Source organism: Vigna unguiculata, chromosome 1 (genome assembly GCF_004118075.2).
Source record: "Vigna unguiculata cultivar IT97K-499-35 chromosome 1, ASM411807v1, whole genome shotgun sequence".
Classification (NCBI taxonomy): Eukaryota; Viridiplantae; Streptophyta; class Magnoliopsida; order Fabales; family Fabaceae; genus Vigna; species Vigna unguiculata.
Window position 1 is genome coordinate 29,401,104 of NC_040279.1, and position 144,179 is coordinate 29,545,282.

General features: G+C 30.3%; 11 protein-coding genes and 1 long non-coding RNA gene across 17 annotated transcripts; 6 read left to right on the plus strand and 6 right to left on the minus strand.

Moving 5' to 3' along the window:
- Positions 1 to 6,070: 6,070 nt before the first annotated feature.
- LOC114163679 (remorin 4.1) lies at positions 6,071 to 8,570 on the minus strand. Its single transcript, XM_028047977.1, has 2 exons — positions 7,723 to 8,570; positions 6,071 to 6,604 (listed from the first exon to the last, which is right to left on the minus strand). Exons 1-2 carry the CDS (start codon positions 8,329 to 8,331, stop codon positions 6,413 to 6,415), a joined length of 801 nt encoding a protein of 266 aa, XP_027903778.1. The 5' UTR covers positions 8,332 to 8,570; the 3' UTR covers positions 6,071 to 6,412.
- Positions 8,571 to 27,694: 19,124 nt separating this feature from the next.
- On the plus strand, positions 27,695 to 31,053 carry LOC114193657 (guanylate kinase 2). Of its 2 annotated transcripts, none has more exons than XM_028083544.1 (11): positions 27,695 to 27,907; positions 28,447 to 28,488; positions 28,600 to 28,707; positions 28,829 to 28,902; positions 28,976 to 29,102; positions 29,238 to 29,600; positions 29,754 to 29,875; positions 29,958 to 30,093; positions 30,177 to 30,219; positions 30,312 to 30,414; positions 30,488 to 31,053. In XM_028083544.1, exons 2-11 carry the CDS (start codon positions 28,486 to 28,488, stop codon positions 30,603 to 30,605), a joined length of 1,197 nt encoding a protein of 398 aa, XP_027939345.1. In that variant the 5' UTR covers positions 27,695 to 27,907; positions 28,447 to 28,485; the 3' UTR covers positions 30,606 to 31,053. The 2 variants fall into 2 exon arrangements, with proteins under 2 accessions (XP_027939345.1, XP_027939352.1); XM_028083551.1 differs by lacking the exon at positions 27,695 to 27,907 and adding an exon at positions 27,946 to 27,966.
- A 9,999-nt stretch (positions 31,054 to 41,052) lies between these two features.
- On the minus strand, positions 41,053 to 46,470 carry LOC114192125 (putative pentatricopeptide repeat-containing protein At5g52630). Of its 3 annotated transcripts, XM_028081742.1 has the most exons (3): positions 44,462 to 46,470; positions 44,181 to 44,373; positions 41,053 to 42,348 (listed from the first exon to the last, which is right to left on the minus strand). In XM_028081742.1, the coding sequence occupies exon 1, from the start codon at positions 46,422 to 46,424 to the stop codon at positions 44,673 to 44,675; it is 1,752 nt and encodes a 583-aa protein (XP_027937543.1). In that variant the 5' UTR covers positions 46,425 to 46,470; the 3' UTR covers positions 41,053 to 42,348; positions 44,181 to 44,373; positions 44,462 to 44,672. The 3 variants fall into 3 exon arrangements, with proteins under 3 accessions (XP_027937543.1, XP_027937552.1, XP_027937535.1); XM_028081751.1 differs by lacking the exon at positions 41,053 to 42,348 and having other exon boundaries at positions 43,645 to 44,364; XM_028081734.1 differs by lacking the exon at positions 41,053 to 42,348 and having other exon boundaries at positions 43,645 to 44,373.
- A 1,195-nt stretch (positions 46,471 to 47,665) lies between these two features.
- On the plus strand, positions 47,666 to 61,141 carry LOC114193892. Of its 2 annotated transcripts, none has more exons than XR_003606315.1 (23): positions 47,666 to 47,997; positions 48,075 to 48,282; positions 48,406 to 48,487; positions 48,993 to 49,269; positions 49,742 to 49,840; positions 49,944 to 50,084; positions 50,602 to 50,778; positions 51,481 to 51,683; positions 51,787 to 51,930; positions 52,002 to 52,090; positions 52,626 to 52,770; positions 52,926 to 52,972; positions 53,693 to 53,748; positions 54,775 to 54,938; positions 56,149 to 56,336; positions 57,134 to 57,194; positions 57,282 to 57,354; positions 58,218 to 58,319; positions 58,448 to 58,544; positions 58,626 to 58,745; positions 58,824 to 59,066; positions 59,182 to 59,322; positions 60,741 to 61,141. XR_003606315.1 is itself a non-coding variant. In XM_028083875.1 (23 exons), exons 1-23 carry the CDS (start codon positions 47,728 to 47,730, stop codon positions 60,921 to 60,923), a joined length of 3,297 nt encoding a protein of 1,098 aa, XP_027939676.1. In that variant the 5' UTR covers positions 47,666 to 47,727; the 3' UTR covers positions 60,924 to 61,141. The 2 variants fall into 2 exon arrangements, 1 of the variants encoding a protein (XP_027939676.1); XM_028083875.1 differs by having other exon boundaries at positions 58,837 to 59,066.
- A 9,707-nt stretch (positions 61,142 to 70,848) lies between these two features.
- LOC114168235 (dehydration-responsive element-binding protein 2F-like) lies at positions 70,849 to 72,067 on the plus strand. The gene has a single exon (XM_028053363.1). It carries the CDS (start codon positions 70,911 to 70,913, stop codon positions 71,757 to 71,759), a length of 849 nt encoding a protein of 282 aa, XP_027909164.1. The 5' UTR covers positions 70,849 to 70,910; the 3' UTR covers positions 71,760 to 72,067.
- A 3,309-nt stretch (positions 72,068 to 75,376) lies between these two features.
- On the minus strand, positions 75,377 to 82,870 carry LOC114162423 (DNA-binding protein SMUBP-2). 2 transcript variants are annotated; one of them, XR_003599198.1, is made up of 16 exons: positions 82,705 to 82,870; positions 82,498 to 82,602; positions 82,170 to 82,238; positions 81,817 to 81,906; positions 81,630 to 81,713; positions 80,860 to 81,024; positions 79,827 to 80,014; positions 79,359 to 79,431; positions 78,796 to 78,849; positions 78,323 to 78,580; positions 77,479 to 77,685; positions 77,206 to 77,309; positions 76,728 to 76,872; positions 76,293 to 76,427; positions 75,885 to 76,189; positions 75,377 to 75,743 (listed from the first exon to the last, which is right to left on the minus strand). XR_003599198.1 is itself a non-coding variant. In XM_028046310.1 (15 exons), exons 1-15 carry the CDS (start codon positions 82,783 to 82,785, stop codon positions 76,013 to 76,015), a joined length of 1,935 nt encoding a protein of 644 aa, XP_027902111.1. In that variant the 5' UTR covers positions 82,786 to 82,870; the 3' UTR covers positions 75,832 to 76,012. The 2 variants fall into 2 exon arrangements, 1 of the variants encoding a protein (XP_027902111.1); XM_028046310.1 differs by lacking the exon at positions 75,377 to 75,743 and having other exon boundaries at positions 75,832 to 76,189.
- Positions 82,871 to 84,700: 1,830 nt separating this feature from the next.
- Positions 84,701 to 87,735, minus strand: LOC114162416 (oligopeptide transporter 5-like). Its single transcript, XM_028046291.1, has 2 exons — positions 87,428 to 87,735; positions 84,701 to 87,133 (listed from the first exon to the last, which is right to left on the minus strand). Exons 1-2 carry the CDS (start codon positions 87,515 to 87,517, stop codon positions 84,887 to 84,889), a joined length of 2,337 nt encoding a protein of 778 aa, XP_027902092.1. The 5' UTR covers positions 87,518 to 87,735; the 3' UTR covers positions 84,701 to 84,886.
- A 1,273-nt stretch (positions 87,736 to 89,008) lies between these two features.
- Positions 89,009 to 92,150, minus strand: LOC114186510 (adenylosuccinate synthetase 2, chloroplastic). Its single transcript, XM_028074447.1, has 4 exons — positions 91,723 to 92,150; positions 90,292 to 90,984; positions 89,776 to 90,087; positions 89,009 to 89,598 (listed from the first exon to the last, which is right to left on the minus strand). Exons 1-4 carry the CDS (start codon positions 92,002 to 92,004, stop codon positions 89,428 to 89,430), a joined length of 1,458 nt encoding a protein of 485 aa, XP_027930248.1. The 5' UTR covers positions 92,005 to 92,150; the 3' UTR covers positions 89,009 to 89,427.
- A 6,265-nt stretch (positions 92,151 to 98,415) lies between these two features.
- On the plus strand, positions 98,416 to 99,960 carry LOC114169071. Its single transcript, XR_003600896.1, has 3 exons — positions 98,416 to 98,520; positions 98,634 to 98,708; positions 99,850 to 99,960. It is a non-coding gene; the product is annotated as an uncharacterized LOC114169071 (long non-coding RNA).
- Positions 99,961 to 100,450: 490 nt separating this feature from the next.
- On the minus strand, positions 100,451 to 102,039 carry LOC114179629. Its single transcript, XM_028066045.1, has 4 exons — positions 101,654 to 102,039; positions 101,518 to 101,567; positions 101,339 to 101,400; positions 100,451 to 101,129 (listed from the first exon to the last, which is right to left on the minus strand). The coding sequence occupies exons 1-4, from the start codon at positions 101,799 to 101,801 to the stop codon at positions 100,664 to 100,666; spliced, it is 726 nt and encodes a 241-aa protein (XP_027921846.1). The 5' UTR covers positions 101,802 to 102,039; the 3' UTR covers positions 100,451 to 100,663.
- A 4,244-nt stretch (positions 102,040 to 106,283) lies between these two features.
- On the plus strand, positions 106,284 to 117,161 carry LOC114163012 (1-acyl-sn-glycerol-3-phosphate acyltransferase 2-like). The gene is made up of 11 exons (XM_028047059.1): positions 106,284 to 106,660; positions 107,298 to 107,420; positions 109,276 to 109,315; positions 109,479 to 109,552; positions 109,836 to 109,895; positions 112,901 to 112,978; positions 113,181 to 113,339; positions 114,574 to 114,699; positions 116,098 to 116,190; positions 116,425 to 116,511; positions 116,660 to 117,161. The coding sequence occupies exons 1-11, from the start codon at positions 106,580 to 106,582 to the stop codon at positions 116,897 to 116,899; spliced, it is 1,161 nt and encodes a 386-aa protein (XP_027902860.1). The 5' UTR covers positions 106,284 to 106,579; the 3' UTR covers positions 116,900 to 117,161.
- A 19,199-nt stretch (positions 117,162 to 136,360) lies between these two features.
- On the plus strand, positions 136,361 to 139,065 carry LOC114171114 (zinc finger protein WIP2-like). Its single transcript, XM_028056347.1, has 2 exons — positions 136,361 to 137,130; positions 138,337 to 139,065. Exons 1-2 carry the CDS (start codon positions 136,525 to 136,527, stop codon positions 138,775 to 138,777), a joined length of 1,047 nt encoding a protein of 348 aa, XP_027912148.1. The 5' UTR covers positions 136,361 to 136,524; the 3' UTR covers positions 138,778 to 139,065.
- The last annotated feature ends 5,114 nt before the right edge of the window (positions 139,066 to 144,179 follow it).

A 144,179-nucleotide genomic window follows, 5' to 3' on the forward strand; every position in this document is an offset into this window, starting at 1 on the left:
CAATGTGACTTTAAGGTTTTATTCAAAATCCTTGTTTTATTCAAGGTATTAAAATAGAAAGAAATAGGTCAATGAGTTCACGTAACCAAATAAAAAACGACGAGTTCAGAACTAGTTACTGAGAAAGCTAGAACAGAGAAAAGTTATTGACAAAATATTTCTGATACAAAATAGAGTAAAGTGGTATACACATATAAACTTTTAAGAAATGAATATATGCTCAATTTGTTTACTTTTTATATACCGGTTCAAGCAAAACGAAAACATGTTAGCAAAACGATAATGATATTATTACTTTTATTTTTTCACTTTCATCTTTCACTTTAAACCACATAATCAAAAGATGATGGAAGTAGTCCTATAATTTTACTCAGCAAAATACCCATTAATTTTGAAGATAAGGCAAGTCCACAACCAAATAAATGAAACCAGAAATCAAGAACATTATTAAATTTGTAAATACCAAGTTTGTATTTATTAGTGGATAAGGTAAGATTGGGGTAACATGCATCTCCTCCACTTATGCCGAACCTGATTCTTGTGTGAATAGTTGTATCGAGTGCAGTCAACAATGGCATGTGTATAAACTATGAACATGGAAGAAACACGGTTGTGATGATTAATAGGATTCTAGAAGCTGTGGAAACCATTAAAGTCAACTTTGTGTAATGGTAACTGTAAAATAGGTAACTTATTTACCTTTTGTTTTATATTTTGGACTAATTTTATGTCTTCAGAATTGAATTTTCTTTCTCCTTTTAGTGAAGTTTTATTGTATAAAGGGGCCGTGTATTTTCTCAAATCTGGGATAAAATTTCTAGCATAATTCAAAAGTCCTTACAAGATTCATACACGATGCCATATAAATATAAACAAAATTCTTCTGTGGGTCTACCATGATGGCTTATTCTTCCCCTCCAACAACACCATTTACAATATCTGTTGACAAAAGGGTATTTCATAGAACCTTCTTTTCGCAATTTCAGATTATTAAACACAGTCCCATTTACACGTATTGCGTTTGAAATACATCACATGGAACTTTCCTTGCTTGTTTTTAGCGGCTAAGTTCCAAAATAACACTTCATTCTGATCAATGAGTTCATTTTAAACTTGTGCCGGAGTCACAGAACTTGAAAGTGACGCACCATGTAATTTTCTTTCTACAGTTTTTGGATGTGGTCACGGGTTCGAAGGATCTTGTGATGATTATAGTATTGACCGAACTTGTTGGAAAGAACCAAAAAGAAGTGGTCAATATGACTACAAGTTTGATTCTAGAACGATTTGAACTTTGACAAAATGTCTTGCTACTTGGTTTTTACTCTTTCTGCTGTTTTATAGATAACGTGCACGTGAAGAAAATTTATATTTCAAGTTTTCATTATGTTAAAAATGAGGAAAACTGTTGTAAGCCAATTGCATGCCTTTAAAGGCCGAAACCAAAGGCCTTCTTATGTATAAGATATATATATCAGTCACGTTCATAAGCATCAAGGTGCCACTCATTTCAAACACTTTGTAGCACAATCTATGTTTGCTGGTGAGGTAACTAAAACTCCATAAGAGTCTGCGCAGCACATATTTGTTTATTATTTAATTTCATCGAGCCCAACTCGAATAATATTGACACCATGTTCAACCTTTTTAAGGTGTTCTATCTTGTCTTATATGATGTTTTATTGAGTATGATGAAAATGTACATCTTCTAAAGTCTCGTTTCTCTTAGAATAAGTAAAGTAGTAGGTGTTGATGATTATATAATGAAGTCGAGATTAAAGGTTTTAGTTACCCAAAATCAAGGATACTTTGAGTTCCTGTTTAACTTTTTTCATTTTCTTGTAAAAAAATGTTCTGAGGTATATCTAAATTATTGATTTGAAGAATGTGAGGGTACTTAGGATCAAAGAGTCGAGAGTATTTTCTGTGTATTGTAAAAATTTACACATAATGATTATTTTTATGTTATTAAATGATTTTTGTGGATAAAATATAATGATTTTCTTGACATTTTAATTTTCTCCTTTTTAATTAATAAAAGATAGACTCAATCTCTTGTGATTAATTACCTCTCAAGCTTTGTAGACAAAGTTGAGACTCCCGTTTGTATCTTTTATCATTTTCAAGCAATCCAATGAGTTACTTTTACGAAACTTCTCATCTCTTTGAACTACACATTGTGGTAATTTATGTATAAATTAATTTTGATTAATGGAAAATTTCGTTTTATTTCCTTTTTTTTTCTTCTCTTCTAAAAGTTCTGAGGAGAAATTTCTTCATACAACCCTATAATCAAACATGGTCTGATTACCCTAGTGCAGTTAGGGAAATGCAATTATAGTACATTCCATTTGGTCATGTCCCTAGTGCTGAGAAGCATTGATTGTTGTTGTTTCATGGAAATGAGTTGGTATGATTAGCATTATGCAGAAAATTGGAATGTGAAAAGACAAACCAACAGAACAGTGAAATAAACAAGACCAAGAAAAGCGATGTAGCAAAGTGTGACAATAGATAAGATGAAAGGAGAGACATAATGCAAAACTGGTGTGTGAAAAAGGTAAGTTTGATGTTAGAAAATTGTTCTGCCCTTGCTGTGATAAGAAGGAGAATGTAGAAAGTCCCAGTTCCAGTGTCCATGATCTCTTATGTCTCCTTTGGGTAAATTCAATGATCCCTTTTTGGTTTGTTGATTGAATTTGCCAAAAGAAGAGATTTCATCCTGTCATATGTCATGTTCAAATTCAGCAAAGTGTGTCGGCACCAATGCTTTTCTATAGTAGCAATGATGAAAGATGCTCCACTCGTGATTTATGTTGCATCAGACATTAATATCTTCTACTGTTTAACTTTGGCTAATATTTTAGATTGCAAGCGTGGAATTTAGTAGTTAAGCTGATTAGAAGTTGGATGCGAGAAAATTCAATAACACATTACAAAAGATTTATCATACAAAATAATGAAATTTTGTAGCTTCAATTATCTCTTGCACATGCTTCGTTTCCTCTGAAAATGTATATGAAAACATTTCGTTTCTTCCAAATTCCTCCAAAAACCTGAAAATCATGCTGCAAGCTATTGTTACTTTTACTCATGACTCCACACCCTAATACCTCATCAAATTGATTAGCAAAAGAAATTATTGTTGTATTAAAAGCAATAAGAAATAGTAAAAAATGATTGTTTTTAATCCATATAATATGTATAGATTTTATTGATGGTACTTGCAACTTTTGTTACAGGAAAGAAGTTTTTTCCATCCACCGAAAAAAGTTTTCTAAAATTAATTTCTTAAATTTAACTTTGGATCATCTATATGTTATAGATAGCTTTTGAATGAACTGACACACAATGATATCATTGAAATTGTTTGATTATTAAATTTCTTTTAACTAATTTATATATATTTCAGAACATAGAAAGACAAAATGAAAGCTAATAAATCAAATTCAAATAAAATGTAAGGGTAGCCCAAGGCCCAACTTTTCTTCTCCACATATAGGTTTCTAATATTTGTCGGCTTTTGCTTCCTCCAACCAAACCCATATCTTCGTGTACCCCCAATCTTCAAAATGACAATTTCATGTTTGTTAAATTAATTAGAATTAAATAGATTAATTTTTTATTTTTTAATCAAAATAAAGTAATAAAGTGATATCTTTTTTACTTAAAAAAAAAAGTTTGTTAAATTTTGTTTGTCAAAATATCATTATTTTTTTAGAAGCGACTTTTAAATAATCTGTTCTGAAAATTTTCCAAAATAAACTTTTTGAAATAAAATTTTTAAAATAAACTTTCTATAACAAATTTTCTGGAGAGAGCTTTGCAAAAACAAGTGTTTTTTTGTATTCTCTCTCATCTTCTATACAATGTTGTCTCTCTTTCTATGATAGCAACTATGGTAGTAGTTAAAGATGACAAATAAATTCGTTTCCGTTTTGACGAAGAATTTCCACACTAACTAGGTATGCAAATGGGTATGGGAAATCTGCAACTTTTTCAATTGGGTATACATGGAGATGTACATATTCTCGCTATAATATTCGTCCCCACCATACCTCTGTCCATGTTTAAATTATTAAAATATTCACAATTAATTAAGTAACCATATATATTATTTCTTCTAATTATTTGGTTTGTTATTAAACTCATTCGCATCTCCCATGTATTTTTTATCGTATTATAACTTTTATGTAATTCTGTTAAAATAATGTATGCCAATTAAAAAAAAGTTGTCTCACATTTGAATATTTCTATTTTTTAATATTTTTATTTATTGCATATTTTCCTTTCACATGAGAAATTTAATATTATCAATTTAAGTGTTTAATAGTATAAACCTTTCATTTACTAGGTAATATAAAAAAAATCTTATTATTAATAATTTTTGTTTCATTTGAAGAACTATTTTGTTTTCCTTAAACAATTTTCGTTATTTCTCAATCATTGAGTATATATGTTGGTATTTGAAAATTTTTCTTAGATCTCTAAGGTATGTTTCATCTTATCATACCCTTAATTATACATTTGGTTTCGTTTGTGCCATTTCTTTCAATAGTATTTCAAATTGTTTTTAAGACACACATTTGTTAATTTTTTAATATTTTTATTTGTTATTTATTTTCATCATGTATAATACTTTTTCGATATATTTTATAATTATTTTTTTCTAACTCATTATCAATCATAATGTAATTTTTTCACTATAATTGTATAAATAACTTTTATTTTTGCTACAATATAAAAATTTAATGTAATTGTCATGAATATTTTCTTATCACCATCCAACGTATATTGGAGCTCAGAAGATACAAATCTATGTCAAAATTTTATTATTATGTTCATTGTTTGTTTTTTGCGTGATTTTGATCAAATGATGTATTGTAACTTTTATTAGTGTATAAAAAAGAAAATCATTGGAATTTAAAAAATTGAAGTACATAAACATTTAAAATATATTTTAATTTGAATATTTGTTTTTCTTTTATATTTTTTTAAAAATATTTTTTAATTTTATGAACTAGGTTTCATTAATATTTGCAAATTAATAAATGTTTTGGTTCTCATGAAATTTATTTGATATTCTAATCTAAAATATGAACAATTAAAATTTATTTCACAGTATTGGATATCTAAGAAACAATCGTCATTTTAATATTGAATATTTGATAATATTATGTTTCTTTTACTGTAATTTTTTATTATTTAAAAAAATTTAATTAAAATTAATATTGAAATAATAAGAAAATGGGTACGAGTATGGGTACGAGATTATACCCGTTATCTGGTGGGGATGAAATGAGACAAAAGTTTGATACATGTTGGGTTTGGATATAGGGATGTGAATGAATTTTTTCTATGGGTATGGGATATCGAAACTTGTCCTCGTCCCGTCCCGTTGTCATCCCTGGCAGAAACGGTAGCGGTGATGGTTGGTGACAACAACATAATGATATAGGAAAATAATTTTTTAACAACTAAACTAAATTTTGACAATTTTCTCTTACAACTTGATGTGTCATCTTTTAAATGGTCTTCCATTTTTCATTTTCTCATTTTTCTATATTTCTAAACCAATTAGAAGATGATACTCAAGTTATAAAAGAAAGTTGTTAAAATTTGATTGTCTATATATCATTGTCGAATGATATAACAAGAGGGTACTTTAGTCTTTTTCATAGTTTGGGGGTGCAGTTATTAATTGTGACGGTGTAAGAAGCAATGACATTTTTCCTGTGATTATTTGTAATTTATACTGCTCTGCAGAATTTAAGGCATCCTTATAGGCTCCTACAGGGGAAAATAAACAAAGCTTAATATCAAAGTCATACATCCATTAATTGTAGAGTGTTGTTAAGCATGCAATTACTTAGATGTTTAGAATGGTTTGTTACTCATAACTTCATAAGCCAAGCATCAAAGTATTTGTGTTTTGTGACATGATTTAAGAATTAACAAGAGATTATTAGATGGATTTGTCGGGAGCAGAGTTTGGTAAACCATAATCTCATGATTTGGAAAAGGAAAATATAAAGAAAAGAGTAGTAATGCAGGTGAGGAGGTGGCAGGGTTAGGTAGGTAAGGTGAGCATTTGGTAGTAGTGATTCAAAGACGCAATATCTTAATGTACAAAACACAAAAGTGCTTATTAACCACCACAATCAAATAAGCGTGTCACCACTCATCACCTTCATTCAAACACTGCAATCACTTACAAACACTCCAATTGGTTCTCACATAATATGACACATATCCCTCATCTGCACTTTTTTTTCTTTCTTTCTTTCTTTTCATAGTGCTGCACCCTTTACCCAATTCAAAAAAGGAAAAAGGGGCTCTTATACATTTTATTTTTATTTTTATTTTTATCTCTAAAATTCTGTTTCAAAAGGGTTTTGGAAATGTGAAATCTTTAGAAGAAGGACTTTTTGGCTGGTGCTCTTCCAACTGCTCTCATCAGACTTGCAATCTCCAAAACCCTAGCCACTTTCGTTCCTCTTTTGGCTTCTGCTGATGCCCTTCTCTCCTCTGCTTTTCTATGAGCTTTTGCTATGTCGTTTTGCATTTTCTCCATTGCTCTTGCCCTTTTCTCCTCCAGCTTCCTCTGCACATTTTTTACTCATCATTAACAAAAACTTTAAATCTGGTCTACTCAACTTTTCTTTTACTGCATGGACACGTAGTTTTACTTCAAATTAACATGAAATCAAATAGTTGAACGGTTTGGTACTTGCTGGTGGGTAACACATTTAAAGTTGCAGTTTTCACATCACTACAGGTTATTCTACCAAAAGAATGTACACTCATGGAAGTTGATAGCAGGTGGGTGACGTTTTAGCTTAAAATTGCAAATGCAATAAAAAGAGAAAAGGTGAAAAATGTGAGGTTCAATGTTGAAGGAAGAACTTATTAGTCGTAATTCAACTTCTCAATGTGAGGTTCAATGCTTAGGGTGATTTCGACATTGAATCTGTGGTATTGTAAATTACCAAAACCATGGGAATGCATGAAAAAAACAAAAACATTCATTCATACGACCAAGATACAAAAGGAAGTTGACACTGTTTGGACAAATATGTAAATACACGCATAGATGTTGGATTCGACTTGTCTCGTTAAACTTACATTTTTTTTCCATCCAAAACACAGACATAACACTCCTTAAAAAGTACACTGAATAATTCTATTCATCCACACACACAAAAAAAAGATCACCTTTTAATCTCAGTTCAACACATATGCATAAACAAATCATCAATGCATAGAATATTTTAGTTTTTTTTTTTTTACCAATGATTAAAAAAATTCTTACTTTATTACTATAGTTTTTTCTTTCCCTCCTGATGTGGTTCCTCAACAACCAAGGGAAAATAATTCCCCACCTTTTCTTCTACATATAAATCATATAATACTAATAATGAGGCAATCATCAATCATGGCTGCAATCACTTCTAGCCAATCTTACTCAATTTTCTTCTTAATTTCAAAGTTAACCTGACCATGTACTGATTGGATCATGATGAATGAATCCAAGCATGTTCTGTTTCAATCTCAAGAGTAGTAACAGTAATCATAACCTCAAAGAAACCGAATCAACCCACTCAGAATAATCACCACACACAAACACACATAAAATATAATAAAAGAGGAAGAAGATGAACATGCAAGTAAGTAAGTAAGTAAGTAAGTAACAGCGTGAGAAAAATAGAAAAGAAAAGTTACCTCAACTTTCTTCATCCAAGAGGAAGCTTTCTGAACCTGCTCGCTCTCCCACCCATTGATCACAGCGTCTTCTCTCTTGAACCTGTTGTTAATCTTCGCAACCTTCGCGTTCTGCCACGCTGATATCTTCGTATCCACCTCCTCCTTCTTCACCCTCTGCACCGACACGTGCTCTTCACGTGCACCACCACCCATTTGGGACGAGGGAACCGGGTCCAGAGGGTGGTTATCCGGCACGATCGCCAAAGGGTTCGTCTCTTCCATCAACTCATCTTCCCTGATCCTCCCCAGGTTGTTGTTCACGTTGTTTTGGTTGACGGGAGTTAGGTTGCGGTTGTTGTCGGGGTCGATGGAGGAGCCTGCGAGAACCAGGGCGTTGAACTCTCTGCTCATGGTGGTGAAGTTGTCGGAGGAGGAGGCGCCACCGTCGGTGCTGGCGACGGAGAGGGAGCTTGAACGGTGGGTGTGAAGGGTGTCCCAGGGTCTGCCACGTGGATGGGGAGGGTGAGTTGGTGTTAAGGCGTGGATTTCTCTCACTTGTTCATCTTCTTCTTCATGATCCTCCGAGCCCTGGCTCGTGGAACCCATGATTGATGGATCGTTGAACATGGCGTGCGTGTGAGCGTGTGGGGTTGGCTTTTTTAATTCTGTGTAGTGGAGCGAGTGAAGGGAAAGTAGTGTGCAAGAGACAAGAACAAAGTGAAACCAAAGAGTTTCATGAGCATGGGAGAGTGTGTTTGGTGTTGTGTGTTTTGAGGTTGTTATTAATGAATGGAAATGGAGGAATAAGTGTAGACCACACACACCACAAATGCAAAATCTTTCACCTTTCAATGGAATGAACTAAAATAAGGGCACTGTAGGTTCTCATCGTGAAAGCAAAATCTTTTCTAAGCAATATTTTAATGGCGGTTTTTTCTTTCTTCTTCAGTCCTTCACCTTTCCCGTTATTTCTGTTTTGTCCCCAGAAACAAAAATTGTAAATTCACTTTCTTTTCTTTCTCAACACTTCCTCTTTCTTTCTTTCTTCGGTAAAGTCTATGTAGTAACTTTGTTTTCAATGTGGATTGAGACTGAAGGCACTGGTATATAGCACACTTCAAAGTGGGGTACTATAGTGATATTCACAATAATAAATGCTCAATAACATTAATTGAACTCGGGTCCTCTACTTCAATTACATGTTAAGCTAGCTAGTTGAATAATCATTAATGTTGTACCCAACTAGGATAATCTGATTCTTATTATTCCTCTTTTTAAATTATTAGATTGCTTCCTAATATATTACTTTGGAAATGATTAGTAGTAGATAAGCTTGAGTTAGATAAAATAAATAAATAACTTGTCAACATTAATTAATGTGCAAATAATACAAGTATTAAAAGGAAAGCATGGCAGAGTGGATAATAGCAAAAATCCAGGGGCAGAAATGCAAAACCAAACTTTTAGAATATTTTCTTTTCCTTCTAAATTATTTGTGATGTCGGCTAGAAATTATGAGTGGCCCTCAAATACAATAACAGTACAAAAATAAAGAATCAAGAATTGACACGTGCTATGTGAAGAACTTGGGTACAGTTGGATCATTGGCACGTGGCAGTAATCAATAGGTGTTGAGTGTAGCTACGTATATTTCCTCCATGCAACTGATGACATCACACCTAATTTTTTAATCAGTGATTACGCCACGTGTGCGGTTCCACTTACCCACGCCTCACGTTGCTATTAGCCTATTCTACTCATTTTTCATTTTAATACAATGTCAACATCGTTAAACTATATATTATATTATCAACAAATTTTAGTCACCTCTTTTTATAATGTATAGAAAATAAAATATGTTCACACACAATTTATTCAAATGTATTTTTTGTTATGTGGAAAACATGAAACTATTGTGAAGAAAACTCAAGAGTTTGTAGGACTTAGTCTACGACTTAAAAAATATGGTAACCCTTGGAAGGGTTAAATGACTTTATCTTATCATAATGAGAATATTTTGTAGGTGTTACCATTAGATGTAATGGGAGAGTGAAAGTGATTGAAAGGTAGAACAGTGATGTGGGTCATGTCACTCCATAACAAACAAATTTAGGTACGTGATTTGGAGGGAACTTGGGTGTATTAATGGCGACAATGGAACTTGTTTGGTTCAAGTTGGTGATCAATAAAACAAAACTTTTTTTTTCTTTTTTTTCTACATATTTATTTCACAATAAGGAGGTTTCACATGTGAATATGGAGGACATTTTCAGATTGGATTGGGTTTTATCTTTAAAATTATCAAAACAAGTGTTTTGAAGAGTCAAATGTATTAGGATTGGAACATTCAAGAGGTTGAAGAAAAATGACTTGTAATTTTAACATTATGTTTTATTTAATGTGTTTTGAAAACAACTATTTTTATTGACTTTTATGAATTATTTACTTATGTTTATTTTGAGCAATTTTTCTTTACCTTTTTTCACTTTAGATCATTGCAAATCTCACTCGACCCTTCGACCAGTCCACTTTATTTTGACAATGATATTTCCTCTTTGTGAAAAGATGGGGTCCAATGCCTTATGTTGATAATGAGAGAACATGGTGTATTTTTTGTGGCAATGTTATTTTTGATTGATTTATTATCCATTTCAGAAGAAAAATACTATTATTTACGATAAGCTCAGAATAAAAGAGAATGGAAAAATTAACTATCGTTGAGGACTAATTTTAGTGACATTCACAAATATAAAACACGGTCAAATAGAAGCTAATGAGGCTAAATATAGCTGTTCAAAATGAATATATTAAACGTAACTATTGAAATTAATCAAATCTCAAGTGCAATGAATTGGTTAGAATTAAAGATATATGCAAAGGGGAGTGCACTTAGCGACGGGGAGAGTGGTATAGCAATTTCTTCACGATAAAAATGCCTCTATTGGGCTACTGCAATAACTTTTTTCTAGTAACCTAGTTCTTGGCCCAATGAATATAATCAGATCCGGTACAGAATATACTACTCTCTTCGTTGTTGGACCTTCTTTAACCGAAAAGAAAAACTTATTGAACCTTTTGTGCCCAATAAACATATCTTATTAAAAAATGTGTTGTTTCTTTCTACACCCTATCAAATTTATTTCTTCACCTCATTACAGGCTTCCGAAAAGTTTAATCCGGTATAAAGGTTGGTAGAGTGTCTTTCTGAAAGATATTTCCAGTGTTTTCTGGAAAGCAAAATCTGGTTGATGGGATGCAAAAAAAAATTAAAATTAATGGAATGCAGGAAGAAAAAACCAAAAAATTGTTCATTCTTCGAGTGTTGGTTTCTTAAAAGCCCCATTATAGACATAAAAATAAATATCCTTTGGTTATAGCAAGTCGTTCATTTTTCCCTACTACAAATAGTTTGTTCCATTCAATGAAGTCATTTTGTATGTTCTTCTAGCAAATTACTTCCTGCACTTCATTAATTTCTACCCACACCCCATATTTTGGAGTGCAAACAGCCATTGCCGTTCATTATCATATTTTAGTTTCAGAAAAATGACGGACCTTAATTAAAAACAAAGGACCTTGACTCTCAAATTATTTTATGTATAAAAATTGTTTTATAAAATAGAATATTTTTAAATTTTAATATATTTAATATATTTCACATTCTCAAAATATTTTATATTAAATTATTCTCTGGTCCTTGTTTTTGTCGATAAGAATCGAATTGGTCATCATTTTTTTTTGTCTCAATTTGGTCTTGACTTTTTTATGATTGATCCAATTTAGTCCTTGTCATTACACGAACGATGTCAAAGTCAGTGTCACATGTTAATTTGCGATATTTTTTTTTATTTTTTATTTTTTACACGTGTCATTCCACAATTGTGTCACATGGATAAAGTCTCAATTTGTTTCCTATATTTATATTTAGCTTCAACTTAGTCCTAATTTTTGTAAAAATAAAACAATATTGTCCCTTCAAATTGAGACACAACTTACTTTTTGTATACATCTTATTATGATATTCTTACTAAAATTAACATTTTTATTAAATATTTCTTGAAATATTTTTAATTTAACTTAAAAAATTTATACAAAATACATGTTTAAGATCATGTTAGTGAGAGTTTGACTGTGATTATTAAATCTAGCGTCAGACGAAACACAAATCATGCAACAAAAAAGTACATGAACAACTTAAAATTAATAAGTTAAATAGTATAATATTCAATATTTAATTATTAACTCTATCAATTCAACCATGTGAGTTGTCCTAAATATTTGGTATAAATTTTAAAGTTTGTTTAAAAATTTTCTATAAATATTTAATAAAAATGTCAATATCAATTTTAGTAAGAATATCAATTTAAGATTTATACAAAAAGTAAATTGAATCTCAATTTAAGGAGGGACAAAATTGCTCCCTTTTAATAAAAAATTATGACTAAATTGAAACTAAAAAACAGATATAGGGACCAAATTGAGATTATATCCGTGTTACACAACCTTGTGGTGACATGTGTAAAGATATTAAAAAAAACATAAATTGATATGTGACACTAACTTTAACACCATCTGAAAACTAATCGCAATAACCAAATTGAATCATTCTTACGAAAATCACTGAAAAAATCAAGATCAAATTAAGACAAAAAAAAAATTGAATGATCAAATTTGACACTTTTATCGACAAAGACAACGACAAAAAAAAATTAGCCTAAAATTATATATCTATAAAAGATTTTTAAAATTATAAAATATTTATTAAACATCTGTACCTCATTTTAAGTTTTTTTCTAATTAAACGAATTAGATAAATGAACGTTATATTTAGTTTAATCAATAATTTTTATAGTATATTTTTTATTCGTTTTAGGTTTTATATTTTGTTCATTATATTGAGTTTATGTTCTTTTAAAAACATTTAATTGAGTTTTTATTTTGTAAAAACTCATTATAACCCTTTATGTTAAATAGTCATTAACACCGGTCAGAAATATTATTATTACAAAAAAACTCTTAAATGATAATGAAGTTTAGTAATTAAAAAGTTGTAAAGTTTTTACTTACTACAGTGACCAACCTAGATACTAATGTATAAAATAATAAAAATTATTGGTTACTAAGATAGTTACTATTATGAAAAAAAAAATGATCGGTAAATAGATCACCAATTCATTTAACTCATCATACACCAATTTATAAACTAATTTCTTTGGTAGTCAAAACTTTGGTAACTAATATTTCGTGACTAATTAATAAACTAACTAATTTATTTGGTAGCCAAAACTAAGGGTGACAATGCAGGTTGACCCGACCTGTTTAGGCTCAACCCGCATTTGGCCCGCACAATGCGGGTCGGCCGCCCCGTCCCTCATTTTTAATGTAGGTTGAAAAGTCTGGCCCACCTCGCATAAGTGCGGGCTCGCGAGCTAGCCCAATTTTTTTTATTTTTTTTAAATTCTTATGATACAACTTTCAATGTTTTAAAAAAATGGAAAACTTTTAGAAGTTCACAAAATTATTAAGCAAAGACTTTGGGAAATTTAATGATAAATTGATAATTCAACATGTTCATCATATTCATTTTTTGACTTACAAGATCTATTCTTCAAATTGTAGTACATTAAAAAATACATAATACTTGTATTTTCCAGTCATACAAGAATTTAGAATGTTAATTTAGGAGTCCGGTAAAAATGTAACTAATATACACACGTACAATTTCTTTAATACTGACTTGCGGGACAACCCACTACAGTTCTGCGAGTTCATTCTCCTGGACTGCCCCATGATATTTTTGCGAGTCAGTATGGTTGGCCAAGCCCTTATCATCACCCTTAGCCAAAACCTTGGTAACAAAATTTTAAAGATTAATTATAATTTTTTATTCATAATATAGTAATTATTTTAGTAACTAAAAATTTATTATTTTATAAATAAATATATAGATTAGTTATTATAGTTATTAATAATATTTTATTACTAAAATTAGTTGTTAATGAAGATTTTTATGTAATGGATATATTAAAATCTAAATTTATTATGGATTAAAATTTGAATTATCTTTTATTTAAAAAGATATTACGTGTCAAAGATTCTAAAATAAAAACTGACCTAAATTTTAATTATGTGATAGTTCTAAATTGTATTATCAATCTAATCGAAGAAACCAGGTCTAATCTTAACAAAAATAATAAAGAAATAAAATATTTAAATATAAAGATAATTATGAGTGTACATGATATGATATGGGCGACAAAAGCCTAACAAAGGAAGATGATGGAGCATGAGTTTGACTTTATTTGGTATCCACGTGCTTTCAGCCCATGCTGCTTTTATTGCTCTTATACTCATGCTATCTGCCAATAAAACATAAGTAATCAAATCGTGAAGGAAAAAAATTATATTTTAAAATTATATTTTCTTAAATACTTTATTTTTTCACTCATTAAAGACTAAATACTGTAAACAGGTACTATTATATATATGTTATAATTTAGTGTTTTATACAGCATAAAACCTATATTTTTCCGTTAAAACCTATGGCAACACCATTCATTCCTAGTTACTTTGTTGGTTTATTAAGCCTTATTTTCAAAACTTAGTAAAGTAGAGATTTGATTAGTCACTGTCTATTCATTCACACAATACGATGGTTTTAGAGTCACTATTTTCTTTTCACACATCAACCTTCCCAATAAAAGTCACTCTTTTTGGATTTTTTGTTTGTAAGTTATTACAATAATAATAATGCTACATATTATAACGAGTAAACTTTACATCGTCATGATATCTTTTTCAATTTACTACAAAAATGTCTGCATCACTTATTATGAAAAGTGGATTAAAATCATCGTACTAAGCCGTTATTGAATCATAGTTTTAGACTAGTGTTTTCATTTTTTACGATTCTAAGTATTAATTAAATAATTTTTTACGATAGATAAAAAACATAAAAAAATGACATAATCAAAAATTTAATATATAAAGGATACACGTAATGTTAAATATAAAAAATATATGGTTATATAAATATCAAACAAGAGTATCAAATACTAACTGAATAAAGATGAAATAATTATGAAAAAGAGTAAAAATCACTAAATGTGTATCTATTAATAAATTACGAAGCTTGGAAAAAAAATAATACAAGTTTTGCAAGTTACCTAATAAATTAAAATTGTTGTACTAATTAAAAAAAGGGAGGAGAAAGGTAAGGAATGGAACAAGACAAATTTGTGTATATACTTATCTTGTTCTCATATCTCATTAAAAAAAACTCAGATAATATAGTGAATTATTAAAAGAAATCAAATTATGTACACATTCATAGTGTTAAAAAATCAATGAACATTTTAAAATAAAGATAAATTATATTGAATAAAAAATATGAGGAAATAGACAATATATAAAAAGGAGATACTTAAATTTATTATTTTAACATTTTAAAATAAAGATAAATTAAAATAATGCCTTGTATTTCTCTCTTAATTCTTTCTCAAAATACTTCTAATGTTCATACCTAATTGATATAGAAAAGTTTCAAGTACAAGTGCATACAATAGTGAAATGAATAGGTTCATTTTCTGATCCGGTGTCCATCTCGTCCAGTTCTGAAATGCAAATTGGATAATAAAAGTGCACCAAATATTTAATCCAACATTGTTTGGCTGTTTCTTGGAAACTTTTTTGTTTATGTTTTGGAAGCTTTTTTGTCAATCAGCACCCAACGTTTTCCTTTGTCTTTTGAAAGCGAGTTTAGGTTTAGCCAAAACCAAAACTCATGTCATGTTTCATCAATTAATTATCCACCCACTTTCTCTCCACAAAAAAACCCTAACCTCTCTTTATCGGGTCTTCACTACACAGTAGAAGAGACATGCTTCAAGACTTTGACTAAAGAATCTTTCGAGGAGCCTTAGATTTGAATCATGCAACTTTATGTCCAAAACTTTCTTAAACAAACCAACAAAACCAAAAGGAATCTTTCGCATGAATTATTAAAGAAAATCTCTAATATCTTATAACTTAAAATAAAAACTTATTTCAGCCAACAATTTTAAAGAGGTTTTCAATACACTTTTTGTACTATTTTTAGATTTTTAATTTAGTTATTGGCTGATACCCTAAAAAAAGTTATTGACATTCTTCGTAAAATGTTTTGGATCATCCAAAATGCTAAAGACCTAATCAAGTTGTACAATTTGCAAAAAGGTATGTTGAGCTATTACTATGATGAAAAAACAATTAAAAAAGTTGAGATATTTTGTCATTGCTCCACCTCCACTAATCTATGGTTATTGCATTTAAGTGCCCTATTGACTATAAGCAAAACCTGGAATCAAAAGCATATATCCACCTGAAATAGTGTTCTTTTACAACTTCTGAAAATTAATAAACTATTATTAAGCACTCAACATCATTGAAATATTTTCGCAAAATTAAAGCGAGAATAAAGTAAAAAGTGCCCTACACTCCAGATGAAAAGTGGAGAAGTTGATTAGAATAATAATAATATTATTAAAGTAACTTTTTTGTATCTTTGAAGCATTTTGAGTGGCTAAGACCAATTATTATGATTTATTATATATTAACATGTAATGTTATAATTGTTGTTTTTTTATCAACGGATCGCCGTAAGGAAATGACTCGTTAAGAAGTTAACAATTAATTTCAGTGATTAAAAATGGTCTGTTTAATGATTTTATATAATAAAAAATATTAAATAATAAAATAGTTACTATTATAAATAAAAAAATATAATTGATTATTAAATTGGTTCTTAATTAATTATAAATTAATTTAAAAATTAATATTTTTGATAGTTATTATTTTGTGACTAATTTTCTTCTTTTTATTTTTTGTATCAGTAAAAAATTAATTTAAATTAAAAATAGAGCATTTAAGAGATATTCTAACCCATTTACAAAAAGATGAAAGAGAGGTGCACTGCATCTCTAAAATCTGTCAAAGATACAACTTACAACTTTCATGTACAAAAAATTAAGGCTTTCTTAGACATTGCACAAAAAAAATATATATCAAAAGAATCTTTGAACAACGTCTAAGCAACATTTTTAATAAAAAAAATAAAACTGATAATTAAAATCTTAATAACTAAATTTTAAAAATTAATTTAAAGATTAATTATAATTATTTATTATAATAATGATTATTTTAACAATTAATAACTTTTTGTTTCATTAGTATCTAAATAAATCATTATGATACTTAAGAACTTTTGATGATCGTTGATAAAATAAGTTTATTTGAAGTGAATAACAATTGAAATTATTTATCAATTTTATCCTCTAAAATACGGTGCTCATTTTAGATGAGATGGATTCAGCTAACAATCTTGACTTCTAACTATTTGATTTTAAATAGTGTCTATAACGAATATTTTATGATGCTTTCCTTTTATAATTATATTATTAATATTCAGCAGCTTTGCTAACTTTATTTAATGTGTATTATTCAAATCAACAATTTATTAATTTTATGTATACTATATTGTTAATAAGACATATTCGGTAAATGTTCAACGTTTCATTAGTATATTACAACTCTTTCTACCCGTGGCCCGGAGGGCCATGATCTCAAATATTTTTGATTTTTTTTAAATTATATATTTATTTTTAAAAAATTTAAAATTTTTAAATTTAGATAATATATTTTACAAATTGGTGGAAATTAAATTATGTTTTTTCTTATTTCTTTTACAAAAGTACAATATTTTATTTTAATAAATAATAAAACATAAAATAAATATAACAAAAAAATAAAAATATTTAGGTTTAATAATTTTTTTTATTTTAATTTTTGTCTAAAAATGTCAAATTGTAATTACAAAATCATGACCAAATTAAGACTAAAACAATTGGAACATTAACTTCATATCTTTGAAATCAGGAATCAAAAGAGTAATTAAACCAAATATTTATTAAGAAATTTTTTAATTAAACCAAATATTTATTAATATTTTTTTTTTATCATTATCCTTTTAGTTTTTGACAAAATTGTATTCATCTCTCACTCACTCTCATATATTTTTTTTAGAAACAAACTCATTATTTTTGTTCTCATTTGTCATTTGTTCTTCTTTCTTGAAAAAAATGCAACTCTCTATTGTCTAATTTGATAATAAAATATTAGTTTAATAGTTATTATCATTATCTTTTATCTCATGAACATTTGTATATTTATTTTTTATGAATATAGAAGAAAAAATAATATATATATATATATATATATATATATATATATATATATATATATATATATACGCATCTTTTCATAGTTTTTAATTATGACTTGATCATAATATATATATATATATTATAATTATGTTTCTTAATTTGTTATAAGATTATGATAAACTAATGTATAATATTATTTTCTTAAATGATAGGCATATTAATGAGAAATAAAATAATAGATTATTTTTAAAATAAGAAAAAAAGAAGTGTGAAAATGAAAATAAGATAAATTTTACTTTTTCACCTCTTTTGAAGTATTATAGTAATGATCCAATTGTTCAATTAAAAAAATATTTTTTGAAACAATATACTAATGATTCAGTTTAATTATAAAAAATTATATTACTCTGATTTCTCCAAAATTTTTAATTAAGATCTGCAACTATTTTCTACACCTCAAAATATTTAATCGAGTTGTAGAATGTAAAATCTATATATAAAAATTAAAAACACAACACTAAGCGATCACTAAAAGAACCAATAATTAACGAATTTAACACATCCATATATAATTTATACACATATATATAATATCAGCTGATATTTTCATCAATAACTAAATACTCATATTCTTTAAAGTGAATTACTTGTTTTAAAAAATGAAATCTTTATAAAATACAAATAATTATAGCTTTTTTTTTTCTTAAATTCACTTCGACAATTTTTTAGATTAAAAAGTGACAAAGTCAATTGATACCAAGGTGAATTATTCTTCAGATGCTACAACAATAGATATATATAAAAAAAAAATAGAGACATGCTAATCTCAGCTAATGCTTAATTTAACAGTGCAAAAACTATTCACTTATTGAAATTCAACTTGGAATCTGCTACGATTTATGGAATAAAATACATGGTTAGTTTATGGTTTTGTATTCGTCAGTACTTATCTTTAGGGATAAATATTCCCATATTCTAAATAATATTCTTATACTATCCTAAACCCTAATTGCCAAGTTAACAGAGTTTGGCTGCTATAGAACAAAATCTACGTATAATACAAGGCACTGTAATTCTGGACTGTAGTGAAATGCTACAATAACTATAACTATAAAAGATGATGACGAAAATCTCACATCAATAAAGTAATTTAATAATATTTAAATAAGGTGTAAATTTTATCTTATAAATTTAGTTTTATAAAATTAAATTAAATTTAAAATTCACTTCTAAAATAATATCATATTATTATTTTTAAAAAATTATCTTAACGAAATCTTTTTGACATTCTATCTATTTAGTCCAATATACTTAGACGTGAAAGAGAATCTGTTGAAAGTCTCGTTCCGCATCTTCCGAAACTCTATTTTGAAAACACTTTTTTTAATTGTGGATAGATAAAACCCAAATGACCTAAAGTTAAAATCTAGAGGGTACATATATAAATGATAAGACATATTTGAGTGACAAGATGTGAGAGAATAATGTTGGAATATAAGTGTCTCGGGTTTTGCAGAAAGAGAAGAATCCTTCTACAGAGTTGGAAGAGTGAGTTTAGGTTGCTTTCTTTGTGGGTCAACTGATATGAAAGATTAAAGAATTTGTTCATTTGACTCATTCTGCCGACTTAATGGAAGAAGAAATTTAATTGTTCTCTCTCTATCCTTTCAGAGAAAGAAGAAATGATTAATTAAACTTTAGTCAAGACAGGAAATTAAATTAATCGATTTGAAATAGCACATTCACAATTACTGTAAATTTTATCTTATAAATTAATTTTATAAATTTAAATTAAATTTAAATTTACTTTTTAAAATATAGATATAAATTTTATTTTATAAAATAGAATTGAACTTAAAATTATTTTTTAAAATAATAATTAAAATTTTAAATTTCTCAACCTGTCATATTAATGTACCGGCTTCTAGGGTTGTATTTATACAAAAATGAAGGTCAGAATTTGATTTTCAATAATCGAATACTGACCTATTTTAAAAATTGTGCTGGTCATGTAAATATAAAGTACAATAGAAGAATATAAAGAAAAAGAAAAACTGTGCTACTTTCAAAAATAAAATCGAAGTTGAAGATGGTGACAACGATGACAAAGGGATGATGGTAACATAGGTAGTGCAACAAATAAGTCATAAATATTGAGAAAAGTGAAGGAGAGAAGGGAATAATGGAAAAAAATAATCGATCGTGATATTTATTGACAACTAATTATTAATATCTTTTTTATTAATAATGAATTTGTGATTATCAATAATTATTAATAATAATTTTTATTATTTTTTTATTATCTTTTTAATTATGTAATTATAAAATGTTTTTGAACTCAGAATATTATATTTCATTTAAATCAATTTTTTTTATCTTGGTTTCATGAAATATTTTGAGTAAGACATGCGATTTTAAAATAAGGAGTTATTGATTTAAAGTTATTCAACTTGAACCTTAATTTAACCTTAATTTAACGTGATATTAATTTTAAGTTTATAATATATTTAAGTATCCGTTATGTATATACCGTATGTTATGTTTTTATAATGTTACATATAGTTCAACTAACGTGTATTTTACTCCATGTTGCCGGTTTTGAAATGTTGAATTACGTTTTCAAGTATTGAAAATCTTGTCACCAGAATTTTTCATAAACAAGAAATCATATAATCATTTATATTACATCTTTGCTATCAGACTTATCAGTAACGTGCTATTTCCGTTAAGTTTTTTATCAGTAAAAAAAATTATTTAACTTTATTAACATTGTTTGATAAACAAATATATTTTTTAAACAGTACTTCAAAAATAAATACCTATTTTAAAAATGTTAGTTTTTTATTTTTATATTTATATATTTATTTGCTTATTTTTTAAAATAAATGTATATATTCGGTAAGATTTTATTACTATTTTCTTTTTGTTTTCCTACGTTCATAAGTTCGGATGTTATTAGTTTTTTTTTATATAAGTTGATTTTTGTTTATAACATAAGATATTGGTAATGACATATAATAAATAATTCTCTGATATTTTTATATGACATTTTTTACTTTGATTATCATACTATTTTATAATATTTATTTTAAAATTATTATACTTATGTTCATATTGATAGATAATACATTACACTTATTTTTTACCCATTACATAAATTAATAAGATGAAACTACGACTTTTATTTAAAAGAACGATATATTTATTTTATTGTAATTTTGACTAGAATATTTTAAGGTATAGTTTAAGATGAATAATATAATACACCGTATAACAATTAAAAGTAAAAAAGATAATTTAAATAATGAATAGTTTTAAAAAAAATAATTAAAACTATTAAATACATCAAAATATCTTTTTATTTGTAACATTCCATATTTAACTGTCTAAACCCATTAAACAAGACATTTCATGACTGATAAAGATCAAATCATATAATAGAATTCTAACATATCAGTATTATAAGTATCATATTACCGTTATTACAAGATAAAATAAATTGAAATACAAATATTATACATGATCATCTAAATGATTGAAGTTTTTTTAAAATATAAAAACTAAACTTTAAAATAAGATCTAAACAAGTGCATTTTCTCTTCTTTGCACTAATCTGACTACAGAATCTTCAATTACTAACACTAATCAAGTAATTAATATAAAAGAAAACAAACACCAGAAAATAAGACACGGATAAAAAGGTAAACTAATGTAATCAGAAGATTAAATCATTTATAAATAAAGTTACACACATCATGCAATATTTATCATTTAATTTCATATATAAACTTAAGACTTGTAGTGACATCTCATGCTCTGCATACCAGTATATAAAGAGTTATAGTCTACCACATACAAGGTTAGTCCATTAAAACATTTGGTCAAGGTAAAACCCCTAGGCTAGGACCTCCTGCTCCTTTCACCACATGCCTCATTCCTTTTACTTGAAAATTTGAATGATTATTAGAGTGTCATGATAACTTTCAATTATACCACTACATCAATGCATACACTATACAATTCAATACTAATTCTCCTTGAATTAGTATCAACAAATTCTAATTCATCAAGTATCTCTCAATCAATCATAATGAGAACTATAAAAATACTTCACATCAAACCACAAAAACACCTTAAAACAGTCAAATAATAGAAACATACAAAATTGGGCAAATAACATTATACATAAAGTACATCAAAATGGTGAAAATCATTTATCTAACCATAGACTTCAAAACAAAGGTCTCACTGGTCAAAGTGAGAAATCATGTGTCCAGGATCAGCTGCCAAATTTTCAGTTCGATCCGGCTATTAACGAAGCGAAAATCTTCATTTTACTACAGGAGCTCAAATAAAAAAACAAGTTGGCGCCCAACGTTGGAAAAGTGGCGTCAGACGACACCAAGTCAGGGAACTAGCCAATGGCGGATCTTCACCAAAATTTTTGGGAGAGCTAAAATAATATACTCAAAATTTATATATTTAATATTACTATGAATAATTCAATAAAAATGAATACATAATCTAATATATCTATAACTATAAAAAGAATTACACATATATAAAGGAATGTCTATCGTTTTTTCATATTTTTGAACTCATGATAATTGAATAATTAAATTTTTCAATTAACTTTTTTCTATGTAAATAATCAAATTATCTGCAAAATATTCACCTTCCATTTTATTCAAAAAGTCTTCAAACCCAACTTTTTGCTTTTAGTCCACAAAAATTGTACTATGAAGGGTTTGCAACAAACCACATCAAACCGTTCAACATACAACTCATCAATTCAACAAATCTCATCAAATAATTCAAAATACAAGTCATTAATTCAACAAACAACAAAAAACCAGCTTTCCATGAGACAACTTAGACAACCCAAAAGAGTACCAAATCCTCCTTCAAAACTAATAGAGCTCACAACTCAACAAGGAACAACATAATCATGACCAGGGAACATCATTAGAACCATTGATCATTGGAAATTCACAAAGAACATTCATATGACCCATGCGGGCCAAGGTTTCCCACATACACAAAAATTAAAATTAGACAAGGGAAAATGGTAGAAAATCAACTTACTCAGCTTAAAAAATTGTCCAGACATAATTAAAGAGCTCGTCACATGGTCACTCTAGCGGTCTTTGATCTTCAAACAGATGGACACAAGAGTGAGAAATCTAAAAAGAAAGATGAGAACTCTAGGACAAAAGTTTTTTAAAGAGATAAAGTGTTTGTAATAATGAATTTCGTTTATAAAATTTCTATTTATATTTTAACAGTTTAATATTAAAATAATTGAGTATTCATTATTTTAAACACTTTATCAATTTTAAACTAGGTCCTCACATTATTAATAAAATTTATATAAAACGAGCATTTTGTTTACATGTTTATTTTTATCCTTTTATATTTACCAATAATTATTTTAATAATTATTTCGTAAATACATTTATTAATCATTCGTAATTTAATACGTAAGCTTAAAGTCTTTCGGTTAGTTGAACTAGGTTTATTAATCAAATTCGCTGCAAAAATCATGCTTTTTAATATTGGGTTGAATTTTGAATCCTATAGAATTTAATTAGAACCAAACTAATGAAGTAAACTTAAATGCAATTAAGTTATGTAAATGAAATTGCCTATGAGATGGAGCATTTAAAAACTTGGCCATCACAATTGACCATGACCTTTTAGACTTATGATAAAGAAATAATGAGCGTTTACTTATTAGAGCTATATGCCAACAAAAAAAATAATAACAAAACAGAAAAAAAAATGAAGGAATGAATTTTGAGGCCATGAGAAATAAAAATATGAACTCATTCATTATAAGCTTTTAATTAATCTTTATTTTTCATAATTTTTTTCACTAAATTTGAGTGTGCAATAATAACCTTTATCATAATATTCTACTATTCACAATTTTGGTTAAAATAAATATATGTTTAATATATAACATCTAAAATTAGAAGGTTTATTTAATTGGAAATTACATTTTTTTTCTATTCTTTCAAAACATGATTTTTTTACTTAAAATATCATCAGAATATATGAGAATATGTGTCTCATCAATATTTTTAATATAATGTTAAGACTATTTACATATAAAAATAATTATATAATTAAAAATACGCTGTACAATAACTAATATGATAATTAAATAGGTTTATAATCATATTTTTATACTTATGACAATGATTAAATTTTTTATTTAATGTAATTTTTTTATATATTTTTTAAATAAGCTAAAGTGATTTTTTATATCAGATTAACTTTAACATCATTTAGAAAATATTTAATTAAATGTGTGTTCTTTTGAGATGATGAATTTGAGGGAGAGTGAGTGAATGAATTTATATGAATTTCAAAATAAAATTTGTGTTGTTTCTTTCAAAGAATTTGAAGATGAGAGGGAGTAGATTTATGAGTAAAGTTTGTGGGTGATTTGAGAGGGAGTAGATTTATAATAAATACATAATTTTTTTAATAAATTAAAATATAAAATTACCATTTTACTCTTAAGATAAAAATTAATATACTACTATTATTATTATTATAATCATTATATATAACATATATTATTATTATAATATACATTATTATAATTATTATATATATACATATATAACATATATATATATATATATATACATATATAATATATATATATATATATATATATATATATAATATTATTGTTATTATTATAAAGCCAATACATAACACCACCCAAACTCACACTCATGAATCTCCTTTACACACAATGCAAGCAAAAACAAAATTGAGTCTGGACACATAGAAAACAGCTGACACCACAAGGATATAGTGGTAAATCATCGGTTGATTCCTGCAAATCACTTCTAAAGTGATCACATAAAATAAAGAGCATATCTCACAAATCAACTATGTTTCTCTCTCCCAAATTTATTCAAAAGAACATATAAAATATTCTAAATTTATTTCTTCTAATCACTTCAAACAAAAGATCAATAAACACGAACACACTCTAAAATTGATTTAATATAAGAATCACATTAAACTTTTTGTAAAAATCACAATAAAAAAATAAACAAAGATGAAATATTAAATTATTATTACTACCAGATAAATATACTATCAAACCAAATTAAATAATATCATATACACTAAAAAGTAAAAATGAAAATTTGTCCTTTTATATATATATATATATATATATATATATATATATATATATATATATATATATATATTAATTTCTTTCTTTAGTGTCATTATGATTTATCATACAAGTTTTACTAGTAATGAAAAAAGTTGCACAGGTAAAAATATAAATATAAAAATATACAATAATTTGAACAGTGTCAAAGTCAATTTCCAAAAAAGTTAAATATATGCTTTATTTAATTAGTAAATTCAATAAATTGTAGCTAAATATTCAACCATAATAGTGTCAAAAATAATATAATCTAAAATAGTTCTCAAAAAATATAAATAATAAAAATCAATATAATCAATTAAAATTAAGCCATTAATTATCAACATAACTTAAAAGATTAACCTTTTAAAAATTCATATGGTGACATATGCAATAAAAAGTCATTCCTTATTTAAGTACTAAACATAGCTCATAGCTCATGCCAAATAACAAGTTGCATCTTCTAGTTCTAAGATATTTTCTTTTGCATTTCAAATTTTACCCCTTTTTTTTCCTATTTTACGCAAAGTTTGTTACAGCAGAATCAATGACAACAGAAAGGTACTTTGGCTAGATTGTTCGTCCCAACTAACCTACACAAATTTAAGATAAATTAATATATTAAATTCTATGTACTTTTAAATTATTCCTTTTAATCTTCTAAAAGATTTCAGTTAAATACTTATAATAACAAATATTTAATTAATATTTTGGTTTTAATATTTATTAAATTAATTTAATATAAAATTCAACGTGGTTACATATATTAAATTTATGTTAATACTGTAAAAGTGTGATCACGTATCAATATTTTTTTGTATATTTTTTGTTTACTTTACAATTAAATTTTTCTATTTTGAATTAGTGGAAAGAAAAAGGTGAGAAGACAGTGGATGAGATATATGTGAAGAAGAAAGGTACAAGAAGGTGAAGAAAGATGAAAACAAAAATAACCAAAATAAACTAAAAAAATAAAATCTAAGTAGTAATATCTGATCATTTTGTATTTACATCAATTTATCGATGCACTGATACTTCAACTTGGATTACGTATTTGTATCTGACACGTATTATATTTGATATTTTATGATGCTTTAACGATATTTATCAATAAATTATCTAATTTATAAAGTTATCATATGCTACAATAAAATCTTTGAATAATAATAAATTTTAGTGACAAAAAATAATTAGTCACTCTATAGTGACCAAATTGACAACTAAAATAGTTTCAAAAAATTATAATGGATAATTAAAATAGTTTCAATTATGAATTGATTTATAAATTAGTCACTAATATTAACTATCAGATTTTGGCTACCAAAATAATTAGTCTATAATTAGAAAATTTGGATTCACAAATTAACAATTATATATTTATTATGTTTGTAGGAATTATTCTATACTTTTCAATATTCATATATCACGTATCGTATCCTACTATTTTGAAAATAGACGTATTGACGTATTGAATACATGTTGTATCCGATATATGTATTGTATTGAAGACACGACATTAAATGTTTTCAAATAAAATTAAATTTTAATTGAAAAAAAAGTTAAATAATTATATTAAATTGACTCTACAAATATGTTGAGACTAAAATATTAATTAAATTTAATTATATTCTAAAATACATAATTTTTAATATTTACAAATTAATCCCACAAAACATTTTGATAATTCTTTAAAAATGTCATGAGTGTCAATTTAATAACTATAACTATAATTATAATCATAATCTTACTTTTGTAATGGAAGATCATTATTGCAGTATCTCTAAAGTGTATCACATTATTTAAAGGGAGTGAAATTCAATTACTTAAAGATAAATTGTTAGTTAACTGAAAATCTCAAATTAGAAAATGATGTTTTCAGGCTTGATCTATATTTGGAAAGATAACATTTATTGAGTAATATTTTTTTTGGTAAAGTTTCCTTCATTCTATAAGAATCCAACTTTTCCAATTTCAAATAAAAACTTTTACCGTAAAAATCCCATATCACTTCTATTAATTTTTTTTATACAAAATAGCACTATTATTTGATTCTTAGAAATTTTATGTAAATAATTTTTAGAAATATATTTTATCAATCAAATAAAATACAATAATTTTTAAGCATTACAATTTCCCAATTTATATCTATAAAGTAAATGGCCGATTCGGTATAATAATTACATATTTTACTTTTAGTATATAAAAAGTATTATAATATTAATATAAAAATATTAGTTTCGTTAATTTTAATTAAATTCAGTGAATAGTTGAGATAGTAAATGAAAATATATTTAATAGTTATCTTTTAAAAAGAAAAGTTAATACTAATATACAAATTAATGTAAAAGAGGACCCTTTATCATTTCACTTTTATTTTATAAACCCTAATTTATATTCTAACATTACAATTTCCACCTATGAAGAGAGTTGTCATATACCAAAATATATTAATCTTCGGTGGCTAGGGTTACTGAACAGGGTTATAGACGGAAACTGCAAAACTTAAATTAAATTAATATTCACAGCAAAAATAAATAAAAGAGTGAAAAATTTCAAAATGAATAAAAAAATAAAATGAAGAAGGAAGGTTCTCATCAGCACCGCAAAAGAAAACGAAAAAGAGGCCATTCTCCCTCCTTCTCTCATAATCCAAACCTGCCCCTTTTCCTTTTTGTTTTCTGCCTACAAATATGAATCATCTCTCACATTTTCTTCCACCTCCACCTTCCTTATTCTCTCGGTTTTGCTCCTTTCTTCCTCTGTTTCTTTCCTTTTCCTCACAACAAAAACTCATTTCCCCTCAACACGCATCGATTACAAGGTTGTTAATTGCTTCCCCTGCAATTCCTTCTTGTTCCCCTTTTCCCAAGTTTATTTAAGGTTGTCGGTGTAAACCTCGTCCAGATTTCAGATTTTGTCGCATTGCGATCTGGGTTTTGTTCTTTTGATCTTCTTTTTCTCCTAGCGTTGTCTTTGCTTCGTCTTCTTCTTTGGGTCTTGTAAATATCTGTTTTTCATTTGTTTGACCTGCTGGGATTCTTGATGGTTTCTGGCTTTAAAAAATAAATTAAAAAGTGTTTTCTAGTTTTCTATGGTGCGGGATCAGACAGATAAATTGAGAAAAAAAAAGGGGAAGCTTGGTGGATTTCTGTCACGCATTTATATAGTTTTTGTTTTTTTCTGGAAGCCGGGTTTGTCTCTGTAACTTTTGTCGTTGGGGTGTTCTGGTTGTTGATTTTTTTGTTACAACTTGTAATGGAGCTTCTGTACTGAAATTTCTTTACAATGGAAGTTTACATATATTGTTAGATCCCTTGGTTATTTATGTGGTATTAATCACTATTCATTTTTTTGGTTCAGGGTTTAGCTTAAACTAGGATTGTAGGCACAGATTTCTCTATGGTGAGCTTCTTCTTTTCTGCTATTTCATCAAGGATTGGATTTTTTTTTTTTAAATATGGATCGATGTGGTTTTGCTTTAATGTGTCCAATCTCTTTGGTTGTGATCGCTAGGGAGAAGCACCAGCATTGCATGTTGATGACCTGCAGGATGGGGCTCAAAATGGCCTTGAATTGAAAAACGGAACTTGCAAAGCAACTGCTACCATTGGTGATAAGACGGTGAGTTTGTGCAATATGTTAAAAGATAATTTGTATGTATGTTGTTGCTCATGATTAGATTAGTGTCTAGCCAAATCTTCTTCTGCCTAAAGCAAAAAGTGGGCCTCCATTTTTTTGACAGTATGTCATTGGTGGAGCTGATGATGGAACTTTGTCCATTGAAGTTCAAATTTTTGACCGTAATCTTGGAGAATGGTCAGTTTAAGGTTTCTCCGCTTCATAATTGTTGCTCACATGCTTTGTTGCTGATATCTATTTGAAATTTCAGGGTTCGTCCCACTGTGAGGGGCACCAAACCCGGATCGTGCAAAGGCCTTTCAGCAGTACCGTTGGAAGACAAAATACTGATTCTTAAGAAGGGTTCTAAGCCAGATGATCAAATATGGTTCCTGGAGGTTGGTGTTTCCCGCACAAAATCCTTGGCATATTCATATTTCAACAGAATATTACTGATGCATGGAAACACCAACCGTAGTAAATTTCTCATTATTGCCCAATATAAGTTAAATGTCTCAATATGCTATTGGCAGGTTGACACCCAATATGTTAGGCAGCAGCAAGAATATTTGGGGACTGAGGTAGTTGCATGGAGTAAAGGTGTGGTAGGAAAGGCTGAGAAGCCTGTTGTCATTAGTGGTCCTTCTGGAGTTGGCAAAGGGACATTGATATCAATGCTTATGAAGGAGTTTCCATCTATGTTTGGTTTTTCTGTGAGCCACACCACCCGTGCTCCGAGAGGTATGGAGAAGGATGGGGTCCACTATCATTTTACTGAGAAGAGTATAATGGAGAAAGAAATCAAAGAGGGAAAGTTTCTTGAGTTTGCTTCTGTCCATGGTAATCTGTATGGAACAAGTGTTGAGGCTGTGGAACTGGTGGCAGATGCAGGGAAAGTTAGTTTCCTGTGCTTAACTATTATTATGACTCATTTATTTGGAACCTTTGTTATTGTAGTATTATTTCCATGTTGTAAGATTGTTGTCCTTTAGATATTATTTTTAACTTCTCATTATCTGAGATAATGATTTTGTTTTTAATTGTTTCAGAGATGTATTCTTGATATTGATGTTCAAGGTGCAAGATCTGTGAGGGCTAGTTCTCTTGAAGCCATATTCATCTTTGTATGTCCCCCGTCAATGGAGGAGCTGGAGAAGCGCCTTCGTGACCGGTGAGTTGTTGTAACATGGTGAAGCTTTTTAGTTTTCAACGAGACCATGATTTTTTTGCTAAATTCAATGTTTTGGAATCAGAGGGACAGAGACTGAGGAACAGATCCTGAAGCGACTAAGGAACGCAAAGGCTGAGATTGAGCAAGGCAAATCTTCTCACATATTTGATTTCATCCTGTACAATGACAAACTTGTTGAGTCTTACGACAGACTTAAGGTAATTGTTTGTAAAACGAATACCTCCTTAATAATCTGAGATGTTTTATGACCATTAATTTTCCTCACTATTCACTGGTGCAGAAACTATTGGGACTTGATGATTATGTCACTACTCCTAAATCAGGTAAGAATTATCCTAGTAAAACACGGTATGTGGTTTCGTAATTTTAAAGCCACTAAGATTAATTGACGTGTTTAATCTTGTCAATGGAGCAGGCCCTGGAGAGGTTGATCTACCAATTGACCATTCAGTGTCAAAAATTGATAACAAAATCATCATAAACCGCATTTCCTCAGGAGAGAAGGAATCAAAGAATTTGTAAGCCTTCTGAACAAAAGTCACTCATTTCGCACCAAAGGGTATCAAACTGACTCATCCTTTGTGTTAACAGGATTATATTAGATGTTTCCTCACTAAAAGGAGGTGCACCTGGACGGACCAGAGGCCTAAATTTCCAAGCCATTGGCTCGTTCTCAAATGGATTGACTGAGATAGAGGGACTTAGCTAACATTCAATGGACCTGGCCAACTAACTTGGTTTTCAGAAAATGGGCACGTGATAAGGCTTTAGATTTACTTCTTAAAACAATTTTTTTACCCTTGTTGCGTTCTTTCATTGTTATGACTATTGAATTGATTTTAGAGTTGTGGATCACTCAATTATTATTCTCTGCATAGGCAATGAGATTATTTGTGTTTTGGCGTGTCAAAGAAGGCAAAATGTGGTATAAATTTCTGTATTCCCCCACCCTACCTGTAGATTAGGTGCTAGACTACCAATGGAGGTTAATTTCTAGCCATATGTTTTACCCTTTGAGTTTGTTGGATACACTTGTTGTATGTCAGAAATATCTTCGGTACATTCAAACAGTTGTATTGCGGTAGTCATGCAAAATCCATCTACATTTTTGGTAACGACACATTCACTTAGGAAGCTTTTGCCCCATTTTACTACCATTAGTGTTCCAACCTCAAAAGGGCTTTGCCTCATTTAACTTTTAGCCCCTACATGTACATGTGGTTCGTTATTCCCAATCATTTCATATATTTCAGCATCTAGTATGAGAGAGCTCGAGCATTGTCAACTGATAGAGACATAGTAATAAAAATGGCTAGGCTTAAATGGTTAAGAATTACGGTGATGTGAAAAGGCTAGCTACTTTTTATACTTTTTTGTGAATTGAGCCCTATGAAGAAATTTTTGATCAAATTTTCAACCGTAACATTGTCAAAGTGGCACGTTTCTGAAGAATGACCACTCTACGACAGAGAGAAGGGACTTTAATGTGGCTAACTTATGGGTATACCTTTTCAAAGGACAAGATAAACGTTTCCTTCGTGTTACACTTTCCCAAACTTTGGCTTGTTATGCAGATTTTTCAGAGTACGTGGACAAAAGTTGCAAATTATATTCTAGAACTTCTTTCGATGTAGCTTTGAAATTTCAACATATGTTAAGAATATGACAACGCTCTCACCAAACTATACTATGAACGTATTACACGATGCCAAGTTTCTATGGATCTTCAAAGTCTACTTGAACTACCTGTTGTCTGTCAATGACAACTGAAACCTTGGCCCCAGACCAATGTTTGCAAGATTATATGAAAGGTCTGTGATTGAATACAAATACAAATTGTACACGTATCACTAAAGTAACTAAAAGTTACGTTCCACTCATACACGTCATTTCACTTTTTGTACTGTTTAAAATCTAATTGAACACCAGTTCATGATTTTCGTTCAATCTTGTTACACTGCATTGAAAAGGTAAGATAATAGAAAAAAAAAAAACATCGTCCAGGTGTTTGTTTTTTAGTTGTCAGTTCGTTCTACTTCATCTTGTGAGAAGGTTTAAAGTTCTAGAACATCAAAACCAACATATATTTTTACTTAACCAGTTTGCACCTATTCATTATAATTTTCCCCTTCTCCAAAATAGAAGATAATTTTAATTTTACAACTTGGGGGGACACAGTGAAGAGAATAATTAATTGGCAGAGGTGGTTAGTGCAGTTTTCAGTTGAGAGTTGTGGAGCAACAATGAAAAGTGGAGTGATACCGACATAAGATAGAACAGAAGATGGGTTGTGTCGTGCGAGGTGATGTGTCGTTTAAGTGTTTGGTTAAGAAGGCTGTCACAGGTCGATCACTTGACCAAAGGCACTGCAAGTTGTATAGAATTCTTTGAAATTGCAAGGTCACTATTTTTCCACATAGTATTGTGATAATTATGATTGCAACAAGTGTAGGTTTTTATTTTGGGGTTGGGTTGAAGTTTGAAGGGAAAGATGGGGGAAGGATTGTAGGGTAGAGTAGAAGTAGAAGACATGACCCCACAGGTGTGTGGTGGTGCAAGTTGGTACCTTTTGGGGTGAGTGTGGGGTGGAAAGAGCTTCACGGAACCAAGTTCACACGCGTCTCAATTCTCCTTTTCTTTCTCACACCAATACCAAAAGCAAAGACAAACACTTGGAGTATGGTGCAGGGTGGGGTTACTTCTTAAACAACACCCATTTTCACATTCAAATAATTCCCATGACTCTCACTACTATGCCATAAATTCTTTTACTTCCTTTTCTATCACATCATAATTCACATTCTTTTGGGTTATTATACTTTCACACTCTAGTTTTTTCTTACACTCAACTCACATCTTCCTCAATCATCATTTTATTATAAAAGTCCATTATCCAATGGATGTATAAACAAGGTGATTTCAACCAATATTTTTTATATTTTTCTTCATATAACCATGTTGGGTAAATATATGTGTTCAAATCCTAAATATGCTGAAATTCATGAAATTAACTGGAGTTAAAATTATTTCACCAACGAAACAACCGTGTCAGAATAAAAACGTCTTTATATTATTCTGTTTTTTTTCCTCTATTAATCTCATCGTCTTTTTAAAAACAAACAATCTTATTTTGGAAAACAAAAATTATATTAATAATCTCTTAAATAATTTATTTTCTATTCATAATATTTGAATTTACAATCTTGCTTAAGATAAATAAAGCATGTTAGAGACTAATTATAGCATTATGTGCTTAATATTTAATAATAAAAATAATCGTACATATTTTTTAAGATACAAGAATGTTAAGTATTCTCAAAGTTTTTAAAATATAATTACCTTAAATTTTTCCTCTTTCATATATAGATGTTCAAGTTATGTTCTGTTTATGTAATCATATATCAATTTAGAATAAAAAAAAAGATTTTTTTTTCCTGAAAGAAAGAAAAAAAATTGAAAAGTCACAGTTAATTATTATATAAGAAATATTCTATCAATATTTACGTTATGTAATTATTATATTCTAAATTTTTATTTTTTTATTTTTTTATACCAGTGAAAATATATGCACGTGTTAATTTTTTTATGATAATTAAAATAATAAATAATTTTATTATTATAATTATGAAATTAAATATAAATAATTTTATAATTTTATTGTAAATAGTTTTTGTCTTAAATAATTTATTAAAATAATAAATAAAATAAAATTCTTAACAACAACTAAATTTATTTAATTTTATTTCTTACTTAATCTAAATAATTTTACTTTTTAACCTTTTTTACTCTCTTTTCTCTTCTATTTATTTTCTTTCACACACTTTCACTTTGTATCACCTACATGACATCTTCTTATATTTGTTATGGTATAATACTACTACTAACCATGTATAGCATAAAAAATAACAGAAGTCCTTGCAGTTTAAATTTTGTTCACGAAAAACATAAACTTGTCGTAGATGCTTGCTTAAGTTCAAATACTGGAAAATGATCGTTTGATATCTACTTATTTTTTCTCTATTTCCACTTTACAACCTATTATAATAATATAATAATGTGTATTAAAATTTTAAATTAAAAAATAAAATAATGTAATTAAAATATTATTATATTGAATTGTGAGATGAGTATATCTTATTTGACGGGTGTGAAAATATTATGTCTCTAAAATATTTGAACGATAGACATTAGTTTCAGACAAAATATTTGGTTGGTGGTTCATACACGTGTAACTCCATTGTACGGACACAAGTGTATCTAAAAACTTCCGATTTGGAAGTTACAATTATCTGAAAATCTCAAAAGACTTTTTTTTTTTTTTTTCTAACTTACAAACATCTTTTGTTTCTCTGTGGGTGCTTGCATGATGAAGAGACAAACCTTCATCTCCTCAGGTTTCCATTTTAAACTAGAAACAAATTTTTAGAATGTGACTTCTTTGTTATAATAAAACATTATTAAGAATAATTAAAAGAATTACTTACAACTATTATATTTACTTACCAAAATTAAAAGTTTGATACCTTTTAAGTTGTAAAGTGTTTTAACTCACAAAATCAACTTTAGAACTTGAATTAATTAGACCGCACATTGTAGTATTACATTTCGTTAGTTATTTTCGGTACAAAAGATTGGATTTTATCTTCCTGTTTGTTGAAATTTCTATACTTTCTTTAAATTCCTACAGCAAATTTGTATAATATCTCATAATTTTTGTCATCATTCTATGCTTTCTTCTTATACTCTTTTAGCTTTCAAGAACGATTATGGATTAAAATTGTTAGAATTAGTTTTTACTTTAATCTAATCTAATAAAATAAATCAGATCTAAAATCTAAATTATTTTATTTAGTTTTAATCTCACCAAATCCAACCTAATGTAAGTGTAGTCTTACCAAATTCACCCTAATGTGTTAAATTAGCCTAACTTGCATTCAAATTGACTTAGATACAGTTTTAGACTTATATGGGCTTGTCCTAGCCTAATTCAATTTGACTTTGGGCATAACCCAACCCAGTCTAACCTAGGCTTTGCTCGACTAATTTTCTTTGGTCCTGATCGGCCAAACTTGACTTGGACTTAGGTAAATCCACCTGACCTTTTCGGACTTGTACCCAATCCAACTTGACTTGTGTCAAACCTGACTTGACTTGTATCCAACTTGACCAGACTTGTGCCCAACCAAAACTAACTTTTCATGAAGTGGGCCTAGCCTGACTTAGGCTGACATGTCCTACAATAACTTGCCCTTATATAAGCCCAACATGACTTGCCCTGATGTAAGCCCAACATGACTAAATCCAACTAGACTAAGTCTAATGACATGTGCCAAACTTGACCAATTTTATGTGGTTCCAACCTAAACTACTTAACCTAGGCCCAACTTGACCCATATTAAATTAGGTTTGGCTTATCCTAACTTGATCCTACATGGTCCTGACTGAAGACATCTTAATCAGGGATTAGTCTAACTAGGATGTGACCTAGCTTGGTTTAACGTGAACTCAACCTGTCTCGGCCTAACCCAACTTGATATGACCGAAACTTGACTAGATTGACATGGTCCTAACCCTTACTAACTTTACCCATGGCTAACCCATCCCAACCTGAGCTGACATGGGCCTAACTCAATTTGGTTGATCTAAGCTTGACCTAACATGGACTTAACCTGACTTTACCTAACATGGACTCAACCAAACTTGACCCAACATGGTTGTAGCTTGATTAAGACATGACTTAAGCCTCGTCCTAACTTCACTTGATTCCATGTGGGTTCAACATACCTTGACTTGACTTAATCTAACATTGGGCCCAACCCAACTCAATTTTAGGTGGACCTAGTTTGATATGAACTGATAAAGGATTATCCCAAAATTCCATACAAGAAGAACTTGAAGATGAACATTTGGGTTTTCTTTTAGAAATTAGTTATATTCTATGTTTTTGGGCTTTAAGCTTTCTTTTATAAATTAGTTTATCTTTTAATGTTTTGGGCTTGGGCCTTCTTGTAGGGTTTTCAGGTTTGCTTAAACTTATGTGCCTATAAATAAAGGTACCAAAAACTGATGTGGACTTTTTAGTCATATATTGAATTTGATTTTATTAAAGAGAGGATTCTCTTTGTTCTTAGCTTAGGCCTCTGGTTCTTATCAAAGATTAACCATGTATCGCTTCAGCTTAGGCCTCTATCTCTGTCTTATTCTGCGTTCTTCTCTTATTTATTCGTGTCATGCCTCTTGAGAATTTCAAATTCAGAAACGATTATACTCTTTCCTGGATAGAATCGTATCATGGACTCTACTCAACTTATCTTGACCTAACCTTAGCTCGACCTAGGTTTAATTGAGAATGATGTAGGTTTGACTTACTTAGGTTCATCTTAACTCGACTTTGGCTTGGTCTAATAGTAGTCTGGTCTAGCCAACTTGACTTAATCCGATCTAGCTTGACTCGAGTATGATTCAACTTAACCACACATGACTTGGGCATAATCCAACTCAACCTTGCATGAGCTAAGTCCAATATGATAGGATAACTTGGGTCTAATTCAACCAAACCTTGCATAATCTAACCTAATAAAAGACATTGATTTTGGATTTTCAAATTCTTAAAAAAAAATCAATCTATATACAATCCAAATCCAATTAATTGAATTATACTTAAAATCCAAAACTATCTATTTAAATTTGAGATAAATCTATTAAAATAAACTTAAAATGATACATTTTCTAAAATATTCATTTCTATTGTTTAAATAAAAAAATATCACTCCTTTCAAAATATGTCCATACTTTCTAAGTTACATGTTTTAGCGTAATAGTTTATCATGAAATATATTTCAATTTGTTTTTCTTCACAACCTTGCAATTATTTTTTTAGTAGTCATTTATAAATTAGATATTTTAGATTAGGCAATTCAAAATTATATTTCATCTTTTAATATCATGAAATCTACATCATTTGTAAATTACATAATCCTACATCATATTTTGGATGATAAATTGCATATTTTGAAATATAACCTCAAATCAGATCATCAATATAATACGGTCTAGATTATGTAATTTGAATTATAAATTTGAAACTTTATACTTTATAGTGTATTAATAAATAAACATGTGTTATATTTCATATAAATGTGCTGGTGATTTCGCTGTGATTTTTGTCAGCCCACTTTGTGCCAATGTCCAGCCCAATTAATGTCATCTGAGGACGGTTGATTTGTCGGGTCTTTCTTCGTGCACTTCCAAAATTTATTTTACAGCTCCAAACAATTTTTTAAATTCCAAAAAATATTTTTTGATCATTTAAGTAAAGTTACTGACATCTTTATAACGCTTTTATTTTCTTACATTACATAATCTTAATCTTGGGTGAAAAATATTAGTCAAATAAAAATAAGTCAACGTATATATGATATAACAAATAAAAAAAAAAATACAGGCGAAATCAAAGGCAATGAAAAAACAAAATATCCCATGCGAGTCTTACCTCTCTCATATGTAACCTATGAGATATTTAACGTGTCTTGCGTAGTTTTAAAAGTGTTATTCTTTTTATTGATCATCTCATGTCAAACATGACTCCTCTGACATGTTAAACAAATTTGATTTCAACTCACACATAAAAAATTATAAATTGACATTATTCTTAACTCAAACTATAAGATAATAGAATTTTTTTTATTCTTATATGATGTTTAATTTTTTTATTTATTTAATGTGATGCTTAACTTACTTGAATTCTCGATATAAATAAATAGTAATTGAAAATATGTTTGCTGCTTCTTGCAGGAATAACATTTAGGACATGGTTGATTTTCAGCTGGACTAGTCCAACCTTCACTTAAACTCGAAACTTGTATGTTGGTTAATTGAATTCAACTAAAGTTTGAATTGTTTGAATTCAAAACTATTAAATCAAAATTAACAAGTATGATTTGAACACTATTTCACTTTTTGGATAGATATTCCATCACAAAGCAATCCATCTTTGGATTCTCATTTTGCTGCTGCACATGCCGTACTTTTATTTCCATTTTCTATTCTTTTTTCAGCACTGTCAAAGGTATAAGGATGACAATGATAATGATAGACAACATTTTAATTTACCACTCAGGTTTATTCTTTCTAACACATCTGCAACTTTAATCATATAAAGTAAACTGGACGCTTCTGAGTTCATGCACAGCGCCATATAGAACATATATACCTATCTATAATAAGACAGAATTAGACTTCCTTTAACATACATTATTTCTGCATTATCAATGGAGTGTGATATGTTAAAACAGTTCGGATTTTCTACTGTATTTTTTATGTTGTCCTCTGTTGAGTATTAATAATGTAAATGATGGTATTTTAAAAATCTTTTTAATATATTTTAAAATATCAAACTCAATGTCCATAAATATATTTTGAAGGTACATCAGAAGAATAATACATAAAACTTCGGTTGGCACCAGAAGTTCATAAAATCTGAATGTGCACTTCTTAGTTACCATATTTTTACTTGACTGAAATTAAATGTTACTCATGTTAATTGAGGTAGATGTTGAGGCAGTAATGCTTCATTTAAACAATGTGACTGGTATCTACAGAGTGCCTTTTATGAGTGTTGTAGAGATGACAAAAAGAAGCATGAAAAGAGGTATAGAAGGACCAGATGAAGGAATATTCAAAATCAAAAAGCATTCACTTCCACATTCAAAAGTTGCTTTTTTTTCCTCCTCTTTCTTTATATATAGCGTGGAGATAGCACTAGCAAAAGAAAAGTAATATTATTAACTGGTTTACCTTTAGAAAGATATCATATACATGGACACATATTCACCAAGCAAAGCAAGGTATCTTTTAATTAGTCTACTCATTATAATAATACAAATTTCACTGATGAAGCCAAAGACAATCAAATTCTTCAGCAAATGAGTTATGTGATACAAATTGAAACTGCATGAATTCCATACCCTTAGAAAGACAGAAACATTAGATAACTGATAAATCAATTACAAAAAGAGCTTCATGTCTTAGAAATTTTGATTTGTTGCACCACACACCAGACAGAAAAACTAAAGCAAAAACCAGAAAAAGGTAAATAAAAAAAAGTCATGCCTAAGTAATAACAATCAGAGTACGTAAGTGCACACTGCAAAATGGTTACAAACTTTGTCTCTTCCAAGGATCAACTGAACTGAACTTCATACTTTCTTGGAACTAGATTGAAGCTTTCAAGCTGAAACATTTCTGAGTGCAGAAAAGAAGAACAACTCTATATCCGGTGAAGCAAAAAATGTTACTGGAGATGTATTTGATGAGCAATTGGGTATTACCAGTGCCCTTCTCTTCTTTGGAGCTGGTGGACATGTTAGCACCTCTGGTATTCTGAACCTTTTAGCCTTTGGTGTAGCACAGACACTTGAACAAACACCTTCACTACCATCTTCCTCAACATTCGTAAAACCTTGTTCTTGGGAGCTAGAAGAAGCAGTAGCATGCTCACATGGCCTTGTCATTGATCTTTGCTGCTTCGTTTCCTCAAGCTTCTGCCACTTGATTTGAGTTCTTGTGATAGAGGATGGCGCCATATCAGGTTCTGCTACAGCTAAATCTTACTTTCTTTGGTTTCAGCCAAAACCAAGTGTTGCTTATACAGAATGTGAGAAACCATGGATTGATGATCACTCAGCTGAAAATACATAGTCTCTGTATGAGAAACATGTGAAGGAATTTTCAAAGCATAAAACTATTTGAGAGGTTGAAAAGTTTCTTGGCCTGCCATAAAATATAATACATAAATATGAACCTTGAACTGCTACCACTAAGAAATTTATAATTAACTTTTATTCAAACAAGTGTTGATAAGATGGAAAACTCTGGAAGAACCTGGGCCAGCTTATTACTCTTCTCTATGAACAGGAATCACACCTTTTTGCTCGAGGTTATATATAGGGTATAACCCTCATTTAGTACTGCGATTTAGGTCAGTAATTAAGTTAACAAAGTGTGTTAAAAGATACTTAATTAAATGATACAACTTTTAATGGAAAAGTTAACATTTCAACCAAAAGTTGCAGAAGCCGCAGCCAAGAAAAGATAAAGCTTTTAAGAACACAATCATCTTTCTTTTCTTTTTAAGTAGAATATTAAAGAGAATTTTTTTAATAAAGTTTTAAAAGTGATTTTAAGATTTTATTCTGTAAAAAATCACTTTAAATGATAATCCATAGGTGGTTGCATCCTTTTTTTTTTTTATATTGTGAATAGAAAAAGGATAAATCAACACTTCCATAAGGTATATACCCATTTTACATCTTTACCTGTATTTATTCATTTATTTTTATTAGAACTTATTGGTTAAACTATTGCTCTATTTTGGTTAAATTGACATAATTATTAGTTAAACTATTGTTTGTATCAATATATCAATAGTAACACATTATAACGTTGTGAAGTTCTTATAACAATCACTAACATGAATAATCAATACGTGAGACATTGTGTCAATTATATCATATATGAACAATATCTAAGTGACATGACATTTTTTTTTTCATTTACTTTGGTTAATTAGTTAAATTAATATAATTGTTGGTTAAATTCATCTCTAAACCAATATATCAATCATACTACATTAAAAAAAGTTTAAAGTAAGTCGTATGGTATAAACAATCTTGACAATGTATATTTATAAACACTCTTCTCGATATTTTCGACTTCATGTATTTAATATATATATATATATATATATATATATATATATATATATTATATTTTTGTTGTAAATTATTGAATGTGTAGCGTATTAAAGATGTTAACAAAACTGTAAATACATTAGTCATTTATATTTCTAGAAAACTATAGGAAATGGATTCATAATTTTCAAATATTAGATAAGAAAAATTCTCAAATATCAAGCATCGTCTAAGTCTGTTCCAAATCAGTATGATCTTTGTTTATTTTGTTAACTTCAGTTTAACCAAATTTAATTATACACGCTAAATTCCAAAGATATTTTCATTTAGTTTAGGTTCACTACAGTAATAAATTCCAAATGAAAACTAATGTAAAAGGACAATTTATGCGCTTAATTTGTGGAAAAACATATGTATTAGTTATAATTAAACATTTATAAAAGACCATTATTTCAATTAACTTTGTAGGAAAAAGCATTTATGAATTATATCTAAAATTTTACAAAGTAAACAGTTAAGTGAATTACATACGCATGAAATGTTATTACAAAATGCAAGCTGTCTCCATCTCCTTTGATAACTATATGTTCTTTGGAATCATAAAAAAACTTAAAAACTTTCGAAGCTCATGATGAGAAAGAGAAAATATACATCGCCGGTCAGTTCAACCTTGCGTATTTGGGCCCACGTCAAAAACTATTTGGGCATACTGTAATGGACTCATTCCTTCTCGACTTTTTCATACAATTACTTTATGGGTTCTCTCTTCCTGCACCTCCTTTTTTTTTTCTTTCTGCACCGAAAAAACCCATAATCCTCAAGATACCCTTTAATCCTATCCCCTCAACCTTGTCAGGTCCTCATCCCTCACAAAGTTTCCATTCTTCCAGCGCCTCTCCCATCATTGCTGGGTAGCCTAAACCCTTGCTCGCCGGAATTGAAGATGGTGGAGGCTTCCTCAACGATGTTGAGGTCCATAATCACTAAACCCCTGTTCCAATTGAAATTCTGTAATAAAAAGTGATGGAAGAGAAATTAATGAAGAATGGGACGTGAAGAATGATAAAGTAAGGGATGGTTTTTCATGCAGAAGCCTTCGTCCGCGGGAATTAGTTTACAACGGGAGCATGGCCAAAGCCGGCACCAGCGTAGGATTGTTCCGAATTAGAAACTATGTCCCAGATTGGAACTAAAATGTCCCAGATTCCGAAATACAATTTTTTTGGAAGTAGTGTTCCGGAAGGAAATTTTTGATGTAGAAATTTGTTTTACAACATTTGGTCCCGGAATTATTTTGTATTTCAGATCGGGTGTTTTGAAAAAATAAGGTCAAATTGAATGTTTAGGAAGATATTTTCGGATTTAGAAATATCTTCGAAAATCTTTCTCAGCTCAAAAGCCACAGTGTGTTTACTCACTATGCACTATTGCAAAGCCATACTCACTCACCTTGGCCATTGAGTTTTCATCCAACATAACAGTCTCACATTTTTTACGGTACCATGACTCAAACTTCCTTCCTCCAAGTTAACCTCTTGAGGGATCCTCTATGTACTTATCCAAAGAACCGTTTTTTGGCATATTCATGCACGAAAAACCTATGGCTAAACTCACAACAGTATGCCTTCCAGCTTCATAAGGTCCTTAGCATTCCCGAACTTCCTTTCCTATGCATTCAAGCCTTTATCCGCAACCAGGGAATTGTTTGGTGATCCGAACTTGAACATACTGTGATAAAGATTGATGGAGAACTTGAACATACTGCGATAAAACATACAGGGAATTCCTATTATTGTCTTTGAAGATGATGAAAACAGTTACCTGCTGGAAGATAACCTTTACCATAACCTTTTACCCATAAGAATCCAATGCTCACATAAGAAAAATGAAAATTTAAATTCCTTTGGATGTTGTAATAAAAATTTAACCTCTTATGTACAAAATAACAATGTTATTTGTTCTATGCTGTCCAATCTTCATGCTTTCCATCATGATACGGGAGCTCTTGAGTGATTCACCCCTCGTCTTTAACACAACAATTAAATTGATGAGGAAACGTTTTTTTTTTTTTTCTAGAAGTGTAGTTTTTCTGGACAACCTTGTCTAACAGACTTTAACCAATTCTACTAGCACTCGAGTTATTCAATATAGCCAGACATTAAAGGGGAGATGTCAGATCCCGATACATAATCCGTTTTTAGAGCAACTAAACATAGTTATGCATTACAGTTTAGATGAACACTCGACTAGAATCAATTCTATTATGTGACTCATTTAAAATATTATGATGGACCCAATTGTGATTTAATAAAATTTAAGGACTTATTGTTTATTATGGGAAATGTTAATAAAATAAAAACCAACTTGATGAATGTTGGTTTATAAAAGAGATTGGAGTTCTGTCTCTAACCATAAGGATTTTCTTACAATAACCCATTAAGAACGTGTAAGAAGAAAGACAAAGAGATAGATTGAAAAAAGGTGGTTGGAGAACACACAAATTACGAAAAACACATACTCATATGATCTCTTATAAATCAAGGTTAATGCTCTATTTTTGTTTTATTATGTGTGAATAAATCTCAAAGATCCTTAATTGATTTACATGTGGTATCGGAACATGTGTTGTAGGATTTATGATTCTCCACTTGTGTGATGACATTTCCCTAATTAGATATACCCTAATTAAGAATGTAGTGATTTTGAAATTTATGTTTCCCAATTTTTTTTAATGAACCCTAATTACAGGTTTTATGGTGAGCAAATTGTAACTAAATAATCATAGATCCTACAACACATGCTTTGATATCGCATGTAAAACAATTAAGGATCTTTGACATTTAAGATTTTCACACAATAAAGCATAATAGAGCACTAACCTTGATCCATAAGAATAAGAGATCATGTGAGTATGCATTTTTCAATATGTAATTTGTGTGTGATCTCCAACCACCGTATCTCAATCTATCTCTTTTCCTTTTTCTTTTCTCTTACATGTTCTTGATGGGATGGATTATTGTGAGAAGAACCTTATGGCCAGAGACAGAACTTCAATCCCTATTATAAATCAACGTCTATCAAGTTGGTTTTTATTTTATTACCACTTCCCATAATAACCAATAGATTCTTAAATTTTATTAAACCACAATTAGACCCATCATAATATTTCAAATAAGTCACATAATAGAATTAATTTGTCAATTAATTCTAACATTCTCCCACTTGACTCATATGATGTCATAACATTATGTGATTTAATGTGCATTACAATAACTTACATAAATTGGTTCCATCATTATTCATAATTAAAGCTACAAAGATAATAAGAATCATGTCGGTCATACATCATTCAGTCGACAAGATTCATTCCATGTACTATTGTATCATCCATTTCTCTTTAACATGACCTTAAAACAAGAAGTCCATAATGTCATTTTTCCAAATAGATGAACACACAACACAAAATATGCTAAAAGTAAAATCCATAACTGATGAACTAATTGAGGGTAGTTTCAAGCCAAAGCATTAAGTGTAAGAAAAATACTCAGATCACAGATATCGTCAGAGGGCAGAGGAGCACCATAAAAACTTACCGACCATGAGAATTTAAATTAGTAACTTAGCTGGCATGTCATTGATGTTCCAACCTCAAATCAGAATTTACGGATATACTATGACAGTGGTATGAGGAAGTCAATTGAGTAATCAGAAGCGCCATCAAAAACTGCTACTTCTCACATTCACGCATCTTCTCTTGTATTTGAAGGTAGTCGTACCCTGGAATATCTACCAAAATGCAAATTAGGTTGTCATATAACACACTAGGTTTTGTAAATGAAACAAAAGCTAGTCTCAAGAATGGTATTCAAATTACTTTTGGAGTTCTTCTTTGAGTACGGTACTATATAGACCTCCTTTTTTCCCCATCACGTTATCTTCAATGGCAAAAAGATAAATACCGAGATCTATACGCGGCGAGATGACAAAAGACAAGTTGAGCGTTGATGGTACTCTGTTCCTGCTCTGCTACTGAAAATAGTTTGATGTGTTTAGTGACTCTCATGTCATTCACCTTCCTACCATGATCACCAATAATCTCCACAAGTGCATTTTCCCTCCTCAAATCGATGGAACCGGTTATTGTCCCTCACAATGATTACCCTTTGAGTACACTTGCTAATAAACTTGATGGCAGTGTGGCAATCACCACAAACACGCAAGTTCTTCATCACTCTGATAGGCCGCTCCTGAGGAAAAGTAATAAGTCCAAACGCTATGGCCAACCTTTCACTATGATACCTTATAGTTTGACTCTTCTCATCTCCGTCTACTTCTTTCAACACGAAAGACGTGTCAGCAACATACCCAGCTTTTGCCATTTTCTCTCCCAGCTCCTCCAACTTCTCATAAATTTCCTTGGTCTTCCCATGAGACCTATCCCCAGCAGCAAATGTATGAACCCTATTACCCTCCTCCACCCAACTCAAACCAGTTTCTTTCTTTATTCCCTGATCCCTCAGCATTTTTCTTGCTCTCGCCGCTTCCTCCCATCTCCCAGCAGCAGCATAAGCATTAGAAAGCAAAACATTGATCCCAGAACTCACAGCACCCATCTCAAAAACCCTATCAGCCACAAAAGAAGCCAATTCAGTGTTCCCATGAATCCTGCACCCAGTCAACAAAGCCCCCCAAACAGATTCCGTGGGCTCCATAGGCATGTGCTCAATCACCCGAACCGCTTCCGCCAACTTCCCAGCACGACCAAGCAAATCGACCATGGTAGCATAATGCTGCGATCCGGGTTCAATCCCATGATCCTTCATCAACTCAAAGTAATGCTTCCCCCTCTCCACCAACCCCGCATGGCTGCACGCATAAAGGAGACACAAAAAAGTGATGAAATTCGGCTTCATCCCGACACTCCCCATCTCTTCAAACAGCTCAAACGTTTTCCCCGTGTGAGCATGCTGAGCACACGCAATCAACATCGCATTCCACATGCCAAGGTTCCTAACCTTCAACTCCTCAAAAACTTTGTAACCCCCTTCCACAACTCCACACTTGGAGTACAACGAGATCAACGAACTAGCCACAAAGCAGGAAGAGTCAAAACTCGTCTTAAAACACAATCCATGCACTTGCTTCCCCAACTCAAACAGAGTGGAAGCACTACAAACCCTCAAAACACTAGACAACGTAAAATCATTAACCCGAATATCATAATCCTGCTGCAACGCACATTTAAAGAGGTTCAAAGCCTCCTCATCGAGACCCAGTTGGGAGTACCCGTATATTAAGCCGCTCCAGGAGACGACGTTTTTATGAGGCATTTCGTCGAACACCTTCCGCGCGATGTTTATTTCGCCGCATTTAGCGTACATATCGACGAGGGAGCTTCCAACGAACACGTCAAAGTGGTTGGCGCTTTTAAGGGCGAGGGCGTGGAGGGAGTGGGCGGTGGGGAGGGACGAGAGGGCGGCGCAGGACTTTGTAGCTGTGGGGAGGGTGTGGTCGTCGGGAAGGAGGCCGTGGCGGAGCATGCGACGGAAGAAGCGGAGGGCGAGGTGGGGTAGGTCGTTCTGGGCGAAGGCGGAGATGACGGAGCTCCATGTGGTGGCGGATTTGTGGGGAAAGGAATCGAAGAGTTTGTGCGAGGAATGAGGAAGGTTAGTTTTGGAGTAGAAGTTGATCAAATGATGGCACACCAATGGAAGAGCTTCAAACCCTAATTTAATGGCGTATGCATGCAGTTGAAGACCCTTGGGGAGTGACCTTGAATGTGTTAGACACACCAGCACCTTGCAAACGTCTCTGCAGTCACTCTGCAGAGGGAGCATTACAAACAACAGTGAAACGGAACCAACACGCTGCGTCACGTCTTATTATCCCTTTGGGCCTACATTAGTCCCAAATATAACAAAAAAAAGAGTTAAATCTTTTCTCTTTTTATTCCTATTTTAGTATAGTAGGAAAATTTTAAGTAAGTCTTCTTTTATATCTTAGGTTGTTATTTTAAGAAATTTATTATAATTAAGTTCTTTTTGTCAGTAATATATTAAGAGCGTTAATTAATTATGTATAACGTGGACACATTAATTTTTTAAATTAAAAAAAATTATTATGTGTCAAACTAATATTATGTTATAGGTAGAAACAGTGTGATATGCTAATGATAATGTCATGTGTCATTATTGAAGTGAAAATTTTTAATTTAGTTCCGGGACTTTATCTTGTCTCAATTTAGTCATAATTTTTGTAAGACATAAATAATTTCATCCATACTTAAATTGAGACAAAATTTAACCTTTATATAAATGTCACAATCATATCTCTAACAAGATTAAGTTTTTATTTTACTTTGAAGTTCATTTAAATATTGCTTCAAATAATTATACATTAATAATTTATAGACAAATGTTAAGTTGGTTTAAAAATAACAACTTTATAAATTGAATTGTGATATTTTAAATATATATATTTATTTTAAATTGTTATAAAATTATTTTAAAATTTTATATTTAAATTTATAAAGTTATTTTTAAAGTAATTCTAACATTTATCTATCAATTATAGATATATAAATATTTAAAATAAGATTTAAGTAAAGTTCAATGCAAATATATATTTAAATAAACTTAATTTTGTTAAAAATATCAATTATAATAAAAATACTATTATAAAATTTATATAAAAATTAAATTTGACATAAAGATGAAATTGATTCAATTTTAAAAAAATTAAAAATAAATATAGACAAAAATAACAAATACATATACAACATAAGACTACGATGAGACTTCTCACATCAAAAATAATACGTTCTATGTCACACTTTTTGTACCACAATATCATATTGATACATGACAACTATTTTAAAATTATAAAAAAAATTAAAAATAAAAAGAATCACATGCCGACATATAGTTAACTAATTAGTACTGATTAAAATAAGCTAATTAAATTTTTAAAATAAAAACTTAATTAAGAAAAAAAGAAGAAGAGAACCTACCGACGAAAATAGACCAATATTTTAACCTATAAAAATAAACAAAAACTGTGACATTCAATTCATTGACATCGTCGCAGTGGTTCAGTTGAGTAAGTGTAAACTTGACACCAAGGTAGTAGGCATAGAGAAAAATGGAGGGAGAAGAAGAGTTGCTATGGAAATCGGAGCCACAACGCGAGTCCATCGTCTCCGTCACGCTCGCACGTGCTATCACTTCTCTTCTCACTTCCCGTCCCAAGAAGCTTCAAGATTCTATTTCTCGCCTCTCTTCACATTCTTCGCGCTCGCACACTTCACTCGTTTCCCTCGAAGACTCTCTCTGGTTTTTCCACAGCTACGTTGCCGACGCTGCGACCAAGAATTCTTCCCTCGACCAAGTCCTTCTTCCAATCATCGACAGCGTATTCATTTTCTCCTCCTTAATTTGTTTATTTCGGATTCTGCTTTCTCTTCGTTACGCTGTTTTTCTTGTTTGCAGGTGTTGAAGTCCAAGCACGGTGACCAAGCTATGCTTCTGTTGAACTGGCTCTTCCAGGACGAGATTCTTTTCCAACCCGTTGCCGAGGCTCTCGCTGGCCTAGTTGCCAGAAAGCACGTCAACGATCGCTACTTGTTGCTTGGTTGGTGCCTCCTTCTTCGGAATCTAGTTGAATTTGAATGTTCCGCTCATCAATCCATGTTTGGTGGTGAGTTTCTGATTTTCACTCTCGCTATTTCAACTCAAGTATTGACGAAGAACATGTTTGGAAATAGGAAACCTTTTTATTTTTAATTCATTTTGGATTAATTAATTAAATTGTGTTTGTTAGGGATACGCGAGAGGTATGGAGATTTGTTGAAGATACTCTCCACTTGTCTTCCGGATTTGGCTAGCATTGTTAGTAAAGGAAGGTATTGTTTGTTTCTCATGCATCTCTTTCTTGTTTGAAAGTGTAATGTAGACGGACGTTCTTGTTTAGTGGTAGATTTTGCCGGTGTGCATTTAGCACTGTACTAGTGTATTTATCAAGATTGTTGTCTTTTATTTTATTCTATGTTATGTAAACGTATATATGTCTCACATTGTATATTCAGACATTCATCTAATTCCCCCCTCTTTCCCCTCTCTTTATAGACAAGATTCCTGATACTGTCAGGAGCTACCATTGTTGGCTAGAGGCGTTTGATTGATTATTAATTTGTTCAATGACAAGTCTTACTTGTGTACCGCTGTTCCTCTTCATAAATTTACCTTTTCATGTTTCTTATTGTAGCATTGTACCCATTTATTTTACCAATAATGTCAACTCCATATCTCTCCCATTTGCTCTTTTTGTGGATAGTATCATTATAATGTTGTTTTATTAATTCACTGATTATTCCTTAAATTTTCATTATCTCACCACTGGCTGTTCAGCACTTTGCAGGATGGTTTTGAGTTGCCATCTCGCCTTGGAGTGTCTGCGGCTGATTGTTTTTTGTCTCTTTCGGGAGCATTAACAAAAGTGGCGGACAATAAAAAGTTGAAATTAAATGCCAGAGCAAAAGATCAGGCAATTACTTTTGTACATTCTCCTACTACTGACAAGAAGGAGAAATTGGATTCAAATTTTTTGATGTCAATGATCGATAGGGACTATACTCTGTGGCATCATTTAGATGACATTATTTGTTTGGTTAAAAGGCTCCTTTCTGTAAGTTATACAGTCTTAGTTCTTAATTCTTTTATTCATATATTCATAATGTGCAATAATGATATACTATAAAGAAAATTATATTGAATAAGCAAACATTAGAAACTGCATTAGAAAGTGATGCCATTATTTAACTACAGTGTGCATAAGACTTTTAGACGATCGACTATGGCAACATTTCCTGTTATATTGAATTTGGTAAACAAAACCTGTCCTGATTTTAGGTTCATGATTATTAACAACTCTTTTTCGATGTTCCTTTTCAGAGGGGCAACTAAGGTAAAACTATTTTCAATTTTGTGATGAGAACTCATTCGCTTCTGCAGAAAGTATAATCAGGCCCAAACTTGTAACTGAATTCTAACTGGCATATAAAATTACTGATATGAGCATGCATTTGTAACAAGAATGTAAAAAAGATGGTTCAAGCTGTTACTTATTCAGTTGTTTAATGTTCAACTCTACATTACAGTGGAGCAGGAAAAGTCGTTTTTTACATGCCAAAGGCTTGGAGCAAGTTCTTAAATGGCTGCAGGAGATAAAGAATCACCATGGATCCTTTCAACTAGAGGCAGGTTCTGGAATCAATGCATTTTTTCTCTATTTGATATTCGATTTTAACACTTAGTATTTTCTATGGGCCATAATTTTTCTTTTTGTCTGCGGCATTGAAGACTGATTCTAATGCTCTCAAGACTGGAGATTTACTGCTCTGTTCTTGCTGGAAGCATTATAGCGTGCTACTACACCTGGAAGATAAGAAGTTCTCACAGCATTACAAGGAACTGTTGGACCAGTATATGTCTGGCATCCAGGTTATATACAGTACAGAGTAGCTATATATTTATAATGAAGTCTTGAAGTAATTTGAGCAATCACCTTATGTCCTAGTTGGTATGGATGGCAAGGTGTCTCTATTTGATGTTGCCAAGGGGGATAAATTATTCTTGTTTTAGCAGTTCTGCTAAGAAAAATATATGCTGACTGACTTCATCATATTGTATAAACGTTTAGGCTTTAACTTATTTATGGCATATATAAAAGGGAATTTGCCTTGACTATCTGGATAGTGTCTCTTGTGCAATTTTTGGCAGTCTTGGGGTAAGAGTGTTTGTCCCATACATTTTATTTAACACTTTGAGCATATCTTATGGTTAGTTTGTAATTGTTACTGGCTAGGGCTACATCAATTCAAATTAATCAGGAATAGGTCAGTAGGTGATAAATATATTTGACATGATGACATGACAACTCAATTCTTTGTGGTTTCATATGATTGTGCGTGTTGAAATTGTTTTTTTTTTTTTTTTCTGATATCCATGCAAAATGCAGTATTATATGGACAACCACACTGGTGGTGGCTATATTGACAACAATGATGGTGGGTTGGAGACCAGAAAGTTCTTTTTGAATTGTTTATGCCTGCTTTTGGGACGTCTAGATATCAAGAGATTTGAAAGCACAGTGTCGGAGTTTGGGATGAATATCTCACGCATTCTAGTACCACAGGTACCTCTAATTGAGGCCTTCTTGGGGAAATATGTTGCAGATATATTTTTAAACAAAAATGTTACACACCCTTTTAATCATGCGAATGAATGTGTTATATTCATTTTCCTTCGAAATCCAATGTTTTTTCCCTTGCATGGATCAGGTTTAGCACTGAATTTTATGATTAGAAACTTAGAATAAGGATACCATCAATTAGTATTTTTATTATAGCATTTTCTTTGTTCTGAACTTGAATGACATGTTGATGTGGTTTTTGCAGTGACTTTAATGCAGTAATAATATCCTTTGCATCTGATAGAAAGATCAAAGCTGTTATTTTCAGCAGTAACTGTCAGTTGAATCTGACTTTTTTTTTCTTTTTCTAACCATTCCATAGTTAAATAAAATTGTTTGTTTACCTATGATGCACTGTCAAGGCAGAGTACTATTTCTAATTTTACAAACTGAGTCCAGATCTACTTGATATTCAACAACTTTAAGTTCACATATTTGATACAGACATTGCCATCTGTTATGTGTAACCTGGCTTCTGCTGCATTTTGGCATAGAACTATAGAGTGTGCATTGCTTATTATCAACATATTTTTTAGTTATGATGTATTTAGAAGTCAATGATTAATCAAATTGTGATTTAGTAATTTGTGTCTCCTTACCAGATTGAAAATTGAGCTTTTATACCTTTCCTTCTTTATTCTGTAGTTAAATTGCACTGATGAGGATGTGATAGCTGGAGTTGTTTCAATATTCAAGGCTATCATTCTGAGGCCAGATTACACACAAGAAGATGCACTTGCTGACAGTAGGAAGGCAAATAGTGTGATTCCTCTTCTGCTTCACCTTTTAGATGAGCGGGATGGTACAGCTAGAGCTGTTGTTATGTTGATAGGAGAATACTGCTCAATGTAGTCATTTTATTCTTTCTCTTATGATACTGACTAAAATCACTCTTTAAGTCTAAAATCTTTTCTTTTAAATTTAGAACTTACACATATAAGGATTCTCCAGGAGCAAAGATGATCGCTGTCTTATGGAAGTTCTGAAGCGCCTTTCTTCTGGAAACATTTCCCAGAGAAGAAATGCTATGGATGTTATATCAGAAGTCCTACATATATCATCAAAATCACAAAGTTTAATATCTTGTTCTTCTAGGTACGACTGCTTTTGTTGTTATACTGGTTTTTAGTTGTTTGTATATTTATTTGTTGAAATGTGTATTTTAGGCAAGATATAGCAAACAAATTGCTAGAGCGGCTTGGAGATGAAGAAATTATGATTCGTGAACAGGCATCCAAATTACTTCCAATTATAGGTAGCATTAAAACTGAAATGTAAAGTGTAATATTTTGTATACAGATTTCTTATATAAATTGGCAAGTATTAGCGGGTCTTGTATTGACCGGATCTTTATGGATGATTGATTCTTGATGTGGTGCTGAACCTTCTTTGCCCAATTGTTAAGCACCATCTTTTTGGTTTTTAATTTTAATTTGAAGCAAAAACTATTGGTGGCCTATGTTTTATTCTCACATAAAGTCTATAGAGTTTTTATATCAGGACGTTACAAGGTGTGTTTAAGATGTGATTAAAGCAATTTCTAAGCTTGCATCTAATAGCTTAAGCTTATAGGTTGCTTCTTTGCATTTCCTTTACTTTTTTTCTCTTTGAAATGATTCCTTCATTGTCTTTATTTGTTGTGCTCCTCTGCTTTAATGAGTTACACATTTTTTTTTAAGCCATAATGTTTTCACATTAATTCCATATGCGTTACAGTGATCCACAAGATATCTGTCACGAAAATTTTACAAATGGTTGTGACAAATTTTATTGGTGAATTACTTTTGCAGACCCTTCACTGTACTTGCCTGCACTGGTTGGTCTTGTCTACTCTTCAGATGTGAGACAATCAATTGCTATTGATTCCATCATTGAGGTCCTCAAACATCACAACCAGAGAATTGAAGTCATATTCTTGTTTCTTGACTGTCTTAGGTAGGTTTCCTTTTCTTTGCTCCTTCTACTGGGCCTCTAAAGTTTGGATCTCAACTTATAGAAGCTGTTTCTAGAGTCGGAGTTCAAAATCTAAGAATGTTTTATAGATGAAAATATCACTCTTGGCTGAAATTTTTTCCTTCTTATCCTTGCAGCAATACCAGTATAAGCGTAGACCTTCCACAGTCCAATGGAGATGAAGGTACTTTTTTTCCCTACTTCCATCACTGTTTGAAATTTCATTGCATCACTAGTTCTGTATTTTATATCAACATTTATATAATGTAGATTGAGTATTTATTGACTCTTGTGTAATACTATTAGTGGATTAGTTTTATGTTGTTTAACAACTTCTCAAGTGGCATTACTCATGAAAGTCTCCTGAAAGTTTGATACCATAGATTTGTGGATAATTTTGTTTGTAAAATTCCATACCAATTTCAATCAGCTTTTTTACATCCGTATCTCCTAAAACTAAAGTTCATCAAGTTTTCTAGCACAGTTTAATATGGAAAGTAATGGCTGCTTCCTTTGAAATTGTTCAAGATCATGCACTATCCAGACATTGTAAATATGAAAAACACATTCTGCAGTTGAAACAACAGTGTAAGATCACCAAATTCTTAATAGTGCTAGCTGATTTTCAGTGGCATATAATATAAGGATGCATAATACTGTGTAATATACATAACTACATATCACTTTAGTGTGCTATATTTTCAAGATGCACATCAAAGTACATGTACATAACTGCATTATAGGGTCCGCTTCAAATTGTGATAATTTCTTATTCTTTTCCGTTTCACCACTGTGACTGTAAATATTGAACAGTTTGTAATATCTGTTTCTTGTTTATCCACATCTGTTTTATGTTAAAAATACTGCATTTATTATGTTCTCATTTTTTTTTATTTGCTGTCAGGGTCAAAGTTGGATACTGACCGACTACTCAAACTGGTTCCAGTATGGTCCAAAAATGTAAGATGGTAGATTGAGCAATTATGTATGGCTGTAGGATTTGGTTCACTCTAAATTTCCGAGTAAATGGATGGAGTTATAACTGTTGATAGGAAAATTAACCACTGATATTTTAACTACATTATTTGTTATGCATATGTATTCTATAACAATTACAACCATTGACTTTTCAATCAATGACTGCAACTATATACTTTTTTAGAGTGCAAGTCCCGCATTCCAATAACGATTATAACTTAAGGCCATGACCTGTTTTACTTTCTCTCTCCTTTTGTTTTTTTTTCAGTGTGGTAGCTGTTTTTTTTTTCAGTGTGGAAGCTGTTTTTTTTTTTTCAATGTGGAATATGATCAAGAAAATGGAAATAAATGACTGCTGTAATCTTTACGTTGGTTAAGTTCGTTAATGGAAACTGTAGACATTTTAAGACTTAATATTAGTGATAAATTGTAAAAGATTATTTCAACATTTTTAGACTGCTAATTGCTGAAGTGATGTGCTACTGAACCCAAATAATCCTAAAAGCAATATCTGTATACCTAAGAGTGATTGTTTATCTATAATCTTCTCCCTTACTTGAAACGCTTTGTTCTTAAATCATGGACTATAACATAGTACTAGCCCTCATGACCTGGTTAAAGTTAAATTCGACTATGAGGATTTGGGGAGGCTTCAACGGAACTCTTACTATTTGGTAGAAGTTGCTCTTGCCCATGTTAAGAACCAAAGCAAGCCAAAGTTTAAGCCATTGGGTACGGGGCTAGCAGTGTCTTTCTTACTCTAACTAAACTCAGTTCTTGAAAAGTTGAGGTTTGGCCGTCTTTTTTTAATTTATGATGACTGTTTACAATTTTGGTATATCTGTTTCCCTTTACATGTTCTGTGGCTTGAACATGTACACTTGCATTTTATGTAAATATGTTGGTTTTCTGTAAATCAATTAAAAAAAATACTCCGATAAATGAATTTTCAGTTCAGGAATCAACACTAACAAAAATATTCTAATTTGTTATTTCCAATATTATCAGGTTCAAGACTGGAACTTTTTAATCGGACCACTGGTTGACAAGATGTTTGCAGATCCATCAAATGCAACTATTGTCAAATTCTTGAGTTATATAAGCGAAAATCTGGCAACTGTTGCTGATCTTGTATTGCATCATGTTATGTTGCATGTTAGAGACCAGAAGCAGTGAGTATATGAAGTACAATGTTTTAAATATCAAATGTTATCTTTGATCCTTAAACCAAATATTATAGCTGTCGTGTTTTTCCCTTATTTATAATTTTGATCTCAAGAGCTTTAGCTGTAGAACCAAAGACCCGTTTGTGACAAATAACAATGAAAATACACACCATAAGAACTTTTAAATTCAATGGATGCACTCCACATTAATTGAGAGTTCAACGAAGATATTTGAATTGTGCTCTACTTTATTGAGCTGAAAGGCATGGTCTCAATGGGGAGTCTTGCTTGGTTGGCTGGTGTGTTACAGAAGTCAAAGACTTAAGGAATCCATAATTTTTTTCTGATCTTATTAGCCAAGCTCTTATTTTATGGTTGGTTTTGATTTATCGTAATAGTTTTTCTTTGGTAAATTTGGACGCATTAGTAACTGTTTCCATGTCTCTTCAAACACAATTTATGTAATTACAGCACCAGACTTTACAGTGGCTTGACATTACTTTGTTGTTGGGAATGTCTAGATTTTTTCTATTGTAATTCAAGGAAGAGCAGTGTTTTAAGTCTATGAAATTTATAGTTCTAGCAATTACCATTTCCGAAACATAATGAACTTGAGGTTACTTCTAACTTTTGAGAAACGGTCCTACCTACTGATATATTTGTCCTGCTGCTATTGCGTTTTTTTTTTTGGTTTTGGGATAAGTGTCAAGTTTAAAATGACTAACAATTTATGGTTGGTTCTCTTTTCTCATTCGAATGTTGCCCGTTGGCTTTTCTATTCATCACATATACGTATGAAGTGCACAGTATATGAATTATTATTGGCCAAGTGATCATAGTTTTATTTCTGCTTCAGTTTCTTTCAAATATGATTGTAGTGTGTATGGTTGTATGAGATTTATGATGGTCATATGCAATATTTCCAGTGTGTAAAAGTGTTTATTTGAGTCAAATGGGATATGCTAATCTCATTCATAATATCATACCGTGTCTTCATTTGGATTATTACAATATTAAAATCTTTTTGTCCTTATATTCTGTCATCACAGTGAATGCGTCTATATAATTGTCTCAAAAGTGGGAAAATTCTGGTGTGAACTAAATGCATTGACAATGGATGTGTAATCAGTAAATGTAATGTGGCACAAAGACTTGTGTAATTATTTAATTTGTTGGTCATAACTTCTTTCCTCATACATTTTCAATTCTGCTGCAGGATTGGTGAAAGTTTCTTATCAAGATGGGAGCAGAGAACCTACACAAGTGATGAGTTTGAAGAAATGCAGCATTCTCTGTTCAAGCATCTTTGCCCTTTGCTCATAATTAAAATTCTTCCCTTGAAAACTTTCAACGACCTCAATTCATCAATTATGTATGGGCATCTCAGTAAAAACATTATCCAGGGTATATATTTTTGCCTTGAGTATCTGCCTGCCGATCCTCTTGATGGCTATATTGATTCTACCTTGCCCAATTCTTGTTCGCGTGTCAAGAATTTATAGAGTCTGCTACCTTTTTGTCCATATGCAGATCTTCTCTTTTAGTGGTTTGCTTTTTCATTATTTTTCTTTTGTTAACAGTTTTCTAGTCTGTTTTACCTGGTATTAAAACCTGTTTATCTGATCTTCTGATATGCAAACAAATTTAAAGCTCATGGAATCAGGTTTTGTTCCTGTTTCTATATGCTCAAGACTAAGGAACAGCCAGAATTACTGTTGGTTTTTAATCTTTCCAAAAGTTGGATGCAAAACTTAACTACTATGTGATTCCTTCTTATAATCAAATCTTGTTCCAGTTTAGTTTGACACTCTAAGATCTTAATTATGGACTCTGCTTTACATTTTTGTGGATATTCTGCTACTTTGTTTATATGTGTCCCTAAATGATCCAACACTTAGTAGACTTGTAGACTGTAGTTAAAAGAAAGTCGCATTGACTGAGACAATACAGCCACTTACAATTTTTTTAAATTCATCTGATCAAGGTGCTTAAAACTATACTAGTAACTGATATTTCGCATAGATGAAACTAAAAGGTAGACAAAAGAAGTCTTACTACTAAAAATTCATTGTTAAAGTTCTTGAGTATCGAACATTAACTACTATGTCTGTCAGACCAGAGATTGTGTCATTTTTCATTTAGTTCAGAGTTTTTCTTCTGAAGTTATTACAAACTGTGTATATTTCTTCCTTGCGAGGTAGATGTTGCAAACAGGAACACTGATATTGATTGTGATTGTATCGCTGCTTTCCTTTTAAACAGGTTGGTCCTTGAAGAACATAGCTTTTGTCTCCTTCAACTAAATATTACAGGAGCCTGATGCATCTGTCATGTATTCATTTGTTTCAGGGCGTTTTGTGAGTTTGAATTTGAAGATGTTCGGAAGCTCTCTGCTGAGCTGTGTGGACGCATTCATCCACAAGTAATGTTCTCTTCCCAATCTCCCTCCACCCTGGAATTTTCCAGGAAAGACATCCACGAGAACAACCTTGGTTTTATTTACATTTCAGTTTGAGTTTTTTTTTACATTGTTTTGTATACTACATTATTAGGGTGTAAGCCGGTTGCACCTAACCTACAAACCTTTCTAACCCAATCCGTTTACATTTTTGTGGGATGGGTTGGATTTGGACTTTTTGGTGCAACCAATTGGAACTGGTTGAGTTGGGTAACGGGTACGAATTCAAAACCCGACCTAATCTAACTACATAACAAATATATAATAAAAATATTATTTGTCCTATTAATTTACTACAAAAATGATATTATATTTTATCATATGAATATTATTTATAAATTTGTTATAAATATTGTTTATGCCATATAAATATTAAGGAACATTGAAAATATTTATGTTGTGATATTTCTCAAAAGTTGATAATTTTTTTAAATTATTCAACCAATGACCCGAACTGACCCAATTATAATTGGATTGAGTTGTTAAATAAAGAGGTAAACCCAACCCAATTAAATGTAATTGGGTTTGGTTGGAAATTAGATTCAACTGGACCTAACTTGAACTGCTTACACCCGTACTACTTTACAACATGATTGAGTTTTAGATGTAAATCTTCAATATTATTATAATTTTTGTTTTGATGGAAATTCTTAGTCTGCCAGTTTTCGATAATCGATTACAGATTCTTATAATAATCCTTGTTTCTCTTTATGACTGACATCCAATCTGAATCTGGCACCACAGTAAACCTTATTAGTTGTTACCTATTGGCAGTTTATATTTATTAAAGTGTCACTTCAACCTTTCTATGCTTTGTGATTTTTTAGGTTCTGCTCCCATTTGTTAGCTCCCTATTAGATGGAGCTGTTGCGTCTAAGAATATACTGAAGATAAAGGCCTGTTTATTTTCAATCTGCACATCACTTGTGGTAAATATTCCCCCCCCCCCCCCCCATCATTATTTAGATTGTTTGGTGCTCTTTACTACTTTATTTCAGTTTCTGGCTTTTTCTGCATCAATTTGGCTGGAAATAAGGTGCCTTTTTTGGATTTACAGGTCAGAGGATGGGAGACGCTTTCTCATTGTTCAATGTATGCAATTAGAGAGATGATTGAAACTGTATTATTATGGCCTTGTCTGAACGCTGATTCAGGTTTGTAAGAATTTTGTTTCTAAGTTTCATTCATTTTTATTTGAACTATAACTAATTGTGATTGGCATTACTTTTTCTCAGTTTCTAAAGCACAACACGGATGCATTGATTGTCTAGCACTAATGATATGTGCGGAACTACAAGCTAAGGAATCAATCGCCACTTCCATGCCTGACAAAATTAGGGCCCTTGGAAAAGAAGGTATTATTGATCTGTTTTAGTGAATTTTAAGCTTGATGCTTCATGTTAGTTGAATGTGACTTCATCTAAGTTCTTTAGTCTTCTGCTGCAGGGAAGTCTGTTGTCAGCTATGTGATCAATCAGTTCTTTAACTACAAGAATGAACGAACTTCAACTCCTGAGTTTGGGGATGAAAACTCAGAATTTGTTCCTGCTTCAGTTTCTCTCTCTTTTCGTCTGTGTATGGGTAATGTTCTCATTAGCACTTGCCAGAAGATACCAGAATCTGGCAAGAAGCCCTTTGCAGCACAAGTTATTCCTTTTCTCCTTCAATGTCTTGAGGTAACAGTGCATATTATGATCACAATTGCCTGATAGTATTCGTTTACTAGAGTTTTAGTTTTTGAAACTTCAACAATCTTGATTAGTTATGAAACTAACTATATTTGGCTAACAGTTTGAAACAAAGTCAGAGATTAGAGCAGCATGCACCCAGGTTCTATTTTCAGCCGTGTATCATCTAAGATCTGCAGTTCTTCCCTATGCATCTGACCTTCTCAGAATTGCCCTAAAAGCCCTAAGGAAGGAGTCAGACAAGGTAAATTAACTTTGTCATTCACCATTAATAATGCTATATATGTTCTTTTTATAAATGTTATCATATATGTTAAGTTATCAGAATAAATAGTTTTACATAGGTTTCTTATCTATCTACTTGCTGCATCTTGGATTTTGGTGTATTGACCATATTGTTGGTGGGTGTCTTAATCGTGGATTGGAACTAATTTTACGAGGTCATTTAATAAGAATTTTACCGACTTTGGTACCATAACATTTGACAAATAAAATTTATGGTTATGTTCTTTTTTGTTGGTGTTTTGAATGTTCTCAAATATTTATAGCAAGCTTCACAGGGAAATTGTATCACCCACTCACCATTGTAATTTTATTAGACTGTCATATCTGTTAGAATATAGCTGAAATAATGAAACTGTCGTTAAACCAATATTTCAGGGTTAAATCTGTTTTTAATTCCTAAACTTTGATGCGAAATTGAAATTCATCATTATTCCAAACTTTGATATAGTTTGGTCCCAAAACTTTAAAAATTAATATAGTCTGCTTAACCCAATTGCATTAATTTTTTTTATGTGTCAAACGTGACTTTAGTATGGCGTTTGAGTTGTTTATAATGTTTGAGACGTTCCAACTCAAATGTAAGTCTAAAACACCATTTAATAAGCCTAAAAAGTTAACGTCATTGGATTAAAAGGAATATATTCATTCATTTTTAAATTTTAGGGACAAAAATGTATCAAAGTTTGATACAACGATGAATTCCAATTTCAAGTTTGAGAATTAAAAACATATTTAATCTCAATATTTTATCTTTATGATGTTTTTGAGTATCTTAGGACTTCGATTATATCTCAGAATTGGTTTTCCTTGTATTTAGATTATCCTGTATTTAGGAATAGTTTCCCTATTCTTATTTCATGATTTGTCTCCTTATTTAATTTAGATTACGGTTTAGTATTAATATAAGGAGGGGTTTGAGCTTTATTTCTTATCATTAAATTGGAAGACATCATACTGAATAAAGTCACGAATTCAGTGATCACTCTCTTTTTTGTCCTTTTCCCTCACTAACTTATAAAACCCCATAATTTCAACAATATCCTTGTTGAATTGACGCAAATAAAGTGGCATTAAATTTCAATCTGAAGTTATTTTAATTTTATTTCTGTGTATGTATGTTTTGACATAGTGTAAAACAGGAGAGTATTTATTTATTTTATTAGTGTGGAAAATATTTATTGAAATTAAAAGGAAGGTAACCAAAAGAATTGTGGCAATCAAAATGTTGGGAGAAAGGCAATGGATGGCAGCTTGGTATAAAGTGGAAAAGTATGAAAGCTGATATGGCTTTCTTTTGAATTTGATTATAGCCGAATAATTTCTCATAGCGTGTGAGAAAATGTCGTATTATGTTGATGCATTTTTAATGTTCAACAGGAAAGGATAGCAGGTGCGAAGCTCATAGCATCACTTATGGCCAGCGAAGATGTGATTTTGGAAAACATATCTGTTGGACTATTAGAAGCCAGGTCTGTACTCTCAACCATATCTTCGTCAGATCCTTCTCTTGAGTTACAACAGCTTTGCGGCAAGTTGCTAGCATGCATATCTTCTCCTTGAATTGCAACAAACTCTATTGTAGGCTTGTAGCGGTATCCCTCTTTTCCCCCTTTTATTTATTCAGTGTACATAGTTCACTTTTGTATGTGCAGATAAAAATTTTTTGAAATAGGTTCATTGCATACTTGTATGAGACAAGAAGAATATATTCCCATGATCATGTTGTATACAATATCTGTTAATACCCGTTAACGTCAAATTCAGGGACATGCAGCACACTTCCATATCTTTTTTTTTTGTTCAGACAATTGGCATCCATCTATTTCGTCCATATCATGTATTGTTCTGCTTTCGCTTCTTTTTGAAAATGAAACGTTTAAGACGAGGTAAAAAGCTACATCGCAGCTGTATGCTGGAGTTCAACTTGGCAATAGTTTTCTTATTGAAAAACAAGGTTTATTGAAGAGTATGGTATGGAAGAAAAAAGGCAAGAAATTGTTCCCAAGAGTATTTTTCTGGCAATTTTTACAGGGAGACTAAATTGAGAAAGATAATTTTATACGATAATGTGTGAAATTAATTTGGGCATATGATTATGCAGATGATCGGTTTAATTTTTTTTCAAAGTTGCATAATCATTAAAAAATTAATTGCTCTTAACTTTAAGAAATTCACTTCAATCGTGTTTTTTTTATTTCAATCTTTCACAAGGTGATGTACTGATAAATGTTGATGATATGACTACATTTTGATGGTGTTGAGAAAACTGTTTGTTTCTTCATTTGATGAAAATGATTTATGTAAACTTTATTTGTATAGATTAACTATAAAAAGAGATTTTGTGTTGTGAAGAACAGAGCACATTTGCGACATGTCTATAAATAAGATTAACAGCCAAACAAAAAAACAGATTTTTGACACACCCATAATTTGATAGTAAAAGAAAAACCTCTTTTGTCACCTCAAATACTATTTAACAAATAGTACAGAAAAAAAGTAATATAATAATAAATTAAAAGTTTTCATATGTTTGTATCATAATTATTCCGAGAATTGAAAATTTGAGAAGAATAGAGAGAAATAAGAAATATTGGAGTGTCATAAAAGTGATTATTCTGTAAAATTATCATCGTCATTACTCTTTCATTCCGAGTTTGAAGAACAGAATGATGAGCATCTGATTTGAGTGCGGGTTCCTGTAACAAAATGCTTTGACAATCCTGGACCGGTCTTAGAAAAAAAGTATCCGAACGTTGATTACTACATCTTTTGTATTAGTTTAAAAATATATTTACCCTTATAGAATATTTTCATGTTGGGCCTCGGAGACAATATAGTTTCATTTTCATATCTATTCGTTTAACTTAATATTTGAAGTTTTCAAAATTTTTATTAAAGATTAAAATAATATTAAACATGCATTCATCGGAGATTAAGCTTAATAAATTTTTTTTGCTTTGATAACAGTTCCGGAACGACTACTTTCTGATATAAGGTGAAGAAGCTATATGCGAAATGAGTGTAATTTATCCCATTAGATTTTTTCTTTTTAACTAATATAAGTAGTTTTTTATTTTCTTTCTGTTGCTAAACGATTTATCTGATATCTTTAATATCTTCTGTTATGCTTCATCATGAGATAACATGATCTTCTATTGTGGAGGTAGTTAAAATTTTCTTTCTGTTATTTTTTAAAATTTGTAAAGAAGAAAAAATAAATTGTTTGAAGAAGTTAGACAAATGTCAAACAAAGAAGAAAAAGACGAAAAATAAAAGAAGAGCTTTTAAGAAAATTGGGACGAGGAAAAAAGGACGTGATTTGCCTCCGTAATATTTGTTTGCAGAATATAAATACAATCTTAACCCTCTTTTACTCATTCGTAATCCCACACAGTGGTTCTCTCACTCTTTCTCACACACCAAAAGAAAAGAGAACGGAAAAAAATAGAAGGAAAATGCTTCAACTGCTGTTCGCGGTGGCGTTCTCGGCTGTGCCTCTGACTCTGTACATTCCGCCCATACGCTGCTTCAATCTCTTCGTCCACACCCTCCAGAGCTTTCTACAAGATTCCTCTCTTTTCTCCTTTCGCGCCTTTTTTCGCATCAGACATGCTTTCTCCCGCATCTTCAACTCCTTCGTCCACGTTGCCTGGTAGATCCTCTCTCTCCCTCTCTCTTCCAAGAACTTCAAACGTTAGGGTTCCTATGTATTACGCCATGTGTAACTGCTTCTTCCTGCCATGCCATCACATAATTCATTCATCCATCCATCAATAAACAACATCAACAAAAATAATAATTTAACTTGTATAATATTCTCTCATCTTGCTTTCTTTGTCTTCCCTTTCCACAATTCCCCCCTCTTTTCTCATCAATTTTTATGTTCGATTGTTGCGACTTCAACCAACTGCAATTTTGCTCCACAGGATTCACTCGGATCCAAGCAAATTTTTGCCTTACTTTTTACTCTCTCAAATACTATATTTCTGTTATTTTGGTTTGATGTATTTTAATCTCGCACAAATTGGACCTCTGATATCATAATCATGCTATTTCAATCTCTCTATTCTTTTTATGTTACGTTGTGATCTTTTTAAGCATCTTAATTGTATTTGGAAGGAAGTGAAGGAACAATTAAATTGCATTAACGTTCATGTGAGATTAGGTAACAGTAAATTGCCGCATGATTATTTAGTGTCGTGTTAGCAAATTACAATTAAATGTAAAGTTATGAATACAGTTATTCAATAAAAGGATTTTTTTATTATATATTTTAAGCATAAAATTTAATAACTTTTGTCATTAAAAAAATACTATCTTGTGATAATCATATAATTAAAATTAACTTACACTTTCACTATATAAACTATTTATTTATATCCCGGATATTTGATCGAGGTTTGGCAGAAGACAATTAAGTTATGCATTACTATTCAATTATAAGTCATATTTGATAAATTTGTTGTTTTAATATGGTTATTTTATAAAAAGTATATTGATTGATGTCTAAAATCTTGAATAGATAAAGTTGATGACGATTTGGCTTTACAGATTATGCAACACTTTTTATTAAGTACTTTATTTATACTGCATAACTTTGTGCATAAATAAAATTTCTGTTTGAATAATGGTCTTTTAGATTTTACATTCAGCTAGGAATAGGACAAGAACGGGCGAATGGGGAAATGTGTCTTTTCTTATGGAGGGGTTGGTCTCTTGGTTCCTTTGACGATTTGGTTTTGATTTGTGGTTGGCCTTTTTTACACGATTTTTCTCGTGTTTGGCGGTGGCAGTTGCAGAAGCCTTGGCCACATTTAAAAAGTTTGGCGTTTACTTTTCATCAGATCAACGCCAGATCCTCTTAAATCACATCAATTAATAGTCAAAAATATAACTTTCATGTTCATCTCATTATTAATTTTCTTTCGGATGAAAACTTTGGTACAAAACACAATTTCACTTTTCTTTAATGTAGTCATAACTTAAATTAATGAAGTTTACCACGCATACGTGTTGATGTTTACTTCTTCAATTTTGTTCTCAATTTTTTTTTTATAGATTACAGTTTTATAGTCTTATATATATATATATATATATATATATATATATATATATATATATATATATATATATATATATATATATATATATATATATATATATATATATATGAATTTTTTTTTTGTGTTCACATTTCAAAATAATAATTTTACTCTTTAAATATAATAATTTATTAAATTTTTAAAAATTAACTGTTATTTTTACAAACTTTTTATCGGTTATTTCTGCTTATTTTCTTCTTCTTTATTTATGAATGATTATTCTTTCATCTGTTGTGATATATTTCACTTTATTTTTAATAAATATAATTTTAGTTTATATATTAACTTAATAACATTACAATATTATCACATCACGCATGTATTTACACTAATAAATATATATATATATATATATATATATATATATATATATATATATATATATATATATATATATATATATATATTCGTGTAATTTCATATGTATATAATTTATAACAATATATAATAAGATATTCTTTTTTTATATTCATATTTTGTTTTTTTAGTTTTACCTTGAATTATTGTTTTAAAAAATAGTCATTTTATAAATAGTTTATTTTAAAAATCTTTTTTATCTTTTAACAAATATTTTAAAAACTAATCTCTTTTATCTTTTAACAAATATTTTAAAAACTTCTTTTATATACATATTTATTTTTTTTAATTTTGAAGAATATATAATTAATTTTTAAATGTTAAATGAATGTGATTTGTCTTTAAACTATAATAGTTATTTTAAAAATTCTTTTGGATACGTATTTTATTTTTTAATTTATTTTGTTATAAATAACTTATACTGTTATTTTAGAAATCTCTTTTTTTTATTATTTTATTTAACAACTACTTTAAAATTTAATTATATATTTCAAAAGTAAATATTATTTATCTTAAAATTTCTATGAAATGCGCAACAGTGCCTCTGAATTTTTGCTAATATATTAAATGCGGATATTTTAGATTAAATATATCATTTGTTATTATTATTAAATTAAACGATTATTGTGGAATATTTTTAAAAATTTAGAATGGAGGGGAGTATGGAATTAGTGCTTTGTTATGATAATGACTTTTCTTAGAAGTTAGAGTTTTCTAATTAAGAAAACATTTATTTTGTCTTTAGTTACTTTAAATAATATCCTGATCATGGTTGCAATGTATCTCAGTGCCATAAGTGCAAAATTGGGTGAGGAGAACTAAGATAGTGTTGGAAGTAAAATAAAAACAATTCCTTATTTAATATTGCTGATGACAATAGATAGCAGGTGGCGTTATTCCCCTCGTTTTACGAATTCTTACGGCTAGTTGTTAATGATTTAGATTAAGAAGTGAAAACTTAATGGTGTTCTTTCTTCCCACGAAATTATTTATAGTAATAAAAATATTCTCAGAAAATTAAATAACTATGAGAAGCAAGAACGTGGTCTTTTCTCCTATGCTAGCTGAGTTTGCTTGAAGAAAATAAAGAGAATAGAATTAAAAATATTGTAGTTTAATTAAAAATAAATTGTGATATATATAGTATTTAATTTTTGATTATTAAATGTTTCGGTACACCCAATAAGTCTCATTAATATCGTTTAGGAATCGAGGTCAAACGCAATTTAAATACTTCACCCTTTGAGCCATGACGGATCTCCATATTCCAAAGCAGACAATACCTTGGGCACGCGGTCGTTGTTCCTAACAATGTTATTGGACCAACTTGGGTTGGGTCGGAACATTGACCTCGTCTGTGGGAACAACACCTCCCCTTGTCTTTGACTAGGGGGTGTGAGCCAACCCGGCTCACCACAGATTTGAGTCGGGTTGGGTTGAGCAAAACTAAGGTTTTTCAAAAGATGATTGAACTGAATCCAACTCACTTAACCCACCAACATTTAAAAAAAATTGTTATAATTATTTACTACTTTTAATTATATAGGTTAAAAATTTCATATTTTTAAATGTTAGAATGTTGCTCAACAATATTTAAATAGTTTGAATGTTTAATTAATTTGTTTGTAAATTATATACATTGATACTTTAATCTTTGACTATTATCTTTATAATAATATTTCAAAAATTAGGTATTATAAAAAATAAAATAAGTAAATTTACTCTTATTGTAATGCAATAAATATATAAAATAAATTACAAAAAAAAAATTCATTAGTGAACCAACCCATTAACTCACTAACTCGTGCTGGATCAGATCGGATTGCAAAATTTTCGATTTACCAAAAAATGACTCGGGTTGAGCTGACCATTTCTTAACTCAACTCGTGTAAAAAAGATTGGCTCATTTTAACACATCTAATTCTGGTGCATCTAATAAATTCCACATAGTGCAGTTTAAACACTTCTTTGTTCCTGTAAGTACGTGTGGCTTTTTCTTTGTTTCCACGCATTCCTATTTTCATGGCATACCAAAGAAGCTTTTAAGAAGAAGAGTCTTCCAAATCGTAAGAACCATTTGTGTCCCACTTACAATTTCCAATGTGCCTTAGTTAGCCATTTTCGTATATATAATTTTTTAATTATGTCCTTTTCTTTACCATGGCTGTAATACAAAATGTTTATGTTTGTTCTTATCAATTAATATCAATTAAGTTCATTTATATTTATATGTGGAGAATTTCATTCATCAAATTAATAGTTTGATTAACATGAATAATTCATAATAAGATAATAGTGTGACTTATATTTTTAATATTAATATATGTATGTAATTACAATAACAAAAAGTTGTATTAAAAATGTAAGACAATCTTTTAATATAAATATAAGTATATAATTACAACAACAAAAAATTGTATTAAAAATTGTAAATATACATAAAAAAGAAATATCAAAATAGATTCTAATAGATGAGTCAATTCTGGTATCTCCGAGTAGAATGAAAAAATTGTTGTTTTTAACTTACTTAATCCGTATTAAATGGATTTGAGCTTCTTTGATGTGGATTAACCCGTGATCCAAACAAAATTAGTAAGTTTGTCAACTCATTTATTTTTGTTTCTATACACATGAGAAACATGAAAATTAACATCTCTTCACATATAAAGACAACAATCCCATATTCCTCTAATAGATCATTAAATAATAGATGAACTTTTAAAAGCAATTACACTACACCATTTTTTACTTTATGCAACACTAAACTTGACCATAAATATAAAAATGTTGCCTAAACATAATATAAGCAACGATTTTATAGATGCGGCTTAAAAACTACCAGTGACAACAATTTTTAACTGTTACTTAAAGTCATTCTTGTTGTAGTGTTATCAAGAAAGAATCATGTATATATGAGTTAAAGTAAACTCCACCTATAACCATTTATCTATACCATTATATAAAGGAATTCACATATATTTCGTTTTTCAATTTTATCCTTAATAAATAATTTGTTTAGAATTGAAATAATTATTTTACCAATCATACACTTTAAATCATACCTTCAAGTGACAATTTTTTAACTTAGTTTCTTAAAACTAAAATAACTATTTATAATAAAAAAATTATAAAAAAATAGATTATTTTTATTACAATAATTATTTATATTTACTTTAATGATTTTTTTATCATTATAAAATCAATGTGAAGACCCACGCATGTGGTTTCACATATAACTTAATAGTTAAAATAATGCCTATTTAGGGATAACAACGGGTTAAGTCAGACACGGATAGTGCCTATTGACAATCCGACCTGAAAAAAAAAATTAAGAAATATTCGCAAATCTTTTTAAAATTCACGGGTACCCGTGGATACCTGCATACCTACAAATATTTTAAAAAATATATATTTTATAAATTTTTTAAATAAAATTTAATTAAAATTATAAAAAATATAGTATAAATTAAATTTAACTTAATAAAATATAATTTTAATTTTAATTAAATTTAACTTAATAAAATATAAATTAAATTTTAATTTTAATTTTTTGCAGGTAACATGTATCTGTAGGTACGGGTAGTATGATATCCGTACCCGACCCATTTATAAGTGGGTATTAAAATACCCGTTACCCACGAATAATAAATATTCACATATACAAACTATCCACCGAAGATTTTAGCTACTGATACCTGCGGGTTCAGATATTTTTGCTATCCCTATACCTATCTACTCTCAGCTTCCAAAGCTAAGGCAACACCAAAAAATGAAAATTACTAATAAATTTCCTAACATTTTCTTGAAAAATCCCACCAAAACCAAAGTAACTCATCCATAAGTACATTCCAAAATATCACTTTTATTTGGATCATTTTTTCTTATAAAGGATTGTCAAATGATAATTTTCCATATATTATTGATGATGCATTTCACAAACCCTACTAGGAACTTTCCAAATGATAGAAATATCTGTAATAAGAGCTTTTTTTTTTCATGGTCGTATATGTTAATGTATTTAAAAATAGTGAGATCATCCACAGTATTACCCTTATAAACTTTATAAATATTTCCAATCAAACCACTTCTATCAATGGATAAAGCTAAAGAAAAAGGAGCACCAAATATTTTAGTACTCCTCATCTCCCAGATATCCAAAATAATATTGATGAAAACAACCTTCATTTATGGTCTACAATTATTGTTAAGATAAGTTAGCAGAACAGAGAAGGAATGACAATGCAGAAAACATTTAAAAACAAACTTAAAAGCAATAGAACAATGTAAAAACAAAGGATTATGATTATTTGACAAACTTTTTTTAATAAAGTTTGAGAAAGTTTGTTTTTTAACACACACTAAAAATTTTCTTTTCTTTTCCAGTCATATCAAATTTTTATTTCATCCATTAAAGTATTGTCACGTGTATTTTATCAAAAATTTTTTAATAAAACTTTTTCAAAACATAATTTTCAAAAAACAAACACTCCAAACTTTCCTGGTTTACAAAGCAAAGTTGACAACCACTACTGAGATGAACACCATAGAGGGACTCTCGAGATACCTCTTCTCTCCTGCAGAGAGGTACTCTTTATGCCCATACTATGCATATTCTCATTGCACAACTCTATAGTAGAAAATTGAAATTATTGATTCATTTTTTATTCGATTCGCAAAAGCTTGCTTCTTACTTTTTTGGTCTATTTATGCCATTGTTATGTTAATTACCGTTTAAGGACCGACATTGACATGGATTTTTGTTTTGACTTGTCAAAATCCCCGAGCCATCCCTTAACCAAGGACAAAATGCTATTTCTCTCCTTTTGCCAAAATAATTTTCTACATAATATTAAAATTATCAGTACAATAAGTAGGCTTTGGTTGTTTTTGTAGGACTTTTTATCGTACATTCATTCATTGATTATGACATTTTGTCACCAATGTAATGCCAGCTGTTCTCTCTGGTTCAAGGATAACAATGTCATAAATGTTATATATTGAAAGCATATAGACGCTATCATTTATCATTCACATGAATATTTCCAGAATTGGCATGCTTAATTATCACTCATCACCATGTTATATATGATTAGGTATGATATGTGAACATTTTAGGGGCATGAGCGGTAATTCACGATGAGATGCACACAGAGAGCAAGCATGGGATAAAGGTGAACAAAAGTCTCGAGAATCAGGGTGTGTATGACAGAACAACATGTGAAATGTAGTTCGTGAATTGCAAATTGTTGAGGTGGATCTTATTTAAAACCCTTCTCCTCAAGGACAGATTCATCACTATTATGTGGCTAGTTTGTAGAAATAGAATCCAAAGAAGAGTGTCAGAGAGTTCATTCAACACAATCACTGTATCAGTTAGAAAATCTTGGAAATATTCTAGTCGCCACCTCAACAACATTCAATACCCTTTTTTTCTCTCTTTCACACTCTTATATTGTATCGGTTTCATCACTATCTTGAACCTATATATAAAAAAGAAGGTTATTGTGGTCTCAAATACGAGCTTTGTTGTGTAACAATCATGACAACTGGGTTGGTACGGAGCTATACCAAACCCTTGGACGTATAGCATTGTCATTTTATAGTTCAAGGACATTCTCCTGCGCAAGCCATTGTCAACGTCGACAATTCAAAATCCTTGGATTTCAGCATTCCCCTTGTGGAGTTTTTAATCAACTTTCGTTTTCTAAAACAACAGAAAAGGTGTCATGTTTGTGTGGTAAACAAAGTTATAATTACTACCACCACGTGTTAACACCACCATGCATGGCTACATACACATCAACCTGTTGTGGCAGTGAGAGGGAAACATAAAAACATAAAAACATAAAAACCTAAAAGATTTATCGTAAAAAAAGAAAGAAAAAGGGATTTGAAACAATCACTGAGTACATACACAGTGAATAACGGTCACATGGGCTTTGTTTGCTACTTCTCCAAACGTGAAGACATTTATACCAACCTACACACTCTCTCCTACATATCCGCGCCTCGCATGCAGTTCCAAGTATCACCAAGCACTGATACTCAAAGCACCACTTTCCACTGATCTAAGTTATTGAAATCAACCATGGATACTTGCAAGAAGTCCCCCCTGAAGCCATGGAAGAAAGGGCCAACCAGAGGGAAAGGTGGTCCACAAAATGCCTCGTGCGAGTACCGAGGTGTTCGACAGAGAACATGGGGCAAATGGGTTGCTGAGATAAGAGAGCCAAAGAAGAGAAGCAGACTCTGGCTTGGTTCTTTTTCCACAGCTGAAGAAGCTGCCATGGCTTATGATGAAGCTGCAAGGAGACTCTATGGACCAGATGCATACCTTAATCTTCCACACCTGCAGCCAAGGCCTACTTCATCTATTACACCAGGAAAGTTCAAATGGTTCCCTTCCAAGAACTTCATTTCTATGTTCCCTTCCTGTGGATTACTCAATGTTAGTGCTCAACCCAGTGTTCATTTAATCCATCAGAGGCTACAAGAGCTTAAGCACCAAAATTCAGCTGAGAGGCATTCCCCAAATAGTTCATGCAATGATCCAGAGGCAGAAACTCAGAATGTAGACAACACTGACAATGCAGAAAGCACTCCAAAAGACTCTCAAACATCATCCGAGGATGTTCCGGGAGATCTTCAAGAGAAACCCCAGATAGACTTACATGAGTTTCTTCAACAGCTGGGAATACTTAAAGAAGAAACACAGTCAGCAAGAGCTGATAGCACAGAAAGTTCAACAACAGTTCCTGAAGCTGTGTTGAGATATGAAAACGATGAATTGGGAGTGTTTTCTGACACGAGTGTTAACTGGGAAGCGTTGATTGAGATGCATGGAATTGCAGGTCTTCAGGAATTAGAATCCACCCAGCTTGAAGCATATGGCACAAATGATGACTTTACTTTCTCAACTTCCATTTGGAACTTCTAAGTAACTTGTTTTTCTTTTCAAATGGGTACTTAGAATATCAGATTAAGCACTCTAATCCTGTTCATGGCAGCATGTAAGAGTAGGAAAGTGTAGGTAGATTAGTAGACTAGCAAGTAGAAAAGAAGTTTCATCATTCTGCAAGTTGAGAAAGTAAGGATTTGTAATGCAGTTGCAGATTCAATAATCGGTATAGCATCTAGTGCGAGTGTTACGGATTGCAGAATTAAAAAAGAAGCTCATCCCTAGCCAACAATCTGAAACATCAAATTTGGAATGTCACGAATTTCTTGAGAAGAAGCTGTTAGGAATACGAGGTAGGTTCAAGATCTAATCTGTTTTGTTTGCATTAATAAAATTGTGTTTTGTCATTTCATTTGTTTGTGAAAAACAGTTAATGTCGTAAGGTCCTTAGTTAAAATTAGAGACTTGTTTTAGAGATTATAATGAAGGAGAAAAAAAGTCTTTTATAATTTTATTTAAATTGTCTTTTATCGTAAGATTAATGAGATAAGACATTAGTTATCTAATAGATCAAATATATGTGTGATTGTCTTTATTTGATAAAGATTGATACACGTCGTTTATTAAAGTATGAATAATGCTAAGAATATTGAAATAGGTGAACTCATCCTGATTATCAACATTAAATTTTTGTGAAAAAATATATTATAATAATTTCCTTAAACGTAATATTATCATAATAATTGCCAAGACATTTATTATAATTTCATTTTAGACACCTAATAACAAGGTGTTAGTTGAATGGTTACCGAGTTTAATTAAATTATTGTAGAATGGGATGATAAAGAATTCATTAAATTTTGTAAAGAGTATGAGTACTATAATAAAAAAAAAATAGGGTTAAATATATTTTGGTATTTTAACTTTTAGTGAAAATTAAAATTAGTCTCTCTTGAAAATCTGTAAACCTTGAACCAATTTAGTCCCTAAATTCTATAAATACATGAATTTAGTCATTATAGTATTAGTTTGTTTATATTGTTTAACACATGTTCACTTCAATATTAGTTGAGAAAAGCGTTTGAAACATCAAATAAATTTAAAAAAATTAATTTAAAAGACTAAATTCACGCATTTCTAAATATGAAGACTAAATTAGTTCAAGATTTTCAAGAGGAATTAATTCCAATTTTCACTAAAAGTTAAAGGACCAAAAACATATTTATAAAAAAAAAAGTTCATGACTTATACAATTACAAAATAATAAAAAAAGGAGTTTCTTGTTTTTTTATTATATATTAACTTAAATAGAATTTATCAATTTTAAACCATATTATAGAGTTAATTTTGTGGTTTAAAGATTAAAGGAAATATTGTTATTTTTTCTAAAGGTTCTTAGAAATATAAAAGATTGTTTTATGTTATCTGGACGTTAAGAAGTGTTATTAATCATAAATCTTGATTAATATGTTGTTAATTTACTATCGGTTGAGTTTATACTTACCGAATTTCAAACTAATGAGTGTTCTAATTTTTATAGAAAACTTATTATTTGATAATTAAATTGAATAATTTAACTTTATCAAGTAAATTATTTTTCTTAAAAGTGAAATATTATCTGCCAAAAATGTGTTGCTTTAATAAGTTATACAACAGAGAAAAAACCATAAAACACTCCATACAACATAAATATATATAGCTTAATTAATGTATAAGAACAATCATAAAAACATATAGGTGTTGTACCGCATCTTTTGTGAATATCACCTACAAATAAGTGTCAATTTAACCGATTCTGAAGTTTTTCTCAGGCCAACCCGTGCCCAAATTTAAAACGGGTCTATCGAGATTGGAGTAGAGACAGACTTGTTCAAGTTGAAGATCAAGTCTGACTGATTTAGCTAAAAATAGAGACAGACCGATCAAAATTAAAATTGTAATTATATTTAAAAAAATAATATATTTTTTATTTTTAGAAAGAAAGTTCATGGATTAGTCTTGATTCACAAAACTTTTGTGAACTTTTTGGTCCAATTGATTTTTTCAATAAGGGACTTTTTGATTTTATAAACTTTTTTTGTCTCAACCCATGCAGGTCTGGACCAAAATATGTGAGTTAGACCAAATTGAGAGCTCTACTTGTAATCTTATCATGTTACTCCATTCTTAGTTGAATCTATATTAGCATAATGATCAATTCAAAAAAAAAAAAACACATATATTATAAAACATATCTATTTAGATATTATCATTATGATTATTTATCATTGGTTAGGAGATATTTTCTTAATAATTTATGAACATAATTATAGATATTATTTGATAAATATTTTTAGGAGTGATATGTTTTTATCTTTATTTAGTTGAATATATATATATATATATATATATATATATATATATATATATATATATATATATATATAAATAAAAGAGTCCTGAATTTCCTAGTTTCCTTGCTCTACTTCTCTTCTGCTTCTTAACAATATCCACTTCACATGATAACTTACTCTAATATTCCTCATCCATTGCAATTGTCTGGACTTTCTTTGACGTGTCACAAACATAGATAAACATATTTATGCCTTCTACAATAGGTTATTCAGAACTTTTTTCATGTAATAATTTGGAAAGTGTTTTCTACCATTCAAATACCTTGCTCAATACTGATTCTAAAACACGTAATTCATAACCATCACTCAGCAATTCTGGAATACCTATTTTGCAAGTACTTTTACAAAATTTGGAGTGTTTCAGATTTTTTTTTCAAGACCTGTTGACCAAGGCTGAGCTTCATTCCTCATTTTCCATTCCAGAACACTCCTACACGTTGCTTCGAAAATTTGTACTTAATACAATTCTAAAATGACCTTTTCGGATAACACAAGCAAATTTAGGAAGAAATTTTGAAGCACAGGATTGGCCATCTACATCAAATATTTCTTGGGAATTCAAACACCAAAAATTAAAGTTTATTTACTTACACAATATCATGAACCCTTTTACAACCATACTCCAACATCAATGACCAACAACTATCTAAATTGTTAAATCATGGACAAGTGTGGTGCAACCCTCAACTTCTAATAAAACATACAAAGGCAATATGATGATTTTAAAATATATTGGTCAAGGAAGCAATTGACTAAGTTAAAGTAAAATATTAATAACCCTAATAAGAGGCTCGAGTACAAAATGGTTGTCATGGGCTAACAAGCGAGTTGATCCACAACCCTAAGTTTGACTAAACAAGTACTTATAAATTAAGACATTACTTTCCTCATTTAGATTTTCTTTTTTAACCATCACTAGTGCAAAGATTGCATTTGACTACGCATAATATGCTAATGTTTAAAAAAAAGTATCCTATAAAAACATAGTGACATTCTTTCGTATAAATGGTATGGGAGGATTCTGCTAAAAGAAAAATTGTACTTTAATAATGCGCAGAAAGCTGAAACCCCCTTTATTGAATGGGTTAGCAACAGAAACTAAGTTAACCAAATGGAGAGACTACACAAAAAAAAGAAAAATTGCATATAAATGGTATGGGAGGATTCTGCTAAAAAAATGTAGTACTTTAGCTCCTGAGGTTGCCCCTGCTCTGCGATAAAGGTCCACTGTATAGAAATGGTATGGGAGGACACCGACAAAAATTGATAAAAAGACCTTTCCCAAAAAAATAGCACTATTATCCCTGCTTGCTACACACTGGCCAGCTTAAAAATAATTCCTGTTAATCAAAATATTGACCTTGCAAAACAAACTACTTGTCTTACCCCTCCCGCCAAAAAACAAGGCCATGTCTCATTCATATAATATAATACAAGAAGAATAACAGGAATGATAGTAACAATAAAAATAATAAAACCAAAAATAACAATAATAATAATGATCTAGTTATTATTGGATTTAGTAAAAAACCAAATTCGATTGATATCCCATTTCATAATGTCTTCTAATATCTTTAATGGTCTCCTTGCAATCTTCTTTGTGATGCTAAAAACCATGCGATCTATTCTCCTGACAATAAAATTTTAGTAAAGTTTATTTTTAAGTTAAAAATATGAAATGATTATAAGGATAGACAAGGCTCAAACATATACCCGCATGATTCAAAAAGAAATAATACAGTTTCTTAATAAAAAAGAGTAATAACATTACTCGATGATGAACTGGTTCCTCAACGGCTTTCCTTTCCAAATACATTAGGAAAGATTTGACTAACGTTCACAACATCACCAAAATAAGCACGAGTGCAACGATAGATGTCTTAATCTTGGGAGTCTGGTCTACTCATTCTGGTACTCAGATGCACTCAAATATTCACCATGCTCCTCAAAATACTCAATCAATCGCTTTAGAAATCCATCACCACTGACTGTCTCTGTGTCACAGACAAGACAGCATTGCCTTCTAGACCGTGTCACAGCGACATTCATTCGTCGGCGATCACTTAGAAAGCCAACCTGAAACATATATTTCAAGTCTCTCTTATTCTTCACTCATCTACCAAAATCTGCCACAGAACATATACGAAGAAAATGAAATTAGCAGACTTGTTAGAAATACCTCTTTTTTTGAATTTGATCGAACCATTGATATAATAATGGCTTCCTTCTCCCTTCCTTGGAAACCATCAACTGTTGAGATTTCAACATCCTTCAACTTGTCCTCCTTATTTTTCAACATCTTGAGCAAAACAACCTGCCATACTAGTTACTTAGAGTTAGGAAGAACATTACTATATTTCATTCTCGTAAAACGACTAGAATATGAAGCCAGTTGCACAACATTTACAGCAAAGGTTCACATCGAAGGATTTGACTCGTTTAAAGTGAGAAGGTGAACTTTAGAGAACAAAGTACACTCACTAACAATTGTTTATATGAAAAAAACATTAGATAAATTACAATCTGAACCATTCATTTTGTAATAAATGGTTACTAATGTAAAGTGCATTCTTCAATTTAGAGGACCCAAATTCCACATAGAACAAGTTCATACCTGGGCAGCATATGGGGTAATAATTCCTATATCAGAAGGAAGCACCCCACTTTGCACTAGTCTCTTCGCATGAGCCACAGTAACTTCAGCTTCACCTTCATTAAAGGTGCTATCTTCTTCATCTTTCTTTTCTTCCATATCACATCTGAATCTCATCAATATAAGCAGTTCGATTACATTCTGTTTGAAAACTAACTCCTATGGTTATTAAACAATCTACATTTGCTTCATACAAAATATAATGACTTCTTCCTCTTAAGCCTCCTCCTAACAGTTTGGTCGAATGTTAATTGCTTTATTAGATAGAAGAAACCAGAATACTAATGACTGAATGCAGATTATCAAAACACAACCACTATAAACAAAATGATGGTATATAAATTTTCATAAGAGAAAGCCATGACTTCATTCCACATGTCCCTCCTAATCAAGCAGTTATGAGAAGATAGAATGTCAACAAGGACATAATCCAACATACCCAGCTGTGTCTACTAGAAGAAGGGTTGGTTCAGTTGAAGATGTCCGCTTCACACCGTCAAGATCAAATAACATATGTGCACTAACACTTGGATGAGCCTTGATCTGTTAACACGTAATGTCATACAGGATGATCAAATAAATTGTTTACCCCCTTCCCCTAACATATAATATTATTTCGGTTCATGATTGATAAATTATGCTATGTAGTGGCATATAAAAGATAGCTTTAAACTGATGCAATAGGAAAACAAGTTTTAAAATGTAGGAGCACCTTACTGTTGTAAAGCTCTTTAGAAGACCAATCCATGATAAGTTCATGCATACGGTACTGCACAGTAAGCATTGATGTGATTTCATCTCCATACGTTTCTGCAAGTCGTTCAAAGAGAGTTCTTCCTAAGCCTTTCTTCTCAGCTTCAACACTTTGAATGGTTGGAGGAAGTTGAAGATGGTCCCCTGCAAGTATACATCTTGAACCCTAAAACAATGAACTCTTCATTTAATTCATTAGAATAAAAAAAAAATAATGTAATGATCAGAAAGCTACATATTTTAATACAGAATCAAACCCAGGTGTAGTATCAAGCTTTTAGTTTGGCCAGTCCAGAGCAACTTATCTTTTGTAAAAGACAGTACATTTTGGTATTCAACTACCCTTTAAAAACTTTTTAATTTCAGTTCAATTTGATATTTGAGTCGGGTCTGTAATACACCCTGCCGTATGGAGTCCAGAACACTAGGATATTGTAGGAGAAATGAAGGATACTGTTAGAAAACACTATTTCTCTAATCATCATCATCAAAATCAGTTCTCAGGATCATTAGCAGCACTTGTGCAACAAAAAATTAAAATATTTAGTTTTCAAATTCTGATTTCGGGAGATTTTATTGTCTAAAAATTTACCAACCATGCTTTATTTTAAATATATTTGTTATGGAATATCACTTCTCTATTTTCCCTCCTCCCACCAACCATAATGGTGATAATATGAAGTGTTCAAAAACCAATAAAACATGGCTTGTGTATGTAATCAGAAGATAAAAAGAAGTCAGAATTCCAAATGGATTAGTGTAGTGAATAACATTGAATGTAGCGGGTACTCTTTACACACTACCTTCAGCAGAGGTATCCAGCATGCTATCTCAAGTGCTTGAGCAGCTTCGTCAATAATCACTAAATCAAATGAAGTGCTGTCTAGTTTCTTAGAGAAAGCCCCAATCAAAGTAGTTAATATTACATCTGCACTTTTAAGTACATCTGTTACAGCAAGCTGCTGCCTTTTACGTTCTTCTTTGGATAGAGTCCTAAGTTCCCTTTGTATGTCCTTTCTTGTATTTCTGTCTTTGGTTTTCAGAAGTTTTCCATTCAATGCCTGAAAAAATAGGTTATATCATGTAAAAGGTAATATTGCATAATCATATTTATATCTAATTAAGCTAACATGAAGTTAATGCTCAAATCAATGATATCATCTGAAGTATCAGTACCAGAATCATCAGCTGGATGAATTAAATAATGTTGATAAATGGTAATAAAATCACAATGAAAATTAAGATGCAGATCTGTAACTTTTGTTCTAAAACTCACCTTCATTTCTTTCCGAATGTCATTTGCAAGACCACTATTATCTCCTCGTAGTACCTAATATCAGAGAAATTCAATATGGAATGGGTAAAAACAATGACATAAAACAGTGTAATTGAAGAATGCCAAAGAATACTGATTAACTTAATCCATCATTAAAGAACCCACAAGAGGAGGGGGAATAACAGAATATCTGAGCGATCTATCTGTCCAGAATCATTGGGTAAAAGTTTTTCTTCTCATTTTAAAGGGCTGTGTCGTGAGGAATGCAATGTTCTTTGGCATTGTGATTTGGTTGAAGCGAATTTGGCAGTTGTGAATAGAATACAATGACAAAATTTAACCAGCTTTCCCCCTTATATTTATTGTGTTGGACAGAGTAGTTTACTTCGTAATTGGTCCATGATTTTTAACGGGGGGGTTCCTACAATGGATCTCTAGTGATAATGCAGAGCTCTATTCAGATTACTGCTTTACCTATGTTTTAGCGAATAGTATGAAAATATGGATAAAATAACCAAGGCAGATATCAAATGTTAACGTTCAAATAACTTGTCAAAATGTACCTGAGCATCCAGCGCACTGTCCAGTACTTGAGGCAATAAGCGTGCAGGATGACCCAGTCTCACCAGCTTAACTCTAGCACAAAAATCACAGATCATGAATGTGTATCAAGTATCAAAACATCATTTTACACATTTTGAAGAAATCAAACCATGCAGAAAGAACACATCTCACCACAGAATGGGGAAAAAGAACAAAAAATAAATAAGAACAGAAGCACAACAAAATGTATCCAAATTAATAAACTTTACAAGACATTATTACTTTCTCAAAGGGGAGAATTTTGAAGAGCATATTCTTCTTCTTCTAAACTTACTGGTTTTGTGGAGAAATGTTCCACAATAGAAGACATTGTTTATCTATATTGTCAGATGCTAAAGTTACTATACTAGTCACATCACACCAAACCAAGTAAAACCACTTAAAGAAGTTAATTATTTCAGGCCAAAGAGATAATAAGATAAGTATACCTATGTGGAACTAGCCGCTCTACAATGTTGTCAACAGCAATATTGGAGGCTGCACAAGCAAGAATCTTAGATCCACGTTTTACTTCTTGTAATATAATTTCTACAACTGTTGTAGTTTTTCCCGTTCCAGGTGGTCCATGCAGCAAGAACACATTCTTTGACGATAGAGCTTTTAAAACTGCTTCTTTCTTTCATGATAAAAACATAAATACATAACAGATATATTCTGCATTGATTAGTTGATATCCTAATAACAAGAAAAGCCTCATCCCACTAGGTGAGGTAAATTGATATACTAAAATCAATAATAAAGAACCACAACAAAGCTCTGCCGCTTACATTATAATAGAGCATGTCCTATAAATCTAAATATTCCAGCTTATTATATGGTGGTAATTAATAATATTCATGTAACTTCAGGTCAATATTGTGATGTTCTTTCAGTAATGATTAGACACAAATAGAACTCTACGGTTGCATTCTTATAACTCATGAGATCTTTCTTGTAGGATTTAAAGCAATCCAGTTAAGTCCTTAAAAATAATAAAAAAATTAAAAACTTCAGAAGGGTGCTGAAATGCAAAAATAATTATTATAAAATGTTTTTTTAGAGATCATGACTTTAGAATGCTCGAAGAAAAAATATCTAAAGTTGTCGAGCGCTCAAGTGATTAATGAGGTAAATATCCGTAGTGTAAGCATTCAACACTTTCCGAATGTTACTAAAAAAATATAGTTCTTTATTTTCTAAATTCAAAAAAAGTTTTGCTAGGAGCCTCAATCACATTCTTTTATTCCCTAAAGTAAAGGACCTAATGACACCAATAAGAATAAAATAGTGTAACAAACACTGAAATATGTTTTTTGTACCCAAAAAAGTTATAGAAATATCCATGTTAATTATAAAGGTAGAAGCAACCTTAGATGAAATGACACATTGAACGAAAATCGCCTACCTAAGGTATAAAACTATTTTGTAAAGATTATAAGAAATGAAAAATAAAGTGGCCGGTCAAGAAACTAGGTTGCACACCTGAGACTGATCAAGATTTCTATTATAGGGAGTAAAGGATATATCTTTCTTGGAAACTGTAGGTTGCCTCTCCCCAAACAAGACAGGAATCAGATCAGAGGCAGGACCCTTGTGCACTCCTTTACTCAACTGTATCAATGCGTCTTTCATCCTGCGATATGTCACCTACATGAGCAATAGATATTTACAGCACGTAAGAACCTAGGAACCAGAAATTGATAAAAAAATAGAAAGTAAAATATGTTTTGCATCGCTATAAAATTATGTAAAACTAAACGTGTCCTCCAAAAAAATTATGCATTTTTTGTTGGTCCCTCTAAAAGTTAAACATATTTTCTAGGTTCTTACTTAGTAATAAGGACAGATGAAATGGTCTTGATATCGGCAAAGTGTAGTTATACATTTAACCAAAATCACTTTAATTGTAAGATTCACCTGTTAAAATTGTCATCATATCAGTTTTCCGTTTATCATTACTAACAAGGACCTAAAAAATGTTTAAATTTTAGAGACAAAAAAAATTGGTAAAAGTATTTAATATATTTCAAAAAAATTACAGGGATACAAAACACATTTTACCCAAATAAAGATAAAGATGCCTAGAAACATGTTAACATTGTGTAAGAAAAAACAGCTAACTGAGCAAAGGGAGAGCAACAGCTGCATATTAGGGTCCTCATCTGTATTTTATTCAAATCCAGAATTATCTTCAAGTAAAATTCATGAAATCTCATAGTAGTCATTGAATTATTTATAATAGAACTGCATACCTCATTTGCTACTTTTTCCAGCCTTAGGGGACTGTTCAAACCGTCTTCCGGTATATCATCAAAAGCAACAGTTATTGACGAGTCCTGTTAGTAATTGTATCAAAACAGAGTAATATCCAAATGTGGGACCATCTTAACCAACATCGTGTGCATTCTTTTCTTTTCACTAATTGAATCAATTGGATACCTTTAATCTGTAAACAACACCTTGTCCAAGAGCAGGAGAACCTAAATCAGCCTTGTTGAGTTTTAAAACAACAACATCATGAGTACCAAACTGCAAAAAAGAAAACTACATTAACTCCTGAACGTGATACAATATAAATTGAAAAAAAAAAAAAATCATGTGATACAAGACGTTTCGGGCAAGTAACTTTTACTGAAAAAAAAAAAAGAAAAAGAAGAGGGATAGAAATGCATAAAACACAATAAAAGTAGGCTCATTCACACAAGAAAATACTAAAAAGCATAAATTTAAATTTGAATAAACCAGCATAACCAGTTTGATAGTGAACAGATAATAGAAAGGAAACATTTTACCTTATGTGCGGGAAGAACATCTCCTTTTGTAGACTGGAACTCGATCAGAGACTTCCCCATAAGCCCAGTCTATTTTCGGAATAAACAAGGGAACACAAAAATAATAGAAAATCAACTCCACTTACTTAAAAACACATGAAAACAAGAAAAATCAATTGTAAACTTAGCTAATTCCATTTCTTGATACTCTTATCTCAACAGAAATGAAACAAGATAAACATAAAAAAAATTGCACTTCCTCAAACATGTTTGCGAACTCCAAGAAATTACACTCAGTTCAAAAAAAAAAAATGAGGACTTATAGAGACGAAGTGGAAGAAGAGGTAACCTGGACATCGATGCACTTCAAGTTGAGGATTGTGGAGCCCCTCTTTTGAGCGGTGTCCAAATTCCTGGACGCGCCGGTAGCAATTGAGCTTGAAATCTCAGCTTCCTAAGCCAAAGATAAAATAACTTGAAAGTTACGATCGGTCTCATGGTTGTAATCCGAAAACATTAAGCTATCGCAATGATAATAGAATAGAATAGTGGGAACCTTTTCCAAATCAAGAAGAGGAGCGGTAACAGAGATGAATTGCTGCAATGATAGAGCCTTCTTACTCCCCGCAGTTGCCATGCTCACTCTTGCCGCTGCACCCAAACGTTACTGTAATGCGGTTAGCATTCGCAATACCTTACACATCCAATTTTCGTATTAACATTTGCTAATATCTTAATTTGGTTGGAATATTCGGAAGAAGAAAAAATTGAAATACTATCATATAGTTAATATGAAAATAAATTATTTTAAGCTGAAGTTATTTTGCCTTTTTTTAATTTGGCTTTGATTTTTACTAATTTTCCTTTTACTCTTATAAATTAAATCAGAAGAGTTTTTCCCTATTATCAACTCCAAACTCAATTCCCACTCTAATAATAACCATATAAGGTTTTGAAGGCAACTTAAGTTGGAGAATCAATTACTTTGGCTTGCAGTTAACAACGATCTTACTATACTTTGTTGTACATATATAAAAATATCAAATAATAAAGTATAAAACGGTAAAATAGATCTTAATATTTGTTAAAGAAACTAATTACCTTATTAAAAGAGGAATGAATCATTTTCTTGTAAATAATTTTAAAAGACAAAAATAAAAAGGAAAAATAGAATAAGTTATTCAAAAATTAAAATTAATTTATACATAAATTATATTTAGTTTACATACAAATTAATTTTTGTAAAATTTCTCTCATATAACTCTTTCAAACTTTTAATTTTAGTTTACAAATAAATTAATTTTAACTGATAAAAAAATTTATTTTTATATTTTTCTTTTCTAATTTATAAAAAAACAAATTTATTCAAGTATTTCCTAAAAATATTATAAAATAATAATTTGACATATTATTTTAAATAGTAAATTTTTTTAAAATAATAAAATCTGTTTAAGTTATTTTTCAAATTTGACAAATGTGTTTAACAATATATGATCGGTCTAATAAAGAAACTTGAATCTTTTAAATAAAAGATTCTTATTTCCATCATTTTTACTTTTATCTTATATCGCATTATTTTATTTTGCTTTGAACATGTGTAGTTACGACAAAAGATAATATTTATCAACTCAAAAAACGTAAAATATGGAAGAACTTATTTTGTAGAAGAGATTTGTCACGATTCCTAAAGTCTCATCAAACATATTATAGTGAATTTACATGTTCTCACAACATTGTCAACGACATTTTAATTCTTGATCATCTTAAAGATCTTCGATATACATATAACATATTTTGCATACTTTATAGTTTGGGCATTCTATTAATTTTAATTTTAGTAAACATTGGTTGCTCTTTAATTTTTAATCTATCAAAATATAAATAACTTACTAACCTATTTGTTAGATCATGATTACGATCCACAAGGTAATTTCACACTTCATTATATAGGATTGTTAAGCGGTTTATCACACAATTTTAATAGACAATTTTAAATGTTACCTCCACAAAGCATAAACATCGTCAAAACAAAATTACTACTTTTTGAAACATGTAATCCGAAAGTAAAACATTATTTCTCATAGATTACATTATTTGAAAGCCAAACATATATCAGGATTGGTCAACCCATAAGTGAAAATATGTTTTAAATTGTACATTCTCAAAAGTATATTAGCAATATGAAAGTGTTTATCACACTCCATAAGTGAAAATATGTATCCCGATAAAGTGCACAATTAGAAATATATATTTTCGTTTCTGAATTAGCCAATTGACAAGTTCATATTTTCTCATAATATTGAAAGATCATCAAAACTGCAATGCAATGTCTAATAATAATATCCTTAATCAAATTTCTGTAGAAGCCAAAAGTATCACTGATGATGGATAACAACATAGTAAGTAGTCATCCTTACTAATCACTACAAATTCATCTTCATCATAAAACTCTAAAATCAATAGTTCTAGTTTCCACTTGCATCCTGAGGCATGCGAGAATGAAATAAGATACACTGATAGCTTTAACACAGAAATAAAAGTAAAACAGATTCTTAGTTCGTTTAAAAAATCTTTCTTGCTTGTTCTGATCTTAAGTTGAATTTCTTGTTCAATATTCTATTATACTTTACAATCAGCAGAGATAGAATTTGAATATTTACACTTCAGGTACATTTAAGGTCCAAAATCACACCTTGCATTCACCAAAAGAATATCATATTTGCATACAAATGTGCAAATCAAAGAATAGGACATCCCTCAGCATATACACCTGGATCTGTGGGGCATTTGGCCAAAGGACAGTGGTCTGCATCAAGACCCCACCAGGCTGGACCAAAAATACCATTAGATTGAAGGGTGAAATAAAGGATCACACTCATGAAAGCAACTCCAGCATCCAAAGCAGCTGAAAGAATGTAAGTATGCCGGACCCACCATGCCTTAAACTTTCTATAAACATAGAAATTGAAGAAGATTCCAACAATACCCCATGTAATATAATTCACTGATCTGGCTGGTGGAATGTTGGATGCACCTGCAGCGATAATGGGAATGTTGATGAGTCCAATCCACTTGTGGTTGGGGAATTTACGAGAAAGCAACCACACTGGAATGGGAGCAAGTAGACCAATAAGGAAAAACCAATTCATCCCTGGGTAAACACCATCCTTGGCAAACATTCTCTGTGGTCCTACAACTCCCCATATGATTGAAGCATTATAGAACACATCGTCACCAGGGCATGTCCATGGACTACCCTTTGGCAACAATGATTCATCACAAATGTTTTCAATAGATGTTAGAAGCCACCAAGATGTGGCAAAGTAGACAGTTGAAGCAACAACTGTGCCTACAAGCTGAACAATGAACATAGATTTAGGAGGAATTTTCATGTAGTGGCCTAATTTGAAGTCACTAAGAAACGAAACTGCCTGTACCATGCTGTCATGTCCATAAATCTTGAAGACTACATTAGCAAGGGGTTTTCCTGGGTAAATGAATCCAATTATTAACTCTGAAATCACGTTGAGTCCTGTTTTTATGTTTGTTGTAGCTACAATAACCCCAATTGGCAAGGTGAAGACTAATGCAATTGTTAGAGAAAGTAAAATTCCCCACCATGGCAGTTGGAGTTGCTTCCCAAAACACTCACAAGCAACCAGAGCCACAACAACCATAAGGGTCAAAATAGTGGCAAACCACCATTCAGGGACTTGTTCATAGTTTTTCTTCATAATTCTTGTATGGACATCTGCAAGTTGTTCCTTTGGTGCTCTTGTTGTCTTCCTCCATGTCTGAAAAATCATCTCTCCATGGAAGAGGACAACGTGGGAAATAGTGGCAGTCAAAATTGCAAAGCTTAATCCATACTCAAATGCAAATGTTATACTAAGATAGATCTTGCTGTAATTGTTATAACTATCCAAATCAATGTCAAAAGTTCTGGGATTTAGAACACGAGTAACATTATATGTTGCACCAGTTGCGTCAAACGTGTGAGAACTAATGAGGGGGAACTTTTTGGCATCATATAAATTGGTCCAATAGGCAAGGGGAATCAGAACATACATATCCAGCATAAATCCTATTAACATGTTGATGATGGCAAAGCCAGGTACAGCTAAAGGACTACCTAAGAAGGCTGCAACAGTGTTCCAATCGAGGCCAAATGAGCCTATGCCAATTCCATTCATGCCTGAACCAATTTGTTGGGCCGTGATGGAATCATTCCAAATCAAGCAAACAAAGGAGATGGTTGATATTGCTTGGAAAAGGTACCCTGGAAGAGTGTAATAGGCAAAGCTCGCTACAAAGACTAGGAAAAAGAATTGTATCCTAGTGTATCCTCCTTTAGGCCTTTTTTCTTTTTCATGAAATGCCTTGAATAGAGACACCTGCACAAGGTTTTGAGGCCACCACATAAATGGGGAGTCAACTAAGAATCTTCTAAAAATCCCAGCCCATCCATACCCAAGCATTTGGGTTGACATTACTAACAAATAAGCTGCTACTGGATGGATGCTCCTGTGATAGAAAGCCTTAACAATTGTGATGATGCTGATTGCATCAACACCACTAGATCCAGATGTAGCAAAGATGGTGATAAGCACATGCTCCTTCAAAGTGAATGGCCCCGGATTCATTGAAAATGACCATTTCGTGAATGGCACTCGAATTGGTTTAGTCGGAAGAGTTGCAGCCATCAGTTTGCCAAGTGGGAGTGTAGCAATCTGTGCTGAGACTGAAGATATTTGTAAAGGGTTGGTTCTGTAGCTAAAAAATTGGTTCACAAAGGCAAGAAGCACACATGATACCAACCCCAGAATCCATGTCCTAAATGTTAGTGCTGGCTGAGTAGGGTCATCGGTGATTGGAACTGTTAGCCTCACTTGCTCAATGGGAGAGTCATCAACTTCCAATTCATATTTCTCAGCATCCTCTGTCTCCCTCTCGTGAAACACTCCTATGCTTGATTCCCCAGTTTCCTTTCCCAAAAACAAAACAAATGAGAACAATAAAATCCCATAAACCACTCTTCCCTAACTAAGATCTTTTGTCACTCTTATCCCCTTCGATACTTACAAATTGCAATTAGATGGCATAAAACTGCTTCTAAATCTGTTATTTACATGCAATGTCTCCGGAAAGTGTTCCATAATAAAAAAGTAAGAAAAATGAATACAATTAGAATAATATGATTAAATCAAACCCATTTGGCACCAAACAGTAACAGTAACAAACATGAAAAATAAGTAAAGGCGAGAGATTAAAGGGCATACCTTTTCCAAATCAAGCAGAGGGGTGGTAACAGAGATGAATTGCTGCGAAGATGGAGGTGATGCTTTCTTACTACTGACTCTACTCTCCATTGATGCTGTATATGAGTTGCAGATACAAAACAGATAGAGAAAATGGAAACTTTAGTACCATACAACTTGTTGTGAAATTCATTAAAATATTCATTTGACACGCAATTGCTGCTTGAACCTGTACGACTACCAAATATTCTAATTCTAATGCTTCCATTATGCACCTATGCATTTCTTTATCAGATGGTGACATATTAACGCCTCCAAAATATCTCTATGTTGCTCTGCTTGTATCTATAGGTTCACAGTTCACACCGATAAAAGGAGAAAATGAAAATGTGCAAAACCAAATATAAATGACGAGGAAAACGATAACAAGATTTGATTAACGGGTGAAGAAAAATAATAATAAATCATAATAATATAATCGATTATATTTTTAAATATTTTTTATTACTTTTACATTTATGCAACCGACTAAACTATAAATATTACTTTTAATCTAACAATATTTAAAACTCTATTATGATTAATAATTTATAAAAATACTTTTAACAAAACAAATTTAACTTTAACACTTTAAATGAATACTTAATGTTAATTATCATTGCAATGTTTTTCTTATAGTAATAATAATAAAAATATTTTTTGTTAAATTTTAATCTAACTATTTAAAATTTATTCAATAAACTTTAATTAGTAATAATTTGATAAATAATTATTTGATTTTTTTTTTCTGGTGAAAAATTTTGGGCATTCCACGACGCCTACTTGAAATTTGGAAAGGGTAGATTAGCCCTTAGCACCCTTTCTTTTCTGAATAAAACAAAAATTCCACAGATAGATGGGTATAATTTATGATAAATTATATATCTTAAAGGACAGCAATGCCATCATACTTTAATTCTTAGCCTCCAATACTCTTTTTTTCTTTACCACATGATATCCTTCCCTTTTTTTAATTATTTGGGATATATTCCCAACTGCTACTCAAACCACTTTTTAATATCAAAGGTAGATTTGGATTTCAATTTAAAATACTCAAAATAATTTTTAATTTTTATTAAATAATGTAAACCACTTTTTAATATCAAAGGTAGATTTGGATTTCAGTTTAAATACTTAAAATAATTTTAATTTTTATTAAATAATGTATCAATATCTTTTACACTTTCATTTAGATCTAGTTGGAAGAAAAATTAACGTCAAACCCTAATTATCTTAAATCTACAAAAATAAATTTTCAACTCCAACTAAATTTAACTCGACTTAATTTTCCAACTAAAACTCAAACAAATTCTTCTCTGTACTCCATAGGAATAGATCGCTTTTATAATTTCACTTATCTTTTCCAAAATATTATCATACTAAACCTTTCATCCGATTTGATCGAGATTTTAAAATTCAATAAAGTAATAACGGGTTAGGATTTGGCATACAATGTTTTCCTCTTATTTTCCTCCATGATATACCCTTGTAGAAAAAATTATTCCTTAAGAACTCAAGCCACAAAGAAATGTGAACCCCAAACATCAAACCATGTGAAATTGATGGCAAATGATAAGAGAGAATAATAAAGATTGCAAGGAGCAACAAAACCATGATGCAACATTGTTGATAGTTACTTGAAAGCAGAAAACTTTTGGGTGGCTACAAGTACAACATTTATTTTCTACCACATGAGTAACACAATAAGGGGACACATGTTATCACCAGACATCTAATTCACACTCATCATTGCGACAAGTATTGCAAAATTAGACGGTGAAATGCCCTGAATCAAATTTCTATTTGAACCCAAAATGCCATTCACAACGGCTAGCACCATATTACATCATGCAGGTGATCCTCACTCGTCACCACGAATGTGTTTTCATCCCAAAACTCATCAAATGTTAGCGGGAATTGGCACCTCTACCGCAAAAAGCCTCAACTTTACCTACAGAGGCGTGCAAATTCAACACGAAAAATCATTTGTATATGAGGGCATCACGTCCAGGTCCAACACCAATGTAGTGAATAGGGACCCCCACAAGTTCTTCTACCCTTTCCACGTATTGCCGTGCAGTTTTTGGAAGGTCGGAGTAGTTTCTTATGGAAGAAATATCAGACTTCCATCCTGGGAGTACTTCATATTCCACCTACAACATAAAAAAAAAGAAACATAAACAAACACCCATGTAATTAAGGACCTTTACCTTCCTTGAAAAACCTGTTCCTTCACGTTCTGGTTTATGTTAGAATGTATCAAATCAAAGCATTTTAGTTGGTGATCCAGAAGAATAATGGGGTGGATGAGAAAGATGGAAAAAAGTTACCTTCAATTGCTCAAGAAGACGGAGGTCAGAGGGAAATGATTTGATTAAGGTGCCATCATCAAGTTTGTAAGAGATACCCAACTGAATTTCTTCAAGATCTGATAAAACATCCAGCTTGGTAAGATTCAACGATGAAAAACCATTGATCTGACATGAGTATTTCAAGGCTACTATATCAAGCCAGCCACACCGCCGAGGACGGCCAGTGGTTGTGCCAAACTCCTGCCCAGCAAATCTGAGGAGATCACCCCCTGAACCCAGAATTTCAGTTGGAAAAGGTCCAGAACCAACTCTTGTAGTGTATGCCTTCACCTGCACAGCCAAAATAAAGTTAATCAACCATTCTACCTCTATAAGCTTAATTTGTTGGCATTTATATTCTTTAACACAAAAAAACAGAAACAACTTGAGGTTCCTGAGCTAATGTTTGATGTTATAAAAAGCAAAAGCAAAGACAAGTTCGACAAACAGATAAATACTCTAATGAACAATAAAAACAGATAAATATCCACGTACCACTCCTATTAAATCACCAATCACCCTTGGAGCAATACCAAGACCAGTGCATATCCCACCTGCTGAAGGGCTAGAAGATGTAACAAAAGGATAAGTTCCAAAATCAATGTCCAACATGGTTGCTTGTCCTCCTTCAACCAAAATCTTCCTCTTCTGTGTTATGGCCTCATTCATGACATGCACAGTATCAGCAATAAATGGTTCCAACCTCTCAGCATATCTCTTGTATTTTTCAACTTCTTCCCTTAGCACGTCCGGACCATAGTGGAAATCTTTGAACCTCAATGCTGCATCTGACAATATAACATCAAGCTTCTGGGGCAAAGTATCCATGTGCCTCAAATCGCCCACTCGGATGCCATTGCGGTTAACCTTGCTGGAGTAGCAGGGTCCAATGCCTCTCTTGGTGGTGCCGATGAAAGATTTAGCAAGCTCGGCTTCCCTCAATCCATCCACTACTTGGTGGAAATCAAACAACAGGTGAGCACGATCAGATATCAATATCCTTCCCTGGCAAGAGACCCCACTTGACTCAAGACCATCAATCTCTTTAAACAACCCCGGCAGGTGCACTACAACCCCATTCCCAATAACACACAGAGTATCCTCGTTCAGAATACCAGAAGGAACAAGATGAAGCGCAAACTTTTTCCCTTCTGCATTGTAGATAGTATGTCCAGCATTAGCTCCACCCTGAGAAATACATGAATAACCACAAATTATCAGTGCAAAGCAACAACTCAAGAAACAAACCAACACCAAGCGAAGCCAGTCTCAATACACCAAAATAATCCCTAAATTTAATAGTATTGCAATCTGGAACTGCAGAAATGCCATTATAGTCCCTGAAATTACCAGACATCAATCAATTTAAGCAAAAAAGAAAAAAACAGAAAAACAGATTCTCTAGGTTAAATTTGATTGAAGCTACAAAACCATGTACAGTACTCATTAAATAAGAAACCAGACTAAAAAATTTATGACTTCAAATAAATTCCAACCACCAGTAGAAAAGATGTTCGAAAGAGTGTATCAGACAGCATATTACTAAACCTTTCCCTCTTGAATTCTTACTTTTTGTAATTTCAGGGACTCAAAAGTCAAAAGCCACTGTCCTTTGGTAACAACGAAGAACCAAAATAAACATTATTTAATAATTTGAGAAACGAAAATGACATCACTGTAAATTCAGGGACAAATAGACGGCACAACTAATTCAAGATTCAATTCAGTGTACTTCTTATAATAAATTATTACAAAAAAAAAATATGAATCCAAGCATCAAAAACCTTAAACAAAGGCACTGGTAGACAGACAAATATGAACCCTAACACAACACTTCCACAACTACCCACTAATTCCATCGAGTTTCCTGACAACCCTCGATGGAAAAGACGAGAAAGGGGAAAAAGAAAAGAACTTGCGCAGTACCTGGCAGCGAGCAACGATTTCGAAGTGTTGGGCCAAGACGTCGACGAGCTTACCCTTGCCCTCATCACCCCACTGGCAACCCAGCACGCCGGAGACCTGGCTCAGCGAGCCGATGCGCGCGGCGGAGGTGTCGGCGGCGGCGAGCTTGGTGGGAGGAGGCGCGACGGGCTTAGCGGAGCATACGACAAGGTTCCGAGAGGGATGAAAGCGACGAGATGAAAAGGGGCGTTGAGGGTTGCATATCGCGTGAGAATCAAACGTGAGCGATGAGATGCTGTTCATTGTGAACACACCCCGAGGATACTCACAGAACAATAGAACAATGTGAGAGACAGTGAGAGAGAGAAAGAGAGTAAAAAACAAACACAAAAGGGCACAAAAAGGGTGTGTTGTTGACAATGTTGCGTTTTGATAGTTGATGCTTCAAACCATTATTGGATTCTACGGCGAAGAGTAGTGAGATATAGTGTGCATATTTAAAAATGGTTTAAATGCACCAACCACATATTATCTTATACCTTTAAAATAAATTACCATTTAATTTATGTAGTTTTAATAATTGGATTATTATTCATTAAAAATAAATAACTGAGCATTTTTTTTTTAATCTCATTATTGTGATAATTCTGTTGAATCTCGTTCTACTGTTTTAGATCTAATATGAACAATGAATCACATATTAACAAGTTTATTGTGAATATAAATATATCATTTATTTCTGCTAAGTAGTTTTTTTTCAGTTATATTATTACAATAATTTTTACAACATCTTTGAAGTATTTTGAATATTCTAGGTTTAATTTCTTTTTCTTAAAAGAGTAAATGTAATTTCTATTATTAAATTGATGGTAACTGTCTTACAATAATTGACACATAGTATAAATAAGTAATGGCATATTAACAGGTCCATTTTGAATTACTATATAATTTATTTTATGTTAAATAGCCTTTCTTAATCTTAATATTATAATATTTTTTTTCAATTTCATCCTATTATTTTGAATATTTTAAATTTAATTATATTTAACACTTAAAATGAGTCAACATAATATCTTTTCTATCACATTGATACTAATCTAGTGATAAACAATATAAATAATGAATGATATATCTCATTAGTTAAATTTAAAAAAGTGATATATATATTATGAAATATCTTTTAAATATTTTCATTTAATATCTTATTATAATTTAGTATCATATTTTATATCTTTAAGAATATATTTATATAATAATTGATTATTTAATATTTTAAGATATTCTGGTATCATAATTAATTATTTACTACATATAAGATACTATGATTTAATAATTATTTATATATACCTTATTATATTTACATAATGGAATGTTTTAAATATATTTGTTTAAGTATGATCTATAAAACCTATAAATACAATATCCTACCATAGAAAGGAGAGACTAAATTCTCACATAAAATAAATTTTTCATACAATTTTCATTCAATTTAATTCGTACATTACACGTGATCTTTTAAATTCTTTTTGATTTGTATTAGAGGGAACTTTTGCTCATAGACAAATGTGGCTCTTGAGAACCTCATATTCCACCTTGAAAATATCTCCACTAAATATGGTAAAAACAAGTTGGAATAAATGTCGCAACATATTACAATAAATTTAAGAATTTGACAAAAGTAATTTGTTCATGTTTAAAAAAAACAAAACTTAAAATCAAATATCAATCATGATAGTGAAATATTTTTTTATAGGTTAAATATATTTTTTATCCCTTAATTTGTGAAATTTATAATTTGTTTCTCTTTGAAATTGTAGTATTGTGCATTGATTGGGGATACTTGTGGGTGAGAAATCATTCTAAACTCTACTAGAATTACAAACTCTCAAAGAGTAAAGTAGTCTAGATAGTGATAGTTGAATGAAATTCTTATAATGAAATTAGAGGTGAGACCCTTCTCAGTAAAGTCATAAATTTAACTTACCCTATTTGTCATGATATAATACTTGATTATATTCACATAAGTGAATGTGGTTAATATATTTGTTTAATTATGGTCTATGAAGCTTATAAATACAATATCCTACCATAAAGAGGAGAGAATAAATTTTCACATAAAATAAATTTCTTATACAATTTTCATTCAATTTTATTCATGCATTATACAAGATCATTTTAAATTCTTTGTTATTTGGATAAGAGGAGTTCTTACGGGTAGATCAGTGTGGTCCTTGAGAACCTCATATTCCACCTTAAATCATCTCCACCAAATATGGTCAAAACAAGTAGCAATAAATGTCACAACATATTACAATAAAGTTATGAATTTGACAAAAGTAATTTGTTCATGTTTAAAAAAAATCAAATTAAGATCAATCATGATAATGAGATTTTTTTAAAGATTCAATATATTTTTTATCCCTTAACTTTTAGTGAAAATTATAATTTGTCTCTCTTCCAAACTTCAGTATTGTGCATTGATTATGGATACTTGTGGGTGAGAAACCATCCTAAACTCTACTAGAATTACAAACTCTCATAAAGTAAAGTAGTCTAGATAGTAATAGTTGAATGAAATTCTTATGACGGGATTAGCGGTGAGACTCTTCTTAGTGAAGCCATAAGTTAAACTTACCCTATCTGCTATGAGGAATTTGATCCGTTTGTTAGGCCAAGGAAAGATAGGACCCTTGCTATAATCCACTTAAGAGCTTCATGATATGTACAAGAATTTTAGTTGTCCAAGTCAACCCATAAATTTGATAGAAAGTTTAAAATTATGATTTGTTGCATGTTGAATTGTTTTATTATAGAAATTTATAAAATATGTATATTTGAAATTATCAATAGTTTATCCTTTCTACTTTGGTGTTTTGTCTATTTATTTTTGTAATGATTACTATAATGGTGTGAGTAATTGAGGTTATAGGTGAGAGGCAGATTAAACCTTAAAAGTAAATATTGAAAGTTTTTTTATATTTTGTCATTATATATATATATATATATATATATATATATATATATATATATATATAATATGTATATATAATGTATCTTTAGGTGTTCATTTAGTATTAATTTTTGGAAATATTAACTTATTTTGAAAAATTTTGACACCAAAAACTATGACCATATAATATACATCTATTTTTTGTATGTCTTTAACTTGAATTTTGATCATGATTGCATGATACTCTAGATCCTATATACTCTATTAATAAACTGACTCCAGTTTTGGGTTGTTATATTTAATAATATGGTAAATAATTGTTATCAATAAAAATAAATAATTAGATATATTTTAAAAATATATTATTAAATGTTAAATTATATTTATTATTATAATTTATTTATTTATTATATTATAAATTGGAAATAAATGTTTTATTATATTTGTTTACGCAGAATCATTATATCAAATTGTATAATCAATTACACTTTAATTTTGCTCATTTCTTCGTCTTTCTTCGCTACACTGTATGGAATTAAAAAAAATAAATTATTACTTTGTTTTTCGTGGTTTTCTTCTTGTACTTCTTTCGTAAATTCACGCTTCTTATATTTCTATAGCAGGAAACAAACTTACTATAAGTGAAAAGTTTGGAGTAAATTTATGTGATTCAAAAATAAATGTGTTATTAAGTAAATAATTGATTTGCCCTTTATTGAAGATGAGTATGAAATAAATTTGAATATTAGAAAAATTTTAGGTGATTTGTTTATGTAATAAGAAAATATTTGAGATAAATTATTTTAATTTTTTTAACTAAATATATTATTATATAAACATTAAATTGGAAACCAGGTTCAAATTTTTTGTTATATAAATATATAAAGGTGGTGGATTAATTTTTTTAGTATGTGAAATTAAATTCAGAAACTCAAGTTTAAATTTCACAACCACAAACATACATGGCTACAAACCAGAAAGAATGTCAAATAAAAAACAAAAATCAAAAATCAAAGTTATGTCTAGATTTTTACATAGTTCTTTGATTATTTGTTGAGACAACATAATTGATGATGCTTTCAACTAATCGTCTCATTTTGATTGGCATACAATAACAACTAAGTAAAATTGTTCTTAATACCTCACTTTCTACACATTAAGAAGGTGAAGCTCCCTCTTCTCTTCCTCTTTTCATCTTCACAAAATAATTAATTAAAATAATGAACACTGACATATATATACTTTTAGGTATTCATTTCTCCTTGTATAAGAGATCAATGGATCCATAACAAAATGCACTCTAAATAGTAATAAACTAATAAAACCAATCACGTATGCTCACAGAGAAAGCATATTAATTTAGTGACGATTGGTGGATAAAATAGTAGAAGTCAAATCTTGTGTGATAATGGCCTTTTCTTTTTATAACGATAGTAACGTAAGTCAATTCAAAGGTCATTACATACGTAACAATAATACAATATTATCTTGTCATACGTTGTTGGCCTTAAGGTTTGATTATATTTTTTCTTATTAAAAGTATTATTCAAGACCAAATATAAAAATGATATGCTGAGTTATTTACTTTGGTTGAAATATTAACAAAAATTGAATTAAATTAAACCAATTTGCAATAGCTGATTTCTCGAGCACTCTTGTCTTAAAATATGTTCTAATGTTTTTATTTTGAATATTTCTGTAACATATGTCATGAGGTATGATGCACACATTATTTTATTTATTTATTAAAGTGTGATAAGGAGTAAGAGACCTTATAAGAGGGAGTATATGTGTTTTTTAATGAGTATATAATGATTTCTTAATAAAGTGAATTTTAAGTTTAGACTAATCTTACAAAAATACAAAAATAACTATACAATGATTATATCTTAAGATATGAACTTTAAGTCTAAGTCAATGTTACAAAATCGACTTTTAAGATGAGAATTACACATATTTATATATTGTAAACTAGTATTTTTATATTCAATGTAAGATTTCCAACACACCTCACAACGAGATATATACATCTCGAACATAAAACTAAATATTAATAGGTTGTCTAAGAGTGACCCTATAATGGGTAGCATGATAGACTTAACAAATGACAAATATTTTGTTAGTTGATAACACAATAAGTCCAACAAACAACAAGTCTCACTAAGACATACTTAAGATTACTAAGGAAAGTAAAGAAATTTGTAAACTAAATCAATGAAATCGATGACCCAAATTGCAACAATCAACATTGGATTAGCCATTTTTCCTGTTTGTAGTGTTTCAGAATGTATGTATTATTCCACAATTTGTCACCATTGTAAAATATAAAATAAACCTATTCATATTTTTCAACCCTCCCTCGACAACCTTAGCAGTTTTGGAGTCTAGGGGACTTCAACAACTGATATACATAAATTTCCAATGTGATTGTTGTTTTGTCTTTCTTCTCGTTTTGCTTATTAGTTTCGATTGATAATTGCTATGATTTCTTCCTCCTCTATCAATGTTTTAACAAGAGATAAATAACCTACTACGATTGCCTAACTAGGGTAAATAAGTACATTCGAACTAGTTACACGTTTGTCTTAAGACATCTATCTCATATAAAAACACTTGATTAAATTGGCCCTCACTTAATCCATTTATATATAATATAATCTTTTCTGAGTTACAATCAATGAAATCTAAAATGCACTAAACAAATTCCTAATAATTCATGAATACACTATTGTCGTTCACTAAAATATTGTTTGTTATGATATTTTGTTTCTTGTTATGATATTTTGTTTCTCATTTTCATAATGCTTGATTATCAAGCAGACATAAAATTTGACCTGTGATTGATTTTATGAAACCCACTCCTTTCTGTCTTGTTTGATATATTGACTAATCTCTTTCTAAATTTTAAATGACATGCGATTTCATTTTTTTTATAAGTTAGTCTAATGTTATATCATGATTAATAATTTTATTATCTAGCCCACTGTAATTATATATTTATTTTATTTAATATGATGTATAATATTAAATAATTTGCTTAACTGTTTTTTATGAAAAGGTTACAACAAAGGAAAAAAAAATGTATTTACTTGTATGTAATTATATGTATTTATATATTGTGATATAAATACTATATAACTGTGATTTATCTGTTAGTAACTTATCAAATCTTCCAGTCATTTACTATATTCCATCCCCAATTTTCTTTTATTGTGCTTTACTATTTTTCTCTCTCAAGACTACTAAAGTAACATCTACCTATTCGAAACAAATTTTTGTCCACCTAATTTATATGTAAAACATATTGTTTATTCTTCTAATAGATATTTAAGTAGGAACCAAGTTAAACATATCAGATTTTACTGTCACATATATAATTTTTAATATATAACTTAAATAATAGATAAATATTTAAATATTTGATTTCAATTTTAATTGAGAAGTATCAATCCGCAAATTGAAGCGATTCGTTCTATTGTAGATAAAAAAAATTCCAAACTAATCAAAAAATTATCGACTTCAATCAGTTTTTTTTTCTTTATGAATTGGTTTTCGGTTAATTTTATTTTTTTTATCGATTTTATTTTAAAGATCCTTATTCCATTCAATGTTAAAAAAACAGGCTTATGGTTGGATGTGTAAAGCCCACTTGTGTTTGTAAAGTTTTTTTGATTTGACTTTAGTAGAGGTCCAAGATCAGCCCACTTGTTTTCCTCGGTACTCGTTTCACCTATTCACACTCACTTCTTTCATTCTGTCTTTTTTCAAAAATAGTTCACCTTCTTTTCTTTCTTCTCCTTCTGAAGCAAAGTTGTGCTAGGGCAGCTGCGAAACCTTCCTCACAGCTAGTGGAAATGTCTTTTTTTCATGTAAGTTGAGTTCAAATTTTCGTTTTTCTCCTTTTCCAACTTTGTTCATTGGTTTTGTCATGAGTTCTTCCTTAGAACCTCATCTTCGTTTTTGTGTTCATGTTCTTTTTCAGCCCTATAGTTGCTTCTAGAGTTGTGGTGCTCTTTCTGTTAGTGTTTTCCCCCCTCAAGTTTAACTCCCAGTCAAGGTAAGGAAAGTTAGGGCTTTAAAACTTTTTTTTAGTGTCTTGCATGTTTTTGGTTTTGACTCGTGCTTAAAATGTTGGTTTGATGTTCGTGGTTGTGTTTTTTTAGTTTTGTTGTTTGAAATTTTGGGTTTTTGCAATTTGAAACTAGTGAAAATCTGCTATTCTAGCTTAAGTGAGAATTTTTAGCTTAAGCAAGAATTTTTAGCTTAAGCAAGAATTTCTAACTTAAGCGAGATTAGTTTAGCTTAAGCGAGAATAACAGAATTTCACTTTGCTCTATGTTCGAATTTGAGCTTAAGCGAGATCAGTCTACCTTAAGTGAGAATTTATAGCTTAAACGAGATCAATCTAGCTTAAACAAGAATTATTGCAAAATTTTAATTTCTTAACTTTAACTTGTGATTGACTGAGTTAATGTTAAAAATATGATGTATGAAGCTATGCATGAATGATGTGGCATTTTCTGACCTGTACTTGATGTGTTTAGTTTGTGATGATAATTATTCTGATATAGCATGTGGAATGTTGATGGTAAAAGAGTTTCAAGGAAAATTCTTGGTGGTGTGGTTAGTGATGCCTTGATATATTAGATGTCTAGATAAGGAAGATATTATGAACTCTAATAATCACTCACACTCACGTAGAGTAGAATGATTATGTGGTAAGAGTGACATGAGATCCTAGTCTTGGGAGGTGTTTGAGCTTGAGACATATTGGAATTAACCTTGTGATTGATTGGGTGATAACCCCTTGTGGCCAGACTCTGCAGAGTTTAGCAATCAATGCAAATGCATACTTCCTTAGAATTCTATATCAAGGGCATAATTTGGATATTGCGTTAAGAGTCAGTTGGGTGTCTAATTGAGTGAAAGCTTTGTGAGTTAATTTTGCTGTGTTTGTTTCCTTTTTGTGTTTTTCTTTTTGCAATGATCACCAAATGTTAGTGTGAGCATATGTGAAGATCCCTGATGATCATCAAGACAATGAAAATGTTGTTGTGTAGTTTAGACTTGTTAGTTATTGCTCTTTTGAGCATCTTGGGATGACTGTAATAGTTAAATTCTGATATACTTTCTGTTATTTGCTCTATTTTATTATGAGATAGTGATATTTTATTTATTAAAATTATTCTGTTAAATAGGATGTCAGACGATGAACAGTGGAGGTGATACTTTTATACAAATGATGTAGAAATTGTAAGGCTACATATATAGACTCTATTACGGACAAAATAATAACTAGTTTATTTATTTATTTAAACTAAATTATTAGTCTGAGAATTTATTTCCTTATTTTAAAGCAGGACATGTTGATAGTCTATCCTATCGTATACATAAATTATGGATTAAAATTTACCAAAGCAATTATTTGTATTTGGTATATACTTAATCTCTCCATTATGCAATATCGAGTATCTATAAACAAATTAATGTACTTGGTTTATCTTCTCTCCCATAAAAAAAAAACGTCTCTTAAAAGGTCAAAATACACCAATGGAAATTTTACATCAAAGTTTCTACATCAAGTATAGAAAGTACACACGAAAGCACTAAAAAGTTTGTTGTTTTTAATGTTTAAAAGGTACATGTCGAGATAATTTTGTGGTCTAGCATCAAAGAACCATCTATTCAATGGGAATATCAAACACAATCCTCAAACTTCAAAATAAACAAAACTATATTTTCTCATGATAATCATGAACTTCAGCCCCGACAAGAAGAAAGTCTAGCCCAGGCATGAACTTTATTACACTAACTCTCAAAATCCAATTGAAAATTTGAAATGCTTAACTAAGCACCATTTACACTGTCAAAATTGTATGTAATGGAATCGTAAACGAAATTCAAATCCTATGCTACAATTATAACCTTTTCAATACCAAAAAAATGCTGAAAAAAATTCCTATATAACAGATCAAGCTTGGTTACTTGATCTTCAATACTTGATCTTCAATATTAAGAGTTGTTGACCACAAACAGAGGTACCCTTTCCTTTTGTACCACACTTTCCTTCACCTCTTCTGACACCTCACCACTTGAACTTCCACCTTTCTCAGTTGTCCCTTTCTTCCCCCCTCTTGCCAGCCTCTTCAATTCAGAGCAGAACCCACTGATCTGACTAAGAATCTCTCGGCCACCCAACAAATTTTGTGCAGAGAAAGTACTCTTCAGTTGATTTTTTCGGTGACTTTTCACAGGACACTCCTCTGGAACAGTATTCACCTGTTTTGGATTTGGATTTGCATCATTCGTCTTCATCAATGGCTTCTTTAACTTGCTGCTCCTACTTCCACTGGGTAGCGGAGCTGTAAAGTTTGGATTCCTATTCTCACTGTCTTCATCAAGCTTTCCAGAACAGCTTGGTCTTCTAGATCTTTCACTATACTTTGCTTTAGCACTTTCCACAAATGAAGACTTTCCCCTAACACAAGAACCATAAAAAAAGTCAGGTTACTATCATACGCATCAGTAATTCCTAAAAAGTTGATCTTTTAGTCTTCTTCTGAAATGTGGTGATTTTGATCCAGACCTTATAAAAGCCACTCAAATTCAGACTATAAGATTAAAATGTAGATGCTAAAATCAATTTTAGCCAAATTTCTTAAATCCCTTTCTCATAGGATTCGGTACCTTCGGTGTCTGTCTCTGAAGGGGAGAATTTCAGAAAAGGATGCAAATCTTGAATGCTTAACCTGCTCGACAAAAGAAAGAGGAAAACAAAATTAGTTCATCATTACGAAAAACTAATCCACATATTAAGTTATTGAACAATCCAATAGAATACAAGAAACAAGAATTGAGGATGCCACCTTGGAACTGCGTTTAAGAAAATCTTCAGCGGTTTTGGGATGCTTGCAATCTGCGAGTGGAAAAGAAACAACTGAGCAAGAGGGAAAGAAAAAGCGAGAAAGGAAATTCCACATACACCCTCGTAAAGAGCCTCACCGCGAGTGCAGAACCAGGCTTCATCATCAACGAGAGAGTCATCAAAAGCAGAGAGATCGACCCACATAGGCGCGTCAAAGTTCTCGTACGTGTCATCTAGGGCGAACGTAGAATCGATGTTGTCCCAGTCAATGTTGTCTGGTTCCATCTGAATCTGAAAAGTTAAAGCCAGAAATAGTAGTTAGAGAAATGAATTAGAATTGCAAAATGGAAAGGAAGAAGAGGGTGGAAAAATTGTTGGAAATGTGAAGGTTCCAGTATTTTGTTGCAGGAGAAAGCTCAGAAGAAGAAGAAGAAGAAGAAGATAGTGGAATAAGCAGAAGAAGGTGTGGCCTTTTGTATATGGTTAATTAGGATTAACGATTGTGTAACGTTTGGACGTTAGAACATGACATTTACGTTCGTGTAGGAATAGGATGTTTTAAATAATTTCGACCGTTGGGGACTTTCTCCTTCTTTCTTCTTGACTCTCTTTTATTATTATTATTATGTCCTTTTTCATTAGCAAACTGTAAGAATTAGGAGAAAGAAACTGAAATTAAGAAAATAATTAAACGAAGTGAATAAATTAGAGACAAATAGTGGATAAATTTGTTTAAACTAAAATAATTTTATTCAAATAAATCACTTATTTAAGAAGTTTATGAGATTTATATTTCATTTTATTAAAAATCATTTAAAAAAAAATACAAATAAAGGAGTTTATTGTATACATTTCTCCTTTATGATTGAAAAAAAAATTAATATATTTTTCCTTTGAGAAATTTAGGTTGTAATTTCTATTTTAATTGGTTCAACCTGTTCCACGTATTAACTTAGTTACTATTGTTTTGCTTTTAAATTTCATGTGCTGTTTTAAATTTAGGAAAAATTAAAAGTTCAAATTGAGAATGTATTTAAAATTGTAACAATATACGCATACAGGATATAATATCCGATATTTAAAAATTGATTTTAACATACAAAACAAAACTTTTATCACTTTTTTAATTTATTTTAAATTATAATCACTTTGTCATTAGAAGTTATAAGATTGGTTTAACAATAAAGTTAATAATCTTAGGAATATTTCAGAAAACAAAATATTTAATTAATAATGATTATTTGATAAGTGCAGACAACACACATCTTGTAATTCTAAAACTGAATTTGTTTCTTGAAAAATATAAAATCTGGATAACACTCATTAAATAAAAGAAAAGAGACCATAAATTTTAGTCAACAATAGAAAGTGTATTAGAAAATGTTTAAAAGTGTGATGCCAATTTTTAAAATTATTTTGAAAGTAATAAAATTATAAAGTATAAAAAATTAAAATTTAAAAATCTGGGAAAATGAGTTGAATAACATATTCTTTTGATAACAAATTTATTAATTAGATTTTTAATGTCTAAAAAACGAAATAAACTTTTTTTTATCTTCCAAATTTTAAAAATCTTTTTAGAATTGTATAATCTAGAAAAATGTTTTGAGTATTTTTTATAACCATGTTGTTGATAAAAAGTGTATATGACTTTGTCTATGATTGATTTTATTAAATAATGTGATTGGTAATTTTTAGTGGGTTTGTCTTTTTAATCATGATCTCTGTTTTTCTTTTTTGTGTGAAGAAATCCTTAATCATTAATGAGTAAATATTAATATGAGCAAGTGAAGATAAATATGATAAAGTGATTATGGTTTTCTGGATTGATGCATCAATTTTGTCACAATGTAACGAGTTAAATTGATATTTTTTTATTCATTACTGGTTTTGCTTGACCCACCACACCAAATTAGTATAGTAGAGTTGGGTGGAGATGGTCCCCATGTTTCTTTAAAAGGTTAAAATTCAAAAGATTAATTATGAACTTAAATCATTAACACTGCTACTAAATTGTAATTATTAATCACAATAAATAAATAAAATAATTTTACATGTAACCCACGATAAGTTTAGCCTTATTCAATTTATCCACTTTAAGTAAAAAATTGTTTATATTTATATTTATATCATCAAATAAATTTATAATAATATATGTTGAAAGCCGTAAGATTAATTCATAATATATAAATAGATATAATCTTTATCTTACAAGCTATCGGATTTGTGAGGTTGAATTAGACTTAAAATCCATTTATATTCCACTCACATGGATAACAAAAAAATAATTATTATTTTGAAATAGTAGGTTTAATCACACAAATAATTTATATTTGTTAAAATATATAATACATGTGATGTGTGTAGAGAGACCTTATGAGCTATTGTTGGAAAAAATTCAAATACGAGTCAAAAGTCTTATCAAAATTAAACATTATATAAGAATAAATATTCAGCGAAATGACAATACTTCAGATACAACAATTAATCATATATATATATATATATATATAACATAAATAATTATTATAAAGTTAACAACCCATATATATATTATAATTAAAATTTCGCATATTATATTATATTATAATAAAAAATTTATATTTACAGAATTATATTAAACTATTTGACCTAGCAATATTACATTGTTAAACTCATTCTTTAGATAAAATTTAAGGTCCCAAAGAGAAAAGGGCCAAATGATCCACGTCTTGAAAGGGCCATATAGGTTGAAACATTTATAATAACAAGTTGAAGCCTTGGCTACCTAAATCCTGTTAATCTATTTTGTTCTTTTCAACATAATACTAAACATTTTTAACAAAATTTTGGGAATGTGTTTTGAACTAGGTTTCCTGTAGTTTTGAACTTAATAATGTTAGAGTTCGATATATCTTAATAAAAAATATTATAGTGACATCTTTCAATCGTTATTTTACTACAGTAATTGTTTTAAATAAGTTAAATTATTTTCAAATTAACCACATCCCTCTTACTTTGATGGAAGGATATCTTTTATTCAAAATTATTTATCATTTTTTATTTTCTTTTTGGCCTTAGGGTATTGCAAAGTGGGTATGATATTTATGATGAAACATTTAATGTTTAGGTTTTATAAAAGCTTCGAAATTTATCGACAATAATTTATTTTAAGATAGTGGATATTTAAATAAATTTCAGAATTACAAAAATAAGAAATTATTTTCTGTTTTAAAAGTATCTGTTTTAGTAACAGGTAAAAAAGAATAATTATTATCACAATTATAAATTTTTTGTTAAAGAAAAACTACTAAGAACCTTAAAAATAATGTGATCGTTTGTTGTGATAAAAGTAAGAAGTTTAGAGTAGCAAAATAACACCAGTTTTGTTGTTTATAGAGTTAGTTAACTTGAAGCGAAAGAAAGATATAGAAAGTCCATGGAAGTTACATCCTTCATCGTTGCATAAATAAATAGAAGGGTAAGGGTGGGTGGAAGTTGCCATTTACTTCAAATGCTTCACCGACTCACCAAAATAATTTTAAAACTAAATTAGTTGGCCAACCAAATTTAATACTTTCAATTCATTCATCCCATAACATTCCTACTAACTATATTGACGATGGGTACATATGTACAATTACAAATTTGACACCGTCTGGTACTATTTTTATCTTTTATTTTTTTATGAGTTAAATATATTTATAGTTTGAAAAGTATAATTCGTCTTGTTGCAAACTTTATACATTTTAGATTATAATTTTTATAAATGAATCGATATAGTTATTTTTTTATTAAATAATGTTTTAGGTTAATATCTCAAGAAATGATATATTTAATTTAATTTTATAAAATCGACTTAAGGTTTATATCCACTTATATAATATAAATTTGTCTTATCTTTAATCGATATGAGACTTTCAACACATCTTTCACGCTAAGATATTTACATATTAAACATAAGACTAAATCATTGATGAGTGAATCGATAGTCAGGTAGAAAAAAAATCAACAAATAATAAATTTCACTAAAATAAATTAAATTTCACTAGAATAAACTCTAACCAAATAATCTGATACCATGTTAAAAATATATTTTAAATTTAATTTAATTTCAAAGCTTATTTTAGTTAAAAAAACTATATTTATCTAATATATTTATCTAAACTGTATTAAAATTTAGAACAAGAATAAATTAATTTTTATTGGAGTTTAAAGACTCAATATATATATATATATATATATATATATATATATATATATATTCAATATATCTTTTAAAATTAACTATTATAATTAGGGTTAAATATGTTTTTGGTCCCTCAAGTTTCAGCGAAATTTGGAATTAGTCCTTCATCAAAACTTTTGACCAATTTAGTCCTTCATCTTTCAAAATGCATGAATCTAGTCATTTTAACCAAATTTAAATTTTATTAAGTTTATTTGACGTTTCAAACGCATTTCATGATAATATTTAAATTATTTACACTGTTTGACACATTTTTGCTTCAATGTTAACTTAAATACTATCATAAAATGTGCTTGAAACGTCATATAAACTTAACAAAATTTGGTTAAAATGACTAAATTCACGCATTTTAAAAGATTAATGACTAAATTGATATAAAGTTTTGATGAGGGACTAATTCCAAAATTCACTAAAACTTGAGGGACAAAAACGTATTTAACCCTTATAATTATAATTATTTATAGTTTGATGATAGTGTAAAAAAGAAGATATTTATCCATTGTAAAAATAGAAGGAAGGCATTTATGAGGAAAAAGAAGAAAGAAAGAAAAAGCAATGGCGACGAAGAAGATACAGTGCACAGGTGAAGCAGTTAATTAAATCGGTGGAAAGTGGGAACGGAAACTTACCTCACTCTTCTTTCGCAAATACAAAGAGGGAAAAAGGGAACCACCACGTCCATTCCATTCACCACACTTTCTCTGTTCTCACTTCCCAAATCAAATCTGAATCGCCAAATCCAACACATTCACAAATCATTTTCATCACTCACTCATTCATTCCTCATTCATTCCCTTTTTCTCTCTCTCTATCTATCTGCTGCGTTCTGCTGTGCATGGCTATTGCTGCAGCAGCTGTTGTCGTGCCATTGGGTCTCCTCTTCTTCGCCTCCGGCCTCCTTGTCAATCTCATTCAGGTTTCTCTTTTCCCCTTTTCACTTCATATATCTCTTCTCTTCTCTTCTCTTTCTTTCTCGAATGTATCGAAAAAGGTTCTTTTTTTCAAATGGGAGGTTCCACCAATGTCTCGGAACTTTTTCTTAACTCATACACGAGTTTTCTACTGATGGAGTGGAAGAAGTATTTCGAACATTTCATTACTGAGAAATGATAACGCACACTGTCTTTCGCACTCTTTTGGAAACTTTCCTTGTTATTGGTTGAAATAACTGTAGTGGGTTCTATGTTTGGAGTCCCACATTGACAAAATGAGCTACTTGATAGTCAGGAGTTTCGAGGCTGTTCCATCTAATGAACTGGTCTTTTGTGTTGAATTTTTCTCTTCTTGAGTCCTTACATATTCCACTTCTCATTCTCATTTAACAAGGTTATAATTTTTGGTAAAGTTTGATTGGGGAAGTGTGTCTTAGAGGGTGATGCTAACGCTATTCTTGTTACTTTGTTCATCATTACTGCAAACCAACAGTTCAAAATAAGTTTTGTATTTCGTGCAACAAATGAAATTGTAAAGGAAATGAAAAAAAGAAGAAGTACTAAGAAATATGTTGAGTTGCTTCGATTAATCTGTTTCATCTCTTGATTAATTTGTGTCAGGCGATATGCTATGTTGTATTAAGGCCGGTGTCGAAGAATTTGTACCGACGGATCAACCGGGTTGTAGCGGAACTGTTGTGGCTGGAGCTTGTTTGGCTTATTGATTGGTGGGCAGGAGTTAAGGTGTTTATCTAGATCTAAGTTTTCTATATTTTTCTTTACTCCTGTTCGGATAAATTTCTCAATAAACACTTATAGGAATAAAAAGATAAAATAAATTAAGCTTCCCCATACGTTAAAACTACATTATATATAGGATTCATGGACATTCCCTCATTTAACTTCTTTAAAAAATGATTTTAATTTTTCTGGGTAATTTTTAACTAATGCGACAAGATTTATGCAAACAGGTCTTTTTTGGGCACTATTTTTTGAATGGCCAAACATTAGTTGTTAATATATTAGTTTTTATTGGTGGGTACTAAAACCCACACCTATCTCTCCCTCCCTTTCACTTCAACCACTTTTGGGACTATTATTGTCTTCAAATTTAGTTAGTCATCCACCACTGTAATTTGTTTTACTTGCTCTATGTGGTATTCTTGAAGATACGGAAGTGGGCCTCTATATTATTCGCATAGTACATTTCTTTCCTAAAAACCTGTAAAGATAAATAGCTGTTTAGCGTAATCATCTCTTCCCTCTACTTGGATGGGTGTTGCATAATTAAACCTGGACAATCTGGCTACCTTGTGTATGTGACTTGCAAGGAACAATATTTTATGGGCTTTACAATGTTGCATATGTTTCAGTGAGAAATAAAACTGCTTCCATTGGTTTTTACTTTCCAGTACTAAAAGCTAACTTAGTTTCAAAATTAGGGCTATTTTGTTGATGCTTTTCTTCTATATTTCAATCAAAATGTTTTATATTCACGAACAAAATAATGAAGACCTCAAAAATAGCTGTTTTAGTGTGTTTTCATAAATCTAAAAATACCTTCTGAACAAAAAGGTTCTAAATAAGTAAAGCTTATCTCATGCTTACATGTTTTTAGCTTAAACAAAAAAAAATGTATGACATGAATAGACTTCCAACTCAATCAAGCAAGTCTAGCAGGTGTTTATTTTATACTAGCAAAGTAATAGAGCAAAGGAAACAACCACTTTCCATTAATTCTTTGAGCTGCAATTGGCAGAGCTAGAAATTTTGGAGATAGTTGCCTTTTTTTTCTCAGGTTTTTCTTGGGCTTGGAATGATTGGAATGAGATGTTTATTTCATTTAACCATTGGTGGTTGTATGCATGCACTACTGAAAGGGTATTTAGATATTTAGATTTTTTGGATCTAAAAGTTGAGGGAAGATCCAACGGTGACATGCATAGCTCTATAATCCATATGATTGGTGAATATTAGAAGGATTTGTTATCTCCCTCCCTTTTTTACTAGATTAAACTTTCCCGCTTTTTCTACCAGTCCAGCTGGATGAAAAAGACTATGAACGAAGTAAAGATTCAGAGAGTGACTGAGTATTGCTAATTACAAGATATGATTTAGTTTAACTTGTAATTTTCTTTCTTCTCTATTTTTAATTAAATTTTTTATTCAAAACAAAAATCTGTGTTTGTTATTCATAGACAGAACTTTTTCTTGTGAAATAAAGCCTTTCCTTCCTTGCTTACAAATTTCTTGATTTTAAATAATTTTTTGTGGACGGGGATATTGCCTTTCTCTATTGTTGTATCACCAGATCAGTTGGAGAGATTAACCCATTTGGATTATTCTCCAAAGAGCTACTTTTCAAATCAGTTTCTTTCAAAAGAATCTAATGAGTTTGGTGGTTGGCTGATTGCTACCATACCATATGGAATATCTCTCTCGATCAGTTGTGTCGTTTTAATACTTTCAGAAAGTCTGATGTTATCAAATAAATAAAATTGGTTATTTGAAAATAATTAATTTATGAACTGTATTTTAATAGTTTACTCGGTTGCATTTCATATAATTTATTCTCACATTTGGAACTTTCTGGCTCTAGGTCCAAATATTCACAGATCATGAAACCTTTCGTTTAATGGGTAAGTCTTTTGTTAGCCTATGCATTTAGCTTGACACTCTTACTCTCTCTTTTTTCTTAATGTGTTGTGCATGTATTCTTATCGTCTACAAAGGAAAAAGGGGGATCTTCTCGGGTTAACATTTGCTTACGTGGAATAATTTAATTCTGTTTTGTATAATCAGGTAAAGAGCATGCGCTTGTGATAAGCAATCACAGAAGTGATATTGATTGGCTTGTTGGATGGGTTTCAGCTCAGGTGAATTTCGTCTATGGTTTGATATTTTCCACCTCATCAATGAAAGCAAATTAAAACTAATTCACACTCGTGTATTACTACAAGAAATTTATTTTATTAATTATTTTGGATTGTCTGATATTGTGTGATACTAAGACAAAGGGACACATTTTAGGGTTACTAGTGCATCTGTTATTCTATAATAAAATATGCTAATCTTTGATTTGCTATCCTAAAATTTTCGTGACATATTTATTTATTTTTTGCTTCAACTGCTGATTGGTTATTCCATATCATTCAACAGCGTTCAGGTTGCCTTGGCAGCACTCTAGCTGTGATGAAGAAATCTTCAAAGTTTCTGCCGGTATATGCTTGTGACTTTTACTTTCAAAATGAATTTAATTAGTCATTATGAAGAAATCACCTATAGTGCACTCTGCATTTAGAGGATCTTAATTTTTGGAAACAGTAGCATCCAATTCTCTTTTATATTGCCACTTTATCTCATATTTTCGTAACATCAGTTATAAGCTTTCTGGTATACATTAAACCTTCTTGGAAGCACAATATCTCATTTTTTAGTCTCCTTCTTGGGAATAATTTTGGCTTATATTATTCTTGTAAATAGAATAAAATCTTGTATATTTGTTATTATTAGGATAGATTGATTTTTTCCCTACTTCCTCTATTTCCCTTTTTATGGTAAGTTTTCCCATTTCCTAGCATTAGCCTATAAAATGGGATTAGAGCTTGTATTTCGAACACACAAATATATTCAGTTCTTTTCTTTCTAGTTGGTACTAGAGCTCTTGATCTTGAGGACTCTGTTTTTGCTGCTTCTGTTTGTTGTTGCTGCTCATTGGGTTGGTCAGTACACCAGGAGGAGTGCCTCCTAATTAACTGCTCATCTCCAATGAATCATGGCCATTCAATGCCACATGTGCTGTCGCAATCTCTGGTGCATGTGAGTCACATGCCATCCTTCGACGGTGTTGACCTGCCAACATCACCACAAAAAGGATGTTGTTGACAACCAGTGGCGGACCATTGCATTGACAGGGGAGCCCCAACGTTTTTCTTCATCTTTTATTTTTTATATATTTTTTAAAAATATATTTATATATTATTATTTTATTTATATTAATTTAGTTTAGAAAAGTTTTTTTAAAATTTAAAAACTATGTTTTCTCTTTCTATTATAATTTTTTTACTTCTTTATTTGGTGTCTCTCTTTTATGCCTCCATCTCTTTCTCTCCTCTTATTTATATCTCAATTTTTACCATCAATTTCTTATTATTTTCAAAATTAAATTGTTCCACGGCAAAATTGAGGAGTTAAGGAACATTTTGGACCGAACAATTTCTTCTTTTGAGTAAGTTCATTTTTTATAATTTTTTTCTAAAGCAATATATTTTTCTCTTGTACGTGGCTTTTCTATGCTCTAGGCATATATCTATCGATTAGAGATCATAAAATCATACTCTAATTGTTGATCAAACTCTTCTGTGTGTATATAAAGCTATTTTAGGCTTTGAAGTTGTGTAAGGGAAGAACAAGACTAGGAATCTACTCTAAGGTCGGGAAGCTAATCATTTAGAAGTTATTAGTTTTCTTAAAATATTGAGTCTTGTTTTTAAGATTTAATTTGGGATATTCATAATTTTATCTTTTCCTAAATAGGTGAAAGGTGACAAATTTATATTAGAAATATTATGGTAAAGAGTAAAAGAATTTATTCTTTTTTCAAGAAGAAGACTCGTGATGAAATTGAAAATAGATGCATCTACGTAATCTAAATTTGAGATATTTCATGAGAATCCAAAAATTGAAGAAAATGAAAAACAACTCTATAAGGTTCTTAAAGTTACATATAATTGATTTGAAAATGCTTTAGAACATGATTTGGGGAAGCATTTTAAAATTTGACAATAGAAAAAATGATTTGAGGAAATAAAAACTTTTTTTAATTAGAAAAAATAATTTATATATAACAAATATAATTTGGTGTCCTAACATTTTTGTTCAAGTTCCGCCACGGTTGACAACCCTTCTTTCAAGTTTAGGGTTTAGCTTGCTTGAATATTTCACGTAAAAGATACAATGCATATTCAATATGACAATAAGGTTATTCTAAAATAATAAGATGCATATTTAAAAATGTGTAAAATTCATAAATGTAATGAATATATATATATATATATATATATACATATATGTATATACATATATGTATATACATATATGTATATACATATATGTATATACATATATATGTATATACATATGTATATACATATATATGTATATACATATGTATATACATATATATGTATATGTATATATATATATATATATATATATATATATATATATATATATATATATATATATATATATATATATATATATATATATATATATATATATATATATGCAATTGTGCACATTCAAGTTGAAATCATTTTAGAATTTGTGCCAAAATTAAAATTTTTATATCATTGTCATCATAAATTACTTTATTATGAGCATAGGTATATAACATTGTCAATGTCATTACTTTTTAAAAAAAAATCGTAGAGAACCATTTCCTCTTTGGTATATGAAAAACAATGTTTATATGTTTCTATATTATATGTACTTTTCTTATAGTTGTAATGGATATAAATGCATTAAAAGCTTGGACATTTTACCAACATGTGTTGGTGAAGTATCCAAAAATATAGTTGATATGTGAAACAAATAAAAGTATTGGTGCTTTGTAGGTTTGGATACTTGATTGATACATATTGGTGAAGCAACGTAGAATATCAGTATTGAATTTGCTTCATATCCTCATTTTGTTTGACATGTCTGCAATTCTTTGATGAAGAGCCCCTTTCCGCCCTGTTCTTCTCATGACTGAAGAGAAGATATTGTCTTTCTAGTCCCTTGGGTCCAATGATATTTTAAACTTGTTGGGTTTTGTGATAGGCCCTCAAAAATGTGGAGGCCCAGCTGAATAGGCCCAAAATGTGGAAAATGTATGTCAGCAGGAATAGGAAATTTTTTTGGAATGGTAGGTGGGGAGAGAAAACGAGGGAAGGATGATGTGAGAGAATTTGGTTATTTGAGGGAAAGAGGTTGTTGAGGATGGGAGGAAGAATACCTTTCTCTGCGTGAGGAGCTGAACTCTGTAGTCGTGGAAGTTTCTCCACTGCATTTTTTCCTTCCGTATCATCAACAATACATATTATTCATCATTTTACTGTTATATTGCGTGAATTACCCTTTTGGTTTGCATAAGTTTGTATCAACTTGATGTCCATAATTATCTCTAGTGGGCTTAGTTTATTCGTACTACTCTTAGAGGCTAAGTTGTACTTATGCAGGTCATTGGCTGGTCAATGTGGTTTTCTGAGTATCTTTTTCTGGAGAGAAGTTGGGCTAAGGATGAAAGCACATTAAGGGTATGATATGCTAAAATTTAATTAGTTTATGTTTTTATGCTCACAAGATACGGGATACATGCTTGTGCTGTCAAACTGATGTGTTCTTATTTCTTACTTATGCAGCAATACATTCAATGGCTATAGATTTTCTCTCTCGGTGCATTAGCTGTTTGATTTCATTTGGGAATCTCATTTGAATATTTTGTTATCATATCTGCAGTTAGGCATCCAACGACTGAGTGATTATCCTCTTCCCTTTTGGTTAGCTCTCTTCGTAGAAGGAACACGCTTTACACAGGCCAAACTGTTAGCTGCTCAGGAATATGCAACTTCCACTGGATTGCCTGTCCCTAGAAATGTTTTAATTCCAAGAACTAAGGTGAGTTATATAAATTTTCTGCTTTCTTCCTTCTGTTGCCTTTTCTTTCATGGATTGGAAGCTACACTGTGTTAATCTGTGTTAGCGGCAATTACAGACTTGCAAATCTTAGCAGTATTGCTGATGAAATTATATTACACTTCTACTGCTCATTATCATGTGGATATCACTCTAGCTGGTATGGGTCGTAAAAAGGCTCATTCAAACCACTTGCTAGGTTCATGTGGGCATAGTTTAATTTGTTTTGAAGACTACGGAGATTGACCTAGAGATGTAGCCAAAGACAGGATATTTAAATTCTATAGATTTGTGACCAATAAGAATAGTAAATTAGTTCTATTTAGTTTTTTAAATTTAATTAGTGTTTGTCTGAGTTGTGAACATCACGTGTAGTGGGTTGCTGTCTCTTTTTTATCTCATGTAAATTATGCCTTAACAAAATTGGACGAAGGGGCCCTCTATGATTCTGTGCGGGATAAGGGTTATGGTTCCATTGGGTAAAGTTTAGATATTTTTGGGTGGCCCCTAAGGTAGGTGCTTTGCTTTGAACAGTACCTTTGGGAATATGGACTTTGATTTAGATGTGCATCAGAGAAAACCCAAGAAAGAAACTGTTTGGATTTTCTTTTGTGGAAAACAGGTTAGAATGGTATAGAAATCAAACAAAACAAAAAAATGTGACCAAGGAATTACATCTAGGGTTTGTTTGCTTCACACGAACAAGAGCCATGCAATTCAGCTGTCTTATAATCTATCAAAAGAAAATGTAGAGAGGGAAAAAGAATGAAGCCAATAGGCATTATGGAATCTGTATGCCAATTACTGAGTGGTGGACATTATTTATATTAAGTCATACGCTCATAAATACAACTGTTTACAATTACCCTATTTACTGTGATTAGATAATAATATACAACATAAAATCATACCATAGCTACCCTATTTACATTGTTTCTAACAAAAAAGAGTTACAACTGGGGCCAAGAGAACATTTTAGAATTTGGATCCATACAGAATAGGAATCTCTCTACATTTAAGGGGATATTGTCACCCGTAGATATACCGATACTAAATTCTGATTTTGAAAGGACCACATTATTTCTTTACCCCAGAAGATATGTAACCTGTTTGTTAGCTCTCCCATTTATTAACTCAACAAGAATTAGGAAAGTAATTCTATTTTTACACTGTAATATTTATTGTCTAATATTTACGGTTGTTTTGTTTCTTTCAGGGTTTTGTTTCTGCAGTAAGTCATATGCGCTCATTTGTTCCTGCCATTTATGATGTAACAGTAGCTGTCCCCAAGAATTCCCCTGCTCCTACAATGCTAAGACTCTTCAAAGGGCAACCTTCAGTGGTAAGGCAATCAAGATGAAGATTTATAAATAGCTTCATCTTAAGTTCCCATCATTTTTTTCTCTGCCTATATTATGTAACTGTCGTTGAATATCATAATAGAAAGTAGGGAGAATAATGATATTTTTCCTCATTAATTCAACTGAAACATATTATAAAATATATAGACGGAGAGGAGAGATGAAAATAAGTGAAAAACTTTCTCCATACTTATATCAACTCCTCAAATAACAAAGGTACATAATGATTAAACAAAGTTATCCTGATCCTAATCTGCTGTCATCCCCACATTGACATATGGCAAAGAGTAGAGCTTATGAGAGCTTGAGCAATCCTCATGACCTCACCTCATGAGCTATATTTTAGAGTTAAGTTAGGGCTAACCCAAATTCAAGATCGACTTTGTTCCATGACTTTCTCAGTGCAATAAAAAAGCCTGTCCTACAATTTCCACATATCAGACACAATTGTTATTCCCCCGTCAACAAATAGCACATTTATGATTTTATTGACTTTCCCTTTCTTTAAACTCAGTAGTCCCTATGCTCTCGGTAAGTTTACTGTGCTACACTAATCTCTGATGTGAATGTAACTGCTGATATTAACTTGTGGGATCAAAAATTGGAATTTCAGATAGCATAAAATGAATGATTTCCTTGCTCCGTGGGTGTCTTTAATGTGCTTAATAGTTAATATTTAGTCCAAGTTTAATTGGTTGACTTTGACACTTGCATATTGGTCTTAATACCTGGATATTTCTGTAACTACTTGGGAAAAGCACATTAAGATAACGAGTCTGGGGTTCAGGGAAAGTAGGAGGATGTTAGTAAACCTCTGTTTTAAAAGGGTCTATGTTAAGTTAGAATTAGAGGCGGAGGTTAGAAGGGGATTGGGTCCCAATTCTACAGTAGCTAGTATTTGATAAGAAAGGCAGATAGGGAATTTATTAAAGTAACTTAAGATTTGACACGGAAATTGGAAGGAAGAGAACGAGGTCTTTCAAATTCCTGAAAATTAATGAGACAAGGAGAAGTTCCATTGTATCATTCTAAATTACTGGTTTTCTATTAGACTGCTACCGATTAGAGTGGTTTATGCTATAATATATATATATATATATATATATATATATATATATATATATATATATATATATATATTTTTTTTTTTTTTTCTATTCTATTTTGCTGCAATTCTATCAGAAGAATTTGATAGGATTCTTGTTTTTTTATCTCTATGTTAAGCCACGATATTTTTAGGGATTTTGAAGGTTGGCTTTTGGAATATTTGAGGTTTGCTATTTTGTTAATGCTGAAGAGATTGGATGCTTCTATTACGTTTACCTTTTGCTTTAATTTGGTTGACTTCATGAACAGGATCTGTAACATTCATTCCACAGGTGCATGTTCACATCAAGCGGCATTTAATGAAGGAAATGCCAGAAACAGATGAGGCCGTTGCTCAATGGTGTAGAGATATATTCGTGGCCAAGGTGCTTGTTGGAAGAACCTTCTTACTTTTTTCTATTAATATTTTCTCCACTCTGGGTCCACATATTGGTAGCGTGCTATAATTGTTTGTACTCTGTAGAACTATGATTAATGGTTAATTTTGAAAAAAATGTACACAATGTCCTACTTGCACTGTTGATTTTCTCTATATATTATTGTTCCCTGTTAAAAAATATCACTGGTTTTATTTTCCTTTTTACCCATTGGAAAACTAGGATGCTCTATTAGACAAACATATGGCTGAGGATACTTTTAGTGACAAAGAGCTGCAGGATGCTGGTCGACCAATAAAGTCTCTTGTGGTAAGATACTTTCTCAAGACGTCTCATATTATTATTTGTCAGATATTCTTTTCTTCTGTCTCCCATTTGCCAGTGGATGTTTTCCATTATTTTTGGTCAATACTATAGATGTTTTCCTAAAGAACCATGAATTTCAATTTGGGAGCAGGTAGTGATATCTTGGGCCTGTCTGGTTGTTGCGGGGTTTCTAAAGTTCCTACAATGGTCTTCACTACTATCTTCATGGAAGGGTGTTGCATTCTCAGCTTTTGGTTTGACAGTTGTTACTGCACTTATGCAAATTTTGATTCAATTCTCACAGTCAGAGCGTTCAAACCCTACCAAGATCGCCCCTGCTCAATCAAAAAACAAGGGGGAATTAGAGGCTATGAATGAGAAGAAACAGTAGATTATTCTCTTGTTCCCCCGACCCAAGTTTTCCATACAGAGATAGGGACTTCATCTACGATCACGTTTTGACGAGCTTAAAGTAGCATTGTATGATGAGTTACTCACGTAATACTCATTATTTTGATTTCAAAATGTGACTACTCTATGTTTCTATTCTATACATGTAGTGTATGCTTAACTATCCATTGTTTTTTAATTTATCAGGATAACCTTTTGGCCTAGTAAAACTCCACAACCTCTTTATTTTGATTTTGTCTATTTATGCACTTGCAACAACATTACCGTTCTGGAGGTTTATTTCTAGATAATCCATGTCGTATTTAGAGTTAATGCCATAACTTGGGTCCTTAACTTCAGAGTTAAGGCCAGAGATGAAAATGTGCTATCACCATTGTACTATGAATTATTTCTGTTGTACGAGTTCAGTAAATTGCACCTTAAGTATGTAGCGTCTCCAAAATAGAGAAAATACATACTATTAAATGAAAGTTTTAGAATGTTAAGAGGATATCGTTATCATTGGCCCACTCACATGGTTGAATAAAATGAGAAATGACAGTTAATCTTGACTGTACAATATTTTGCTTGCTTTATAAAATGGATAACCTTCTGGATTATGACACCAATAATAATTAGGATATGTTATTATCATCATATTGTTGCTATGTTTTGACGACTACATGGCTCAATTTTTGAAATGGATGAGGTAAGTGAAATCAATAATCTGGGATTATCTAGTAATCATGGGTACTTAACACACTAGAGTATGGTACTTGTAAATGGGAAACCAAAGAAGCATCCTTGTGATTCCACTACTAAACAAGAATTTGCACTTGCTGAGTGTGTCTTTTGCTTCTTATTGTTTTGCGGCGTAAAGAGATGATTCAGAAAGTGTGCTTAAGACCCATAAAAAGATTGGACCATATATAGGCCCACTGAGCATCAACTTATTCCTTATCCAACTCATTCTTATCAATCTCCAAATCAGCACAGGAAAGTGAATACATTTAAGTTCAGCTTTATGTGCATGTTGTAGCTGCCAACATATTTAAAGGACACAACACAAAGTGACAATATCTCAATTATGATCTCAGAATGGTTAATAGTTTGTGGTCTCTGTCAAAAGCTCAAAGCAACTGATGAAAGTGACATCATTTTTGGACTTTCCGAAGGGTCATTGATGGCTGAAAATCGCTGTTATCTCCCCCCATTCACCACTTTTTCTCTTTTATATATTATCATATTCGCCCACAAAACAGAATATGGAAATCATGTTTCATTTGATTAAATTTGGATGGTAGTGAAAATGTTTTACTAATATACTGAAATAAAATCCGTTCAAACATAACTATGGTTGGAAAGAAACCTTCATTATTATTATAAAGATAATCTATTACTTTATTATGAACTTGACCATACATCTATTCATTGCTGTTGACCCGTTCATCCATGAATGGACAGAAAATATTAATGTTGGGTGGTGAAAAACTAAGAGGTTGATGTTGAGTATTGAAACAGGCCTGTGTATTCAGTTTCTTTAGTTGTATGATATGCATGTCTGATTTATCTTTCACCATCATGCACAGTGAATTCAATTAAACTTAGAAAGAGAAAATGATGTCACGAGTTTGTACGAACAGTGACTCTCAATCATCATGCTTGCAATATTTAACTGCCGTCTCTCTTCCAAGATTAGACTCTCCAGACTGTACATTAGTATTGAGTAGTTCTCTTAACTTTATTTATTCTTTCATTTCATATTTCCTATAGTTTATGTCAGACTAATCATTAATACCAGTTACAAGTCAGATGAATATGTTATACAACAACTAGGGAAGTGATCAAGTGATTATCATTGCAAGAAAAAGCCTGTTTTAAAGTTTAAACACACCATTATATATACAAATGAAATCATTAGACAACTACAATATTCTATTTTACTACACTTTCCCTACTTTTTGGTTTCTAAAAAAGCCAACATCCATGTTATTTTACCATCTACAACTTTCTATTTGTATATTTAGAAACAATCAATCAGTATTAAAATTTTAAGGAATTTTTCTTAAATATCTTGGAAACAACTAATGGTAGTAGTCTGTCTGTTCAGATACTAGCATCCAGTCCTATTAGATGAGTGGAAAACTTCAGAAGAATAGGGAGAAATTGAGAACCTAATAACATAGACTGGTTTCCATTTTTTTACACTAAAATTTGGTGCATTGAATAGCAGAGTGCATGAGTATTTTAAAAGAACAAAAAGTGTGTGGTTTTGAGAGTAATGATAAAAAATTTGAAGCCCCAGGGTTTGTTAAATTTATTCCTTGGTGGTGAGTATAGGGATTGACAAGTGCAGGGTATAGATATTGGGAAGTTTTCAGAAGACATGGGCATGGATTCAGAGAATGATGTTTAGTTAATTACTGATTCTCATTTTACAATGCAAACTCACTCGAGCAGTCTTGGAAATATAAATAAAGGATGGGATCTTGATCTGGTCAACACATACTCTTTTTGTGCTAAAATTGTTTTATTGTGTCCCCTTTTAGCTGCACAAATTTTACCTCTATCTTTTTGTTAAATATTCAAAATAGTATTCAGATAATGTTTTTGCATACTTAATTTTTTCTGCAATGACAAACTTATGCTTATAGTGCTTCCCCCAGTAGCACATGATGTATTTGTTCAAAAAACTGCTGCATGTTTTCACATTTGGAAATGATTTGAAGTTAGTGTTAAGAATGGAAAAGGTTTTTGAATGATATTATTAATATAAGAGGAAGCATAGACACTGTTGTTGCTACAGAGTTTTCTGTGAAGATTGTACAATTATACTCTGGTTGTATATGAATGAATTAATTGTAGGTGATTAAGTACTCTTGTTTGGTAAGAATAAGTATATTAGGCGTACGTACAAAAGGATAGAGTATGCCATGGCTTATAAATGCTGAACTGTTGCTATTACTACAGCTGCCACGTTATTAATGACCAACTATTTTACCACACTTTGCCTCAGTCAAACTTTTTTTTCTTATTCAGAACTGTTACTTATGCCATAATTTATACAATAAATTATTCTCTCTTTGTTTTTTTTGTGTATCTTCTCAAGTTTACCTAAAATAAATAAATAAATGAAATAGTTTTTCATCATAACAAATGTTTTCCGTTTTATCTGTTTATTTTCTAATAAATACGTACATATATACATAAATTAAGTATTACGAAAAAAATAATTGTATAATTAATAGAATAATACTCAATATTTTTGGATAGACATTAAGGGACTGATGGTTCGTCATAGGAGTCAATATTCTGATTTTAAGTTTATCAAGTAATATGGTTAGGATCAATCATTTTTTATTCGAAGTATTGCCTCTTTTGGAAACTGAAACTCCGTCACAATTTTATCTTTAAAAAATATCTCAAAAGGTAAAAGGAGAAAAAAATATTTAAATCACTTTAGACTCTCAATTTCTAAACGAGGTGAGATTATTGAGCATAATAAAAATAAAACTTAAGCTTAATTTGATGAGTAATGATATTAAATGTTTCATTTTCTTTAACTTTCTATTTCACGGTCTCTTGATGCAGGGGGGGCGGAACAACGTTAGGACAGAGGGAAGCCACGGCTCCCCCAACCATTTTTTTTCCTTTTTTTTATTTAAAAAATAATATTTATATATTATTATTTTATTTATATTAATTGATTTTTATTTTATTTTATTTTTTATATATTTTAAAAATATATATTTATATATTATTACTTTATTTATATTAATTTAGTTTGAATTATTTTTCTTAAATTTAAAAATCATGTTTTTTTTTCTATTATAATTTCTTATATTTTTTTATTTAGTTTTTCTCTTTCGTGCTTCTGTCTTTTTTTCTCATTTTATTTCCATCTCAATTTTTACCATCATTTTCTTATTATTTTCAAAATCAAATTGCACTATGACAAAATTGAAGAGTTAATAAACATTTTGGACTGAACAATTTCTTGTTTTGAGTAAGTTCATTTTTTCCCTTCTTTTTTTAAAGCAATTTATTTTCCTCTTGTATGTGGCTTTTCTATGCTCTAGGCATATCTCTATCTGTTAGAGATCATAAAATCATGCTTTAATTGTTAATCAAACTTTTCTTTGTGTAAATACAACTATTTTAGGCTTTGAAGTTGTGTAAGGGAAGAGTAAGATTAGGAATCTACTCTAAGGTGAGGGAAGCTAATCATTTAGAAGTTATTAGTTTTCTTAAAATATTGAGTCTTGCTTTTAAGATTTAATTTGGGGTATTCATAATTTTATTTTTTTGTAAAAGAATTGACAAATTTATATTAGAAAAATTATGATAAAGAGTAAAAGAATTGATTCTTTTTTCAACAGGAATACTTGTGATGAAGATGAAAAAAATGCATCTACGTCATCTAAAATTGAGAAACTTCATGATAATCCAAATATTGAAGAAAACGAAAAACAATTCTCTAAGGTTCCTAAAGTTACATATAATGAATTTGAAAATACTTTAGAACGTGATTCGAGGAAGCGTCTTCAAATCTGACAATACCCATCAAATCAAATTGATGAGGTATGAAGGGCTTATCTAAAATGGGTCCATATCAAATGCATCTAGAAAATTATCCTTTGTCTGGTAAAGATGATCGCCATTAAAAGATGCTACGTATTGCTTACCTTACCGTGCTATCTTTTTAGTAAAAAATCAAGCGGAGGACTTGATTCAGATGTTTTCATTCTTACATGTAATTGAATTTATTTTCATTGAATTCTAATTTGCAATAAGTTGATTGTCATTAACATGTTTTAACTTTTTGAATGTTTTTTATAGGTTTTAAAAGTTGGATAACCATTTTGACTAAAAGTAACTTTTTTTTTTTTTTTTATATATTATTGTTGATGATAAACTTTATGTTACTCTTTCATATATATTATTGTTATATTGTTTGGATTATATTGTCATGAGTGCTTATTTTGAATAAAAAATTATGTAAAAATTAATTTTTTTAATTAAAAGAAATAATTTATATATAACAAATATAATTTGGCTCCCCTAAAATTTTTGGTCAAGTTCCGCCACTGTCTTGATGTATGTAGGATAGAACATACTGTCAGAAAATGAACAATGTTTATGTGTTAGTGATTTATATAGATATAATTTATATTATTTATCAACTTACAATTATCATAATTCATTAGTCTAATTACTAATTTATACTTATTATTAATTTATTTACTTATTATTTCTTTTAATTAACAAGTCACGTATTTCTCACATAAAACATAAAATGTTACATTCTTGACATAGGTGTTCTTTTGTTACCTTATTCATAACAAATTATCGATTGATAACCCGGTATCACAACCGATGCATTATTTAACAATGATTCACAATAATTCTCCTTACTCAAAATTTACTTGGAGTCCAAACAAATTAAAATAGTTGAAAACTCCAAAATCTAGTCACCTACAAGTTTATTAAAAAAAACAAAACACTATTCAAAGGGAAAGTAACTGAGAGAACCAGAATTCTCAAAAACAAAAACCAACAAAAAAGGGATTTAATCGCAAAAATAATTGAATTATAAGGAGTAGAAGTTATAGTGTAAAAATGAACTTATTCTGAATCGACATCTAATGTGATCCCAAATCAAGGAAGGTAGATATTTAGAGCTGTCAAAATGGGTAATCCGGTCTGACCCGGCTCGACCTATCACGGGTTGATGATTTAGTGAGTCAATCCAACCCGACTCACTTTTTAGTGAGCCTAAGAAATTCGAACCCGGCCCGACCCACCACGGGTTGACGGGTTAAACGGGTTGGCTCATGGGTTCACTTAATTAAAAAAAAATATTATTTTTTTATTTTTTTCGGTCAAAACTAAATTGTAATTTGAATTAAAATCTAAATAAACTTTAATACAATCTAAATACAAACCAAAATAAAAAAATATAATTTATTTATGTGTTGGATAAAAAAAAACAACCTAATATGACTCAAATGTAAAACCCAATTTAATAAAAAAAATAAAAACACTTGTGTGACACTTTTATCTACGGGTTGGTGAGCCAACCCGACTCACCACGGGTTCAATCCGAATGAGCCAGGTTCTAAAGGTAAAAAATTAACCCGTATTGAAATTTGTAAAAAAATTTAAATCCAACCCGGCTCGAACCCGTGGTGAGTCGGGTTGGCTCGTGGGTTCCAACTCATTTTGACAGCTCTATATATATTACAAGAAGTTAGAGTTATTGTAAGAGCTTAAGAAAAAATAAGTAAGAAGATCTTAAAAGAGAACATGGAGGAAAATATACAAAATATAAAAAGAAAATATTAAAATCATGTTTCTTAATATTTCCTTGTAAACGGAAATATAGAAAATAGGTTTTCTTTTTTAAAGTTGAAATTCAAGAAACTTAGTTTGAAAAGTGATAAGTACTATGCAAACAAGGTCTACTTATATTTTCTTAAACTAGCCTATGTTAGTTCATCATTTCTAAAATCTTAAGTTTTCTAAATTCAAATGGTGATTTTCTTTGTCATGTTTCTCTTTTGAAAGTTGCATATTCTTTCTCTTTTATCTTATCGAATTTTTTTTTTTTTAATTTTATTTCCAACTTTTTTCTTAGAATCATTTTTTACACTTGAATAATCACTTGTTTAATGGAGATATTATAAGAATTTGTTGTGTTCTTGTTTTCTCATTTCTATAGCCAATCACCGAATCAATTCTCTGTTATTTTCATGAGTTTCATTCACTTTTATTTTTTGGTTTTTGTTCTTGAGTTCTATTTAATGTTCATTAAGAAAACAACTCTATAATAAATTTGGTTTCATCATAACTTCAATTACTTTTGTTTGAGTCAAATAAATATATGAATCTAAATAAAGCAACATGTTTGATAAGTCCTATCCAATGACCCACTAAGTTAGATATCACTGTTGGGTCTTTTGGGAGAAGATTTAAGGAGATACAATACCAATGAAACATGAGCTCAACCTATGTGACGCCCCGACTACTATACTAAATAATTATTATTTGATAAAAAGATGTGGAATCAATTTTTTTTTTTCCATACGATTATCCTTGAGAGAACATTAATAATAACATAACTTCATATTCATATATGTAGTTTGCATCTATGTAATTGTTCATAAAATATTACAAAAATATATATTTGTTAAATATTAAGAGTCCTACATCAGAATAGAAGATTTTCTATATTTTTAACATCTCCTAAAGATATTAATAGAAATTATCCATGAGTCAATCTTCAGAAGATCCACCAATAATATCCCGAACAACTCTCACTGAGCAGGTTCCTCTTCTGCTCATGCAACAGGTACATATGAAAGAAAAATATGAAAGGAGTGAGGTCTTTATAAGCCTTAAATATCAATCTTAATAAACTCAACAAACAATGCAGACACCGGGGGCCTAGATTTGGACCTACAACCACAACACTTGATCTTGTTTTACCAGACATATGGATCCATATTTCACTTTTGATGATCCAATATGAACATCAAAAGTTACTTTGGGAAGTGATTAGGTAGTTGAGTATTTCTCATAAAATATTGGTACAATCATAATTATTTCTTTCTCGAGAATACTGGCCATTCATCGGCTCACAAAAGAGATATATACTCACTACCTAACATTGGCGATGCCGAGCAGGTATCGGATAGTCCCAAGTTTGGCCTATGAATATCCTAGTCCAGGGCGCTATTCTGAACTATCCAGATATTCACCTACTTGGTAAAACTTCCTTAGACCCCACCATGGTCCCTGCCTTTCATCCCGCAGTGTACCAAACTGTGACTTCCCAAATACAAACACTTTGACACTGGTTTAATCTCAACTTATTAAAACCAACTTAACTCTCACTCAACTGACATACTCTTGGATATTTTCAAGGGTCATAAAATGTGATGACTATCAAATCATGTCATTGTATAAACTATACACAAAGAATATAAAACAACGATAAAATGTACATGCAATTTTTCTTCTATCAAAGCTCACTAAATAAAATAATATATACTTTCACTTCACATTTATTTATTTTTAATTGTAAAAATAATGATAAAATAAGAATTAAAGCAAGAACTTTAAATAAATAATTAGATAAGGGTAAGAACGTTATAAATAAACAAAAATATAAATTAAACATGAGCAGTACGTAATTGGAGATTAAATAAAATAAATAAACAGGACCAGTGCATAACTGGAGATAAATTAAATAAAATAAAATAAATAAATAGGACCAGTGCGTAACTGGAGATAAATAAAATAAACTAAATAAACAGGACCAGTGCGTAACTGGAGATAAATAAAATAAAATAAAATAAATAAACAGGACCAGTGAGTAACTGGAGATAAATAAAATAAAATAAATAAATAGGACCAGTGCGTAACTGGAGATAAATAAAATAAAATAAATAAATAGGATCAGTGCGTAACTGAAGATAAATAAAATAAAATAAATAAATAGAACTAGTGCGTAACTGGAGATAAATAAAATAAAATAAATAAATAGGACCAGTGCGTAACTGGAAATAAATAAAATAAAATAAACAAATAGGACCAGTGCGTAACTGGAGATAAATAAAATAAAATAAACAAATAGGATCAGTGCGTAACTAAAGATTAAATAAAATAAATAAACAGGATCAATACATATTTGGAGATTAAATAAAATAAATAAATAAACAGGATCAGTATATAATTAGAGATTAAATAAAATAAATATAAGAGGATAATAAATGAAAATAAGTTAAATGAAAGTAAAAAGAATAATATATGAGTCAAAATAAATAAAAGATTAATATAAAACCCATGAGCTTATCAAGATTAATATATAAGAGCTTAACCTCACTCCCCCTTACCTTATTGATTGAAGAGCACACTAATAATATTTGAAGACGACTAAGATCTCTTTGAATCTTTACTCTAAACTTTCTCTCTCTCTTCTTCTCTTTCTCTTTCTCTCTCTTCTTTCTTTCTCTTTCTCTCTCTTCTTTCTTTCTTTCTCTCTCCCCTTTTCTTTCTTTCTTTCTTTCCCTCCTTCTCACTTTTTCTCCTTTTCTTTCTCTCTCCCGTAACTTCTCATCTCATACATATATAAGCCTATACATGCTTATCTTTCTCAAGTTATCATTACCTACATTAATTAATGTTTATCTCTTAGGTCCTTTTTTTTTTATCTTTTCTCATCTTATCTTCTTTTTTTTTTCTTCTTATCTTTTCTTATTATCTTCTTATCTCTTTTTTTTATATTTTTTTTTCTCTTTTAGAAAATTCTTCATATATTTTTTTTTTACACATATCTATTTAATAATATTTTTAATGCTTAAACTACATCATAATAAAATACAAAACGTTAGTAAAAATAGAATATTTTCTAAATGTTTTATTTAAAATAAATAATATAGTTTATTAAAAATAGGGATGTTACAACCTACACATAAGAGATTGACATCACCTTTAACCCAAAATCTTAAGATAATAGGTTTATGGGTCTTCATCTTTATATGGTGTTCAACTGTCTCATTTTTACTCAATATGAGACTTAGACTCACACTTAGATTCTCAACGCCGAATATGACATAAAGGAAGTGACAAATCCTAAAGTTTTAAGATTTTATGTATAAAAAGTTTTATTTTAGGAAAGTGTGTCTCAATTCACAATGATATATGGTGCAAAACAAGTTCACCATTGAGGTACTTAGGGTTAAAAACAACTTTTACTTGATGGAGAGGTATACTACTATAAAAGAGACTTATACTTGATAAAGAGATTACTAAAAATTTAAGGTGAGTTAAAAATTTCATATTAGAAAAAAATGAGAAAGTTAAATCATTATTATAATTTTTTATATTACATGAAAATTTTCTTGTAAATTTGTTAATAAACTTTGCAAGAAAAGATTTCTTTTTGTCATTTTTTCTAAGAATTTTTATTGGATAATTTCTTTATGGATAATCATTTCTACAAAATTATAAAATATGCAAGAATTTCTTACAAATATTTTTGCGAAAAGTGTTTTATACAAAATATTTTGCAAAAATTTGGTAGGAATTTCTTGTAAGTTTTTTTAAGTATTCCCCAAAAAAAAATCAAAACAAAATTGACAAAAAATATGAGTTTTTTAATAGTGACTTATACATAAAAAGAAAGACTCACAAACTTATTATATATTATTTTGAGTTAAAAATAATATTTTGAATTATATATATATATATATATATATATATATATATATATATATATATATATATATATATATATATATATAACTCGTTAATAAGAAATCTATCTCGTATGTCACATTTTTCTTTTTAAATTCGTATGGAAAATTTTCCTATTACATTAATAATATCCCATTCCATCTTCATGCTATGTTAATATAATATTTGTCGTCAAGTTACATAAAAAATAGTTTTAAATTATATTTCTTTTTTACTTATATACTTTAAATGAAGATAGATTGATTTATCATACTAAAAGAAAATAGTTTGATTGGTTGGATAAGAGTAATTAATTATAAGAAAATCCCTCGTTAAAAATTAATTTTGGGATAAAAGTGGTGTCAAATGTCTTATATGTATATAAAATCAATGTCATAAATATAAAACCATAATCTCAGTAATCATATATGAAAAAATATATATAAAAATAACCAAAAAAGAGTCACCATACATTTGAGGAAAAATATATACCATATGAAAAAAAAAAGGACTTACCCTTGAGGGGAGATTGTTGGAATAGTCCAAGTGTGAGTCAAAAAGTCTTACATTTGATAGAATAGAGAAAGTTAAACACTATATAAGTGTATTACACCTAACCGGTCCCGCTGACATATCAACACATATCATCCTTGACCGACATACCTATATCGGCAAAGGCTGGGGGACTGGTGTACCACACCGGACCAATTTAACCAAGTAATAATAATAATAAACGATCACCATACTTACACACAAAATCATTCCAGTAACCGGCCTGGGCTGACCTAAGCCTAGTTGGCCTGAACCGGTAACATAAGACGCTAAAAGGAATAACTCGTCTAGGACAGCATATAAACAATAGCGGCACAAGCCGCCAAAGGGAGTAGTCGATTTATGCCAACCACCTTAAGATACTCAGTGAAATCAAAGCCCCCTGATATCCAGTGAGCCCCCAATAGTCGAGACTAAGGGCCTAGGCCAAGGCCTAGGCCCACCTATGGCCCAAACCAGGGCCCAGCCCATGGAATGGGCAAACATAATTAATAATCTATAAATACACATGGACCCCATGAATTAAAGGTACGCATTCATTACTCCATTAATCACCTGATTTGACTTTTGAGAGCTTTGACTGACTTAAGCTTCGGAGTCCCTTCTGCAGGTAACCCCTCCTGGGTCCAAGCCGATATATGCAAGAAGGGGAGAAGTCAACCGAGGAGATAGCGGGTAAGGTGATACTTGTGCCTAACTGATCTTATTTGTTATCTGCTGGAACAATAAGAATAAATACCCATCACACCATTGTCTTAATGTTTTTGGGGTAAAAGTGATGTCAAATATGATATATGTGTGTAAAATCAATGTCATAAATATAAAACCACAATCTCTGAATGACTGTAACTCTAGTATGATATATATATATATATATATATATATATATATATATATATATATATATATATATAAATTTCAACCCAACAATTTGGTAGGACTTTTAATATAAAAATATTATATTTGTGTTTCCATTTCAAAATGGTTATTTTAATGAAGTTTGGGTCGTGTTTGGATGCAAGGATTAAAACGTGTTTTTTAAATTATAAAATTAAAAATCATTTTTTTTTCAAATTTAAAAAACAAAAATGATTAACTATTGTATTATTTTATTATAAATTTATTACCTATTAAAAAATACTTAAAATTTTACAATAATTGGTATAAGAAACACTAACTAATACCCAATAGAAAGAAAAATATTTTAAACTTTGAACTCATTAAATAATTTATGAAACTTTTAATTTGAATATCTTAATTTTTTGCCGAGTGCAGATGAGTTGATAGGTAAGATAGCCGACCAGTGTGCGCACACCAATGGAAATGTTGGCCGCATATCGGAACTGCTTTGTTTCTTGTCTCTGCATTTATCCTTTCAACTTCACAGCATTGTTTCATGTGCTCTGCTCTCTGTCATCTCTTTACAAACACATTCCACTTTAATCTTGTGTTTGTTGGAATTAATGGGATGTGTGCATTCTCTAAATTTAATTACTCACCAACCATCTTCTTTAATTTTCTTTAAACTTCAAATTCCATTTCACCTGCTTCACATAACGTACGTGACCTTATATAATATAATAAACATCCACCACATGCATAATATTTCACATGCTATACGTTTTGTCGGTGAAAAAAACTTAAATGGTGCTATTTTCATTAAACACTGTTCTATTTGTACTCAATATTTTCATCATATCTAACCAAATGTGTGCCAATATTCTGTTCTCAAGGACAAAAGCAAATGTAGCATATAGTTAACGATCACCACACTGTTTGCATGAAATTCTTCCCATTATATATGTACAGTAATGATGGGTCTTTCGAAGATTTATAAGGAAGAGTACATGTATTTAATTTTTTCATCTTTTACCTGTCATTTAGCTTAACAGTGGTCTGTCTTTTTAGAAAGGATTCAGAGACAATATATGAGTTTACGAGTCTTTACATTTAATTTTTTTACTTTTATTTAATGTAGGATTTATGCACAAACATCGATTAATATTGATGCAAGGTATGTGGTAATCATATATTGACATTGATTAATATTAATGCATGGTGTAGGATAATTATAAACGGACATTGGTTAACATTGATGTAGGATATGTGATAAGTGTGCAAGTGCATCGACTAATATTGATGATTATACATGAGCATTAGTTAACTTTGGTATAGGTGTGTAGTGAAAGGAAATTCTTGAAATGGTTTAATTCTAAGTGAATATATTCTTTTACGGTGAAGTATGATTATTGGTACAACAATGGAGATGTGTATATTTTAAACTTGACAGAGATTGTTGAGTCGATGAAAATAATATATCTTAGTTCCACATCATTTAAAATCAGCAAGGGAGTAGGTGTATAATGGATTCTAAGTCGTAGTTTTAGTTGCCCTCATGTCTAAAACATTTTGAGCTTATGTATGATTTTTTTTTTTTTTACTTTTGTTATAGAGTATTATGAGGTGTAATTAAATTCTTGTTCTACAGAGTATAATATGTGTTATTTGGAGTCAAGGGAGAAAAGTTGTCGATTTATTGTACAAATTTTCATAATGTTATTTTCTAAGTTGTCATTAGAAAGTAACCTTTAGTTTTCTTTTGGATTTAAAGTTTCCTTTATATTATTGCATATCCTTGTGCTAGATCTTATCTTTCTATTGATATGGTAATTCTTGACATAAAGACTAATCTTTTGATGATTTTTTTTTCCCATCAATATAAGATAATAATTCTACTTTGATAAGGAAGTTCCGTTTGTTTTTAACCGCAAGGGAATCCTGGTTTATGTTTTAAGCATGCGGTCAACCTTTTGAGTATGGAATCCTTGAAAGAGATTTTGGTGTTTTGAGGGATTAGTGATTTGATTTTGGATCCAAAAATATCTTTGGATACCAAAAGAAAAGGGACAAGTGAAAAGAAAAGGCTTTCATGTGTCTATTTTTATGTTTTGGTTCCAAAATTTAACTAACTCTCGCTTTAAAATCTCCAACGACTGCATTTAGGAGTGGGCCAATAGGTGTAATTAACATGCATAATTGAAAGAGATGAAGAAACTGTTTGCCAGTAACAAATTGCATCACTGGGAAAAGGAAAGGTTGAGGGCCAGGATATAACAATTCTCACTACTTCTATCTCTCAATTATTAATTAATGCATAATAATCAGAGACAAAAACACACCCAAAGATATTGGATCAGAGAATAACTAATCTGTAATTTCTTTTCTTTGTACTTTTTCTGCTGCTTGCAGTTTTATTGTTACCTATAGTATAACTCTTTTTTTATTCACAACTTTTTTTATTCACATGTTCTTCTGGTTTTATCAGTTAAGTTAAGGGTTAAATATGTTTTTGGTTTCTCAAATTTGAGTAAAATTTGGAATTAGTTTTTTTTTAAAATTTTTGACCAATTTAGTCATTCGTCTTTATAAATGCGTGAATTTAGTCTTTTTAACCAAATTTTTTTAAGTTTATTTGAAGTTTCAAGCAAGTACATTTCATGATAATATTTGGATTATTTATACCATTTAACACATTTTTGCTTCAATGTTATAACTCAAATATTATCATAAAACGCATTTGAAATGTCAAATAAACTTAACAAAATTTGATTAGAAGAACTAAATTCACACATTTCTAAAGATGAAGGACTAAATTAGTCAAAACTTTTGAAGAATGACTAATTTCAAATTTCAATGAAACTTAAGAGACCAAAAACATATTTAACCTTTCAGTTAATTTCAATATGTTTCATAGAGAAACTAAAATACTTTAGTACAAAATCATGATGATGTATAGATGAATTGATTATTGAAAGAGAATAAAGGATGGAATGAATTTAAGAAGCAAAATTGAGTTAATAGAAGTATAGAAGCATTTATATATGTTCAATCGTGTGGACATTAGGTAAACAACCTTGTCAATTTTCTATGGTTAGAACTATCTTGTCATTACTCATTACAATAATTATTAAGCTAGCTATTGTGTCCCACTTATGTTTCATTTGTTTAAATCAAACAACTTGTTTGAAGCAGTGAAATTGATTATGAAACTAGCCATCAAGAGGATAATAGGTAATGTAAAATGAATTTTAGAGATATTTTTCACTATCTAATACACTATAATAAAATATCAAATTAGCTTCTCAACAATGCGTATATTATTAGAATCGATTAATGCAATGTCAAAAGTTAATTTGTTTTAAAAAATTAAAAAGTTTAAAATTATTTTACATTCAATTTTATATTATGTACGTGTATGTCAGTTATGTCTATTCTCAATATAAAGAAACAGGGGTGAGAGGAAAACCGTATCCGATCAAATTTGAAGTAAATTTGAGGTACGGTTGGATTCGATTGAATAAATCAGTAACGTAGATAAATAAAATTGAGTAAAATAGATAATCAATCATAAATTCATATTATTTTTGACTACTACTTGCACTCATTTTGAAAAATTTATTAAAAGTAAAACTTAATTTTTGAGTCAATTTTTTAGTGGTAGCTTCTTGAATGATCCACAAAATTTTTCATATTTAATTTTTGAAATCAAATTTTTGAAAATAGAATTGATGGGAGCAATTCAACTTTTTCCTAATTTGCATTATCCACCAAATGTAATGCATTTAATTCTTGAAATTATGTTGACCTTTAATTTAGTTAGATTGGCTTTGAGTAATTAATTTGATTGATTTACAATTTTCATTGATTCTTTTAATTGTTGATCATCCACATATTCATTGGACTGTATAAGATTGGGCTTTGATTTTCATCAATCTGACTCATGTTAAATATTCTCGGATTATCTTTTCCTTATAAAAAATTCCAATGCTAAAATTATGCAAAATGCAACAAATTTAATAAAATTTAATTATATTATGTTTTTATTAAAAGATTCTAAATGCATTATTTATAAGAATAATAATCAGCTTAGAAAATACACTTAGATCAAGAAATAAGGAATAAAATAACATACATCACTTATATTTGTGTGTTTTTGTTTGTAGAGTCTTTACATTGCACATATTAGTCATAGATTCTATTTTGAGAATATGTGGTAGTGAAAAAACTTGAAATGATTTTTTACAAAAATATTTTTTAAGAAAAATATCACTTTTTGATGACAATTAAAATTTTAACCGGCATAGAAAATAACATATTCTATGACGAGTTTTTTAAACCTCAGTAAAAAGTTTAAATTTTTTTATGTTGTATGTATATCTATGTCGTTTATATAACCGTCATAAAAAACATATTTTAACTTTCATAAAAAATATTTTTTGGATTAGTGCAATGTTAATATCATCATGCATAGAGTCTTTAAGTGAAACCAAGTAAAAGGCCCTTAAATAACCGATTTGCCAGATTATGTGTGTTTCCATGGATAACATCAGTACTCAAGAAAGATGGTATTAGGAGCATGTGCATGAATTATCACCAATAAAAAAATTATGAAGAACAAAATCTCCTTAGAATAATTATTATATTGTTTAATTTTTCTTTTTAGAAGCAATAAAAAATATAAGTTATTATTTGTGAACATAGTTGATTATATCTATGCAAAATCATTTTTTGTATAAATTCTTTTTAATTTCTTGTAGGTATAATTTACATTTGCTTTAAAACATTATAAGAAAAGCTCTAAGAACCTTCAACAAATTGTGATAAAAGATTTTTTTTTTTTATAGATTCTATAAGACACAGTTATCATTGTTAAATTTTTTAATTGCTCTTACATACTTTAAATATTTGTTAGTTTCAGGTGATTTTTTTTTTTGTGATCTATGCTAAACTTAGGTTTGGTATTTTATACAATAGGTTTTTCCATTGTAATTTATATCTTTTAATAGGTTTTTAAGAGTGTTGGTTCATATTTTGAGTGATCAAATATTTTGCATGTAAAATGTGGTTGTAATAAAACAATATCAAAATAATGTAAATAATCTCTCTCAATATAATATGGATGGATATAAAATAAGGAAGATTTAAACTAATTTAAAATTTAACGTGTCATATTTCTTTATTTTCTTTTTAAATGATGTCAGGTATTACTCTATTGTATGATATCTCAAAACACACCGATCATTTACCATCATAATATTTCTTGCTTTAATTTTTTAAGTGATTTTTTATTATAAGAAAATTCTTAAATAATGATCAATTTTAATGACAAAAAATAATTAGTTATTATAGTAAACAATTAGTTATTATAGTAAACAATTTAGATATTCATTTATAAACTAAAAATTATTGGTAACTAAAATAATATCTATTATGAATAATTGGTATATATGTAAATTGGTAACTTATGATGCACGAATACGATACATGTATCAGATACGACACATATCCAATACGTCGATACATATATCTTGAAAATAATAAGATACAATATGTGATATATGAAAATTGAAAAGTGTGCGATAATTCTTAGAACATGATATATATATATATATATATATATATATATATATATATATATATATATATATATATATATATATAAAATTGTTATCACGTGGAACCAAATTAAAATCATATGTATTAAAGTTGTCAATATAAAAGAATTATGAATTATTGTCATCATAATACTGCTTTATAGATTAGATATTTTATTGATGAACTTTGATAAATCTTAAAGTATAGACATGAGTAGATGTTAAGGATACGTGAATCAAATTGAAGTATTAATGTTTCATATTTGGTAATTAAAATAATTTTAATTATGAATTGGTCTCTAAATTAGTCTCCAAATAACTAATTAGAGACCAATTCCTTTGATATCAAAAACATTGTTAGCTAATGTTATTAATCAACTTAAAAATCAATTAATGAGAAAAACTATTTATTTTACAAAAAAAGTTTTTAAATTGATATCCAAATTTGTCACTAGTATAACTAGTTATTTTTTATTACTAAAATTGGTCATTATTTAAGAATTTTTTATAATTTTTTTAACTCAAAATTTCTAAATTAGTTGATTCAACAAAAAAAACTTTTGAAGATAAATTCCTCTTTCATTGTTTTTTAAATGCCAATTCAACTTCTTATTTGGATAAGACTTAACTTTCTCTATGTTAATATCAAATTACAGATATATAATTGTCCACCTCTGCTCTTAAATGTTACACTAATTTAAATACAATTTTTGAACTTTCAAAACTATACAACGTTTATTTATTTATGTTCAACTTTTTTTTATCAAGAAATTTAGTGTGATTTTTTTTCAAACAATTAACTAGGTTACTGTAATATATATATATATATATATATATATATATATATATATATATATATATATATATATATATATATATATATATATATATAAATATTTCATAGAACTATGCTAACCGAAAGAAAAAGAGTGAGGAAAATGGCTAGATAAAAGTTATACCAGTTAGCTCGTGAAGCTTTATATATAATAATTTTATTAGTTTTATGCCATAAATTATTATATATAATAATTTTTTAGTTTTATTATATACTTTTCATTTTATTAGTTTAATTATACTAACAATAATTTATAATTATTTTTTCAATACTTTAATTAAAAACACGATCTATAAAAAATATTTCATACTCGTTGTAACTGCATTACTATAATTTTTTAACTGATTAGCAATATAATTTTTATGTTCATAAATCGTTAAAGTAAAATTAGATATATAATTATCTTTTTAGCCTAACTATTAATTATTTAATTCAATTTTATTACTTTTTATTAATAAAAGGTTTTATCAAATCATTTAATTTAGAAAAAAAAACAATGTGATTCTTCGGTTTATTTAAGTTAAATTGGTATTATTAATCTTATAAATTACGAATACATATTGGTTATGAATTGTCATTTTATATAAGTTAAAATAGTTTATATTTACTATGTGCTAATGATGTTATAGCTTATCAGATGAAGAAGAATTACATTGTTACATTTTCAAAATTAAGAGAATTGATTAAATATCTTATTAAGGGAGAGGTTAAAGTGATTAAAAAAATAAATAGTAAAAAAAAAATTAATAAACCGAAATTTAACTCAGTTTGTAATAAATTGAAGATTATATTTAAAAGATGCAAGCTTTTTAGCTTCCACCATCGTTTTTTTTTTCTTTTTCCCTCTCATAATTACTTATTAACTATGCCTAAACTACTTAATTTTTCAAAAATTATGTGGACATAAATTGAAAAAAAAAATCAGTTGAAAGTTTGAAATACTCTTTTAACTATTTGATAAGATATTTTGAAAAAAGGAACAACCTGGAATAATTTTACAAGAAATACAAAAAAGCTAATTTTTAACCTACTAAAAAGCACTTCATTGATTAAGTGATTCGAAATGGAATCGCTTACGTGACAGTGGCCAGTCGGGTGAGGGAGATGCCTGAGTTTTATTTAGCAATGAAAAAAATGAATCCAATATGTATAGTATTCGTATGGAGACCGTGACCGTAATCTCTGACGCTAACGGCGTTCTACATAAATATACGTATTTTTGTTTTCTTTTTTTTGGAAAATGTCATTAGATTCCTACATGCATACTTTTAACTGATTAAACCCTTTTTATCAAGTTGAAAGACTAATTAAAGTGACAGTGTTCTTTTTTTTTTTTTCAGAAGTTTATTTATTTATTTATTTTCTTCTTCCACTTACCTTCTTTCTTTCCCATGTTTGATACCACAATGCAATCTCTTTCGCTCTCTCTTTCTCTCTCCACCGTCCACTTCCTTCAGCCATCTTGTACTCTCTCTATCTCTCTATAAAAGCAAACCCAACTAGCCATAAACTGTTCCCACTCTCTCCTCAAACCCACACACAATCACAAACTTACCTTTTTCACCCATGGCTGACCCCTACTCCAATTTTTTCTCTTCCTCACCCTTCTTCCGTTTCAATCACCATTTCCCATCTTCAAACCCTTCTCCGCACGCTCCCTATGTCCACCACAACTTCATCAACCACTCCAAAACCAGCGACACCACTTTTCTCCACTACCACCACCACCACCACCACCACAACCCTGCAACTTTTTCTTCTTTTCCACCTTCCCCTCCCTTGAGAGAAGAACTACCCCTCTTGAGACTCAGTCCGGCGAAGCAAGAGGAGGAGGAGGAGGAGGACCTGTCTTGCACTGGAGCCATGGATGTGGAGGAGAGGATGCACATCCACCCCAAAGAGGAAGAAGATGATGAAGATGCCACCGTCACTGTTGCACTCCACATAGGGTTGCCAAGCCCTAGTGCTGCTGAGATGGCTTCCGTCCTCTCTTCTTCCTCGGAGACCACTGACAAAGATCATGGAGATGCTGCTGCTGAGGATTCTTCTGCCGGCTTCAGACTCAACAAGGGCCAGTACTGGATCCCTACTCCTTCTCAGATTCTCATTGGCCCTACCCAGTTCTCTTGCCCTGTTTGCTGCAAAACTTTCAACAGATACAACAACATGCAGGTATATGTCACACATATCAATGACTGTCACACAACGTTTTTAAATTGCAGAAGTGGTCGCAACTTCTCATGTTTTTTTTTTAATGTTGTAACAAGTAACAGTGGATGCAACCGTAGTTGTGGTCACCGACACCCCAAAACTCTTCATGTTGCTGCTGAAATTGTGGTTGGAGACTTATTTTAGAAGCTATACACCCTTTCGAATTCTTTCTTCGTGTCCCTTTTCTGCTACTTTTTTTTTTTATGAGGTTTTCTTCCTCTACTCCCTTTCTAATTCAAGGTCCCAAAAGAAAAAAATTAAAATGAAAAGATTTTTTTTCCCCCTTACCTTTGCTTCTGCTTCTCCTTTCTGTCTATAACTTTCTTCCCTGATTTGAACCGCTAACGGTTCCTCGATGCTTCGATGGAAAGAGGAAAAAGCTTGGGTTGTAATCTATGCTACTTGTCTTCTGCTTTTCCTTTCCTTTCTTTTCTTTATTTTTTTCTATTTATAAATTATTTTCATCCTTTTTTTTCCAGGTCTATAAATCATGATTTCGCTTCTAGTCATAATTTTATTTGATCTTTTTAAAGAGTTTAATTTGGGGTTGGTTTTTGCATGGTGAGCGGGTTTGATATATATAATTTGGTTAAATAATGAACGAGTGGTTTCTGATCCAGACTGAGACTGGGATCAGTACCTTACCACCTTTCCTTTTCGTTGATTAAACAACTCAAGCTATGTTCCTTATGCCTTCGGTGCATTGAAGTCTGTGCTCTTTATATATTTTGGTAGAACTGAAAATCTTGCAGAGTTTCTTCCAGATCGCTCAGATAATTACACCAATTCCGTTTCTCTTTGTGGTCCTTTGGTTCTGAATGCCCCATACATGGGACATAGCTAGCCTACAACTACTCCTCTCTTTCCCTTTTTCGTTTGTCCTCCTTCTTTTACCATTGCAAACAAAACTATCAACGAACTAGTACTCATCTAAATTTTATTAAATTTGCTCTTTACGAATATAGCCTTTTTGTTCTTTTGAAGCGACCACTATCAAAGCTTACATATATAACAACACCTCCAGCATTCCTCTTCATTCCCAGATGCATTCCTTCAATTTGAAAAGGAACATCTTAGCACCTTTCTGGATGTTATATGTTAATATATAATGCTCTACAAATTCACCATGAAACTGATTTTTGTGTGGTTTAACTGAGGGGTTTTCAGATGCATATGTGGGGGCATGGATCACAGTACAGAAAAGGACCTGAATCTCTGAGGGGTACCCAACCAACGGGCATGCTGAGGCTTCCTTGCTATTGTTGTGCTCCAGGGTGCAGAAACAACATTGATCACCCGAGATCAAAGCCTCTGAAAGACTTTAGAACACTTCAAACGCATTACAAAAGGAAGCATGGGATCAAACCTTTCATGTGCAGGAAATGCGGGAAGGCTTTTGCGGTGAGGGGGGATTGGAGGACTCATGAGAAGAACTGTGGCAAGCTCTGGTACTGCATCTGCGGCTCCGATTTCAAGCACAAGAGATCTCTTAAAGACCATATTAAAGCTTTTGGAAGTGGCCATGCAGCTTATGGCATCGATGGTTTCGAAGAAGAAGATGAGCCAGCTTCTGAAGTAGAGCAAGATAATGATGATTCCACCCAGTGATTAACGAGACTGCTGGGTTTATGTATGTGAATTATCCTAGTTATTTTGTCCAACGATTGGGGAATATATATAACATATAAAGCGTTGGCTTCCTATTTCAGCACTATATATATAAGCACCAAGTTCAAATGGAAAGTCAATCTTTCTTTAATTTCTTCTTCTTTTCTGTTGGTAATATTAGCTAGAACTAGAGACTGGATACAAAACACAAAGCTGGCAAAGCTATATATATATATCCAACTTCTTTGAATTTGTTGTCGTGTATAAGACATCTTTCCCTTCTCTTACTATGAGATGCTTAGAATTATTCTTATTTGATTTCCATATCTTCAGCAAAAGCATAGCTTAAGCTCATTGATTATTGATTAATGACAAAGTAGTGTCTCAAGTTCTATTCAAATGAATTCACTACATGTTTTTCTTTATTATGTGTGGGTTCATTCTGCCAAGCTATCAGCAGAGGCGTTACGTGTATCAGATATATTGTATATCACACATTGACCGGTGAATTAATGGGAAAAGAATAAGTGAAATTTTAGTAATGAGAAGGCAACGATGAGCATAACCGTACTTTATTGAAAAAGCAGTCAAGATGAAGAAAAGGGTTTCTGAAATACATTATATATAAAGTTTGAGGGGCATGGTGCATGTGCATGAAGAAAATATAGGTGTGGGGCATTTGAGAGATATTATGGCAGAAGGAAGTAGTATATATATAGTATTAGGTGATTAGATAGGGTTTTGATGGTGTGAAACTGAAATATACGAGAGGTTTGGGTAGTGGAGAAGAAGATAGATGGAAGATATAGCATTTGGTTGGAAAATAGAAAGCAAATGATTAGGTTTTTGAAGAGAAATAGATAATAGAAAGGAAGGAGGATATGAAAAGATATATAGGTAGGATGGGTGATATCATAATGGTCCCAGTGTGAAGTTTGCAAGGTATGAGGGTAGTACTGCAATGAAGTGGATCTGATTTGCAGCTTTGGTTAGAGAGAGAGAGAGAGAGAGAGAGATGAAAACTGCAAAACTGTGGAGCCCAAGTTGTGTTGGTTGGGCTGATTGGTAACATATACCGATGCCCCCTACACTGCATACACACACCTCTCTTCCATATCTGATGGATAAACTGTACACTGAAACGACCTTTCAGCAGATTTTTACCTCTTTTCTCTGCGAGACTCAAGACTCTTCAATCCATATGCTACGTACGTACCTACATGTATATACGTGATGTACAATTCACACCAAATCTCTGCATGCTGCTTCCATTCAGGTCAAACATTCAATTAATTAAGTCTTAAGTATTATTGATTATTATTATTATTAGAGTTTTTGTGAGGGTTAGAATAGATGAATGAAGTGAACAGGAAACTGTAAGTAAAGCATTTATGGAGCATCAATATCCCACCCTTTTGTTGTGGAGACCAACCCTACCACTATATTGACCTGCTGAGACTCTCCTACCTCTCTCTCACCATCATCTTTTCTGTGTGGCATTTGTGCTTTTATGGGAAGTCCCTATCCTAAAACCACCCATACCCCCAATATGCCCTGCACTCTCATTACCAAACAACCTCACAATCGACTCATCCACAATAATCATCACTTCGTTTTTTTCTTTTTTTTTTAATTTTTTTTTCAAAATAATATATAACGTGCAATAATTCAAATGTTAAGTACGTAACGTATGTACAACTCCATGCATGTACATGCATCCTTTAATAAAAACAACTATTGGACCATAACATATACATACAAAATTAAGAAAAAAAGATAAGTATAGGAACAGAAAAAATTGAATAAAAAAGAGAAAGAAGAAAAAAAAGTGTGAGAATAAATGAAAATTGTTGATGACATCTGGGATTAAAAGATTAAAATTAAGAAATGATTTAATGTGAACAGTGTTGGAAGGTAGTTGTACAGTCCCATGATATACCGTGCCATGAGGATGTAAAGGAGACCAAACAAGCCAACACGCAAGAATATGTTATGTGGTGTATTCTCCTTTTTGCATTCATATTCCAATACAGTAGGGACATCTTTGTCTCCCTTGGCTCGAATAACTAGCTCTTCTCATTTCTCTCTCTTTATATTATAACTTGCTGAGGTGGAATTTTCTTTTTCGTAGCACCATAAAGAAAAACTCACCTTTGAATAGAAACAGGTGGTTCTGGTGTGTCAAAATATATACAATTCTTAAAGGATAATGTTTTGAAAATTTTAGGTGCATGTGTATAATCATATGCGCCTCCTAGATTGTCGAATTTTTAGGAAAAAACAAATAATTAGTTTTAAGCCGTTCTCGTAAATTAAAAGGCTATTGATCTCTAACTATATGTATTTCTTGTATGTATGGAATCCTAAGGTCAATAATACCACGCTATTACTTAAATATTTTTGGAATTGGAGAAAAGAAAAATCTATATCCCGCATCGGAAAGGAACGAAGATAAAATAATTATAAATGAAATATTGGATGGTACACACATTACTATGTTTTTAAACCACTTAAATAATTGAACCAGGTATTCCATTCCTTCATTTTTTTTTCTCCTATCAATGTAAACACAATTTAATGAGGATAGAATATGTAGATCCAAATAAAAAAATTAAAATAAACTTTACCATGTTGCAAAATTTTTTTTAGAAGATACATGTATTTTATAATACAGTGTTCACTTTTTATAATAATAAAAATATTATTATTGTTATTATTATAATTATAAAATTAAATATAAATATTTTTTTTAATTTTATTATAAATAAAATTTATTTATTTTGTAAATAAAAAATAGTTAAGTTTAAATTATCCACACGAAATAGTTGCGGGTTCTTTTATTAAAACTTATGTGGAAAAAAATGTTGTAAATTTTACTACGACTGTGCTAACTACTTACAGTTTTTGAGATAAAAATTAACTTCAAATTATTTTTTTGAATATTTTTTTTTTAAATAAATTCACAAGATCATATTTAAATTAAAATAGTATTCAACACTGTTTGCAGATTTTCGTATATTAGAATTTTTAATTTAGTTACCAAACAACAACGTCAATTATTATTAATAGAATTAGTTTAACTAATTTTAGTTTTTAGTTAGAGTGAAATAATTTGATAAATATGATTCACTACAAAAAATGATAATGAATTTGTCTTTTAAATATTACTATCAATTGATTTAACCGATTCTAATACAACGAAAAAAGATATATATTTTTTCTAAAAATGTTTAGAAAGTGAAAAAAATACTTTTAACTTTTTTAATAAATAAATATGTTAGTATTGGATTGACCGACACTAATAGAGATTTGAAATGAGAAATTATTTTTAAATTATTTTAATAAATAAATATATGTTAACGTTAAATAAAATAAATATTATAAATAAATAAAGTTAATATAAGCTAAAACGAATAACTCAAATAAATATTAAAAATAAATAAAATTGTTTCAGGTAAACAAACACTAATAAAAAAAATATTAAAAATAAAAAATTATTAGACACCAACTAAAATAAACACTAAAAAGATACTAACTAAAATAAATAAGTTTAAAACACTTAAAAGAATAATTATAAAGATAAATAAATTAGCATAAACTAAGTAGATATATTAAAATAAATAATTATATATTATGAATTCATGTGCAAATATATCATTATCTTCATTACAATAAATATATGGATCGTTAATTATTTTAATTTTAAAGTTTAAATTTAAAGATGATAAATATCTTCGTTCAATTTGTTTTATTCATTTTCTATATAAATATATTTTCACACTCATCTTTTTAATTCACATTTATAATTTTTTTTATCAGCAAAAAATAAAATAAATTAAATAGAGTACTTGAGAGGTGCTCTAACCCTTATATAAAAAAGTAGAACCTAGACAAATAGATGCAATAGCTTGACATCGTGGTTCCATCAAAACAAAAGACCATCCAAAATTAGATGATCACAATTTGGAACAACTTTGTGATCCACAAAACAAAGGAGACAAAAAATATGCGTACCTAAAAAAGAGACTCCACCAAATTTCCAAACAGTATAATAATAATATACATTAATCAGACCACATTCTTCCTAATCAGACCACTCCACCTCATAGAAGGAAGATAGATGCATCCAAATGGCCCTCCAAGAGAACAAAAAAGATTAAAGTACGCTTAATGCATTTCATTCTCATTGCATTTGTTAAACTAGGCAATTTCACTTCTCTTCCAAAGGAGATTGATCAACATGTACTATTGTATTTATGATTTGTTTGGGTCACTTCGTCAATAGTGACCTATACAAGTTTGTCTGCACACTTAAACACACAATAATTAATCATATCACAAAGATTTTAAGCATACACAAGGAGAAAGATACCGATCACTATAAGAGAATATAAGAGATGAACTTTTATATTTCATCCAAGTTGTTACCTGAGCAAGAGCAAATATTCCTACATGATCAACTTTCCTATGTTTAAAAACTAGTATTAATTAATTAGAGTCCATGATTTTAGAATAGCATCCACCTGTGACGCAAATTTGATATTGATCATTGACATAACAAAAAATTCAGGGGTGTCAAATTAAATTTTTTATATATAAATTTTTTCTCTTTCATCGCAAGCCATCCTCTTGAAAAAAGAATCAATTTTTTAACTATTTATCATAATTTTTCTAATATAAATTTATTATCTCTTACTTATTTAGAAAATGATAAATTATCATTGCCAAGTAGTACATAGTAAACAAATTTATTACAAAAAGAAGGAAAACATATTGCTTAAAAAATAAGAGAAAAAGATAGAAAATGCACTAACTTATAAGAAGAATTTGATGGTACAAAATGTTCCTCACCTCCTCAATTTCACCATGGTGTAATTTAATTTTAAAAAGCTGGAAGTCTTACATCAACTAGAAATAAAGTCATTTCATAATATATAAGTGGGGTGCAAACCTCACCTTACAAGCCGATTTTGTGGGATTGAATTAAGCTTAAACTCCACTTCTAACACTTATAAGAAGAATTTGATGGTACAAAATTTTCTTAAACTCCTCAATTTTACAAGGTACAATTTATTTTTTAAAAAAGATTGAGGGTAAAACTTAAGATAGTAAGAGGAGGTGAAAAAGAGATCGAGGTATAGAAATATAAAAAGTGACAGGACGACTAACAAATACATTTTTTATTGTGGGTAGACAATAACCACGATCGAAAAGACCTGTTGTCAACCCTAGTCATAATTGACAATTGTGATAAAACTTTCTCGTTCTATATAAGTTTTAAATTAAAATTGACCTGAAATTATTTTTATTATCAATATTAAAATCAAAGATCAAACTAACATTACATATATCTTATTCTTTGATGATAAAAAAAACATTACATATATCTGTTGAGTGTCTTA

Bases quoted from the DNA above. Each gene is read 5' to 3' on its own strand.
- LOC114162416 (XM_028046291.1), bottom strand. From the start codon at position 87,517: ATGGAGAGTAGAGTCAGTAGTAAGAAAGCATCACCTCCATCTTCGCAG. The intron at 87,134-87,427 runs GTATGCCCTTTA...TTTTTGGGAAAG, and splicing joins CTCTGCTTGATTTGGAAAAG to GAAACTGGGGAATCAAGCAT.
- LOC114163679 (XM_028047977.1), bottom strand. From the start codon at position 8,331: ATGTTCAACGATCCATCAATCATGGGTTCCACGAGCCAGGGCTCGGAG. The intron at 6,605-7,722 runs GTAACTTTTCTT...AAAAATGTGCAG, and splicing joins CTTGGATGAAGAAAGTTGAG to AGGAAGCTGGAGGAGAAAAG.
- LOC114168235 (XM_028053363.1), top strand. From the start codon at position 70,911: ATGGATACTTGCAAGAAGTCCCCCCTGAAGCCATGGAAGAAAGGGCCA.
- LOC114179629 (XM_028066045.1), bottom strand. From the start codon at position 101,801: ATGGAACCAGACAACATTGACTGGGACAACATCGATTCTACGTTCGCC. The intron at 101,401-101,517 runs GTGGCATCCTCA...TTTGTCGAGCAG, and splicing joins TTCTTAAACGCAGTTCCAAG to GTTAAGCATTCAAGATTTGC. The intron at 101,130-101,338 runs GTACCGAATCCT...TTCTTGTGTTAG, and splicing joins TTCAGAGACAGACACCGAAG to GGGAAAGTCTTCATTTGTGG.
- LOC114192125 (XM_028081742.1), bottom strand. From the start codon at position 46,424: ATGCTCCCTCTGCAGAGTGACTGCAGAGACGTTTGCAAGGTGCTGGTG.
- LOC114163012 (XM_028047059.1), top strand. From the start codon at position 106,580: ATGGCTATTGCTGCAGCAGCTGTTGTCGTGCCATTGGGTCTCCTCTTC. The intron at 109,316-109,478 runs GTAAGTCTTTTG...TTGTATAATCAG, and splicing joins TGAAACCTTTCGTTTAATGG to GTAAAGAGCATGCGCTTGTG. The intron at 116,512-116,659 runs GTAAGATACTTT...ATTTGGGAGCAG, and splicing joins GACCAATAAAGTCTCTTGTG to GTAGTGATATCTTGGGCCTG.
- LOC114186510 (XM_028074447.1), bottom strand. From the start codon at position 92,004: ATGAACAGCATCTCATCGCTCACGTTTGATTCTCACGCGATATGCAAC. The intron at 90,088-90,291 runs GTACGTGGATAT...TTGGCTGTGCAG, and splicing joins TTGGTGATTTAATAGGAGTG to GTGAAGGCATACACTACAAG. The intron at 89,599-89,775 runs GTAACTTTTTTC...TTTATGTTGTAG, and splicing joins GTCTTCTTGAGCAATTGAAG to GTGGAATATGAAGTACTCCC.
- LOC114193892 (XM_028083875.1), top strand. From the start codon at position 47,728: ATGGAGGGAGAAGAAGAGTTGCTATGGAAATCGGAGCCACAACGCGAG. The intron at 52,091-52,625 runs GTAGCATTAAAA...TTACTTTTGCAG, and splicing joins CAAATTACTTCCAATTATAG to ACCCTTCACTGTACTTGCCT. The intron at 57,195-57,281 runs GTTGGTCCTTGA...CATTTGTTTCAG, and splicing joins GCTGCTTTCCTTTTAAACAG to GGCGTTTTGTGAGTTTGAAT.
- LOC114193657 (XM_028083544.1), top strand. The intron at 28,708-28,828 runs GTGAGTTTGTGC...TTTTTTTGACAG, and splicing joins CTACCATTGGTGATAAGACG to TATGTCATTGGTGGAGCTGA. The intron at 30,415-30,487 runs GTAAGCCTTCTG...TTGTGTTAACAG, and splicing joins GAGAAGGAATCAAAGAATTT to GATTATATTAGATGTTTCCT.
- LOC114162423 (XM_028046310.1), bottom strand. From the start codon at position 82,785: ATGGCAACTGCGGGGAGTAAGAAGGCTCTATCATTGCAGCAATTCATC. The intron at 81,907-82,169 runs GTAAAATGTTTC...TCTTTTTTGCAG, and splicing joins ATGTTCTTCCCGCACATAAG to TTTGGTACTCATGATGTTGT. The intron at 77,310-77,478 runs GTGCTCCTACAT...ACGTGTTAACAG, and splicing joins AAGAGCTTTACAACAGTAAG to ATCAAGGCTCATCCAAGTGT.
- LOC114171114 (XM_028056347.1), top strand. From the start codon at position 136,525: ATGGCTGACCCCTACTCCAATTTTTTCTCTTCCTCACCCTTCTTCCGT. The intron at 137,131-138,336 runs GTATATGTCACA...AGGGGTTTTCAG, and splicing joins ACAGATACAACAACATGCAG to ATGCATATGTGGGGGCATGG.